The sequence below is a fragment of the Tamandua tetradactyla genome, chromosome 3, assembly GCF_023851605.1.
Source record: "Tamandua tetradactyla isolate mTamTet1 chromosome 3, mTamTet1.pri, whole genome shotgun sequence".
NCBI lineage: Eukaryota > Metazoa > Chordata > Mammalia > Pilosa > Myrmecophagidae > Tamandua > Tamandua tetradactyla.
In genome coordinates this window covers 181,991,681-182,135,859 of record NC_135329.1, presented here as the reverse complement: position 1 = coordinate 182,135,859, position 144,179 = coordinate 181,991,681, and the positions used below count along the sequence as shown (strand labels likewise).

At 38.4% G+C, this 144,179-nt stretch overlaps 3 protein-coding genes, 1 long non-coding RNA gene and 1 pseudogene across 10 annotated transcripts; 4 read left to right on the top strand and 1 right to left on the bottom strand.

Annotated features, from left to right (window-relative positions):
* Positions 1-22,550: 22,550 nt before the first annotated feature.
* On the bottom strand, positions 22,551-39,986 carry FASTKD2 (FAST kinase domains 2). 5 transcript variants are annotated; one of them, XM_077154854.1, is made up of 12 exons: positions 39,681-39,986; positions 38,471-39,306; positions 35,310-35,413; positions 34,494-34,602; positions 34,075-34,198; positions 33,689-33,828; positions 32,200-32,372; positions 27,351-27,514; positions 26,173-26,388; positions 25,675-25,762; positions 23,873-23,987; positions 22,551-22,752 (listed from the first exon to the last, which is right to left on the bottom strand). In XM_077154854.1, the coding sequence occupies exons 2-12, from the start codon at positions 39,206-39,208 to the stop codon at positions 22,645-22,647; spliced, it is 2,079 nt and encodes a 692-aa protein (XP_077010969.1). In that variant the 5' UTR covers positions 39,209-39,306; positions 39,681-39,986; the 3' UTR covers positions 22,551-22,644. The 5 variants fall into 5 exon arrangements, with proteins under 5 accessions (XP_077010969.1, XP_077010971.1, XP_077010970.1 ...); XM_077154856.1 differs by having other exon boundaries at positions 25,678-25,762; positions 39,681-39,985; XM_077154855.1 differs by lacking the exon at positions 39,681-39,986 and adding an exon at positions 39,638-39,669.
* On the top strand, positions 39,779-70,963 carry MDH1B (malate dehydrogenase 1B). Of its 3 annotated transcripts, none has more exons than XM_077154859.1 (13): positions 39,779-40,203; positions 45,603-45,715; positions 48,510-48,644; positions 48,848-48,990; positions 50,519-51,015; positions 53,725-53,866; positions 55,400-55,563; positions 57,824-57,963; positions 58,263-58,314; positions 65,378-65,458; positions 67,324-67,383; positions 69,870-69,935; positions 70,779-70,963. In XM_077154859.1, exons 1-13 carry the CDS (start codon positions 40,074-40,076, stop codon positions 70,805-70,807), a joined length of 1,752 nt encoding a protein of 583 aa, XP_077010974.1. In that variant the 5' UTR covers positions 39,779-40,073; the 3' UTR covers positions 70,808-70,963. The 3 variants fall into 3 exon arrangements, with proteins under 3 accessions (XP_077010974.1, XP_077010976.1, XP_077010975.1); XM_077154860.1 differs by having other exon boundaries at positions 40,014-40,095; XM_077154861.1 differs by lacking the exon at positions 45,603-45,715 and having other exon boundaries at positions 39,779-40,095.
* Positions 63,060-64,438, top strand: LOC143676510 (uncharacterized; annotated as a pseudogene).
* Positions 70,964-83,587: 12,624 nt separating the features above from the next.
* Positions 83,588-143,849, top strand: DYTN (dystrotelin). Its single transcript, XM_077151791.1, is given in 14 exon segments — positions 83,588-83,606; positions 88,430-88,504; positions 91,173-91,371; positions 93,174-93,259; positions 93,793-93,893; positions 98,081-98,152; positions 98,421-98,584; positions 105,618-105,729; positions 107,103-107,251; positions 107,713-107,890; positions 129,965-130,108; positions 131,659-131,752; positions 132,128-132,619; positions 143,627-143,849. Coding segments are annotated over 14 exon segments (1,983 nt in total). The 3' UTR covers positions 143,725-143,849.
* On the top strand, positions 122,414-126,721 carry LOC143678018 (uncharacterized). Its single transcript, XR_013173015.1, has 3 exons — positions 122,414-122,568; positions 124,292-124,362; positions 126,634-126,721. It is a non-coding gene; the product is annotated as an uncharacterized LOC143678018 (long non-coding RNA).
* Positions 143,850-144,179: the final 330 nt, after the last annotated feature.

The window sequence follows — 144,179 nt, the reverse complement described above, 5'->3', positions numbered from 1 at the left end:
AATGAAGAAACTGAGGCCTCAGACGTTCAGTAACTTGCCCAAGGGCACAATAAGGAAAATGCAGAGCTGAAGTACAAACCCAGATTTGTTTGACTCAATGGTGGCTTGAAGCTATGTATCTTAGAAAAACATGTTCTTAAACTTAATCTATTTGTGTTGGTGTGAACCCTTGTAAATAGGACTTTTAATGAGGTTACTTCAGTTAAGGTATGGCCCAGGTGAAACAGGGGTCTTAATCCTATTACTGAAGGCCTTATAGGGGAAGTCTCACAGAGAGAGAAGGTCACAGAGGGAGTAACCAGAAGCCGAAAGTGAACAGAACCCAGAACAGAACAGAGAGAAGCCAGGAGAGGCCTTCATGTGCACTGCCATATGATGGAAAAGCCAAGAACCAAGGATAGCTGGCAGTCACCCCCAGAACATCACACACTTCTAGGAGAAAACCTTGATGACATCCTGATTTTGGAATTTTCTTAGCCTCAAAACTATGATCAAATAAATTCCCATTATTTAAGTCAACCCATTGCATGGTATTTGCTTTGGAAGCAAGGAAACTAAAACAGACTCCAAAGCCCAGGTCTCTTTTTAACTCAAAACTAACCTAGGCATTAACTCCTCAAATGAATGCTTATAAATTGTACAGAATTTCTCGTTTGGATGATGGAAAAATTTTGGTAATGGATATTGGTAGTGGTAGCACAACATTGTAAACATAGTTAACAGAATTGAATTATATATGTGAATGTAGTTAAAGGGGAAATTTTAGGTTGTATATATGTTACTAGAATAAAAATTAAATTGAAAATTAAAAAATTAATTTAATTGTTAAAAAATAGAAAAATAAAAAATTAACCTACATGAGATCAAAGCCTGAACAACTTTAGCTCTATATCCAGATAAGCACTGCTCAGCCTCAGCCTCAGCCTAAGCTGTTAGACTGGCTCCAATGAAGCTGAACAAAGCAAAAAAGAAAGGAAAAGTCAATTACCATTTAAAAATAGCTTCCTATATAAATGGCCAAATGAAAGTATTATTTTGGTCTAATTGGTCCACATTACTGACTCTGTTTGATACTTCATTTATCCAATATATAGGACTCTTCTGGGGAAAAGAACAGAGGGGGCAAGAGGTGACTCGTGAGTGTAGCCTAAAAGCTTAGCTGAAAGCACTTTGAATCAATATGCAAACCGATCCTATGGTCAGGGAAATTTACTACAGTCATTTTTGAAATGCTTTTTTGTTTCCACTGTTATACTGTTATAATTAATTTCTGTTGATAATGCTTTTTGTTATTATTTTTGTAATTAATTACGACATAGTGATAATAGCCAGGGACTTTTTGTACATTGCTTAAACATATGGAGATAAGAAATCAGAACCATAACTAGAATGCACATTCATGGATTACTAAAATGCTCACATAAGAATTACACACTAATTCATTGGCAATAAAAAAAAATTACACTTGAAGAGCTTATTATATACTATTCCTTCTCCTTCTGAGAAACATTTAAGCAGAAGCCTAGCATGGTTACCATGGCAACTATAATGCAAAATTGGCAGCAACTTTATGAATTGCAAATTTCTCCAAGGGTGTTGGGGATTTTTTTTCTACTTCCAATTTTAACCATCTCATATGCAATATGTTAAACAAGGTTTTTGGGAACTCATGCATCATTTTGAAACAAGCTGTTTTAAACACTCAAATTCCATTATTCTAACAAGAGCAGCCTATACAGGAAACACTCAATTTACTGAATTTAAAATTGTCCACTGGGTTTTAACTGAGCTCTTAACACGTTTATCACCCTCATCTTTTCTAAACAGAAAAAGGTAGTCAAATAAATGGAATCATTGTTCTTTATCACTATCTCTTTTTTAATCTCTCTGAGAATGGAGGCGTGAGATAGTCCCAGCAAAAGAAATTCCCAATCCACAATATGTTTCTCCCCCAAGAAATTTCAATTGCATTCTGCACCAAACCTTTAATCAAATGGTCAATTTTCATTGTTTTCCCTTCTCAGTCCCATCTTCTCTATCATTTTCCTTTCTCAATCCCATCTTCGCCCCTAGATGCTAATGAGCATGCAAATGATCTAAAGAAGCTACCAAATAACCGGGAAAATATACAGTTTCCAAAATGGTTTGTTTACTTTGGGAAGGTAGGAATATGCAAAGGTAGCCAAAAGCATTGTGCTACAGTATATGTGACTCTTCATTTATAAATAAATGCTTGTAATTGGAGAGGTAGGGGTTACCCTGAAAAAATAATCATAACCGGCTCAGGTCCTAGCATTGCCATTTCTTCCTGTTTGACTGTCAAGTCACTTATACTTTATTAGTTTCAGCTTTCTCATCTGTAAAACAGGGATTATAATTCTGGCCTAGTCCATTTTGAAAGTGTTACAAGGATCACATGAGATAATGTATTTGAAAACTAGAATGACCTATTAAAATATCACACTCAATTCTTCTGAATTGTTATGCCAGATAACCAATACTGCCTAAGAACCTCCAAAATAGGAATATTCCTCATTTTCAGCATTTGACATCAAGAAGAAAGGTGCCAATATATGATTTGGGAGTCTCAAGGTTTAGGAAATAAATTGAAATAAATGTAATAACAAAAAGAGATGAATTAAGTCATAATTCTATAAAGGAAGACTTAATTATTGCCTCTCCTCAGTTTACAATTTGTGAGACTGTTTGCAAAACTGTACACAGAAAATGACTGCATTCAAAGCACATTCCTAAGACAAATATCCATTCCTTTGTTAATGAGTTCAGCAAGCATTTTGTGAAGACAAGCAAGCCCAACAGTAGGTTCTTTCCTTGAAGTTGTATAGCAACCTCCGGAGGGCAGAAGATCATTCGTATTTGTTTTTGTTTTTCCTATTCTTGGATAGTAGCCTTCAAAAAGGAGTTAAGTATGGCTTGAAATTCTGATGGAGGTAAATTATGATCTACAAAATAATGAAATAAGTATGGTAGAAAAGCTTGAAAAGACTCAGATCCTGCTTGGCTTCAGAGGACCCTCTGTTATTCCTTCATTTGTTCACTTAACAAACATTTACAGGGCACCAACTGTACTCTGCTCAGATAAATAAAGGGATGAATTGGACACATTTCCCTTCATGAAGAACCCCCAATTTATTGGCAAGATTGTACACACCTTCCTTCTTCTAGGGGTAATGGGAACACAGAAAAGGCAAAGACTAACCACAAGTGGGGGCAGAAGAGTCAGGAGAGACATCCCAGGTAAGGTGTTGTTCTAGCTGCATTGATGTAGAAGCTTTTCAGGCCAACAGGAGGTGGAAGGATTCTGTAGCCTGGAAATGCATGAGAAAAGGCCCCCAGAGATGAGTTCAGAATGCTGGTGAAGGATTCTGCATGCCTGGAGCACAGATGCCAGGAATGAGGAGTAATGCCCAAGGAATCTCAAAAGGCTGGCTCAGGCCCAACTTGAAAGTGTGCAGTGCACATATAAGCAATGGGGAGTACTGAATTATTTTAGAAAGAGGAATGACATAGTCAGTTTTGGGTTTTAGGCAGGACACTTTAGGAGTAACAGAATTGACTCAAACAAGTACAAGTGGTCAATCAAAAGTCACCTCCATGGGCACCAGGAGACCCTGTTGTCAACAAGCAGACCTAAAGCCTACAGCATGAGAAGCTCGAGAGACCTGCCAGCTGGAAGTCAGAATCCCACTCGATTCCACAACCTCCTGACGAGTGAGGAAGTGTCTGGAATAGTGTAAAGCATTATGTCAGGTGAGCACACAGATTACACAGACTTTTACCTTTCCCCAGTTTGGCAATAATACAAAAATGTAGCTGATTCCCTTTACCTCATGTAACTCATACCAGATGCTGATGCCCTTCCACAGCTATAGTTCCCCAAATCATTTCTTTCCAGAAGTCAGACATATGGAGCCCATTAAATACATACACCAACATTTTAACTGTTTAAAACATTTTTTACATTGCAATTTAATGTTGAATTTTATTTATGAAACACTGCATTTTCTTAGTCCTAGAAAGGAGACTTCTCTCCTATGAACTTAGAACATGTTTGGGGCAAAGAAGCAGACCTTCGACCAAACGCTGAAATTGCTTAATGTTAAGCACCAGATGAGAATGGAGAACTGAAGCCATCTTAGAGAAGGTCTAATCTCTCATTATACAGACGAGAAAATCAATTCCCAGGGTATTTAAGTGACAGACCTACTAGCTGGGACCCAGCTCTCCTGATTCTCAGTTCAATAGCTTTTCTTCTCTCTCTTCTGCCTCCCCACAGTTCCAAATGCAACAAAGAACAAAAGGTCTTTTTAAAATAATGACATTCACTCAAAAGTAAAAGATATTGCCCATGTGCAATATATTGGTAACACCATATCCTAGTATAAAAATCAGAGCCTATTAATAAATATTAATGACTCACCTTCTGTTTGATTGGTACAGTTATATAATACATGATATACAGCTCTGGAATCAAATCTGGAAGCTAAAATAATGTGTACAAAATCATATGGCTGGGTGGTGTGACAGTGGCTCAGCAGGTAGAATTCTCACCTGCCATGTCAGAGACCCAGATTGTATTCCCGGTGCCGGCCAAAGCAAAAAAAAGAAATAGAAAAAGAAAAAAATAATCACATGACTGGTAAGTCTTAGGTCTGTGTTTCTTCATCTGGAAAATGGGCATAATAATATTTATCTCAAATACAGTTGGATTCTTTCCTAAATTAAATATTGAGGAAAATACTTTAAAAACAGTAGCTATTATTATATATCATACATTTTATATGTGGGTTTTGGGCTCCTCATGAGACTCACGGTATACTCATTCCCATCATGCTGTCATTATTCAAAATATTTGGTGTACTTTTCTTCTAGAACTGTCTTCAGTGCTAGTTTAAGTATCTTAGGAAAAAATTATTCCTTTATGCCTATATTTTGACCAAAAATAGTGTAACCCTATTATTAACAACTTCATTCACCCAAGTCAGCTGTGAGGTACTTTTAACCATTTGTGAAAACCAAAGTCAAATACAAAAGATGAAGATCGGCCACGACTGAGGATCCTCAGAATAATTTACTCCCTCAAGCAGAGCAGCTACATTTTCTATTTGTTGGACCAGGTCCAGAAACTTTTGTAAAATCACAAGCCAAGGTACCAAACCCTGTTCCAGAGTTGAGAAGGGGGTAAAGTGGGTGTTGATGACTCAAGGTCAGCCCTTAGGGAGCTAGAATTTTCTGGAACTTTTGAAAGGAAATAAATGACATATGGATTTGCACAAGCAGCAAAGATCATTGTAGCTCTGGTAACGATGAATTCTCATTCAATGTCAGGGTCAGAAGGAGAAGGTTTCTAGGAGATTAAGGATCTTCTAAGCCCCTAACCACTCTGACCTTGAATGAAAAGCAGCATGGGAGGGAATGGGTAAGGCATCTGAACCACTCCTATCCCGTCTTTATTTACTCTAAACCTTACCCCAACCCAGCCCTTTTCTACAAAGGTGTGTGACACACACACACACACACACACACACAGACACACACAGACACGGAATTAAAGCATAGATTCCCTGCCTCTGTGTTCTACCAGTAATTTTCAGAGTCTAGGGTTAGCATCAGAGCTCTGTGCAAATTGTCCAGAACTTGCATCTCCAACATTTTCATTCTTTATGTTGTTATCATTACAACACCATCATAATACTGCTGGTTAATCATGAATAAAACAACAAAAAAAGAAAAAAGTCTTCTCCCTGGTAAGCATAAATAATTGCAGACAAATACATCTTGTTTGGGCCCTGTACCATGTAACAACCTATGTTATTATAGTAATATCAGAGGATGTTTTATTGCAAAAGATATTTTTTTCTAATTGTAATGTTACTTCCTTCAGATTCCAACCTCATACTTAGGGCCAACAAACTCACCTAGAAGGCGTTTATGGCTATTGCCAGCAATTTATGGAAAAAGGATGCTTCCTCCTTAATAACTCTAGAGTGAAAATGTGAAGCCAAGGAGAAGGGGGTGGGGATGCTTCTTCAATTAGAAGTTTAAAGAAAACTACACATATGATTATGGGTTTTAGAGTGAGCCTGGCCACTGGGGGTGAAGGAGCAAAGAGAGGAAATCCAGTGGTTCATTCAAAAATCTATCATGCACTTACTTGGGAAGGTTAGGCTAGAAATGACTTGTTTTTCCTCTACCACCAGCCCATCCCATCGCTCTGCCTGTTCTCCTTCTCCACCCAAGAAGGGCCACTCTCAAGCACATACAGGGTCATGTTTGGTCACACTTCATAGTAGAACAGCCTCATCTTAAAGTGGTAAAAAGTCCATATACTGATCTATTAAAATGCTCATCTCCCACCCAAGTTAAGGTTTCTTCAGTGTTCATCCACCTTCTCTCTCCCTCCTCCTGCCCCACTCACAGTGCTGCCTCTGGCTCCTCTGGGAGCAGGAAGAGGGGAAGGGGTAAGGAGGCAAGGTCTATTAACCAGGGACTTGTATTCTGGTGGCGGTGCCCTTTGGGTGTCAGATGCCCTTACTCTCCTGCTCTTCCTCACCTGTGGGATTTTTGTGGGTTCTTAAGAGACACTCTTCCCCAGCTCCCACCTTTCTTTGCCCTCACTGCAGCTCTTCTGACACCCTAGTGTTCCCTGACCTGATTGACCCTAGTGATGCACACTCAGGCTGACTGTTAAGACCCTATAAGGCCTTTTTTTAAACTGGGGTTGCTGAACTCTGGCAGGAAGTCCTCTAGGAAAGGTGCCTTTCAAGAGGTTCAAGCTTGCTAGCTTCTTCAAGAGATATCCATTTAATGTACAGGAAGTATTATGTGGCCACATCATTTTCCCTCCCACAGAATTTGGAAGCCTAAAGCCCTCTCAAGATGGCCCTCTGCTTTTGCTCTGCCAAAGAGTCAGATCCTACCTTCAGACCCCCAGTGTTTTAAAGGACCCATATCAAGCTCTTCAAAGAATTCTGAGTTCAGTCTGCCAAAGAGCTACTTTTTGAGTCATGATCCACCTCTTTGAGATATCCCATGGAGGATGATGGTGCTGTCCTGCCCCTCAGGCTTACTCTCCATATACAGGGCCTTTGGTATGGCAGGTGGCTCTGCCTCAGGATTACAGATTATTTTTATCTCAAATTATTTCAGCCCTCGATTTAGCTAAAAATCTTAAATATAACTCTCTTTCATCAATTTAGGCAATTTACTTATATGTTCTTATCTTTTGCACATTAGTATAATAATTCTCACATAAAGTATGGATTATTTAGGCTCATCAGAATATAGAATTCTCACATATAAGAGTTTATATTCATAAATAGCATCTCCACAATATTCAACTCAAAGGAAGCCCCATTGTTTATATATATATATATATATATATATATAGTAAAATTCATCTTTGATCAATTAAAGTTGATTCTGAAACTTGTCAACCACATGTAATGTATTATGCCTAATACTTCTATAAATGCTTATGGAATGGATGAATAAGCAGATGGATGAATGGGTGGATAGACGGATGGAATTCATTTAAAGCACCACATTTAGGAAAGTACCTTAGAAGTCACTTAACCTCTCTGTTTAAATTTTCTCATTTGTAAATAAACATTATAATCACAAAGATCTGCTGTGAGCATTAGATGAGATAATCTTGGAAACTCTAAAATGACACATAACAGAGTGGTATTAGTTGGATGGGGGCAGAGCTTCTGCAGCTCTGCTCTTGCCTTCAATTCCATGTCTTTGTGACTCACTTTTACTACCTGCAAAATGGACATTGCAAGACTTCTCTCCAGTTTTTCTTAGAGGGCAGTGCATATAGGAGAAAGCTTTGACTTCAGAGCCCAGCAGATTTGTAGTAATCAGGGTTCTCTAGGTAAACAGAACCAATAGGAGATATCTGTAAATATGAGATTTTTCTTAAAGTGGCCAAGTTGACACATAAATCTGACCGTCACAAGATCTAACTAGCTGTACAACCAGAGGCCAGTCATCGAAATCTTTGTACTACAGATCTCTCAAATGTTAAAGGCGATAATGATGATTTCTTTACAGAGTTGTTTTGAGAATCAAATGTCTTCATTCAGTACAGTGCCTAGCACATAGATAACAGTACCCAGCCTATACAATTACTAGAGTCAACAGTGACCTATGGGTTTCAAATGAAAAATACCATGTGGTTACCCTCTTCTGAATGATTTTAGTTGCTATGGTTACCTTCCAACTACACCATATTTGAAAATGTGTTGGGAGATGGGGATTGATGGCAGAAGGCTTTGGTGAAGGACACAAAGCAACTTCAGCAACTGAAACATTTTAATACATGTGAACTCCTTCCCTTGGAAACCAAAGTTACATTTTGCCAAAATGGAAATGAACTCAGGAAGTGGAGTTTCAGAAGTTCCGTATTTGGCAGGCCTCCTTCCCCAACCACCGGGACCTCAAGGACAGGTATATCTGGCCCTGAACCAACACCTGATCATCTCAGTTTCCTCCTGCAGGATCTGGCAGTCTGAAGACTGTTGCTTGCCAGACAGAATTCATCAGATTCACTTCCCAGATGCTATCACTTCTGATGCCGAAAGAAAAATAGGTTGCCCAGAAACTGAAGTTGGAAAGGATGGGTATAGCTAAGGAAATGCACAGTGTTACAAAACAATAATGAGCTATTCTTGCTAGAATTCATTAGCAAACATATTTGAATATTCCAGGGGTCCTCACATCCCTCAAACCCCATAGTGGTCTCCGGAGTGGCTAAGACTAACATCCCAGCCTAAACTATTCCACACAGCAGTGTTGTAAATGGTATTTGATCTGTCAGAATCAGTCACAGATCCAACAGCTCTCACAGAAGGCCTGATTCTGCTTCTGTTTCCAACTAAAGCAAACCCAAGACCCAGTGGGGCCTCACGGGCAAGAGTATTGTGGATTCCCTCCTACTAAAAGGACTCTTTCTTCCTGGTCATTTTTTCCCAGACATCTCAGGGAGCTGTCCTGCTCTCATTTGAAATTCAAACCAAAAGGAAGTCACCTCTAAAAAGACCAAGTTTCTCACTTGCATTTTTACAGTGATTTAGCACCACCTAGGGGATACTTTAATTCATTCCTGGCTATTTCTACCATAAAATTCCTTTTAAAATATCGCAGCCCGCCCCCCGCCCCCCAAGTGCAGAAAGGTAGAGATGCTCCTCTGCCCACATTCTCAAGGGTCAGCTCCAGATTTACTTCAGCTGGAAACCCTTGCTGACTAGCTTGTGGTACAACAATCATTACCAAGTGTCACGGTTCACATTTGCAACTTGCTGTGGGAAATTTGCTTTATCGTTTATAAGACCTACCAATTATTAAACCTCTATCACATGACAAAGCTTATACATATTTATTCCTAACAGCCCTTCAAACTGGATATTAGCATCCCTATTTTACCAGATAAAGAAACTAAGGCCCTGAGAAGTTAAGAGACTGTCCAGAATCCCAAACTAGGGCTGTCTTACTTTTTCCACTATAAAATGCTGTCTCTCTTTATCCTACTGTGAGCTATGCCTGCATAGCAACAAGGCTGCTCATTTTAATGACTATAAAGCACAACATTCAAATGAGTATTGACCTTCAAAGAACTCACATTGAAGCCTATAATCTCATTCTAGTGACTAACATTCTTAACGCTCTGAGCCTCTGCTGTGGAAACTGCCTTCAGAGCTATCTGTGAGCTGCACAACATAATCTCATCACCTTAGAATTATGCTCCATTTTTAACCAAAATATGAAGGAGGTACCATGATATAAATGTAGTCTTTCCAGACTTTTTGGCTATAGATACTGATTCAGTGATAGGACCCAGGAATTTATATTTTTATCAAGCACATAAGTGAATATAAACAGGGAAGTTAGAGAGATACTGGCGTAATGACCCAGACCTGAGCTTTGGAGTCATCAGGACTTGGCTTTCCCCTTTTCTAGTTGTATTGCCCTAGGAAGTCACTTGAAGCCCCTGAGTATCAGATTTCTCATCCACAAAATGAAGATTAATATTTATTCATAGTCATCATAAATTGGGTTATGGTAAGGACTGAGAGATGATAGGTGTGAAATGCTTTGAACAGAGCTGGCACATGGTACGTACTCAATAAAGGGTTACTGCCATTGTTTCCACTGTTACTTAACTTGTTCACTAAATTTGTCCTACGTGCCTTTTTGCTATTTCCAGAAATCAAATCCACCATGAAATAATATGAGGATACATAGAATATACATATACCGGACTTCATTAAAAATAATCATAAATATTTCATATAAGAAAATGTTATAGGAATGAGAAATTAAACACTTGAAGTAGTTTGACACTCAGGAAAATAACAAGTTTTGGAAATAATAAATTATTGACAAAATCACAGCTAGATGTGAGTTTGAGAAATCATCTGGTTTGTTTTGTTTTGGTTTCTAAGACAAAGAGCACTATGTGAGCTACTCTGGCTTAGAGATGATATAGTACATCATTTTTTAAAAATGAGTAAATAATTTTACATCCACATTTTCCAAAATGTGCCAAAACTGCTTTGATTGTTCTTCTTTCAAGCTATATGTTTATACCAAGAAGTATGTTGTATGGGGTGGGGGTGAGGTGGGTGGTAGAGAAGGTGGAAGGAAATACAAATGCTTAGGGATGGAGAAAATTTACTTATTTGAAAATCGAACTCTGAAAATTTGTTTTGTTGTGATGGGAACTCTATAAACCACAAATAAGGAGGGAGAGTTAAAGGGAATGTATATAATAAATGCAAGCAGGAAGTCCACAAAGCTCAGCAAGGAATATATTTCTGAGTCAGCCCAGCAGACGCTGGACACCAATTCCATGAAACACCTATCAGAACAACATGGACTCTTGTACGTGCAGTGTCCATGTCACACACCAGCTCCACACATGCTACAGCTTGCATTTAACTCCTGCTGACGATCAGCACCAGATGTGGGGGAAAAATATTCACTCGAAAGCAGTTTCAAAGAGAAATTGATTGGTGACTAAGTAACAATTAAATCTGTACCATCCATTTAATAATTACATGTTATTTAATCTAATACTATATATTTTCCACTACCAACTGCTTTGGACTCATTCCACTTGGGATTTTGCCTGATAGAATCTTAGCAGATTACCATCTTATGCTTCTTGTACCATAAATACTTTACATTCAAAATGACAGGTTTTTTTTAAAGAATCTGTAGAAATTCCAAATCAAGGGAATATAACATGCTTAATTTACTAATGGGTTCCAAGAATATCACTTGGAAATCACTGTTTTGAAATCCAAGGACTGCCTTTGAGGGGGAGGGAAGGTAAGTGCTGCAAAAAATGGTGACTGGCTTTTTAGACCACATAGGAAAACATATTTAATTCACAACTTAATTAGGAATATTTGCTGGGAGTAATAATTTTTAAAAATACACAAAGGTTTGCTTTGTTTTCCTCTTATTGTTATGACACTAAGAAATATTACTTATTAAACAAGAGTGCCTGATTATGCAGGATTTTTAAGTTGCAGATTCTCTCCTTAAAGATTTTTAAACTAGGCAAGTCACTTTAGAACACACTAACTTTGGTAAGTCTCCCTGAGTGGCCATTAAAGCAGGCAAATATTGGCCTGGGAAAGGACGCTCATCAAAAATAACCACCCTCAAAACTCCTTGGTGTACAAAGGACTGGGGTCCCTAGGGAGAGGGTGAGCAAATTTACACAGGGGCCAAGGAGACACCTGGAAGAAAGGTTTTAAGAATGAGAAGCTGGGCGGGCCACGGTGGCTCAGCAGGCAAGTGTGCTTGCCTACCATGCCAGAGGACCCAGGTTCGATTCCCAATGCCCGCCCATGTTCAAAAAAAAGAATGAGAAGCTTTCCACTTCAATACTCAAAGATTAGAACCTGCGGTTTAAGGACATAGAAACGTGTCAAGGACCAGAACCCAAAGAAGGAAGGAGGAGAACTAACTGATGAGATGTGATCAAAGCCACAGTTACACTGTTGGGTTTGGTGGTTTAGAGCTATGTACCCCCTGTAAAATATACCCTGTGGGTATCAATCAGTATGGTCTTAATCCTATTACTGGAGTCCTTAATAAGTAGAATGAAATTTGGACAGAAAGAGAGAAAACCACAAAGGGAGCAGCCAGAAGCTGAACAACTACAGAACCTGGAAGAGAAGGGAGAGACCAAGAGAGGCCACTGTGTGCATTGCCATGTGACAGAGAAGCCCAGGACCAAGACAGCCAGCAACCAGCCCCAGAGCACCGGTCCCTGGGAAGAAAGCATCACTTTGATGACGTCTTGATTTGGATTTGATTTGGACTTCTCTAAGCCCCAAAAGTATGAACCAACAAATTCCCATTATTTAATCCAACTCACTGACTGGCATAATCTTTAGCAGCCAGAAAACTACAAGGGATAAAGGCTGATTTGGGCCAAATACAAGACTGACTCTAGAAAAGGGGAGTACATTGAGAGAAATGGTTATGGTACATGGAGTACCTTAGAAAAACATTGTGAGAGTGCAATCGCCCTCTTTTAAAACACTGCAGCTGGGTAAAGAGCAGTTACATGAAGAGTCATGGCCTGTGAGTGGATTATGTGGCACCCCCAACTCCCATCCTGCTTCAACGGACAGCCTACTGCCGCAGCAGAAGAAACAGTAGCGACTAACTTTATTTGAACCTGGTCAACAGGGTAGTGCCTTTCTGTTTTATTTATCTGTCATTCAACCTGATTTTCTTTAAGACAGATGGAGTATTTTCTGATGAGCGTAAGCAATATCTAAGCATTTTAAAGATTTCAAAATATGATAGCATTATCACTTTGTCTAATTTAGCTTAAAATATTATAAGATGGCTTACTATTTAATAAATTTACATATCTTTCTGCATTCATTGCATTTTTTTTAGCAAAATAAAGAATGGAACAAGTCTGATGCTATCTTCCTTTTCTGCTTCTAGGCTGATGTACATACTAATATAAAAAGATGGCCTTTCCCAGCCCATGCACAGCAGCAACAACCCCTCCCCCCACCCCTCCCGCCCCCAACAAAGATTGACTGAGGCGGAATTGGTAAGATTGCATCATGAAGAATGGGAAGTAAGGTGAAAACGAGGTGCAAAGGGAACAGGTAGAAAATAAAGGCAAGTGGGCTGTTGTCTCCTCTAACCTGCCAGGGAAACTTTTTTGCTGTCTGGAAAAACTTCTTAAAGGATGAGGTCACAAGTAAAACCAGCCAACAGTGTACACGGATGGTCCTAGTTGGTCCTGGTAACATATGTATGTCTTTAACGTTGAGTGAAATTCTTTAAAACAAAACTAAGAAACTTAAAGAAAGGTATCCTATTTTTCAGGTCTAACAAAAAATATGCACGTGTGTACACACATACTATACTACCTCTATCAATTGGGATTCAGTTGCTGTAACAGAAATCAACACTGGTTGAGATGGAAAGTTTTTAGATGTTAACTTCAGGCCATTCACAGAACTCACCTGCTTACAAGAGGATCAGAAGGGCTGAAGGAGCAGCCTTTAGTCTGATTTCTAGAACACCAGTATTGGGTATTCTGAAGAGCTGCTAACCCTGCCTACAACCTGGAAGATAGGAACTAAGAAGATGCTGCCTAATTGCTGGTTCCAGAGTCACATTAACTCAGCCACTCAGCAAGACGGGTACCCATATTCTGCTGCACCACACCCTGGGAACTCTGCTAATGTTTTGCCAAAAAAAATCAAATGCTCCATGACTATTTGCTGTCAAAAACAGCAGAAGCATGGTCTCCATCTCACTTGGCCTTCCTATTCTCAAGCAGGCACATCTGTTATCTGCTTGGAGGAAACTAGGCCACATTTGGAATTCAAGCTGTAAGGGAGTCTGGGAAATGGCGACTTCAGCTTTCCAGGCCTCCACTAGTGAGTGATAGCATACCTATGTGCCAAAATGGGTTAGAAGAATGTCAGGAGAGATCTATCTCCTCATCCTTCTGGGCAGCCAAAGACCCCTCTGCCAGTTACCTCCAGTTGCCAGCAACCTCATCTAGGACACCGTGAGTAGACTCCTCAGTCTGTGGACAAAGGGAACAAGAGGCATCTGGCACTTACTGCTTGCTATGATATGTTGCATGAAGTCAAGAAGGTGTTTAGACACTGGACAGCCACTTCAGCAGCCTGCTGCAGAATGTGCTACTGGCTATCATAAACAAGAGTCTCTCTAACTGATGGATAATTTCATGTTACAGGTCATATGGTGCAGCCAGTTAGGGACTGGAGGTTGAAGGAGACAATTCCAAGTGGATGCCCAAAATCTGTCCTATAAATACTTAGGTCTCTTTTTTTAGTTTGCTAAGAGATGCCCAAGCTGGTTGCAGGGTATATACTGCTCTAACAACAAACGCATATTCTATAAAAACTTAATATGAAAAGATTGAATTGCATTTGAGAACAATTTGTATTATTCAAAAAATACCAACATTACATTTGTCAATGACAGAAAAATAAGAGCTGTTAGACTCTAGTATAATTTTCACTCTTTGCATATTTTTTTAAATGGTCTTAAATTGTTCCATTAGCTACTTGTGTAAACAGCCTCTTGTCAATGGTAGCTACTAAGAATTTGAAGAGCTTGTCATTAACGTGTTGATCGAGAGTTGCATGTATCCATTTCAAGCAGACAACTGGATAGATATTTAATAGCTAGGTCTAGAAAGGAATATCAAGCTTCTCATTAAGAAATCTGGGTGTGTTCCTACCTTGGGCACATCCACATTAACCTCTCCAATGTACTCTCTTTTAATAAACTTCTCTTTTAATAAACTTTACTACTTATGCCTACTGGCATCTCTAAATTCTTTTAGTTTCAAGATTATTGAACCTGGATCAGGACTCATCTGGCACCACTGCCAGCGGGACACCGGTTACATATTCTGGTGGGTTCGCCAGGAGTGATTTCAAAAGATACCAGAAAAGCAGCATCTTCCACATCAGACACTGGCACTTGAGACCTGCGTTTCATAAACCATGTCCCTCAATACTAATTCTTGCCATTTTGCCTGGCCCTTTCTCCTTATCTACCTTTTTCCAGCCATTGTGCTCCTTATTCTTGTCACTCTCATTAGCCTCTGCCTTCCCACCTCAGATAGGCTGCTCAGCATGGATTCCTCACCTAGGTCCTTTCCCTTTCTTTCCTGTTTCAGGCACATTTTTTCCTCCTTTTGCTGTCAACTGCTAAGTCCAGGTATTTATTCCTTTGCCTCCTGTGCTGTTCTGTATTCTTCACGCAAAGTTGATGCTGGGTTTGCAGTAAGACTTTCTGCCATGCAAAGGTTGTGGATTTCCCAGGGGACCATCCTTAATAGTCCCTATAGGGATGGATATTCACCCCCGGCCACACCCTCTCCTTTTCCCTTCCTTTCCCCATAGGAAATTCTTCAGGTATTCTTGCTCACCTCCTCCTTTGCATATGGCCTATGTATCATTCCTGTACTCTTCGTAATATTAACCTTCTCCTCCCAAGGAAGAACGCAGGCCTTGGCTAAAAGGGACCTCCATCCCTTTTCTCTGTTTGTTGTGGTTTTTAGATCAGGTCATGCATGAAGCTTACTTTCTGCCCTCAAAGTTGAGAAAGGGGCAGAGGTTCGGCTCAGAGCTGCCAGTGTGAGAAATCACACCAGCCCTCTGAAAGCAGCTCAGAGCCACCAGGGTGAGAAGTCTGGCTCATCAGCCCTCTAGGTCCAGCTTAGAAGTCAAGGGGTGAATCCAGACAACCCATCTCCTAGTGTCTCAAGGGTACAATTCAGCTGGCAGACAAGCTGTTGGACCACAATGAATGAGTATCCTTCTGTCTCTCTCTCCTTTCAAAATATTGGGCAGTGTGTCCAGCATCCTGATTGATAACCATCTGGGCTGTACCCTGAAAAATTGGAATAATTTACCCACCACTAAATTGAGAAAGAAAAGTTAATTTCTTATTGTAACATTGCATGGCCTCAATATAAATTGGGAGGTGAAGAATAGCCAGAAAATGACATTCTTGGCTTTAACGCCATTCTCCAATTAGATCTTTTCTGTAAAAGAGAAAGGAAATGATCTGAAATTCCTTATGTTCAGCTTTTTATGACTCCATATCAGGACAAAGCCATGAGGAGAGTTTTTTTTTTGCATGGGTAGGCACAGGGAATCGAACCCATGGCAGGCAAGAACTCTACCTGCTGAGCCACTGGGGCCTGCTCCAAGAGGAGAGCTTTTAAAGTATGCTATCTTAAAGGGGGATTAAGAGATGAATCCTTTCTGTCTCAGGAAGAGAAGGAGGCAAATATCTTAAATGACCCATTGTTAGCTAAACCCCCAAAGTTTGAAACATCCAAAAGACTCAGGAATGATCTTTCCCCAAACCCAGATCCTGAGCCCACCAAACCTGAGGTTCCCAGAGACTCCTTCTTTAGAGGAACAGACCTCCAAGCCCCTCAGCATCCCCTCCTTACTCAAATCTGGCCAGACATACTCGCAGTGGAACTCCTTAACACCCCCAGAGAAGGAAAAAAAGACCTCTGAAGGAAATGGAATGTATCCTCTCCAGGAAGTAACCAATAGGGATATACGAACTATAAGGGTTTACGTCCTTTGTCTATGACTGACTTAGCACAGTATAAGAAGCAATTCGGAATATTTTCTGTGGACTCCTCCAAGTTTCCCGAGGAAATTGAAAACCTGGTCCTCCCCTATGAATTCACCTGGGAAACATCCAAGTTATTCTCTCCTGCTGAACTCCAGAAGGGAAATAAAGTATTTGAGTAGAAGCCCAAGAGCATGCAGACAATCTGCAAGAGGAACAAGCAGGGACAAATCCAGACAGGGGAGACTAGTGGACGTTATGAAAAAAAAGATACTAATATAGATCCAAACTCTGAAGAACAAATCATGCTAAAAACCTACTTTATAGGTAAGTCAACTATTGACTTAAGAGAAAACTGCAATAGATGTCCTCAGAACCCCAAATGCCTATGAAAGACCTTGTAAGTACTGCCTTTCCTGTCTTTAATAGCTGAGACAGGGCTGCAAAGGAAAAGAAAGGAGAGACCAGAATAAGGCACGGCTCATAGCTTAGGCTATGAACGGTAACCAGCCACCTCAGGGCCACTTGAGGGAGAAGTCACTGGGAACCTGTCATCAATGTGGAGAGTTGGGGACCTGGAAGTGAGAGTGTTTCCAAAGACCAAAGGAGCCCTGAAGATGGAAAGGGCTTCCAGGGCCCTGCCCACAAGATAGGAAAGCAAGACACTGGGCCCAAGAGTGTTTCAAGCCCCCAAGGGGGTGTGAAGCCTTTCCAAAAGCCCTATTGGCCACCCCTGACCAGGACTGAAGGGGCCAGGGGCCAATGGCTTCCTGGATCTCACTGAAGAATATCGAAATCAAGGAGCCCCAAGCATCTCTAGATGTGGCAGGTAAGACTATTAATTTTTTAACTGATATGGGAGCCACATATTCTGTCTTAACCTTTCACTCCAGCCCTCTCCTCTAAAACCTGTCCCATAGTGGGCATGGATGGAAAGTCCCAGGCTTGAGAATGGCCTTAGGCCTCTCCCTTGATGAACCGTCCTCACCTTTTTGAGAAGGTGCTACTGCAGGACCTAGCCTTCCTGCATTTGAAGTCTAGCTCCCTCCTTTAGTATGTAGATGATTTATTAATATGCAATCCTAAGAGGGAAGCCTCCTTCAGGGACACTATTGCCACCCTTAATTTTCTAGCCAAACAAAGTCACCAATTTTCACCTTTTAAGTCTCAAATTGTCTTACGAAAGGTTCTTTTCCTTGGGTTTGTCCTCACTCCAGGGGAGTCCCCTTTGTCATGTGAGAGAATCCAGACTATGCTCTCCCAGTGCCACTAGCTGAGATGTAAACCAAGACCAAAACATAAAGAACAAGCATGAAAGGGCAACAATAAAGTAGCAAACAGCAAAACTGTTAATGTTTCAAAATGCAGTAAGTATATTCTGACAAGTTTTATTATGATCGCAATTGCATGTTATCGTAACCAAGAAATCAGGATTTAAGGGATGATTTTGATCACTAAATCATTATATAGATACTTCTTTTTGCTTTCTGGTATATTGGAGTAGACAGAGGGAAATTCCTGAAATCTCTAAATTGTAATCCAGCTGCCTTGATCTCTGATAAAGATTGTATAGCCCTTATCTTCTGCCCCATGATTGTAAAAACTTTGTGACTAACATTCATTTGTACCCAGAGTCTTGTAATAGCCAAAGACAGCTTCTAATGTTCATTAATGAAGGGCTTTGGGAATGCTCAGAACTAACCCACCCCAAATCTAAAGTTATCTTGATAGCTGAGACTGGATCTAACCAAAGTGGGTCTGCCTGACATGCGGAGTAGCTTAGACTTTAGCCTACAAGTCATCTATACCTCTCTGCCATTTTCTTTCACATACTCTGTGACTAACCATGTAATCAGTCTGCTCATGCTCAATAATTAAATCGCCTCTAATTACATCATGTAGAGCCACTGTGTTCATTACCCTAAACCCTGCCCATATTTTTCTCTAATAAAACTATCAGAATTACTGGAGTTCAGAGAGACCAATTTGGGCCACTATGCCATCTGATCTCCTACTGTGCACCTAGTAATAAAGTCTTTCTCTCCTTGAAATCCTGGTGTCTCAAGAATTGGTTATTGAGCACATCAGGCAAAAGGATTCACAGCCTTCGTCTGGTAACAATTTGGCAACCCAGAGGGGCCAAATGCCTGAAACTCTGGAGCCCAGCAGAGCAGGGAAGCCAGGTAACCAAGTCTTTTTGGGGACCTTGGACTGAATTTAGTTTAGGGGCTCAGCAACTGGGGTTTCTCTGTTCTGCCAGCATTCCAGAGACTTTTGGCACCTTAAAAATCTTCAAAGATTTTTGACTGGGTGAGGGGTCATCAGGGTAAAAGTGGGGATTGGGGAGTAAATAGGTGGTTAGAGTTCCTTGACCTAGGCCAGGGTCACGCTTCTGATTTTGGGTACCATACTATACTGGGTTTGAAGCCCTAACCTAATCCAACAATCAGTTGGTGTTTGATAAAGTTAAGTAGTCTGTTTAATGTTACGTATAATGCAGGGAGAATACAAATAAATACCAGGTATATACAATGTAGCAGGCACACAGATTATTAAAATCTAATCACTCGGTCAAAGTCAACAGATATTAACTGCAAAACTCTGGATACAATAAAGCAATGGACATTCCATAATGACAGAAAAGCAGATCAGTGGTTTCCAAGGAAAAGATACGAGGCAGGAGGGAGGAAACTTTTAGGGGCAATAGATATGTTCATTATCTTGATTATGGTAATGGTTTCATGGGTATAAACATGTCAAAAGTTAACAAATTATACACTTTAAATATATGCAATTTATTGTATATTAGTTATGTCTCAATAAAACTACTTCAAAAGGGAGGGGTATACTCCTGAAGGTTTGCATTAATTTACATTCTGCCAGCAGTATATGCAAATGCCTACCTCACTGCACTTTCCCGAGCACTGTAATTCTTAAGGGGGAAAGAAATCCCTGCTAATTTGAAAGGCAAAGCATCTCATTTGTTTGAGTGTGCATTTCTTTGATCACTAGTAGGGTGAAATTTTTTTCACATCAATCAGCTCATGTTCTTTACCTATTGTCCTTCTGTAACATTAGCATTCCTTATCAACTCATAGCTCTTCAATATTTTAGATATTTGTCATAAATATGTTACTTACTTTTCCCCCAGGGCTTCCTCTTTACCTTTATATATTTTCTTTCTATATCTAATTTTACTCCGATGTAATTATAACTTAAATAGCCCTATTTTAAAGAAATCCAAGAATCCAAAATAAATTATTTAATCTTAAGACTGCTCCAAATAGGTACAAAGCACAAAAACAGAACACAAAACTAAACATAAAAAACATGAGTCTTTTATAATCACTTAATCCCCTTCACAGGTTGACTTAGTGTAAGACTATATCAGAAGTGATACAAATATACATGCCAACATGTACTTTCCATATTCACTCTTTTAGTTAGCTAATACAGAAAAATAAGTTAGTTTCACCCTTTTTAAACTAGAGATAGAGGCACTAAGACAAAGTATTTTGGGATTTTCTTAAGAATAAAAATTGTCAGGATTAAAATTTATAATCTCCAAATTTTTTGTTTATCAGTCCTCTCATTATCTAAGAGAGGGGTCAATGACAGTCAAACCCGTTTGCTTCGTTGTTTTTTTTTTTAATTTTGAGAATTGAATAAATACTACAAGAATGAGAATGAGAATGAGAATATTTACATATTCTCCTGGAGGGGGCAGTAAACCTTTATACTGATAATCCTGAGAAAACACATTTATTACTTAAACTGTTTCCCTCCACTCTACACTGTGAGCATCATATGATTTATATCATGTGGTAGACTGAATTATGTACCCTATCAAGTTACACATTCTTAATCAGCATTCCTGTGAGTGTGAACTCATAGTAAATAGCACCTTTTGAAGTTTATATTTTTAGTTAAGGTAGGTTCAATTGAATCAGGGTGGGCCTTAATTCAATTACTGGAGGCTTCTAGACAGAAAGCCACATGGAGAGAGAAGGCCACGATGCCAGAAGCCAGAAGAAGAACCAGAATAGCAGACACAAAAAAGAGAGATAACCATGTGACAGGAAGCAGGGAAACATGTCAAAGAACTCCAAGAATAGAGATAACATCAGAATGCTATAGGTTTTGGAGAGAAAGCATAGCTTTGCTGATATCTTAAGAGATCTTGGACTTCTAGCCTGTGAAACCATGTACTAATACATGCTTATTGTTTTCTCACAAAGGAATGAAGTATGCTACCACCACTATTACAATTAAAAGAGGAATGCTTGCCATGTTAAATGGTACAAACTAAGGAAATTATAACCCCGAAAGGCAGCTGCAAGTATTCAAAATTTGCCCAACCTTTTGAATATGGGTCATAATTAGCCATTAGGAGAAGCTGATACACAATTAACATTTGAAGCATGTACCTTAGTTTCTTTTAATAACAGAATATTTTCATCTTTTGTTCTGAAGCTTATAAAGGTTAAAACACTTGGCCAACTACACAAAACAAGACATGTCTAATCTGAAATTAGAATCCAGATCTTCTGGGACACAAGATGAAGAGCAGAAGAAGAAAGGATGTGGAAATCAATGACATGGCTGAGATTGAGTTCAATCAAATTCTTTGGGCCTTAACCTTCTCAGTTCTAAAATGAGGGAGACAGACTAATAGATTGCTAAATTTTCGTTCAGCTCTAACTTTTTCTAAATGTAGGCTAGATTAGTTGCTAAATCCTCTGACAGTTGCTTCAATATTGCTAGAGTTTTTCTTTTTTTATTGCCGGACTGGAGTTTCCAACTACTTTTCTCATAAACTGATGTCAGCTCAGGTTCAAACTATAGCTCTGCCTTACTATCTGTGTAGACTTGAACAAATAACTTATCCTCATTTTAGAGATGAGAAAAGGAAGGCCCACAGAGAACCACAATAACAGCTTCACCTCAAAGCATTGTTAAGATAATGAAAAGAGAAAACATATGTAATACTGAGCAGGGTCTAACATAGAGTAAAATGCTCAGTAATTACATGCCTATATGCTTGGTATTATTATACAGAATAATACCAACCTGTAAGGGACCATGCTTATTCAACACCGCATCCCCAGCAAATGAAGTAGATAGGTTTATGGCAAACTTGAACAAATATTTGAAAAAAGGACTGAACAAACACACCTGAAAAATAGTTTTGAGGTGTGACTCACAACACAGTTCAGCTATACATTTAACTTAAAAGACTTCACGAAACGGTGGGACAGGTAAAGCAGAAGAAAGTAAGAGAGGGGAAATGACTTCAACAATGGCAAAAGTTACAATGTAGCAACCCATAGCTTATCAGTTTAAAAAATCTGAACTCTTTGCTATCTATGTATTGTCTTGTTTTTCTCAAATTAGGGTCCATGAACCAACTGTAACCACAGCATCAGCCACAGCGCTTGCTACAAATGCAGATGCCTAGACTCACCCTAGACTAAGGATTCTGCATTTTTAACATGCTACCTAATTCTTACACACCCTACAATATAGGACCTCCTTCAATTGCTATCTGTCCAATGCTTTAAAATGATCTGGAGGTATAATCCCATGTCCTAGAATAGCTTGTAGCAGGAGGGCAACTATGCAGATTATAAACACAAAGACAGTCCACACCAGATTCCCTATGGACCCTTGGCAATTGAGAAAACAGTTTTCAACACATCAATACCAAACAGAACTAAAACCTACAACTGCCTGATCTTTCAAAAAGCCAGCCACTATTGGGAATAAATAGATATGGTCAGAAAAATGACCCTTCTGGAATTTTTTTCTGTAGAAAGTAACAATATTTCTTCCATTCTTAAAACTAATTTTAAAAGAAATGAAGCAACACTTTTTGTTACAGTGAGTTGCCAAGTGAATTCCATTGACTCTGACTTGTAGTCTTTATTAAATTAATTTTTACAAGTTCATCTTTTTAACATGAAAAGGTTGCTTTCTACTTTAATATGTGCCTTACACATTTACATCAGCAGGCAGAAGGGCTTCGGTTGAATAGATTTTAGTCTTCAAAAATGTGACCGCATCTTCCATCTCTAGTTTTTCAATCACCCAATTATTGACCTTACCAAAGAAAGAGGAAAATAATCAGTTTTACAAGATGATGATGACACATAAAATAAAAACTAGTTTAGAGATCCAAGCACAGTAAGGTAATATCAAACCAACTGCTTCTTATAAGCAAATATTACTTTATAATTACTTATATTTTGAAAGCCTGGGGTGGCCATGGTGGCTCAGCAGGCAGAGTTTACACCTGCCATGCCAGAGACCCAGGTTCTATTCCCAGTGCCCGTCCATGAGAAAAAAAAAAAAAAAAGCCTAACAGACTATGTGGTAGGGCTGAAGAAAGTTCTAATGGTGACTATTCTAAAAACATTAAAAATCCTCTAAATGTTTATAAAAATTTCTTTTTTCTAAGGAGAAGTTAGAGCATATATAGTAGCCAATATGAAATTTGAAGTCTTAAATCACAGTCCATTAAGAGAAAGGGGCCATATGAACTTCAGTAACCCATTCGTAATCCACTATTACACTATTTGGCATTATGGATACCAAAATACCACAGTGGGAGATTCAAATGTTTACTTTTCATGTAAAGTACAGAAACAAATGAGTGGCATTCAGCTAGATCCCAACACTAACATAAATAGAAATTATTTGTAAGTTTCTTGCTACATAGAGATATTTGGAGAGGCTGTTCAAGAAAAGTTACAGTAGGGCTCAGAATCAAAATAAAGCATAAGAGAGAAGAAGAAGAACCATCTTCTTTGAACCACTGAGCTTTCCCTGGAAATAAACATCCCTTAACAGCCTCATGGTGGCTCATGAGAACACTTCAGTTAGCATCTTGTCTTCTCTTGTACAAGGTAACATGGAAATAGGTATGGTTCCATGTGTCTTAAATTATATATATATTATTTAGTTTCTTTCTCTTAGCAAAAAGGATTTAAGATGATCAAGTATAACATGTAAAAAATCACCAGTAAATGATAACAATCAAGTTAGCAGCAGCCAAATCACATATCATATTTGTTCTTTTCCAAATAAAACAATTACTAAAACACTTCTAATAATGTTGACAATTCCTCTAGAATTCGAGTAATCAAGTTTAACCACAACATTCCTGGCAGCTGTTAGTATATTAGTAGCAGAAGAATATTTCATTGTACTTTTTTCTTACCAAGATCACATGAAAACCCATTACATTCAAATGCCGCATTTTCATAGCAAGGAATCCTCTCGGGTGGAAAGAATCCAAACAGTAAGCAGATCTAGGAACACATAGCACAGCTACTCTGAAAATGAAAATAAATGATACAAGAAAAGTTACTAATAAGATTACTGCTTACAATCTTGGTATGTTCCCACTTTTTGGAGATTGAACTCTTCACTGCTCACAGTCCTCACCATTCCTTATTGTCTTAGTCCTTCACTTCCTTTTCTTACTTGGCCACTGTAAGATATCCTAGTATATGAAGGCTACATTATAAGCCAAAAATCTTAAATAATGCTTTACACACAAGAGTTATCCTTCAGCCATCTTTACAGATGACCACATTTTTGATGAGGAAAATTTTCAGACATAAACATACCCATTTGAAGGTTTTTATTTGTACTGCAGATCTCTGATCTGACTATAGTTATCTGTACCATTGGTAGTAGTACTGGTGTATATAACACCAATTGTAAATGTTCTTCTTGCACATATTTTCTCCAGGAAGAACAGCATTTAAAAACCGGAACAGAGAGCCCAAATACAAAAAGAAAACCCTAAAAGCAAGACTGTTAAAAATGTGTCTGTAATAAAATGTGAATGGTGTACTTTGTTTTTTTCATTGTTTCTGTCCTTTTGGAAATATTAAATACACTGGGAGAAAAAAACAAACAAAAAACATGTGTGTTGTTACTGGCCTCCCTTATACTTGGCTGTTATTGTAGATAACATAAGAAAAATTTTACATTTTTTTAAGGCATACTCAGATTTCTCACTTCTCAGTCCTTAATGCTGAGAGTCACTATGTTATTTTATTATGCCAGAACAGTGGAGTGCCTGAGAAAGAAAATAATCTCTGAAAGGGGTCAGAGAGAAAACCCTTTCTGAGAGATAGGTAACATGGATAGGGAAGATAGCAGTTGAAAGTATATGACCAAGGAACAAGTTAGATGGATTAAAAAAAAGGACAGCCATTACAGAACTGCATATGAATGGAAAAGGATGGGGAGATAAAGGTTTACATTACTACAAAACTTTTTCTGTATCTCTCTCTATCATATCTATACACATATCCTATAGTGCAATAGGAAATATTAAGTTCCTTAGGGTTAGGATACAAGCCTGATTTATCTTTGCATGCCCCAAAAGCCCTAATTCACTCTTTCCACAATGGCTGACTGAACACAAGCTGTGTGCAATGATTATGTGATCTTACATACCTGCTTAAAAGGCAGGGCATTCTCTCATGACACAGCATCACATTTCTCCCAGACCCCCTATTTGTAGCATGAGTCAAGGAAATAACTTATAATTAACTTCAATATGCTTTGACCCACACACCATGGAGCATAAAGCTAAAGCTTCTCTACCTCTGGAAAGGTCTTGGTGGTACAACAAAATATTTACTGGGCATTCAGTTTTTGTAGAAGACTCAAGTCTTTATGGTCACTCTTTATAGTCACTAATATATTATCGTGCCAAAAGTTTACACTGCAATGATACTTTCAGTTACATTAACACCTCTTTATTGAACTGTTTCATTACAAAATGGAATAGAGAAAATATTAGCTATATCATTAAATGGCCCAACTCTAGTCCACTGTGCCCACATTAATACCTAATGAGTAGATTAATGGATGAGAAATCTCTTAGTGTATTAGGAGTTCCACACAAACATAAGATCTTAGAATTATTACTGCTATTTAATACAAAGTATTTTAAAATTAGGACTTAAATCCAGAAAGCCCAGCAAATGAGTATATACAAGCAACCTTTGAATATCTGCAGAAGAGACCACATCTGTGTCCGAAAATGGAAACAGTTGACTCCTGTTGGTATCCATTCTGATTTCAAAATCTGAAAGAAAAGAAATGATATTAATTTTTCAAGCACTGTTCAAAATGATTTTGTTTTAAAATATATGTACTACTACTACCAATAATGACAGTGGCTACAATATATGGGAGCTTACTATGTGCCAGACACACTTGTCTGTGAATCATACATGTATAATTTTATCTTCCTGTAAGGTGAATACTATTATTATTGCCATTTTACAGATAAGGAAACTGAGGCTGGGGCATATGATCACAGTGCTAATAAGGTGCAGAACATGAATCCAAATCAGGCAATCCAACTCCAGAGACAATGTTCTTAACTACTAAACACCTAATCTTTTGTCGGAAGGAAAAAAAATTAAAATAATTTCTATAATAATTATAAAAAATGTATAATTTTATAAAGGAAAATCACATGAAGTCTCATACCAATATAATAATTATGCGGCAACTGTACATTTTTTGAAAAGTATCCTTCACCTCCCAGAATTCTGCTCAGCACCTCTTCAACCTTTGCATTTGGATATAACGGTGCTGATGGCTGCTGTGGCAGGGATATGTCTATGGATTTGTGATAAGGAGTATCATCAAGTTCCAGACAAGTATCCAAGATATGAAGCTTGTAAACATTCCGTTCCACATCACCTAAAAAAAAAATATATATATATATAAATAATGCACACATATACATACGTACACACATAGATAAAGCTAAGACAAAATATTAATGCCACACTTACAAAACTATATTAACGCATCGATATTTCTTATCAGGAGGAATCTCTAGTCTCCCTAATTTCCATAGTGTCTAGATCAAAGCCCTTACTTATACTGTTTTAAAGTTTAAAATATCTTAAGAGATGATTCAGCCTAAACTCCTCAAAGCATAAGAAATACCTAGGAATGTTAAAAGGCCTCATGAATAATTAAAGGCAAACTTGGGATTAGCTCTCCAGCTCACTTAACTCCTGTTCAAGACTGTTTCCCCTACATTAGACTTCTTGAAAACTCAGCACATGATGTTGATTGTTCATAATTCAATTCTGGAATTTCATAACACAATTTTTAAAAAATATTAATTATTTCTATTCTCAGACATATCATCAAATATATGTCCTGTAATTGCTTTTCCCTTGCTAAATGTTAAAGATCAAAATTCAATAATTAATTTGGTTCAAAGAGTAAATAAATCCATTAATGTACTAACTATATGCTTTCTTGATCTAATAGTCACAAGTGACCAAGTGCTTATAGCTATAAAAGTTGGCTTAAGTTAGCTTCTAAGTGTGACATGTAATGATTAGGAAATGAAAACACCTCCAGATCAAGACATAAGGACCAACTTTAACATTTAGTCTTTGTCACTAAAGTGTAAATAAAAGCATCAATGATGTTTTCCTTATCCCTTCCTTCTATTATGTCTGATCTGTGATTAAAGTAGGGTCCACAGATTAGCGGTTTGAAGCACTGACCCCATAACTTCACCATTATCAATCCTTTCCTTGGTTACATGCTGTAACTAACACCACACCGAATCCCTATTCAGATACAGAAGGTAGCTAGTGGTAGTGCCTAGTTTTGGATCCCATTAGGCACCAGAATCCTACCTGATGTCAGCAGCTCACTGATGATGTCTTTTTGGAGAAGTTGATTAACAAGGGCCAGGGGTAAATGATTCATTAAGCAAAATGAGTACACAGCATTCAACAAGTTTTCAGAAGGTATCTGGTGAAGACAACCAGTCAGAGCATCGGCCATAACATCAAGGAACCTTCAAAGGAACAAAGAAAGACCAGTTTCCAAATATAAATAGAAGACATTGTCATGGTAGAGCTGATGAACTACCCTAGAACCAGTGGCTTTAAGGAGGCCAAAGAAAGGCAGATAAGAACATCAGACTGCAAATAGCCACATATCATTCAGGATGGGCGGCTATCTCATAATAAGAGCACAGGCTCAAGAAACATTGGCCACTGCTATATGTTCTCCTGGGGCAAATGCTTTACAGGCTTTAATTCATTTAATTCCCATCACAATTCTGTGGTATAGTCATTATTATCCTCATGATAAACATGAGTAAATAAGCTCAAAAAGGTTGAGTCACCTGTCCAAGGGCACAGTCAGAAAGCAGCAGAAAGAGCACTAGAACCCAAAACAGACTCCACAGTCCATCCTTTTTAACTATTATACTAGATTTTTATCATAAAGATATTTAAAAGGTCTGGGACACCCTCATAATTTTATAAACAATTAAAATTTTTTAGTTATCAATACTTTGCATTAAAAAGAACTTCAAGCCTGGTCCTACCATCCAGAGCTAGTAGTACATAGTATAACAAAGTAGTTAAAATATAGAGGAAAAGAGGAAATTTTATTAAGTAAGGTCATGTACCCACAGTGATACACCTAGTAAACAGCACAGATATCCTTTGAACCTAGGTCGATCTGACTCCCACGGAATATGCTTTTTATCATTATGTTAGGAAAAATAAAAAGACATATAAATAAAGTACTGTAACAGTGCAGAGGAAGGAAAGTAGAGTAGCTTTGGGATAAGTAGAATTTCAATGGGTGGAAAAGACAGGAAACGGGAAGGTCATCTGAAGCTGAACAGAGAAATGGAACCCTGAAAGTGCATAACAGTCTGTGAGCAGTAGTGAGTAACTAATGAGGCTAAGGCACAGAACAGTGAGTCTGAAGGCAAAGTCCTTACTACTGATGAGACCACAAAGGAAAATGTTTGAGAAAAACAGGTAGGCTGCAGTAGATAGAACTGGAGAAGTTACAATGGATGGAAAGAATGTAACAGAACCGAAAGACAACAGTGAGATAGTCCTTACTAAATAGCTAACTGATTGAATTTGCTGTATGTAGCAGGAAAGGGCAGGGTTGCAGATGACTAAATTTGGAGCCTGTGTGGCAATCACCTCTTCACTCTTCTTGCATCCCACTCCTTTACTAAACCTTAGGTTTCAGTTACACCAAACTATTTGTTTTTGCCTACATGTACTCTGTTGTTTCTTTCTTCCATGCCATGCTTAGTCACTCTGCTCAGATTTTCTTCCCTTCTTCCCTTCATTTGCCTAACTCCTATCTATCCATCTTTTAAGATAAGCTCAGGCACCGTCTCCTCCAGGCAGTATGCCCTGACTTCTACCCTAACCCTCCACTTCACCAGGCTAGGTTAAGTATCCCTTTTCTGTCTCTGTATATCGTACATAAAATCCTATCATTTCAGCTTTCAGGCTGTTTTTAATTACCAATTAATATGTCTACCTTACCCATTACACAGAATCTTCTTAGCAAGAACGACTGTGTCTTATTTGTTCCAAGTACCCAGGTGCTTAAGTTTTGTGTAGTTTACTGACTACACAAATAAACAGATGAAGAATACAGAAGGAGGAGTGTGTTAGTGAAAATGGATGAGTCAAGAATAATGAGCTGGAAGGGATACAGACTGCATCAGGGCTGATAGTAAAAATTCAGAAATGGATAGCTAAATACTATCTGATTGTAGCACACTAATGTAAGTACACTGAATGAGGCTGAATGTGAGAACGATAGAGGGAGAAGGGCTGGGGCACATATGAAACTAAAAGGAAAGACAGATGATAAAGACTGAGATGGAATAATTTAGGAATGCCTAGAGTGTACAACAATGGTGACTAAATGTACAAGTTAAAAAAGGTTTTTGCATGAGGAAGAACAAAAGAATGTCAGTATTGCAGGGTGTTGAAAATAGATAGTCATCCATATTTTAAAACTTCAACTTCTGTGTGAGACTAAAGGGAGAAATGTTTATTTGGGGCAAAATTTATATTTTAAATAGTGCATATCCTAATTTAATTTGCATGGTCATTTTAAGTGAACACCGTAAGTACATGGAACCTTGAATAGGGCATGAGATTTCGTTAGTTTGTCCAGGTTAGTGTGATGCCCTGATAAATCCAAGAGTAATTTGAATAGTGAATAAGGAAGTATTTGCACAAAATAGTAATAATAATAATGAGCTGACCCCTACATGGGACATGACGGTGAGGGGTGACAGTCTCCCTGACATGGAACATGACTCTCAGGGATAAGCCTGTCATTGGCCTTAAGGGACTGACAACGCTTTCCTGACCAAAAGGGGGAAAGGAAATGTAACAAAATAAGGTCTCAGTGACTAAGAGAGTTCAAATAGAGTCAAGAGGCTATTCTGGAAGCTACTCTTATGCAAGCTTCAGCTAAATACTTCTAATTGAAACGGTTTGCCAAACCCAAACAACAACATTCCTGTTAACCCTAAAGAACACCTAAGGCTCTATCTGAAATTCTACAAAAGTTTTATGCACCAAGTTTACTTTCCAGGAATCTATAACCTCTAGATGGTTCCTAAGCCACATAAGTCCTGAAATCCAAAAGGGTCAGCCCCTCCAAGGACATCAACTAATTCCTTCCCTCTATCCTATATTGCTGACATCCCTTTTCAACATGCAAAAGCTAGAACGGGCATAGTCTAAATATTCCCAAAAATTGGCAGAAGGATCAAAGGAGAAGCAGGAGTTATAACAGAGGAGACAGGATTTAACCAATGAGTACGACTGCTGAATGAGCAGACAGAAGGAAGAAACAGAAATTGCAGAAGTGTAACCCATACCAAATTTTGAAATCTGTTCCATAATTGTTTGTATAAATGTACTTTGAAATTTATTGCTTTTTTGTATATATGTTATATTTCATAATAAAAAATATTGAAAAAAAAGAAAAGAATAATGAGGTGAGTTACAGAATTACTGCACTTCAGATTTGGGGGTGTACACAATCCTGTGCAACCCACCTAGACTGAGGTAATAGCTCAGAAGCATGCTAACGACCAGTCATGACAACTAAAACGTCCTCAAACAGCCAAATATCCCCTCAAAGATGAAATGACTTGTGGTTGAGAATCACTGGCCGAGATGAAAAAAGAAGAATGACAAAAGGTTACAATGTTCATGATTCCCCACCTTTATGCCACTAGGTTAATGTTAGCTTGTTATCTCCCCCTTATTTCCAATATGACAATTTTATTGGACCAAGATCTCTCTTAAGCTGGTTGGGGTGAGTTGAAAATCTCCTTAACCACTCAGTATTTGATCTCTTATTCCCATGGAACCCTTGGGCTGTTCTCAGAGCTCTAATGGACACTAAGGTTGACAGTATTCATCTAGAAAGTACAGGAGGCAGATGGGAGTTAGGCTTATAAGAAAACCAAGCCAGAGAAGTACAGGAAGGTTAAATATTGAAGACATTTTTCAACCTTGATTACACACCTATTCTGTGACCATAGAGTTTTCCAATTGAGTGGTAGAGAAAGACTTGCTGACAAATAAGTATACCTACATAGTCAAGAGATTTATACAGATATAGCAAACACAGGCGCTGACAGAGACAATTAAGGAAGGTACAGGAAATGGAACTCAAGTTGAGTCTTATAGAAGGAATATCAGTTCAGTGAAGAGTACAGTAAGCAGCTGATTTTTAGTTTGCCCAGCACCACTTCTTTGATGAACCATCCCAAAGGGATGGGCATATGGCCCAAACTCAGCCAATTAGATTCTTTCTTTTGGAAATGTGAATCTTAAGTGAAGACCACGGGGATAGAAGATAGTTAGATTCAATCCTTTGATGGCAAAGAGGTAGCTTGTGAATTCCTGCCACTGAGACCCAAAGAACTGCCCTGCTTTGTCCTTTCAAGATCTCTGTGACCTACACTCTAATTTTTAAAAAATCTAATAATTATATAGTGTTTACTATGTGCTAGGCATTGTTTTAAGAACTTGCTAGGAAATTGCATTTTAATCCTTGTAACAACCCAATGTGATTAGAAATAGCAATTATCTCTAATTAAATAGATGAAGAAACTGAGGCACAAGGATAAGTAACTTGCCAAAAGTCAAACAGCTAATGAATGGCAGAGCTAGGATTCAAACCTAAGTAAGCCATCTCCACATTCTGTTTTTAACTATTCTTCTAACAAATGACACTTCACATACTTTTCTATTCTAATGAACCCAACTGTTACAGAAAAGATGTCCTAGATGGAAGGTATGAAAGAGCATGGCATATCTGAGGAACAGCTGTATTTAATGATAGAAATGTACGGTTATGTTTAAAATGAGAAGAGTAGAAAGTAATAGCTTAGAAATAAATGAATACTTAAGATCAACACTGAACTATGAATTCAGAAGCTGAGGGAATAAACTGGGAAAGTTTGGAATGAAAACTCTCATGCTACATTAACAAATATATCATAAACCCACAGTAAGACCAGCAAGAGCAAAACTGAAATAAAATTCTGCTTCAGAATTTAAGGAATCCTACTCATGGCTCTGGGTTTGTCCACTTTTGATAATTCACTGAGTTTCTGATTTGTGATCTTTTCTGTAAATATGTTATGCAGCAATAAAAAAGAAAAAAATAACAAGTACATACTCTTTGTTCTGGCATTTGTGGAAGTGATTGAGAGAAGAATATACATGAAGAATAGAGAGAACGCTTTTCATGTTTAAGGATTTGGGTTCATCCACTACTTTCTCCATAACCAAGTCCATCAATTCAACAGGTCGAAAGCCAAAATTTTCAAGTAAAATGAGAAGAAAGAGAACCTTAAAAAAAGAGAATTGAAGGAAAAATGTTTTAATAGGATAATAAACAATTTCTTTTTTTTTTTTTTTTGGCTTGTGCAGGCACCAGGAATTGAACCCGGGTCTCCAGCATGGCAGGAGAGAACTCTGCTGAGACACCGTGGCCCACCGAGTAACTTCTTTTTAAATCTCAAAAAATTTTAACAGCAACAGAACTGTCCTGATCAACAAAATATTCCCTAAAAAGGAACAATTTACTTTCTCCTCACAAAATCTGTTCCATTAATAAGCGATCTCTTTTTATAAGCTGAGAAAAGAGCATTCAATAGTTTCCATATTTCCCTTTAATTTAAAAATAAATCTTTTCCTATATGCTTTTCCTACAACAGAGCTTTAGCTTTATATTTATATTCCTTTAAATATACCTTTTCTGAAGTTCTTCCAACACCAATTTAATATTGAACTGTTTTCCCCCAAATCTAGATACTTTTTATATTCTACTATATAACTAAAAAATTTCTACGTTCAATGTCACTTTCTATAAATGAAAATGGAACTAAAATATTATAATAAAAATAAACTTTCCAGTTTACTTCCCATTTCCCTCATGGGTCCTCCCACTTAAAAGTATTATTTCTCTTTCCAAAATCAATTTCCATAGTAAACGCAATAGTCACTATGGTCCCCAAAGTCTAGAGATTGATCATGTTTATCATCTACTTCATTGAAAAGGTTTTTACCAGCTGCTTCATTTAGATATTCTTATCATTAATACAGTCCCTGAATTCAAAGGCCTTTACTCTGGAGGAAACAAGCAAACTTTCCAGGAACAGAAAATAGATATGATCATTAGGCAGTAACATTTTATTCTTCAAAAAGCATAAGCCTGTCATATCACACAACTTCATTATTTTAAATTAGTCTAAATCTAACAAAGAAAAGGTGGAAATGCAGAAATGATACTATATATCTAACCAAAGTAACACACAACCTTCTGAAAACCAACAGAAGAGCAAACTTTTCACTATATAATATTTTTCAAATAGAAAACTGGTCAAGAGATTGACTAATATATTAACAAGTAACCCTTAAACAGAATTAATAAGGAGTGAATTTTTCAAAAGTCAATTTAGAAAAGCTGAAATATGGGAAATATGTATTTATGCACAATTTTTCTGTAATCCCACAACTTCCCTAATACAAAGGGAAGTCAAGTTAGCACTGGAATACTTTTGGTACCTTAACTTCTATAAAGCTCATATGGCAAAACCTGGAATGATATGAATTCATGTCCTTCTTGAAAGTCTCTGAGGCTTATTCTGAATTAACATACTCACTTGTTTCAATTTCCAGATGTCAAAAGTTGTAGCCACATAATCTGCTATTCCCTTGAAGAGATCTACATTATGGTATCGGAGGTCTTTGCAGGACTGCAACATGCTGATCAATATCTTAAAAGGACACCCATGGATATTATCTTTAAAAATGAGTTAAATAAGCAAAAATTACCAGATGGATTTAACTGTAAGATTCAAGATGCTTGATACTTTTATTTCTATAGAAAAATGGCATATTTTTAAGAAGGCTGGAGGCAAAAATAAAATTTAGATGTGACTGTATCATTAGCTATTTCTCACACAAAAACAAAGTTTTTAAAACAAACAAGTACAATCCAAAACAATACGTCAGATTCTGTAAATCACTAAGGAAAAATCCCCCTTACCTATAACCATTTTACTGCATTCATTCAGGAGTATAACAGAACGGTGATTCATGGCAGCTAGTACCTCAAACATGCGCTGGCTATTCAAAACAGAAAATTTGTCTAATTCCCTCAAGGCTTTCATCTAAAGAAAAACAAACTTAAATTTAATTTATCATTTGTAGCAAAATAAATTAAACTTTTATTTTTTTAAATAAAAGGGTAAAGTTTAAGCAAAATGATTCAGATATACACATAAATACTCGTAAATATTTATACGTACAGAAGAATATACATCTACTTCCATTTCACATATACAAAGCCAAACCCAAAGCCCAACTATATCATTATAAAAAACTGACTTTAGGAAGCAATAGCAGAGCACAAGAAATATCATTCTCAAATCTCAACCACTAAAGGAAATTCAAAAGGTGTTTAACCTCTAGTTTCCTCTTAAGAGCAACAGGTGCATCTTTTCCAATACATTTCATCATGGTTTGCAATGTGAAGACATGTTCTATTTTCCAAACGTGTTGATCTACTAGAATCCTGTCATAAAACACAATAAATATCATAATCCTAGAATCTCTGAACCAGAGGAGAAATTATAAAAGTACATTTGATCCTGCTCTTATTTCTTACAGACAAGGACTAAGAAACCCACAGAAATGAAGTGATCTACCTGTTTCCAAGAAAATATAAATAGTGAAGGATCCAGAACCAATAGTACTACCTCCTCCTAGATTATTCTGGTGTCTTTATTAATGAACAAATCACATCAAGTGATTACAGTAAGAAAATTTAATGTAAAGTCAATGAAAACAGAAATTAAACATTATTCTCATTGACATAAGACCAATGGCATTAATTTTATAAATTATAAAACTCAAGTTCCTTGTCAAACTGTGCCACTGTCATGTAACTCCCAGACAGTGCCCAAATAACCTTTAGAAATCTAATATAAATGTCAATTTGCCCTCTATCTATATCAGCAGCATGTTTTATGATAAATTAATTTAGATTTCCATGTTACACCTTTTTTACAGACTCTAAAAGGATTATTTTTAGCTTTACTTGATAAAGGGTCAGGATTTTAAGTTTAATAAGGTATTATAAACTCTAACTACCAGCAAAATTCCCACCTACTCACATCCCACCCCCTCACCAAAATGAATTCAGCTGTCATCTCCATTATTTATTTCCCACATTAGAGAAACAGAGAAAACCACATGAAGAAAGCATAAGAGAGTTCTCACCGCAACGCTGCTCGAAGAACATCTACATTTTTGCATGGCTCCATTACCTCTAAAGCAGTTGACAGAACTGAAAGACATTTTTCATCAAATTCATTGATACGCCCCTATTGAAATAGAATTACAAAATTATTACAGGTGATAAACTCATAGACTAACTTGCCAAAAAAATACCAATGATCTGACGCTTTCAATTTAAGAATTAAGTATCAAACCAACAATTCACAATAAACAGCATCTTTGGGAAATAAGATATCATACTAGTAAGTTTTCCAAATAACTGATACTCATTCTTTTATGCATCAATACATTTTTACATATACCATATCACTGAAAATCCATTTGCTATTGATTCTAATCCTCGGCTTCTGAAATAACTGTAACAAACTTTTTTATTTTTTAAAGCTCTTCTTAGGACTCAAGTCAACATGAAAATGACAAAAAGTACAGTAGTATTTAAAGACCCTTAGATGGCTATGCCATTACAATTTCCCTATATTCTCACCTAGGTCTCAAGTTATGCTGCCATGCTTTACCATCACTACCTCGGACTGAAGTCTGGGAAGCCTTAGGCTCTACAGATTCTTACTTCAGGTAGGTCCCTTGGGTGAGATACTAATTTAAACTTCAAAAATGTCAGTGGATGTAATTCGGAAAGTGAATAGTAACACGGCTTACCTAGTGCTCTACAATTTAGTTACAACTACAACATACACTTGGCCAGAATAGCTGCGATTAAACATGGTGAAATGTAGGCTGAAAGACATAAACTATTTTGTTAAAATGACATGACTAATAAGCCACAAAGTCTCAAGTCAGAACCAAATGATGATAAAAAATGGATATGGCTAGAAGATAAAAAAGGTTTCATTACCATGGGAGGGTTTCCACAACAATTAATAGCATTCCATCAATAACTGCTTTAAAAGCAAAGACAATTTAGCTATGTATCTGAAGGGCAAATTCACTGATGGCACATTCTCTTTTCATCTGTAGCTAAAAAGTCTTCACAACATTCCAATCCTAAATACAGATGAATTCTGACTCCAATATCCACTGTTCATAAACCACACCAATGCAGATGCTATAATGATGGGAAAACTTGTCCAAAAGCTAGTAGTGACCACATAAAGCAACTTACTATAATCACTTTTAAATAACTATGTAACAAACAAATATACAGTCTACCCAACACATGCAGGTATTCTGTAATTTAAACATAGACATTCTCACACATAAAAGAAAAATTAGTTCTTGGTTGATGAGAAATGAGAATGACAGTAATGTTGTGAAGTTAAAAACTTTCATAGAGCTAGCTATAAACCCAATCTTTGTATTTTATAACTAGACTGAACATACGTCATCTTCAGGAAATTCTTATCTTTTAAAAAATTATTTAATTATCATCACTGAGTTTAGAAATCTATTGATGTGTCCGCTCTTAAAACATAAATGATTACTTAAATGAGATAACCCTTTCTTCATCACATCTGGCACCATTTCCATGACATCAATCTGGACATCACACCTCCCTGCCTTCACCTTTGTTTGAACCTAAAAGTGGCCCCTTCCAACCAATTTTACTCTTCCTGCCAATCCATCTTCTTCTCATTCAGGGGTCTAAAGTACAAATTTAAGTATGTTGATCTTCAATGGGTTCCCATTACCCACAGCCTAAGTCCAAACTCTGCAGCCAAGCATAACAGGCTCTTTTATGATACAGCCCCTATTTACCATCCTCACATCTTGCCACTGCACTGCCTCATCCTTCCTTCTTGACTACCACATACACAACTCAAGACCTCTCCATTTCCTGAACATACACACGCACACACAACCCCATAATCTGTATCTCAGTCACACCAAACTATCCTTCAGTTCTCCAGCTTGTTAAACTTTTGCTCTGGGATGCTGCACATGCAATCCTTTCTGTTCGAAACACCATCGCTTTCATTATCAATACTTTCACAAACTGTTGGTTATCCGATGGACTCGGCTTAGACATCATCTCCTACTGGGTCTAAACCCCATTTCTATCATGGACTAGGTGTGAATTCACTCAGCAATTATTTATCAAGTACCTACAAACAGTGATACAAACAGATGTGACTTTAAGCAAATTATTTAAGCTCCTTAAGTATCAGCTTTGCAATTAATGAAAGTAAAAATACCTACTTTAAAAAGGCTATACTGAACATTACAGAACACAATTATGTATTCAAACTGGATCTTGTATCCTATTCTCCCCAACTCCTCTTCCCGTCATCGAAGTCTTCTCCTGACTAGGTTGGACACTCCTGTTACATAATCTCATAAGGCTATGTTCTTCTTTACTCTGAAAGCTCCACGAGGCCAGTATTTTGTTCACAGTTGTTCTTCCTTAGGGGTCTACACTGCCTGAAACACAGTAAATGTATGACTCATTCAATGAATGTTGTTTACTATTACTTTTGTAATTGTCTGCCTCTCTAGATTATAAACTTCCTAAGAGAAGGAACCTATCTTTCAAACTTTTTACTCTGTAACTCATGTTGGTAGAAGCACACCACTAATTTCCTATAAATCTTAAAGTCTAAGGAAAACACAATAAAGACACAGATAGTCTGAATCTCAGCTCTGCAACTCACTAGTCTTAGCTAAATTATTTAATCTCCTTGAGTCTCAGTTTCTTCATCCGCAATATCAACCTTGTAGGGCTGTTGACAGGATTAAATAAGATTATATGAGTAAAAGGCCTAGGTATTCAATTCGTATTAGTTCCCTTCCCTCTCTCCTTCCTTCAACTCTACAGCTTTGCCTTGTTTATCTTGCTTCTCTCCTCATTTTAGCCTCTTCACTACTATGTAACTCTGGGAAAGGAAAATGGGGGAGGTACTCTTAAAAATAAATTTCCACAGCAAAAAAGGAAAGACCTACCTAATTTAAGGTCCCTGAATCATGTAGCATATGATTCAGAAATAAGTACAAATGAAACCCCCATTCTGTTGATAGTCTCTTTTTTTTTGGTGCATGGTCTGGAAATCAAACCTGGGTCTCCCGCACGAAAGGCAAGCATTCTACCACTGAACTGACAGTCTTTTTAAGGAAGCTATATCTCCACTTCCCCTCATTATTTTCAGACATGCTAACCTGAGTAAAAGTAAGTTTAATTCTTTTCATTTTACCTGGATAACCCTCAACAAAGTCTGTATCAAAAGAGTGTTCTGAGGGATTCCAAGTTTCACTATAGCATGAAAACTGAACAGCAGGTCGTCACAGCGCATGATTTTGGCTTCTCTCATCATTTGTTCACACAGCCGGCTAAATGCAGGATGGCTAAACATCAGTTGTTTTTCAAAGCGCTCCTGGCCATCAGACATCTTTTTGGCAATTGTCCACATTGCTGAAAAATAGTTACTACTAGGAAATGTAGGTGCTTTGGAAAATGTATCTAACACATCACTCAGGGAATTACATGTCTGAGACAGTTTTATATAGGTGACAGGGGTTGGTTTTGTTTCCTTAGCAAGATCTTCATTGAACACTTCATGATGAAAGTTTATTTTCTTCAACCCATTATCTGATGTGCCATCAGAAACAAGAGAATGTTTTGAGTCAAAGGACAGTCTTCTAGGACGAGGTGATCTGTCAACTGTAGGGGTGGGTACAGTGCTTATGCTCTTCGTCTGAAGACCATCATCTTCTGATTTAAAAAGTAATGCATCCTGAAACAGATATCTAATACCTGGTTGCATTCCATTATCAAGGTCATGTAAGAGAAGGTTTCTTGGGTGCCAGTCTGGATGAGCAATTTTTGATCTGCAAAATCGCAAAGGATCTAGCCTGACAGTTCTCCTGCTTGTTAGAACCAAAGTACTGAACTGTCTGAGGTTCCATAAAAAAAAACCTGTTTTGTTACTCATTTTGCTAGCCACAGAAACACTTTTAAATAGCTTTAACGTTGTCAACAGGAAACGAAAGTTGCTTCTAACAGGGAAAGAGAACACATGCCACCGTTTTCCTATAAGAGAGTTATAAAAGAATTAAAAATTAAAGGAAAACTTTACCTTAAATAAATGAAATACACTTAACAAGGACTAAAATGGGAACCTATTTCACCATAAAAGGTTTAGATTAAAATGCCAAAACTATTTTACCAATACAGGCTTCCTCCGTTTCTATTACCAAGCTAATAGGGACTCGGGCAAGGGAGGATTCAGAAACAATGATGCTCGCATGGGAGCTTGGCCAGCCGCCTAGCCCGCAGTACCACTGTCAAGAGCCCGTTCTTCCGGAGCTGGAAATCAGTATTAACCCCCTCCCTAAAATTAGTGCCGGGCGATTCCTAAGACCTTTCTCCTTAGCGGAAGCAATCCACGCTCGTCCTCTACTCACCTCAGGTCAGAACCTCACAGTTACGGGAATCCCTGGTAGAGTTCCCATGAACAATGAGTATCGCGAGATTCTACGGATTCCTTCATCGGTCAAAAAGTGTATGCTCGCGCAAGTTGGAGATGGTTTATTTAAACAATAGTATTACTAGTTTTCTTGGATGCAGAGATATGGACAAGAGAGATAACTGAGCTCACAAATGGGAAAAAGAACTATATGTCTATGAATGTGCCCATCGTAACCCCTTCAACTCATTACTTTCCACAACCAACTTCTCTCCCGCCGAACTTCAGCCCCCGCGCTCAGCTTTAGAGTGCGCCTGCGCCCCGCCTGCGCTGGTATGGTTGCTTGGAAACCGCAAGGCCAAAGTCCGTGCCTTTGGGTTTCGGCTGAGGAATGGCCAAATTTGTGCTCGCTGGTGAGTGCTCCCCGTGTCCGTCTTCAGATTGCGCAAAACATCTACAACAGCTCACCTCTCATGGCCTTTTGGCAGTTATCTTAACTGGCTTCCATTTTTGCAACTCCAGTATGTACACAGACCACTTTATGCTTTCACATGTATCTGTTCAAAGATATTTTTTAGACTGTGACTGTGTGCCAAGCACTGCTGGGCACTGGGGATACAACAAGACATAGCCCCAGCCTTGGAGGGGCTTTCACTCTCATGGGGTTCAGAAACATGTGAACAAATAATTTTGATCCAATGTTATTAGTGCAACAAGGGTTACGTGCACAGGTCTCTGGGAGCATAGATGAAAGGCACCTTATTCTGGTGGGGTGGGGGGTGTTGTAGGAGCTGGGTTGTGAAGGTTTGGGATGCGGAAGGCCATTCCAAACACCCTGGAAGCCTTATGACCTAATGGAAGCTCTGGATATGGGGGGCAGTGACAGGATCTGGGGCTAAAAGTAGAACAGGGGCCAGATCTTGCACCTCACCTGCACCAAGCAAAGGAGTTTGAATTGTATCTTGAAAGCAGTGGGGAATATTCTAAGCTGGAGAGTAGACTTAATGGATTTGCATTTTAGGAAGCCCCCCTTCGCGCCAATGGGGAGGATGGACTGGGAGTGCAAGACTGGCAGTGATGAGACCAGTAAAGAGGCTGTTACTAAAATAGGCCACTGAACCTGCCTCCTACCTTCCTGAGCAAGTTTCTTGAAAGAGTAGCCTACCGTGCAACTAAGTGAATGAAACTTAAGGACAGTTTGTTGAATGAAGTGGCAGAAACAAGAAGACAAATATTATCATGCCCCACTTATATGGACTAACTATAATATACAAACTCAGAGAATGGTTTAATAAGTTGGGATCTATTGTAAAGGGTCCTAGATAATAAGTTCTTAACAGCAGTCACATATATTTAGGAATTGTAACTGATATTTCTAAATTCTGAGATACTGAGCTATTTGTATATAACCTGGTCATTGCCTGAAACTTCAGGTATTTTGTGACACCTTAGACTCAGAGTTAGAGCCCTAAAGCTATAAAAGTCAGCATTACCCCATTCAGCAACCGTTTAAAAAGTGAAAAAGTGATCAGACTTCATCTAGTGATATGAATGACACTGATCTGGATAGGACTAAGGTGAATCAGAATACTGGGTAAAGGATGACATGGCCCATATTTTCAAACTTCAACCTCTGTGCGAGATCAAAGGGGGATTTATATGGTGCAAAATTCATATTTTGGGGAGCACGTTATCTAATTTAACTTGTATGTCCAGTTTACTTGAACACCATAAGTACACCGTAAGTACATGGAATCTTGAATAGGGTGTGAGATCTTGTTGGTTTGTACAGGTTAGTGTGATGTCATGATATATCCCAGAATAATTTGGGCAGAGAATAAAAAAGCATTTGCAAAGTCCCCTTTGCAGACTGGGGAGAAAGGAGGAAATATTCAACTTCACTATCTGGGGAATCCCTGATATTCTTGTAAGCAGTGTGGGCACCCAATTCAATAGACTGAGCCCTTGATCTTGGGGCTCACCCCTATGAAGCTTACTCCTGCAAAGGAAAAGCTAATCTTACTGATAATTATGCTTAAGAGTCACCCCAGGAGAGCCTCTTTTGTTGCTCAGATGTGACCTCTCTCACTAAGCCAACTTGGCAGGTGAACTCACTGCCCTCCCCCCACTGCTACGTGGGACATGATTCCCAAGGATGTAAATCTCCCTGGCCATGTGGGACAAGGCCTCCCAGGGTTGAACTGGGACCTGATATCATCAGAATGAGAAAGTCTTTTTGACCAAAACAGGGAAGAGAGAAATGAGACAAAATAAAGTCTCAGTGACTGAGAAATTTCAAAGTCAGGAGGTTATCCTGGAGGTTATTTTATGCATTATATAGATATCCCATTTATGGTATATTGGAGTGGCTGGAGGGAAGTAACTGAAACTATTGAACTGTGTTCCAAAAGCTTTGATTCTTGAAGAGGACTGTATAAGTGTATAGCTTTTACAGTGGGACTGTGTGATTGTGAAAACCTTGTGTCTGATGAGTTAAAAATAAGAATAATAATAAAGATAAGAAATAAATATTAAGGGGAGATAAAGCATAAAAATTGGGTAGATTGAAATACTGTGGGTCAATGAGAGGGAGGGGTAAGGAATATGGGATGTATGAGTTCTTTTTTTTCTTTTTATTTCTGTTTCTGGAGTGATGCAAATGTTATAAAAATGATCATGGTCACATGATCCACAGCTATGTGATGATATTGTGAGTCATCGATTGTATAATATGGTAGAATTGTACATGTGTGGCTATTTCTCAATAAAAATATTTTTTTAAAAGGTAGCTTGCTTGCCTGTCTCTAGTTCCTTGTTCCACTTTAGTATGGTGTCTCCTTCTGTCTCCTTGCAAAACTGCCCTCACCAAGTCACCAAAGACTTCAGCCCTTTTTTCATTTTGCTTCTTTGATGAATTGACCACAATAGATGTCTCCCATCTACCTAAAAATCTATTTCCTTTGCTTCTTTGTTCATTCAGATAATATTTGTTGACTGACTGTGTGCTGGGAACATAGTGATAAACATAACAAAGACTGTTGTATATCTAACAGTGGAAGGACAGGGTATTATGGGAACTAAAATATCTTATTTAGTCAGGTCAGGCTTCCCAGAAGGAGTAATTTTTTTAAGTAGAGACCTGACAATGAGAAAGATTTACCCAGAAGAGTGGAAGAGTCATGGAGAAAAGCAATTTAGGCCTGCGTGGCAGGCAGTGGGGTTGGAGAGTAGAGAGCCTAGTTTGGTGATGATTGCAAGTACACAATAGGCATAACATTAAAGTAAGCTTAGTTGACTGGAGCGAAATGTTCAAGGAAGAGAGTGTCACAAGCTGAGACCAGGGTTATAGATTTTTGTAAGCTATGTTCAGTAGTTTAGAACCTATCCAGAGTACACGGAAGTTTTTTAGAAGGGAAGTACATACTCAAATTTGCATTTTATCTGACTATTATGGCTGAACTATGGGAGAGAAAGATTGGATATGAAGAGACAATTAGAAGACTGTTGCTGTAGTCCAGGAATGATATAGTGGTTGCCTGACCTAGGGTGGTGGGCAATAGAAATGAAGAGAATTGGTAACATATTAACATATTAGGGAGACAGATCTATAGGACTAGATATCTAATTGAGTGGAGGAGGGCAGGTAAGGAAGAGAAAAGAGTTAACAATGATTCTCAAATAGTGGTTTGGATAACTGATAGATAGTGATATCACCCAGGTCAAGAAGAACATAGAAGAAGGAACATATTCTGAGGAAGAGGAGTGGTAAAATTCCTCAGAGAACTGCTGAGTGCTCAGAAGGAGAGGGAGAAATACAGAGGGGTTGTAGGCATGTAGATAAAGAGGTAGGTCTGAACTGGAAATACAGATTGATGGTTGAAATCAAGGAGGTAGAGGAAATTGGCCAGAGAGAATGTGTAGAAGGAGATAAGATGACTTGTGGAATCCTAACTTTTTAACGAATGAATAAAGGAATAGGAACCTACCAAGTAAGGTGAAGAGAGGCCAAAGAGATAAGAGGAAAACTTTGAGAATGCCCCACCACAGAGGGGTGTTTCAAAAGATTGGAAAGGTGCAATAGTGACAACTGCCACCAAGATCAACAGGAAAAGGATTTTATGACATGGAGGTCCTGGGGTACCTTCTAGAAAATTTTATGAAAAGCCAGATCATGTTGGACTAGTCAATAAGTGCCAGAGAAGATCTGGGGATGACAAATATAGAGAACTCTTCGAAGAAGTTTGACTAGAAAAGGGAAGGTAAAAGGCAGTAGCTAAAGGGGGAAAGTGGAGGACAGGAGAAACTTAAGTATTTCTTAAACATGAAGGAAAGGGGCCATTAGAGGCAGAATATTTCTACAGAGGGGAAATTCAATTTAGCAGTGTTCCTGGGAAAGCAGAAGAGAGTGGGATTCAAAGCCCAAGCTGTGGGAATAGATCTAGACTGGAGGTAGAACTCCTCTTCCATTGAACAAGAGAAAAGAAGAAAAAGATGAGTCAAAATGCAGACAGGCTTGCAGATGTGATGGCAGATGATTAGAGGACTTCTCAACTGCCTTTTTGTTTTATTTAGCTTTTGTAAAGTAGAAAATGAGATTGTCTGTTGTTTTGTAATAGGAGAGATGTTAGGGAGAGGAAAGAGGCTTCAAAGAAGTGGACAAACTGAAATAGTCATTGTGGAGAACAGAAGAGAATACTGACAAGAGAAGCAGGAATCTCCAGGTAAGGTTAAGGGCCCCAGTTGAGGCTGGTAACCATGAATTTATTGACTTTACGGTGATACCTCTCTGCTTGGTTCACCATGTTTTTCAGTGGTGCCTAGTAGCTAGGATTTAGGCACAGGAAAGACAGATTATTGGATTGTTCCAGGGTAAGGTACTTTATCAGGCTGATTTGCCAGAGGAACAGTGGGACTAAATAACAATTCATGAGTGAAAGAGTGGTTTAAAGGGACAAACCATGAATTTGAACTAGACAGGGAAGAGGCTGATGGACAGAGGGATGTTGAGGGGCAAGGATAGCCTTGAAGTCTCCATAAGACTGATGAACTGGTAATTGGGAGTAACTGAGGAAGAATGTTCCAGAGAAAGTCCTGCTCTTGCCCTCTGTCCTTCCCACTCTGGAGAGGCACAACCGTATCCAATATGGCGGCTTTAACTACCTGTGTTCGTGACTGCAAATTCTATGTCTTAAGCCCTTTCATGGCACCTGAACTTTAGACGTATATATCCAGCTACCTGCTGATCATACCCACTTAAATATATTACAGAGACCTCCAATGGTGGGTTGATTTAGACCTGCTTATCTAAAATTAAACTTCTCATTCATGACTTCATTCAGGTGAGTGCAGGATCATCTACCCAAGCCAGAAAATAAGTGCTATTCAGGCTCCTCTCTCTCAACTTCTCCCTCAACTTCTTTCTTCCTCTCAACTCCGTGCCACAGATATCAAATCAAACGTGATTTTACCACCACTCTTCCCTTGACACCTTACCTTTTAGTGGCTCTTAATGAGTAGCCTCTTAGAGAAAATGAGGTCTAGTATAGTCCTGGGAGAGGAAATATTCTATTTTTTTCCTTTCCACATAAGATTACTTAAGGTTCTGATCTCCTATGAAAATTATTTTATTTTTATTAAAAATAGTAAAAATAGGCGGGCCATGGTGGCTCAGCAGGCAAGAATGCTTGCCTGCCATGCCAGAGGACCCAGGTTCGATTCCTGGTGCCTGCCCATGTAAAAAAAAAAAAAAAAAAAAGTAAAAATGAAAAGTTAATGTGACTGAATGAGTATATTCTAACTATATGTCATAAGCTTATATCATAACTGTATGACTATTTCTGTAATTGTGTGGCAAATATTTATAATTGCATGATAATTTCTGTGTGATGAAAGAAAACATTGCTACTTTGAACCCTTTTAGGTAGAGCAGATTGTCCATATTATGCTAAAGCAGAACTTTTGGCAGACTATTTACAAAAGAATCTTCCTAATTTTCGGATACATAAAATTACACAACATCCTGATGTTTGGGAGGTAAGAAGCCGTTACAATATGTTAAACTTACATGCAAAAATGTGTTCTAATTTGATTAAATATCACCTACTGTATGTTTCAGATTGACTTTCCGTAATGAATGTTCATGTAATACTGGCATTGAGTACTAGTAAAGTCCCTACTTATCAGTCTCAAAACATTATTTATATATTTTTCCTAATATCTTGTAGAACAATTGAGGCCCCAATCAATAATGAGAATAAATTTGGCTCTAGTGAGTCTCTTGATCAGATATTTTGCTGGTCAGATATTTCCATGCCTGTGGGTCAGTCATCCCACAAACCCCGAGAGAGTGGTGCTGGTTGAAGCTCTGGGACAAGAAACCCAACCTATATCTGGAAGAGGTCTTTTTCTCTGAGGGTGAGCCACTGGCCCTTTCAGGATGGAAGGGGTCTGATTTGATCAGCTTGCCACCAAGTGGCTGAGGAATCTCCTAAGGGATAGTGTCATATCAGAGACTCAGTGTTGGTTTCTTTTGCGGTTAGTTTGGACATTCAGAGGCAGCTGAGATTCAACTGTAATTATTAGTCTGAACAGCCCTATCCCACATACCATTCATGATGGTTTCTTCTTTGGCTGTTGGCAGCAAATAATGCACTCCTCAAACCCCACATACTGCACTGCTAGATTCAGAAAGGCAGCCACTGGAGCCTTCAGTCAATTATGTTCCTTGCAGCAGGAGATCTTGGCAGTGTTCTCATGGTGGCTGCTTGCTCCAGAACCCTAGGGGTTTACACAGTGATTCTTCACTGGAACTTGCTCTATACTCCACAGAACTTTTTTTTCCCACCACAGATACATTTAATATCATAGCATCTGCCGTGTTTTATGACCCAGATTGCAGGGCTTCTTGTACCACAACCTGGACCTGCTGTTGAGCTCTTTCCTACTCGGAGTCACATTCAAGATAGCAGCTTTTTAAATCACCCAGTAAACGGGTGAGAGCTAGATTCCCTCTTACAGGGGCATGATTATTCATCAGCTGCTGGGTATTAATGTCAACCCAGACTGTGTCTAACAATCTCAGAATATCTAGGTGTTCACACTTTTCCCAGTATGCATTTAAATAAGTAAATGGCTAACGGTCTCTTTGGGGAAGGACTTAGAGAATCTTAAACTTGCTGTGGTGTTGCAGGTTTTTTCAATTTGGAATTCTGCATTTCCTTCCAAGTGTGAGTCCTGGATCTGAAAATTGACTCAGATCTGGAAACCAGCAAAAGATTATGACTTCCTATTAAGGTAGCTACCTTCAGACTCCTGATCATTCATTCTTGACTTCTCTACTCTGTATAAATTGAGCAATATCCTTGTCAGCTGCCCATCTATCTTAAGTCTAAGGCTGCCATGCCATGTTATATTATCTGTCTCCATAGCTGTCTGCAGGGAAGTTTCCCTATTCAGATGGCTCCTTATGACAATTATACGCCCCTTGCTTCTGCCAGTTAAACACCTTCCCCAGCCTTCATTATTTCAGGATTCTGTCATCCTCATTTTCAAGGAGTCTAGTTCTTTAACAGTATGTCTCACTAGCAGTCCCAGCCTATAGAAGACAGCCACATGCAGGATTCTCAGTGATGATGGGATCCCCTCACAAGTGCATTCCTTATCACTTTGATGAATGCAGTGTCCCCCAGGTTCTTCTGCAAAACATAGTTGGCTGGTAGGTTCTCCAGGCTTACAAAGTATATCTACTCTAGCATGCCCATTTTTCTAAAGTTTTTTAACGCTTTTTCCATCGTCTTCCTTGGAAGTTCCAGAATTTCTACTTCACTTAATATGGGCCATCACTTCTCCAAGCTCCTGAGAGCCATCCTAGCAATCATGTTATCATTTCCAACCTTGCCAGGCTAGACACTCTTGAATCATGGAAGAGTGGTTTATACTGATAAATTTTCCTTTGTTCAAGTTCATTTCCCACTTTGGATTCAGCAACCTCAGTGCCTTGGCCTATATATAGTCTCCTAGTTCCTGCCAGGGCACATTGGCTTGGTGTTGAAGCTTCTTTGGAGTAGAGCTCCTTTCACCCACAACTGGCCTGGCAGTGTTGTGGCTAGAGGGACCACGGCAGAATCCTCACACCAGCATTGTTTGCTTTTGGATAGGGTAAAGGCTGGGAGATCTTCAACATCAGAAGGGGAAATTAGCTTCTAAAATTTTATTGGTGAGGGAGCTTTATCACACATGCCCCAATTGACAGAATTTTTAAAATGTTTCCATGTTATTTGCCTGTAAGAATATTGCTGTCTGTCTCTACTCACATCTAATCATTCAAAAGCTTACTCTATATAAACTAGATAGTGATAATTTAAACTTTTTGTAATAGTGTCAAAAATCCACAGATAACATTAAGCTCGTTAATTCAGTCTGAGCTACATAAACCTAAACCACAAATTTGAAAGGCAGTACAAAATGTATATGACCCTAAGACTGGAAATATCTCACATACAAGAACAGAGAAAAAATAGTTTTTGAAATCAGTTGAACTGGAACACTTGGCCTCACTTTAAGCTAAACACATGCACTCAAGCTCTCTTCAGCAAAGAGAACACCTTTAGTACCTTGATTGGATCAATGAATATAAAGAATGCTCTTTCTTGACTGATGTGTTACTTAATTCATCACTATTTTCTGTATTTACATTTTACTTTTTAAAACTATCTAAATTGTATTATATATACACAGTGGCAATAAAAAAAGCTAGTATGTAAGTGTTTGAATTCTAAAGTTGTGTTAAGATTTAATATATGACTTCCCACAAAATTTCATTTAATAGGAGTGGCTAAAAAATGTGTGTGAGAAGAATAAATGGAGTCACAAAAATTCTCCCATCATCTGGAGAGAGCTGTTGGATCGTGGAGGAAAGGGTTTGCTTTTGGGAGGATACAATGAGTTCCTCGAGCATGCCCAGGTAATATAAATTGTTGTTTTATCTGTTTAAAATATTTGTGTTCTTTTATGTTATTTTATTTTTCAAACATTTTGTTTTCTTAAGGATTCGCTCAGCTTTCTTTTCATTCTATTTTGACTTTAAACCAAAACTTTCCATTACAGTTTTAGTCAGTAACTGATTGTCCATTCTCTGATGTTGACTTTTTCTTTTCCAATATTTAGCTTTACTATAATGTTACCTCTAGCATGACAAGTGAGCTGATGCTGATAATTGCTCAAGAGAACCTGGAGGCACATACAGAAAAGGAGCTGGAAGAAGAAGCCCTCAAAGGTCGCATTAACCCCTTGCAGGTCTGGATCTCCAGGTGGGATAGTCAAGACCCAGGATTCATGAGATTGACTTTTATATTTAGAAAGTACAATTAAGTAGATTAATTCTGTAACAGAAGATTACCCGAATGTCCAGTTTGAGTTGTCATTTTATGCAAACATATATACGCACACATCTATATACATGTACATATATATAATCCAAAATAGCCCCATATGAGTGTTTAGATTAGATATATATATGTATTTAATCTAAGATCAAATTTAGAGCATGGATATTTACTTTGGAAGTCGTTTCTCCTATGGATGTTGTCTCTGTAACTCTGGTGCTCCCTGCTCTAGCAGTACCCCTGTTTTTCTGTGTCTCTCATGCATCTATTACTTTCAATTTTACTTTGTGCCTTGCCCGATCACTCTGTCCTTCCTTCCCTTTCCCTTACCTTCTTTCCCCTCTCCCTTTCCCCTGCCCCTTACTGACTGTTGTTCTCTCCCTCTTTCCCCCCATTACCCTCTGTTACCCCCCTGCACACTTGCTCCTTCTTACTTTCCTCCTCCTCACTTTTGCCCCTATTGCTCTCAGTCTGGGATGCACGGAGTCTTTTGTTGTCACCTTTTCTATCTTTGCTTCTCAATGTTCTCTCCTTGTTTCTCTTGCTGTCTTTCTTGCTCTCCCCATCCCCCATCCTTTCCCAAGCCCTCTCTCTGTCTCTTACACTGTTCATGCCACTATAGGTTTGTATCTCCTCAAATGTACACTCACCTTTTTTTTTATTGCATGGGCAGGCACCAGAAATTGAACTCGGGTCTCTGGTATGGCAGACGAGAACTCTGCCTGCTGAGCCACCAGGGCCTGCCCTACACTCACTTTTAAAATGATTTGTTATGAGTCTCAAATATAGAAAAAACAGAATGATATAATAAGCATCTATGAATCTATCACCCATATTTATTACATCAGCTTTAGATATATTTTTTAAAGGATTAGAATGCTGCAGATACTCCTGAAGCCTCCCTTCTATGCCTCTTCAACCCACTGTGAAAATCAAAAATGCCCACAAGGGTCATTGACAACTCTCAGTTGATAACTACAGATATAGATTATCCAGAAAATTGCTGAAATGTGGCTACAAATGGACCATATACTTGCTTTTGTTGAACCCCAAAATGTCATTACTTTGTAAATAAGGGTATAAAACAAAAACAGATTATGGTTAAATGAAACTTATTTCTCTGCCTTCTTTAAGAGTATGTGTAAACATGTAACTAGAGTCACATGCTATAGTTCTTCTAAATTTTGCTTTCCACATATGGAAAATTCTATTTCATTTGAAGATACAAATAAATCAATTAGTTTTTTATTTGAGGATTTGTTTTTTAAATAGAAAGAGCGAGGAGTTAATAGTGAGACTATTTTGATCCACTTTTTATTTCTAACCTTACAATGTATATGTCTATTTAAAAATGTTCACTCTATGAATGTGCATGCAGAATATCTATTAAGAATAAAGGATTTAAAGGGGCAAAGCATTTAACCATTCCTAATTCAGCTTCACATTTTATCAGTGCATCTGCTCCTGCCTGCTACCACCTAATTCCCATATTGACAAGTGGTGAAGTGTTTGGGATGGAAACAGAAATTAGCATAACGCTGTTTGATGACAGGCAGATGGAAGAAAATCTGAAAACAATTGTGATGGAGACTTATGACCTGGCAGCACCGCTCCTCCGGAGTGTCTCCATGTGCACTAAAGTGGAGGAGGCCTTCCATCAAGCCCACGTGATCATCGTTCTCGATGACAGCATCGATAAGGAGGTGAACACTTTAGAAGACTGCATCAGAAGCAGGGTTCCTCTATGTAGGCTGTATGGATACCTGATTGAGAAAAATGCCCATGAATCTGTCAGAGTTATTGTGGCAGGAAAAACCTTTGTAAATCTTAAAACGGTTTTGCTTATGAGATATGCCCCAACCATCACACGCAACATCATCGCTGTGGCTTTGGGGGTAGAAGGCGAAGCTAAAGCTGCATTGGCCAAAAAATTGAAAACGACTCCCTCTAGTGAGTGAAATCCTATTTTTGTTTTTGTATGGGTTTATTTTGTTTTGTTTTGTGTTAGACAACATGATTTCAAAGCAGCTAAGAGAAATACTATACCTTCTGAATCATTCTGGGTATCTAGAATAGAAATAGGAAGCCATAAAATCTAAGCCCCACTATACTCAAAACCAATAAGTATGTCAGGAGAAGAAGTAAGAAAAATGGAAAATGGAGGACAAGTATGAAAAGGAAAGAGAGGTATTAGAAGGACAGTAGTCAAAGTAGAATTGTCAGTGGAGCAGCAAGAAAGAAAGAAAGAAAAAAAAAAACAGTAATGACACAAATAAGAAAACCACCAGGGAGAATCCTTCAGGGATCATTCCAGACCCCAAGAACGTATCACACCTTTACAGAAAAGCCAGGTCCAGGATATCTCCTGAGTTCGGTTGACACGCATGTCTTAGACCATGCATACTGGCGTACTGGAACTCTCTGTTGCAAGCAACAGAAACTCAACTCAAAGTGACTTCAGCCAGAGAAAGGAAGAGAATTCTTTTTCACACAACTGAAAAGTACAGAGGGTAGTTCTCATTTCAGGTCTATCTGGATGCTTGTGTTCAAACAATGAGACCAGATCTCCCTTGTACTCTCTTTTGGCCCATCACTCAGCTCTGCTTTCCTCAGTATTGTTTTTATCCTCAGATAAATTCTCTACAAAAAGTAGCAAAATGGCCACTGGCATCCCCAGACTCCTAGGTTCATAGCTTAGCAACCCCAGTAAAAAGAGAGCTTTCTCTCCCATTCGTTTATGAAAAATAGCAGGATAATATCTCATTGGCCTGGCATGGATATATGCCCTCCCCGAATCAATCATTGTGGCCAGGAGGGTGGTATCAGGGTCACGTGACTAATACTGGACCTATCGCATGTGGACAGCCCCACCCAAACCATATAGACTGAAATTTGGGATGTGTAGTTCCCAAAATTAAGTACAGGATACCTTTAGAGAAATATCAAGGTGGAAGAGATTCTGGGAGATTAAAAAACAAGTAGATGTCCACTATATTTTTTCATAGCATAATGTAAGGCATTTAGAGCTAGAAAGGGCATCAAAGCTGATGAGAACATTGAGATGAAGTGAACTTAAAATATTAATTTAGACTTGGAGCAGGAAGCCTTCCGTGTGCTTACCTGTAGCTGGAGAATTATTTTACCATGTAGGATCCCATGAGCTCCAACCCAGACTAGCACCCTCTCTTCTCTCCTGCAGCAGGCAGCTAAAGGAGGGACCCAAGTTCACATCACTAACTCTCAGTTGGGTGATGGAGGGAACACCAGCTATTCCTACTTCATGAGTCATTTTGATGAGGGAGAGAATCTCAAAGGAAGATGGTAGGCACTGAACACTGACTACACAAAATCCATTTCCCACCCTCTTCTCCCACTAGCCTTTCTTCCACTGTTGATGCTGAAAAAGTCATTTGTTTTCTCAACTTCTCTCACAACTGGGGGTGGCTGAGTGGGTAGTCTATTTGAACTCTCCTGAGAAGAATATATCCCTCCCTGAAAAGAGAAAAGGCAAAAAGGGAAGCCTCTGCTACATTCTTTTCCCTACTGCCTACCTTTGAACACAGCCGTGTTACAGTGAGATACTTGGAGCTGCTGCAGCCATCTTAGAACCATGAGGGAAAGACCAAGGAAATCACATCTTTGACCCGCTGAACCAGCAGTGTCACTGCCCACCTCCAGTCTTGTTATATGGGACAGCAAACACCCTCCTACTTAAGCCAAATCAGTTGATGCCAAAAGCTATCATACCTCACACAGAACAGGAAAGAATGTAATCTCCCCAGTAGGAAGTGGTGTGAACTTATAGGAGAATTAAGTTTTTAAACAAATAAGTAAGCAAATGAATGAATAAATGAATGTATGAATAAACAAACAAACAAAATTATTTATTGCACTTTGGATTCAACATTCATAGAAAATCCATAATTAAGAATCATCAAATAGCAACTCTTTTTCTATTGCCTTTCCTCTTATTTTTCTACATAGTGTATATCACTTTGTATAGTAGTTGTTTCTTCATCCACACCCCTTCAACCCCATGAATGTTGCAAGGATTTAGGCTGATGTTTTTTTTTATTCTAAGCCTCACTTCTAGAAATGCCTTATACATAGAAGGTATTCAATGACTATTTGGTGACTAGGGTATTCCTCAGGGTCCTCTTAATACAACACCTTCATTTTGCAGGAGATGAAACACATCTGGGAGATAAGTGATTTGCTCTAATTTCTATCCCAGTCCATAGCCTAGGACACTTTTTCAAAAGCAAAACAGATAAAACGTTCTCCTTCTCCCTCTCCATCTCCCTTTCTCCCATTTCCCTCCCCTCTTCTCTTTTAATAGCAGGTAGAGTAATGAAGTTAGGACTAAGTGTGATGTAGTTTTCAATATCAGTTATTTCAGGGAACATTGAATTCAGTCGTATACCCATATCCATTTATAGAACATTAATAGAGATTGGCAAACGTTGATGATTTAGAGGGGTGCTCCACATCATTGACTGGTTGTCTCCCCCCCCCCTCCATTGGCTTGTTTTTAAGGAGCATAAACTTAGAATCATTTTATAGCAAAAAGAGCAATCCTAACACAAAAAATGGATTTGGGGCATTTTTTAAATATTAATATGCATTCTTATAGTTTGTTTTTATTTCTTTTCTTTACAGACATAAAAAATGTGATAATCTGGGGTAATATTAGTGGAAACAATTATGTTGATCTGAGGAAAGCAAAGGTTTACAGTTGTGAGAGTGCTGTTTGGGGACCTCCTCACTACTCCCGTCCTGTTTTAAACTTGATTTTTGATAGGTACAGTATATTTTTAAGTGACGTATACTGACAATGTTAAATATATAATAGATGTTCTAACCTTTAAAATAACTTTATAAATCTTTGTACACAAATGACTTGCATTGTTCACACTCATATTTGTTTATGCTATCTATTGAAGAAACATAGAAAATTTCCTAGAATTCCAAACAGACAAATCAAATCCCCAATTGATTTGATTTCAGAATCATGGATTTTTATATTTCAGATTACCCTTAAGGTAATTCATATATTCCATGAAACTCATCTTTCAAACAAGCACATGTAATGTCAATATTACTTACCATAAAGACAGAAATATGTAGCCGAGCTAAAATTAGTTTAAAATTTTGGAGAACAAAAAATTAAGATGGTAAGTGAGGCGACAAGGGGAGGGTTGGTGTGCGGCGCAAGCGTTGTTCAGTGGTAGAATTCTCGCCTGCCATGCAGGGGACCCAGGTTTGATTCCTGGTCCATGTACTTCCCCCAAAACAAACAAACAAACAAAAATTCAACAAATGGTGCTGCAATAAAAGGATACTCACATGGGAAGATGATGAAATTGCACCCTGCCATACCGCACACCTGAAAAACAAAGAAGGATGGTAAGCAGGCCAGGGCCGGGCCAGGCATTACAGCCGGAAGAGGTAGAATTGAGAGGTGATGAGGGGGACAATCTTTAAGGCCAAACAACCTGGGTTTCAGTTTTTACTTAGTTATGTGACTTTTGGTAGCTACTTAACCTCTCTATGCCTCAGTTTATCATCTGTGCAGTGGAAATGATAACACAGTATTGACATTTTAGGGTCGTGGAAGATTAAATGGGGTAAAGCACTTAGAACTGTGCCTGCCACAGAAAACACTAACGTTTGAGGAGGAGGAAGAGGAAAAACTGGAGGATTGCCTTTGAGGCATTTTTCTCAACCTTGCAGCCCCTCCCCATTGTAACATTTCCTTTTCATTGCTCCTACTTTCCCTTCCCTATGAGTCTTTACCTTTCCTCATACCATTGGAAATTTATCCATGCCAAGGAATTTTGTGCCCCAAATTCACACTCCAGGAGCGTGAATGCTGGGTTAATGGGTATAGGCCTTTAACCCTTGTTCTAATCCAGCTGGATATTTTTCCCTTAGTTTGGATTTCAGATTATAAAAACATAATTATTTTTCTAAATGTCAGTGTGAATTCAACATCTTATTAAATTATTGTGTTTAAAATGAAGAATACCTCTGATTCCAAGATATCTACATGGAATAAATTCTTTGTAATGAAAGTAACTGTTCTTGCAGACTTTGGCCACTTTTCTGTGTTCCCTATTTATGATATCATGTTATCAGTTTGAATATTTGGGAGTCCTTTCTGCCTTATACCTTTATTTTTCAATTGACTTTTTATGGAATCAAGAAAACTTGAAGAAAGGGCACTGAAAGTCATATTTCTATTTTGATTGTGGATGTGATTCCTTGAACTCAGCTCCATTGCCATTTGCTTTCCTCTCTCCATTGTAAAAATTGTTACTTTCTCTCCTTACAGTGAATGGCTGAACAAAGAATTTGTGTCAAATATAAAAATGCTGACTGCCACAGGAAAACAATTTGGAGGTATTTTAGCTGCACACAGTATAGCCACTACATTAAAATACTGGTACCATGGTTCACCACCTGGGGAGATTGTTTCTTTAGGAGTACTGAGTGAAGGTAAATCTGTTTTATTACTGTTTGTAATATTGAAAAAACCTTGTATGTCTTCTGTTCCTACTGCTGTGTCTCTGCCTGTCCAGCTCTTAACGTGGTCCATAAGCTTAATCTGGACTTTTACAATTCCATAATCATTCATTCATTCATACTTGTATTCAGTATTCATTCAGAAATTCAACAGATGTTTTATGGGAATTCACTGGAAACACACATAAGAATTAGACCTGACTTTTGCCTGTAGGAAACTCACAGAAGAGTAAGGAGAGCCAGATACATAAACGAAATAGTCCCATTAAGTTTTTTCTCACAGTATCCCAGCTGAGAAAGGAAAAGCCAGGTCAAATCTAGGCCAGGAGCAGGAAGAATGAGGACAGGTTTTATAAGGAGGTGACTCCAGGGAGCTTGAAATTCAAGAAGAGTTTACTAGCCTGGTAAGGGTGGGCAGAACATCTGGGCACAGGGAGCCGCAAGAGCAAAGATAGAGGCAGGGTACAAAGGGGCACGTCAGGACCAGATCTTAAGACTACCAGGCAATAGTGAGAACATGAAAGCTTTCTCTTTGTCTACAAATGCTGTATATAAATTTCTGTAGGCTTAATGTTTCAGTCTTCTAGAAATCTATTCAAAGGATTTCTACCATATTTGAAAAGTAGGAAGGATAGAATAGCTGTTGTTCTTCCCTCTGTCATTTCATTCTAAAGCGTCCCTTCCCTTTGTACTTTATATGACCTTCCCGAGCAAGCTCATTTACTCTTCTGAGTTTCAGGCCTGGGCCTGTCTGCTGAGCTCTAGCCTGTGAAGCAGTGCCACCTAGATGTCATACTGTCACTTCAAACTCGCCTACACAAACTGCATTTGTGGTCTTCCTCTCCAGTCTGATCCACCTCCTGCATTAATTATGTTCTTAGGAGAACCACCATCCTGCCAATTGTTCCAGTTAGTAAAGTGCGGCTCAAGGAAAATCTCCCCATGTCCCCCAAGTCAGAATAAATCTCTCTCCTCTATTCTCACATAGCATTTGTTCCTCTATTAAAGCACTGTGATAGTCTACATTTTATCGATAGTATGGTTAGTTGCCTATGTCCCCTCCATTATATTGTGTGCATCCTGAGGATGGGGCCTTGTTTGGGTCATCTTGCTGGGTCTTTATTGAAGCAGATTGTACCTGGTAGGTGTTCAGTGAATTTTCTTCAACTGAAGTAAAGTACATGAAAATCCTTATAGTGTGAATTCAAATCAGTATATAACCTTTTCCAAAAAATGAGCATTTTAACCCTAATCTTTTATTTGTAGAAAGAAAGTTTAATTAATCTCCATGAGAATTTTATTCATAAATAATAAAATACTGGGGGGTGGGGGGAAGGCAAGCGATCATTGTCTCCCAGAATCTACATTATGTAGGAAACCCTCATATATTGTCTGCCCATGAGGCTGACTCTTTACAGAGAAGATCAACAGAGAATGAATAGAGACCTGAGAAGCCCAATAAGGAAAAAGCTTTTAGATTCTGGTTTCTTAAATATCTCAATTTTTTTTCCCTAATAATAACATTTCAGATTAAAGTTTTCTTATTTAATTAAAGGAAAAAGAGTGGTAATTTTATCTGAATGTTGAATATTTAGTAGTAAATGTTGTCAGTCATTTTATTTGGAGTGCATCCAAGGGGGGAGCTAGGAGCTGCAAGGAGCCAGCTTTCACATCCTAGACGTGCAACTGCCATGGTAGACCAGGAAACTGAAAGGCCAGATCAGGTAAATGATGCAGGCTCATGGGGCTATATAAGGAGATAGGAAAGGCCCTGGGAAACAGACAAAAGGAATCCAAATAAGGTAGGGAAAAGAAAGACTACATTAGCACCTATGTACTCGGGATTTGAACCAAACAAGGGCAGAGGATTGAAGAAGAGGGAATAGTTGTAAGAGAAAGACAAGAGGGAGGATTGGCAGAACTTGGTGAGTAATTATGTGTGGAAATAGAAAGAAGCAATTCCAAGTTTTCTGTCCTAAGCATATCAGTCATAAGAGTGGTAGCCTTGACAGAGCTGACTAGAGTAGGATTGACTCACAGAGCTTTGTTCTTAATTGATGCTCAATCAATACTTCTAGGGTGAGTCCTCCCTATTGAGGAATTTCCAGAAATTTAGTTCCATCACTGTCATTAAAAAAAAAAGAGTGTATTCTATCTGTCTTTTCAACATTCCTTAATAGGAAGGGTTTGTTTTTTGTTTTCTTTTATTTTGTTTTGTGTTTGCTCACGGCAGGCCAGTTCGGTATTCCTGAAGGAATTGTCTTTTCTATGCCTGTGAAATTTGAGAATGGAAGTTGGGAGGTTCTTACAGATCTTGAAGATACTGAAATAAGTGGACCATTAATGACCAGAATGGCACATGATCTAATTCAGGTAAGGTCAGAATAGATAAAAGGGAACTGACTTTGACAGTGGCCTTAAACTGATTCCTAGGCCATAGCATGCATTGGTTTTCTGTGGGGTCTATCTTATTCTGAAGCATAATAAGGAGTCAATAAAAGTTTGAAGAAATCATTAGAACACTATTCATTCAGTCATATACTTTCTGGTACATTAAAAATATTTGTTTGTTACTTAAAAAAAATCACAAATCAAAGTATTTTTCTATTAAAGAATGATTAAAATTAGAAACTGTGGTCATTTAATTCTCTGATCATAAAATTTTTCAACAGGAGAAACTTGTTGCTCTTGGAGATGTGATAAATTTTCAACTGCACCAGTCAGGTAATCACTTAGATATGAATTTTATTGGGCTACTAGTAAAAAAAACATTAAAATATTTGTTATAATTGAAACACTATTTAATACAGATAACTCTGATCAATATTTTATCATTTTAAAATTACAATGTTGACAAAATAAACTGCCAAGTTCAATTTCTCCTTTGAGACAAAGCATCTTAGAACAATGCTAAGGAAATCACATCTTAAAAACACTATGTTCATATAAATTTTGTATATACATATTTACTTTTAGATAACTCAAGAAAATAAACTACAATAAGCTGATTTTTCTTATTGGCATCTTCTCTAATTGTAAACTCATGAGGAAGTACTGTCACCTTGCTTTCTTCCTTTTGCTTTTAAGAAAATTTCATTTTACATAGGAGTGTAAAAATACATAAATCCATGTACACAAAGGCTTTAATCAAATGTGTTTTGAGAGCGCAACATCCATGCCTTCTACTAATACTTATTAAGTATCTACTATATGCCAGTGCTAAGAGCTGGAAATGGGGGCAAATAAGAGAGGCCTGATCCTGCCCTTTTGGAACCAACAATCCATCAAGGGATCATGCATTATACAGGTGACTGCAGTTGTGGTAAGAATAGAAATGAGACGTACTGGGACCTCGCCTGTGAATGCTTAGGTCTGAGGATATCAGGAAAGGACATGAGGCAGGAAAGCATATTGTTTGAAAAACCAGCAAAAAAAAATTGAGTAGGAGTACACAGGTAATTCAGTGGTAGAATTCTTGCCTGCCATGCAGGAGATCCAGGTTTAAGTCCCAGGCTATGCACACACACACACACACACACCAAAAATTAAATAGCAAAGTCCTAAAGAGATAAAGCTGAGAAATAGAGCCACAGAGGGAAATAGAGCCACAGAGGAGAAAGGGCTATGAAGATTTGGTTGGAGAATGACCTGGTTATGTTTGTTGGAATTAGTATAGACAATGTTTTGCAACAAAGCAGGACAGCCTGCAGATAGACTGGTACCAGGAGGCTAGTGCTGTGATCCAAGGGAAAGATGATTACAGCCATGGCTAGAGGAAGTGGAAATTTGAGACATATCTAGGAGGTGGAATTACCAAGACTTAAGGAATTGGCTCTTGGGAATCTCAAAGGATTTGGGCCTCAGGCTTCTTCAGGTTGAGCAATTTAGTGTATTTACCGACATAGGGAAACATGTCAAAGAGTATTATTTGAAAGAAGGAGAGAAAGAATATATGAGAATATGATAATGTGAGGGCTGTGTGTGTGTGTGTGTGTGTATTTGTGTGTTTGTGTATTGGGTGGGAGAGGAAAGAGCATGGTGCCAAAGAAAATGATGTATGAATTTTGTTTCTTACACTTTAGATTCTGAGGTACCTAAGGGGTATCTTAAAGTGGATATGCCAGAGAGAGAACTGAACACTTAGTGGAATTTAGAAAGATCTGGATTGTAGTTGTCAAATTGGAAGTTGTTGTCTCATAAATAGAAATGAAGTCATGAGGTTGATGAATATTATCTAGATAGTGAGAAGAGAGGGCTACAAAGGGGCACGGGTGGGTGGCAGTGGCAGGCAGTGGGATTTAGACAGAGCAGGAGCAGCTGACAGGAAAAAGGAGTGGTCAGAGAATTGTTCAGAAATCTGATGTCATGTAAGATCTAAAGGCAGAGTTTCAAGAATGAGGACTCTTCTATTTTTCAGAGGCTTCTGAGGGATCAAATAAAATGAGACATGAATCGTACCCCCATAGGTTGTATGGCATAGAGGCAATAGATGACTTGGTGGAGAGCAATTGTGTGGGATGGGGAGGGTGGAAATGGGATGGGAGTGGGAGGGGAGGAAATGGAGATAGCAAGGATGGACCCCAGGCTTAGGAGTCACAGTCTCACTCTGAAGCCATCATGCTTAGTGCTGGGGGCCAGAGGAACGAGCTGGGTGCTATGAGAGTAATGGGGAATCCCACCCCCTCAGGACTTTGCATGATGGTAGGGCTTCCTGGAGGAGGTGACATCAAAAGCAAATTATAGGGAGGAAAGAAGGCATTAGCCAAGACAGGGGTGAATAGGAGAGTTGCTCCATTCAGAGGAAGAAACACATACAAAGGCAAAAGAAGTAAGAAAGAACTTCTGAAGAATTGCCAATTCATTTAATCTGGAAAATAGAATTTGAGGGAAGGCAAGTATTGGCCCTGTTAATCAAAACAAGGAAGGAATTTAGGCAGGAAGAGATAAGAACAGATTCTAATTTTCAAATGAGTGCTCTGGCTGTAATGGGAAGAATGAACTGGGGCGGGAGAAACAAGAAGTAGGGAGACCAGTTCTGTTGCACATAGAGAAATGATGAGGGCCTGAACCAAGCAGTGTCCTCAGGATGTAAAGAAAGGGTTAGATCTGAGAGCCATAAAACTGACAGAACTTGTTTGACCCTCCAGATACAGAGGACAAGAAAGAGCTCAGGGGAATGAAGAATGACTCATGTTTTTGACATCTAGATGAAAGAAGGCCTTCTTCACTGCAGGGTGGTGTCATTCCCTAAAGCAGAACTTTCCAGTCTGCCACAAATTGGTTAAAGTGGTATGGCGCTATTGATTTCTTGAGCCCTGGGTGCAGAGTCTGGGGCACCTGGAGTCCCCATGTTTGTTGCCTCTATTTCCATTTTGTTTTGTGCTGAATCGTGAAAATATCTGGGAAGCTGTAGGTATAGTAAGGAATATAGGAGAAGGAATAGATTTTCTAAAGCCATTTACATGAAAGTATCTGCTGCATAGTGAACACATGTCTGTGAAGCCCAGATCCATGCTGGAGATGATGACATCAGCAGCTGGTAGTTCTTAGACGCTAACCATAGTGGCCTCCTGGATAGGAAGATCTTCACTGCTTGGTCTCTCATGCCCTTCAGATTTTTTCATGTACATGTTTTCCATATCCACAAATATCAGTGGATAGATAGACGTCCAGATGTATGTATGTTAAAGTTTAACTACCATCAAAGAGGGAATGGTTGAAGATAAAGGGTCTTGAAAAGTCCTCAAGGCAGCAATAGAAAATGAGCTCCAAACGGCAGGATCAGCTTCAAACTGGAAGCCTCTCTGCTGCGGAGGCCCAGGAGGAGAAGGGATGACAAGTGAAGACAGTGAGAGTGTAGAATGGGAAATTCAGAAAAACATAGGTAGCAAGACCAGGTACTGAAGGGTGAAGACCAGTGAGGAGACTAGGGGCATATGGAAGGAAATGAAGGTGTGAAATAACTGTTAAGGGGGAGGGAAAGAAACAATAAGGAAGAAGCATTAAAAAATAAGTATTTTTCAGAGCTGATAGCTCAGTGGAATTTACAGTGACTCCTAAAGACAGCTGAGATTTCCTGGCAAGGTGTTCAGCCACCTGGATTTATGGCCTCATGGAAACCTAGATATGTGATTTATACTAAGCCTTGACATATTAGCATGCCTTAATGCAATTAGAAGAAAATGACACTACACAGCATTTTAACAAAATTCTGAGTTTTTCCATGATGATTTTATTTAGAATAACAAAAAGTATTTTTTTGTTCTTATACTTTCTGTGCCCTTCTTTTAACTGCTACCCTAAGCAGGTACTAAGATAATTTTGGCTATCAGCATTGGATATGGGAATGGAAAGTTAGTTTGTAGATTTTACTTAGCATTTGGAAAGAAAGGAGATGGTTCTTGGCTGATAGCCAGTCATCGGATGTAGGCCAAACCAAAGAAAACCGAGAGTCAGTACAATGATAGTGGGTACAGGCACAGAAGTAATGTGAGGGGCAGTTGGTTTTAACTTGAGCCCTCTATTCTCAGAACGTAAAGGTCCTCTGTGTGGCTTCCTACATTTGGAAAACTCAGCCTGCAAATTAATCCTATATTGTCCATACATCCGTGCATTATCAAGAGTTATGTAAAAGAAAATGACCTGTTTTATGCTGTGTTTTTACTCACAAAGGTCAAGGAGTTCATATAGGACATTTTTTTTCCTTCAAAGCCTAGAATGCTAACTTGGGCAACTCTTCAGAATGTCAGGGGCATTGGTGGGTTGATGGTTGATTCATTGGTTTGTTGGTTTGTTCTTGGTTTTGTTTGTTTTTTTTTTCCTTTATAAGACTTCTCTGTAAGAAAGCATGGTGATAATATACAGAGATCTCAACATACACATAGTAATAGACACAGACATAATGACTGAATGGCAGTGAAAGTGAATATATACATATCTACATATGCAACTTGATCTTGAAAGTATCATCTTTAGGCCTTGCCTGAAACACTGTTCCAGGGATTCCAAAATCAGAGCATTGAAAATAATCAGAGGCCTGTGCACTCATAATTTGGAGATCTCTGTTTATTAGCATAATCAATGACATGATTCATTTATGAGGCTTGTTCAATCTTTTCAATTAATTTAATATTTAACCTTCCTGTGGGACCACAAAGAGGTACCCATAGCTTGGGGAGTTCTTGGGCCATGTCCACAACTGATGACACTGTCAACTGCATTAAATGAGAGTCCTCCATGAAAATGATACTTTTTCTAGAGTAATGAAGAACCTCTGAGCACTGGAATTTGATGAAAGCATCATCAGTAAATCTGCCTTAATCAATATGGTTAATTTGAAGATTAAACAAATGTAAATCTCCAAGCACATTTAATACAACATTGTTTGTGTGGATTCAGGTACAAATGGTGCTTATCTTGTTTGTGAGTGTAAACCCAGAGGAAGACAGTTGTCAGCCGAGCTGTTGACAATGCAGCCAATGGAGTTAGTGAACTTGAAAGATGTAGTTATAGAATTCACTCAGGAATAGTGGGCCATGCTGGATACATCCCAGAAAAAATTGTTCAGAGATGTGATGCTGGAGAATTTCAGTCATCTGCTCTCAGTGGGATATCAGGTCTGTAAATCAGAGGTAGCATCAAAATTGGTTCAAGGGGAGGAACTGTGGGAAGAAGGAATTTGACTGTTCCTAAACCAGAATTCAGGCAGGGAATGTAGTTTAAAAAAACAAGAAATGCTATCTGTGCATCATATCTGCAGAAAAGATAAATCTACCATCATGTCATTGAAGCAGAATTCTCATACACAAAAGAATGTCATTGTATGTAGTGAATTGCCAGAAGATTGTACTCACAATTCCAGAGTGACCCAGTATATATTAACTCACAAGGGAAGGAAACCCTACTTCTCTTTGGAAAAGCCCTCAATGACCAATCATCTTTTAATCAACAAAAGCATTTTCACATTAGAAGTAAGTCATATGAGTGTCATGTAATTGAGAAATCCTTTGTTCAAAACTCTGGCCATACATATTACAATGGAACTCACATTGGAGAGAAACTCTGTGAATATCATCTATGTGGGAAAGTCTTTACTAAATATTCTGAACTGAGACAGCATGAGAGAATTCACAGTGGAGGGAAAACTTATGTATGTCATCTATGTGGTAAAGCCTTCACTAAATATTCTAACCTTAGATGAACATGAGAGAATTCACACTGGAGAAACACCTTATATATTTCATCTGTGTGGTAAAGCCTTCACTCAATATTCTACCTTTAGACTACATGAGAACACATACTGGAGAGAAACCCTATGAATGTCATCTATATGGGGAAGCCTTCACTTATTCTTCTAACCATAGACAGCATGAGAGAATTCACACTGGAGAAAAATGTTATGTATGTCATCTATATGGTAAAGCCTTCACTCAATATCCTGGCCTTAGATGACATAAGAACACTCACACTGGAGAGAAACCCTATGAATGTCATTATTGTGGGAAAGCCTTCACTTATTCTAGCCTCAGGCAACATGAGAGGATTCACACTGGAGAGAAACCCTATGAATGCCATCTATGTGGGAAAGCTTTCACTCTTGTTTCTTAGAGTACATGAGACAATGTACACTGGAGAGACACCTTATAGATGTCACTTATGTCAGAAAGTCTTCACCTATTATTCTAAGCTTACAAGATGTAAGAGAACACACACTGTAGTGAAACCTTAGGAATGCCATCTATGTGGGAAAGCCTTTACTCAATGTTTTAACCAGAGACAAGTAAGTGCCTTTCTCCATAGCATTCAGCCTTGGCTTCAGAGTCTTCAGGGTTCCCAGGTGAAGGAGCTCCTGTGCAAAAATTGAATCCAAGCGAAACAGCCAAAATGTCCATCAACAGATGAGTGACTAAAAAAACTGTGGTATATACATAACGATGGAATATTATGCAGCTTTAAGACAGAATAAACTTATGAAGCGTGTAATAACATGGATGGACCTAGATAACATTATACTGAGTGAGACTAGCCAAAAACTAAAGGACAAATACTGTATGGTCCCACTGTTGTGAACTGACATTAGAGAATAAACTTGGAATATGTCATTGGTAACAGAGACCATCAGGAGATAGAAATAGGGTAAGATAATGGGTAATTGGAGCTGAAGGGATACAGACTGTGCAACAGGACTGGATACAAAAAACTCAGAAATGGACAGCACAATACTACCTAATTGTAATGTAATTATGTTAAAACACTGAATGAAGCTGCATCTGAGGTATAGTTTTTTTGGTTTTTTTGTTTGTTTGTTTTTTTATTTTTTTATTTTTTTCTCTCTATTATCGTTTTATTTCTTTTTCTGTTGTCTTTCTATTTCTTTTTCTAAATCGATGCAAATGTACTAAGAAATGATGAATATGCATCTATGTGATGATATTAAGAATTATTGATTGTATATGTAGAATGGAATGATTTCTAAATGTTGTGTTAGTTAATTTTTTTAATTAATAAAATAAAAAAAAATTGAATCCAAGCAAAATGCTGTTTCCACAGCATCACAAAATAATTCATAACACTGAATACAAAGTGGCCATGCATATAATATTTGCGCACTACTTCCTTAATTAAATTTTAACTTAGTATCACAACTTTGACTGACATGGATTTATGTAGAATTTAGTCTCTAATGGGATTTAATCTTGTTCTCCCTAAATGGCATGGTATTGACATGGTAATTTAAAATATCTTGGAATAATTTTTAAAAATTAATATTTAACTCCATGATTTTTAGGAACTGATTTAGACAAAACAAATGAAACAGGCATCTCACCCATCACAGATGACAACCAGGAAGATCAAAAGCCCTCCAATGGTTAGTATACACAATTGAAAAAACCATATATTCCTTTTATTCAGGGCTTATTCCTGAATTTCAAAGAAAAGAATTCAATCACCTATTAGCCATAAAATGGGAATTAAGTCCTTCTTCACATTACTCAAAGTAAGGTGTTTAAAATCTGTTTATATCTTTGGAGGAAATTACCAGATATCCTCTGCATATGTTAGTCAGTCTCTGTGAGTGACACTGGGAACACAAAAAGGGAAAGAAGCCATGAATGCACAAAAAAGTAAATGATGAGAGAGTGAATTATAAAACTCAATAAAGCAGGGAAAGACAGGTCAACAAGAAGAATAGTGTAAAAGTAATCTGAACACAAATAAGAAAGATCCTTGTTATATAGGAAGGAAAAAATTTAATCATATTTAAAATCTGTTTGGAACTTAACATGGCTGAAAATAAGAAAACATTTAATTATTAAAAATCTGTACTAGTGACTAGGGGCATAAAGATAAATAGACATGGCTCCTGGCCTCCAAGTGCTCACCATCTAGAGTGAGAAATAGCAGCAAAGAGGAAACTACCTATTGGTAGGTAGGTGTTATGGTATAGATAGGCTTAGGGTATAATGAAGTCACATAGAAGTTCTCCTGACATAGTCTGGGAGGCCTTCCAGAAGAGATGACATGAGTGCTGTACAAGTGGAGGACAGGGTAGGAAGGTTAGGGGAAGGGGAGGAAAAAAGGAATCCTAACAGAGGGAACAACATACGCAAAGAATTTATTTCAAGTGATCAAGTCATAACCAGAAGTATGAACCTTGGAAAGCAGAAAATTGCATCTAGAAGACAATAAGTAGAGAACTGAGCTAGGGCAAAAGATCCAAAAAAACAATGAGTAAAACTAGGAAGGCAGATAGGGGTCAGATGGTTGGCTGGATGGCTGGTTGGGACCTCAGCAATATGGCTGATGAGTAGAGAGGCAAAACATGAAATAGATGGGGTCAGGCTTAGAGAACTAACCTGGCAATATACCACTGGCCCTAGAGAGAGCCATGTAGCAGCCTAAATCACTGTCCTGAGAAGCATCATGAAATTGGTCCAAGCCAGGATGGATATCCCAGGAGGACCAGACAGATGGACAGAGTCTCTATGTACTCAAGTGGCAGTGCTATTGTTCCAGCTAGTCCAACTGCTGTTAAGCAGTACTCAAGGCATGGACTGCGGGCACTGTGACCCTTGAGAGACAATAGAAAAATGAAATGGTCTATCATGAAGAAGGTCGCTGGTAGCTTTTTGGGATGGAAAAGCCAAACTGCAGAATAATGTTTCTCATATATTCCTGAGACTACTTGCATCAGAACCATTTAAGTTGCTAATTAAAACTTTAGGGTCCTAGACCCACCCCCTCTACTAATAGAATCTTATACAGACTAAAGAATTTTAGTGATGATAAATTGGAAAAACTGGGGTTGATTTCAGGTTATTTGGAAGGAGGCGTCACTAGCTAAATGGGCATTAGAATCAAACATAACTTATTTTAGTGCTTTCCATATTATGAGTGTTGACCCTCAGGTATGTTGTAAAAAATGTGGTGGGTCACAAAATCAGTTTAATAGGCTGTGATCAGCATTTTTCCCCCAATGAAGTAGAATAGAATAGATAAGGACAACAGAAGTAGAAAAGCTAAGAAACAGGTAAGAATAGATTAGAAACAATACAGAAAGTGTTGTTTCATGTAACATTTGTTTAATATTTCTATACATATATATTGGACTACAAGGTAAAATATATTTTTTACATGTGTTATGGTCAGCAAAGTTTGAAAAACACTGACTTAGAACAGCTCACAGGTTATGAGATTCTAAACCCAATATGTTTTCTTTAACTTTGGTTTCAGAACACAAAGATAGCATATACTCAGATATAATTCAAGATGAAGAAAAAAATCTTTCAGACGGTGAGTCAATGGATTTATAAGCATTTCTATAGTGTTAACAGTCATAACTCATGTTGTCCAGTTTTAGAGAATAATATCCTAATTGGAAGAATATTGTCCAGCAACTGAAGTAATTTTAAGATAACTCAGGTTCTTTTTTTCTATTTCCCAAACACTTTGAAGGGGTGAAGTCAACAATTCTTTTTTTTTAAATACTGGAACTGCTTCTGTGTTCTACTCACCTCAAACTTCCAAAATCCTCTAACCTCAACTCTAGCCCCTTGCATATCATCCTTTTCCCCTCTCTCTTTTCTTCTCAATTCTTCATTACAAAGCCCAAAATAACCAATAACCAGGGTCCTCCTCAGAAGGTGGGTGAGAGAAAGAGACGGAGGGGGTCAAATTAGAATTCTCTGTATCAGAGAAAAGCTGGGAAACAGCTTTTTTTTTTTTTAACTTTTTTTATTATTAAAAAAAATTGACAAAACATTTAGAAATCATTCCATTCTACATATATAATCAGTAATTCTTAATATCATCACATAGTTGCATATTCATCATTTCTTAGTACATTTGCATCAATTTAGAAAAAGAAATAAAAAGACAACAGAAAAAGAAATAAAATGATAATAGAGAAAAAAAAAAAACTCTATGTACCATACCCCTTACCCCTCGCTTTCATTTACCACTATTTCAAACTGAATTTATTTTAACATTTGTTCCCCCTATTATTTATTTGTATTCCATATGTTCTACTCTTCTGTTGATATAGTTGCTAAAAGGAGCATCAGACATAAGGTTTTCACATTCACAGAGTCTCATTGTGAAAGCTATATCATTGTTCAATCATCATCAAGAAACATGGCTACTGGAACACAGCACTACATTTTCAGGCAATTCCCTCCAGCCTCTCCACTACATCTTGAACAACAAGGTGATATCTACTTAATGTGTAAGAATAACCTCCAGGATAACCTCTCGACTCTGTTTGGAATCTCTCGGCCATTGACACTCTGTCTCATTTTACTCTTCCCCTCTTTGGTCGAGAAGGTTCTCTCAGTCTCTTGATGTTAATTCTCAGCTCATTCTAGGGTTTTTCTCAGTCCCTTGATGCTGAGTCTTAGCTCATTCCAGGATCTTTGTCCCACATTGCCAGGAAGGTCCACACCCCTGGGAGTCATGTCCCACGCAGAGAGGAGGAGGGTGGTGAGACTGATCATCATATTGGCTGGAGAGAGAGGCCACATTTGAGCAACAAAAGAGGGTCTCTTGGGGGTGACTCTTAGGCCTAAATTTTAAGTAGACTTGACCTATCTTTTGTGGGGTTAAGTTTCATGTGAACAAACCCCAAGATTGGGGGCTCAGCCTATAGCTTTGGTTGTCCACACTGCTTGTGAGACTATCAAGAATTCAACTTGGGGAAGTTGAATTTCTCCCCACTCTCACCATTCCCCGAAGGGGGCTTGCAAATACTTTTCCAGTCACTGATCAAATCATTCTGGGATTCGTCGGGGGATCACTCTGGACAAACCAACAAAATCTCATGTGTTACCCGAGATTCCAAGTACTTATGACATTCAATCAAACTATCTACATGAGTATCCAGTCCTGTTGCACAGTCCATATTCCTTCAGCTCCAATTACCCACTATCTTACCCTATTTCTATTTCCTGATGGTCTCTGTTACCAATGACATATTCCAAGTTTATTCACTAATGTTGGTTCATATCAGTGAGACCATACAGTATTTGTCCTTTAGTTTTTGGCTAGTCTCACTCAGTATAATGTCCTCTAGGTCGATCCATGTTGTTACATACTTCATAAGTTTATTCTGTATTAGAGCTGCATAATATTCCATCGTATGTATATACCACAGTTTGTTTAGTCACTCGTCTGTTGATGGACATTTTGGCTGGGAAACGGCTTTTTTTTATGGATGATAAATAGAGATAATGTGAGTATTTTCAAATATTTATGTAGAAGGCTGTATGTTTTCTAAGTTTGCCAGCACAAATTACATATCAAAAAGAAATCTGGGTGGGCGATGATGGTGCAGTAGCAGAGTTCTTGCCTGCCATGCCAGAGACCTGGGTTCTATTCCCAGTGCCTGCCCATGCAAAAAAAAAAAAAAAAAAAATCTGTTTCAAGTTTCACCACTTCTTTACTTGAAACTATCTATAAACAAGGGAGCTGACAAGCACTGGAAAGTTGCCCATTATTTATATTGTGGAGCACAAAGCTTCACAAGTAGGTTGGTGGAAAGATGCAATGCTGAGTTGTTTGACTGGACTCCTGCCTGCTCGTATTGCCTATGGGCTGTAGACAAATCAAAGCTCTTTCCCTTCACTATCCTGGTCAATTTGAACTAGTATCTTGCATCTGATTAAAGAGCATGGCTTTCAGAAAAACCTGGAGTGAAAAAGATAGGGAAAAATGAGAATAACCATGAAATTTAAGGTGCTTTAAATACTAAAAACTTGATTCTTCTCATTCTCCATGAGCTGCAGTGGAATTTTTAAATCTAATTCCTCAAACCATCCCAGAAAAATCAAGCAGTCAAGAACCTACATATGGTATGTGGTAAACAAAATATTAACTAACTTTTAAAAATTCTACAAATGGAACTGGGTAGAAGAGGACTGTTTCTTTGGGATACAGTTCTTTTTAACTTCTCCCCCCAACCCCATACAGCCCCAGAGACCCAGCCTTGCTTGTCTATGCTGCTGGAACCTCCTTCCTACTTTTATAACCAAGTCTCTGGCGATAAGAGCTACTCCTTCTTTTATAATGAATAGCTAAGGAAGTGGACACAAATATATCTGTGAATCCAGGTTTTCAAAGTATGTAACTGAGCTGTCCTTATATTTTATGAAGACAAGGCTGATATAAATATCCTTGTGATTGACCAGTCAGGATTTTCACCCAAGCCCCCACACTTTTATTTAAATTCCCAATAAAATGAACATAATCCTTTGCACCTTCCATTTTGAAAATATGCAGTTATGGTGGGCTTTGGAGTGGAGCTAATTATAGGGAATTAGAATTGGTGCATGGAAGAGAAAGAGGGCCAAAAGAAAAAGTGGAGCTGGCAGTATAGCTAAATACAGAACTCAGAGAGAGAATCAAAGGAACAAAGGAAGGCTGGACAGAAAAGATTCGGGTCCAGGAAAGAGGTTATTTGTTTCTGAGGCTATTTAGTTTACTATTTGAAAATACCTAATGGTGTTCTTATGGTTTTATTTTTCCATAGAATCCCTCTCACACATGCAGTTCCTCAAGTATTGAAGCAAACTGAATACAGGAATCCAGTAAATAGAAGGAAAAGTGGGTGAGAGTGGGTGAGAAAAGCTAGGAAAATCATGTTAGTGATATAATTTTAACATGGTCACCTCTTTTCATTTTTCTTCCTTTTACAGACGCTGAAGGCAAAACAACGGAGCACTAAAAGATCAAATTAGATCAAATATAAAATTATTTTAAGTGTAATAAATATAGAAAGACCCATGAACATCTGTATTTACAGAAGAATAACTTGAAACATTTACTTGAATCTTAACAAAATTATGCTAGGCAATTAAATAACAGTGGTAGCACAAATAAATCATCAGTTTCATCATTTTGCTTTATTTATACCCACTCATGTTTATGATTGCATTTTCTAAAAAACAATTTGGTGACAATTGCTCTTTTTTTAAGCTACATTAGCACATGGTTGTCATTCATTGCATTCTTGCCTGTATATCTTTCTATGAGATCTTGCTTTCAACCACAGCCCTTATCTAAGTCAGGGCCTAAGAGGCCATTGTTGCTCAGATGTCCCTACCACCTTGGCCTCATCTGATTGGGCCAGGATAGACACACCTTACCCAAAGAGGGCTAATCAGATTCTCTCTCTCAAAAAATTGAATTGAGACAAATGGTTGAGTGAATTGGTGTCTGAGTCATGTTAATGGTGGTGAACTAAAGAAGACCACAAAGTTCTGCCTGTGAGGTGTACTGTTTTCCCTTGGATTTCCCAGTTATAAGTATTGTTAAAATAAATCTCACCTTTACTTTAGCTTAGATTGAATTAGGTTCTGTTTCTTACACTGGATGTGGCCTGATTAAACTAAATTTTGAAAGAAAAGCACAGCATTTTTGCCATATAACTACATGGTTTAAGTAAAATTACCCAGTCTTTCATAATAGCAGTAGTAGCCAAACCAATATGCTCTTTCGTTTTCAAAATAATAGGACTCTTTACAAATACCAATTAGGAATTTTTTTTGAAAGCTCAGCAGTCATACTAAAAACTGCTTATACCTGTAATTTCTCTGTATATTTAAACAGTTCTTATGGTACATATTACTTTCCAGAGATCAGAAAATTTTCAGATGCTTCTATTTTGCTTCTCTGTTGCTTCTATACCATCATAACAAAATGGACAGTTTTAAAACCATGACTTGACTTTTGCTTGTTTTCAAAGTCAGCACCTTATTTGATGTTATTGTGAAGAAAGCAAAATGCCTGTGTTAAGGGCTTTGAGTGAGGTTTTCTGTTCTAACCCTATCACTTTCCTGCCTCCCATCATAGGGTTCTGAATCAAAGAAGTATGTCCAATAATTGATCACATTGGAAAACCAAGAGTTACTTTCTATAATTAATAATAATTGGTGAGAAATATAATCAGGTGGGAAATTAAAGAGGTGCTTTATATATAGCTGGGCACATGGCAATTGTCCCTCAACATGCAGAGTTCCTTTATGGCACAGTTGAGCTGGATTGGAAAATGTAGATCATGCTTAGAAGTCTAAGCAAAGCTTCCTGCTCCATTCCCTTTTGTATTGGATATGTCTGTGACTGAATCTGGAAAAGCTGGAATAGAGAATACGACCATGAATTCACATCATCTTTTAATGCAGTTGACCTGTCCCATAGTCATAGGCTTACCAGGAGGTGTCAAGCTCAGATCAGTCAGATGATCAGATTCTTCTCCAATTGATGGACATCTAGAAAAGGCCTGAAGAAAAGGACAAGAATATGAGCAGAAGTTTTCTCCTTTTTAAGAACACTGTAGGAAGCATTCGGTCCTATCCCCAAGAGTCTATAATTTCCAGCATGAATAAGACTCATTGTTTGAACCACTATAGGTTAACCATGGTGTTCTGGGATAGACTCCTATAGGAAATTGATCAAATTGATTGTCATCATTCCACTTACTACCAAACATTTGTCCCAAATTAATATAAGTTTAGGATACACTGCAAGGAAAGTCTTAATGTTTGCTCTTTGTTGAACAATAATGATGGTGCCATTTCATAAATATTTTTAAGGAAGTTTTTGTTATTTTTCAGCCTTTTAGATAATGGACTTCCAATAAGAAGCAATTTAAATATAAGATTATTAAAAACAATTTCCCTGTGCTGTTAAAACTGTCATAGTAAAGGCATGAGGTATATTCAGTAGAAAATTTAGAATATGACTCAAAGGAATGCATTCCATGAATAAAGTAATTTATTGGTCACTGAAATATGGGTTGAGTTTGATAAATCCTTGCAACTGTAGGAGGCACTGTTAGTTGTCCTTCCTGTATCCTTGTCCCCATTACTTTGACCAACAGAACTCTGATTTTTGGGATGCCCAATGTGTCCAACCCTTGGGCATGAATCTTAGAAGATCTAATCTAGGCCCCTATCTAGGGATAGGCTTGTGATCCAGTTTTGTACAATAAAAAGTAAGGAAAATACTTCTAGAATCTCATGGAAAAGATTTCTTTTCTCTGGAATAATTGAGCAAGAGAGAAAGGGAAAGATAAAAGGAAGGGAGTGAGAGGAAAATGTTGTGTGTATGTTTGTGGAGGTGGGGGGAGGGGAGTTAATACAAGGAAAAAGCAGTTTAGCTCCCACCTGCTTCCTCCTTGCTTGAAATACTGTCCTTCCAGGATGTAATGCTTGCAGCATTGACAGCCATCTTGTGGCCATGAGGAGAGACATCACCTGCATACAGCTACGATAGCACAGAAAAATCAGAAGAAGATTCAGGACTGGGCCTGAGGTCTTGACGACCAGGAGCCCCTGAGTCAACCCTGGACTAAGTCCAAACCCCCTGTCAAGTCAATAAGAAATAACTTAATGATTTAAGTCCTCATTAGTTGTAGTTTCTGTTATTTATAGCCAATGTTGTCCCTATTGATATAATAATATAACTTGATAGAGAAACAACTTCTTTGAATTACTTGTTCTAGGGAAATGAATAAGAACTATGTTTAAATAATTTAAATAACTGATATTTCCCACTCAATCAGGTTCAAAACCTGTATTAACACCTATATTTTTAATGTTCACCTCAGTTCCAGTTAGTCAGTGCCATCAGTCTAGTTCAGCCCTTTAGACCAGTGTTTCTCAACATTAGCATAAATCCAAATAACCATTGCTGGGCCCGATCTCCAAGTTTCTGAATCAGTAGGTCTTGGGTGGGAGCTGAGAATGTGCATTTTTAGCATGTTCCCAGATGACACTGATGCTCCTTATCTGGGGACCTCACTTTGACAACCATTGCTCTAGACTATCATAAACCACTTCCTAATTCATATGCCTCCCCAATTCTCTGTACCCACACCTAAGCTCCGGATACTTTAGTCCTGACCACAAGATTCCTCTCCAAACTTACCAGTAATCATTCTGTGATTTCTTAATGCCATCCAAACTGGTCTACCCACAATCCCATAAGCCTTAATTTTGCCACCTTCCTGCCTTCGCATATGCTATTTATCTTGTGTGTCTTCAGTCCTTATTCCACTGACGCCTTTTTGGGTGTAGCACAATGGGTGGCCTTCCCTCTCTTGTCTAAGCCATTATTTGATTCATTTTATTTCAGGGAGATTAAAACTTTGGGATGCCAAGGGAAAAAAGAAAACAGACTAAAGTACTTTTTCCTCCCTATATTCTGTAATCCCCACCAGCTAGAGCCTCCTCTTCCTCCATTGTATGCCTTAAATTGAGCATCTTTAACTCCAAAATGGCCCTGCCCAGAATTGAATGCTTACTCAGTCTGCAAAGGACACAGAAAGGTTACCCAAGCTTATAGTTGTGCTTCTGAAGGCAAAACTATTAACCCTATCAACAGTGAGAAACTACTCTTCCTGGAATATTAATTCCCACTGGGCAGAAAGTATGGGCCCACAGAGCTATCTAATCGCAACTATCTCACTTCATTAGTACAAAGAAGGAAGTATGGCTTCTATACAAAAGGCCATAAGTAAGAGGTTTGCAGAATACCCTATCTCCTGCTTTGTTGCTGGTTGCTAGCTATCTCTGGGAAAAGACCTTAACTTCTGGTAGGTCTTACACAAAAAACAACACCCAATAGTCACACTCCAGTGATAACATCTGCTACCATGAAAAGGAATACTCAAAGTCACTCAAATCAAGCTTTCATTTACCCCCTAAAAATTGCCTCCATGTTTGCACTATTCCATAATGAGTTCTCAGTCCTCATTTTACTTGGCCAGTCAGCAGCATTTTGACGTGGTTGTTGATTTTTTTTTTTTATATACTCTACTTACTTTCCAGGGCACACCTGATGATTTTCTTCCTACTTCACAGTTCACTCTTTTTCAATCCTCTTTGCTGATTCCTCCTCTTCTCCTCTCTAAATGTTGGAGTGACCCAACACTGGGCACTCTGTCCTTGGTTTTCTTCCTTATTTATAATACTCTATAAATGATGCCATCAGTCCTATGGCTTTATATGCCATCTATAAGTTGGTAACTCCCCATATTTTTAATCTCCAAGCCAAACTTCACTTCCAAACCTCAGACTCCTATGTCCAAACACCTACTTGATATTCCCATTTAGAAGGCTGATAGACAAATCAAATTTAACATGTCCTAAATATGTCTCTTAATTCCAACATCTCCTACCCCAAACTGCTTCTCCCATAGCTTCTTAATAAAAGGAGATTTGTTCTTCCATTTTCTTAAGCCAAAAATGTTGGAATCAAACTTAATTCCCCTTTCTCTCACATTCTAAACCCAATCTCTGAGGAAATTCTGTTGGTTCTTCCTTTAAAATACTCTTCCCACTTTTTGAGAAGTTAGTTTCCATTGCCACCCTCTTGGTCCAAGGCACCACCATCTCTTCTGGGTTATTGCAGAGCCTCCCAAATGATCGCCTCTCTTATATCCTTGACTTTCTACAGACTGTTTTCAACACAGTAGCCAAAGTGATGCTTTCTTTTGAAATATGAATCAAATTGCGTATCACCTAGGGTTAAAAGCCTTTGGAGGCTCTCCATTTATTTCAGAGTAAGAGCCCAAATCCTCCCAATGGCCTAAAAGCCCTCTATGAGCTGCCCCCACCACTACCTTTCTATCTCCTTGACCTTCTCTTCTACTGCACAACTATCCATTTACTCTACTCCAGCCTCCTTGCTTTACTGTAGGACTGCCACACACACTCCATCACAGAGCATTTGCTCTCCCTGTTCCCCCTACCCAGAACTCTCTTTCCCTAGCTAGTACTTGGCCAACACCTTCACCTCCTTCAGAATTTGCTCAAATTTCACCTTCTTAGTAAAGACTACACTTAGCACCCTATTTAATACTGCAGTCTGCTCCTTTCAGAAATCTCAATCTCCTTCACTGCTAATTTTGTGGGGTTTTTTACAGCATTTACAGTACCCTAACTTTATTGCTGTGTTTCATATATTATATTCATTGTATACTGCTCATCTCCCACCAGAGATGATAGCTCCACAGTGGCAAGGATCTTTGTCTGTTTTCTTATATTTTCTGAGCACCTAAAACAATGCCTGTCATACAGTTGTGGGCCATAAATGTTTTTAATCCTTGTCTTCTAAATTCCAATAATACTAATATTCATTGAAGTATAAAAGAAAAGGAAAACAAGTGAGTGGGATATCTACCAGGAAGCTTCACAGGGTGGTATTACCTTGGTAGAATCCACCATCAAAGTCTGTTATTTATTTTTGCAGGATTAGAAGTGCAGTTTGTTAACATCTGTATGTTCCTCACACAACCAAGCCAACAACACTAATGATAGAACAAGAATTCCAATTTATCAATCTTAGACTTAAAATAGAACTACCAAAGGTACCAGATGTCCACAGCCTCTAACAGTGTATTCACTTCCTGTAAAAGCTACATGGAAACACAAATTATAAGCAGAAGGCTTAGAATCAGAACAGGAAGTATTTAGATGATTTGGTATCCGATGGCCTCAGATTCTGATTGCATCTCCACAATAGAGCTATACCCGGACTAGACTGGTTGAGATCATGGGCATGGTGCTTTCTCCCTGCACAATACTAACTAGACTCTCCTGACTCATTTATTCAGCACATTTCTTGAGCACCTTCGATGGACCTAGACAGTGTGAAAAATGAGTACTAAGGACACAGGGACAAACAAAACAGGAAAGCTCTTTTTCCTGCCTTTGAGAAGCTTCCATTCTAGTGGAGAAGACAAATAACAAAAGTAAACATCAAAAGAATTAGGATGGTTACAGGTAGTGATAAGAGCAATGAATATAATGGACTGATATGTTGAAGCCACTTTAGATAGGACAGGCATGGAAAGTTTCAGTGAAGCCTGAAGGAGGAGTCTGAGGCAGACCCATGCTGGAGGAAGCCTTCCAAGCAGACATAATAGCAAGTATAAAGGTCCAAGGTGTGAGGTAGAAGGTGGGAGACTGGTAATTTGTTTGTTCTTTTTTAATGGCAGAAAGGAACCTAGCCAGCATGAGTACAAGAGAATAATGGGATGAGTTTGGAGAAGGAGGCAGATCATAGAAGGCCATATTGGGTCTTGGTAGGTATTTTGGATTTTGAAGCCACTAAGAAGTACCATTTGTGAGAGAAGATGCAAGGACGCCAGATAGGAAGCTGTTAGAGGAGTTCAGGCAAAGGATACTGGTGGATTAGATTAGCAAGGTGGTATTTGGCATGGTGAAAAAGTGGAAAAATTTGATATGTATTCTGGAAGTAGAATCTAGGCAGTCTAAAGATGAAATGAATATGGTGAGGAAGGTAAATAAAAAGAGAAACCAAAGATTGCCTGGTTTTTGTCTGAACAACTGTGTAGATGGTGGTGCTATAACCTGAGATGAGCAAAGAGAGGAGAACATATTTGAGGATGGGGTAAAAATTAGGAGCATGTATGAATTACTAGGTTAAAGACGGTATGGAACTTACATACCAGAAAATATATGTAGGAAGAAAAAAAGGAAAGGGAGCCAAAGAGATGTCTTGAAGGCGCTCCAGTGTTTAAAGGTCTAGAAGAAGGAGCCAACAAAAGTGACTCAGAAGAAATAGCCATCATGGTTGGAGGAAAACTGCTAAAGAGGATACAACATGCCAAAAGACTGTGTTTTAAAAAGGAGGGTTTCAAAAGATAAGCTAAGGGGTGGGCCACGATGGCTCAGCAGGCAGAGTTCTTGCCTGCCATGCCAGAGACCAAGGTTCGATTCCTAATGCCTCCTCATGCAAAAAAGAGAGAGAGAGAGAGAGAAGCTAAGGACTGAGCAAATGAATAAATATATCAATGATTTTGGAAGCCAGGGTAATCGATGATGGAGAAGGGAGAAATTAATATGGAATGAGGGAAGGAAAGAACCCTGTCGTTTGGTATTGTTGGATTGGAATTGGAAGTACTATGATTTACTTATGAAAGAGCCTAGAAAATAGTGACATACCTGTAGCAATGGGTGCATCCAGTGCTCAGATTTTGGATTTCAAAACCATTTCCCAATAATATAAAACAGAGATTCCTGGAAAAATGATTGATTCTAAGGCAGGGCAGGGAAAATATATGGCAAACCTGGAGCATCTTGTTGAACTTAAGAAAATACCAAAAATATAAAAATAAGAAAGGTAGAATCAGGTGTGTCAAAAGCACACAGATACCAGCCTGAAGAGGCTTTCACTGCCAAAATGGAAAATTTTGAGCTATCAAAACAAATAGTGTTAGTAATGGAGTATAACTCACTGAATAAAATAAGAATCATAAGACTATATTGATCATAAATAAATAGATATAAATAAAAGAAAGAAAATATGTTCCATACAGTAAACTGTCAACTAATAAATGTAGAAGGAATAATGAAGTTATAAACTCAACATTGTGCAATCACGATAATCGTAATCGTCTCAGGAAAAATGATCAATATAATCTGAACCTAGAGGGTGTAAGTTTGGTATGGAACAGGAGATTTAAAAATCTCAAAATTTCTCTCCAAATATTATTTATTAATTGTGAAGAGTAAAATAGCAACCTTACATGGAGAAATCAGGTAGGCGCCACTTGAACCAAGTTACAAAGTTAGTGTCATCCAGTCATTAGATACCATGTGCCTTCTGATATAACTGAGAGGGACAAAATATCAGTTATGGTATCCCTGACCCCAAAATGTACAATTTGACTTTCATTATGGAGAAAACAACAGGCAAACACAGTTTGAAGAACTTTTTGCAAAATAATTTGCTTGTATTATTTAAAAATGTCAATATCATGATGAAGAAAGGCTTTAAGGAATTGTTCCAAATTAAAGGTGGCTAATGAAACAGGACATCTAAAGGTAATGTGTGATGCTGGATTGGATGCTGGATCAGGAAAAAAAATGCTATAAAAGACAGTATTTCGAAAATGTGAATATTGACTCCCTATTGGATAATAGCATTGTATCATTGTTTGAAAATTGTCCCATGCTATGTAGGACAATCTCCTCATCCTTAGGAAATACAGGCTGAAGTATTTAAGGGCAAAGAGGCAAAATGCCTGCAACTCACTCTCAAATGATTCAGAAAAAACAAAAATGTTTGTATAAATGTGTGTGTGTATAATATTGTATATGATACAAATTGATGAATCTGGATATAAGGCAGAGGAGTGTTCTTTTTGTATTCCTCCAACTTTTCTGTAAGTTTGAAATTATTTTAAAGTAAAATGTCTAATGAGAAAAATCTAAGAATAAGAAATACACTTTGAATTTCATACTATGGAGGCCATGGATGACTTGGTCATGTCGTTTCAGAAGCTTCTGCCATAAAATCATGGCCTCTAACAGTTTTCCTCCTAAACCTTTTTAAAAATTTTGTCCAGTTATGAATGAAATCTTATAATTATTCTTCCTAATTTGCTTGTTGGCATTCTTTATACCTATTCAACCTATTCTGGAAACCAAGTCCAATGCAGTGAAATAAACATTAAGAATTAAAATATCAGCAAAGAAACAAGGCTATGATTATTTACAGGTGATATACCTAAAAATCCAAGAAACTACACTGAGACACTTTTAGAATAAATGATCATTCTGTAAAATGGTGAAAAAATAATATTAACAAATATACCAACATGCAACAGCTGAAATTATCACTCAATTTCCCTTATTGGACCTATTTATAAGTTAAATTATGTCAGCATTTCCCAGATATCAAGGCATGCTTGCATCCCTAGGATAAGCCTACTCAGTTGTACTAGATTATTATCTTAATATATAATTTTTGCCTTTTAATTAGGATTTTTACATCATTATTTATAAATAATGACATTGGCCCATATATTGTACATCTGTGTGTGTGTCAGAGAGAGAGAGAGAGAGAGAGAATATGAAACTTCTGTCATGTTGGTATTCAGTGTTTGGCCAACTTCATAAAAAGAATTTGGTGGCTTTGTATGTCTTCTAACCATTTTCACTGTGTAAGAACCTTTCATTTTTTAGAGCCTCAAACAAATATCTGGGCTCAGAAAATTTTTTTTTTTTTAGTTTATTATTTGATAACTTTTGCTGTATCTTCTCTGGTAGTAGATCTATATAAGTTTTCTGCTTTTACACGGGGCAGCTTTAGTTTAGTTAGGAGATTTACTTTAGTTAAGGAAAACTTAACTTTTTCCCTGAAATTTTCCATTATATAAAGGTGTACATAAAATTATCCTATAGTTTATGTAAGGTCTACTTACATATTTTAGGATATAGTATATCAAGGTTTCTCTTTCTCTCTTGGGAGTTAGTCTTCAAATGTATGTATAAAGAGCTATGGAGATAGAGAGTGAACAAAACATTGGCTGCTCAAGAAATCAGTACCCTAGCATGGTATGGAGTGGTTGCCCAGTTTCTGACTGGCATGGAATCTGTATGTCCAAACAAGGGTGAGTTGTGGTTGTATAGGCTAACTGAACTCTCTCCCTACTTGTTTCCTCAGGGTAGAACTGCCCTGTTCCAGAATGTGAAGATACTGAGGATCACCAGTTATGATTTAAAAAACCACAACCAGGCTAGCAAACAATTTCCTCCAGTCAGTTATCTACGATGTTGTCAAATTGCAAAAACTGGTTTTGATTATAGTCAAAATATTCTATGGGGGAGGGGGGAAGGTGTGGTTAAGTCTATCTGAGCTTGAACCAGAAGGTGCAACAGAAACTACAAAGTTCTAGTAAACAGAAGTGAAACCAAACAGCTCTCTGATCTTTTATCTTAGCCAAAATCCAGCCAGGCTAAGAGCTCAGTCCTATCAGTGGCCCATTTGCTTAAATTACTTTTCAACATACCCTAGCTCATTCTTACATACTTAAATATTTATCTACTTCATTATGTAATTTTAACTGGAACTTAGGACAAGTCTTTTTACTGGGTTTTTTTTTTTTTTGGATCAACATACTGAATCAGCAGAATTACTCAATGGTAGAGATTAGCTCAAATCTAAACATGGCAGCATTTAGAAACATTCAAACCTTCCTCTTCTGTCCATACCTCAGATATCATGATACATCTTAATGCAAATATACTGGAATATAAAACTTCTAAATATTATTTGACTTTGACTTACAGCATTCCAACAGATCCAGATTTCATGTGAGATAGAAATGCTCTCTTCCTAGATTTCTGTCTTATCTGTCCTCCCAAAATCGATATGATTTATATAAAGAAAGGCAGATGATAGATTACTTTCCATCTCCGCTTGGTCCCATTTTTGCTCCTTTACTAATCAATTTTCCTTTTACAAAACGTTCCAAGTTTACATTTATAAGAGCTCAATAGTGTGATATTAATACTTTCTAAAGAGACAGGAATAAATTGGCTACTCACCTTTCAGAACAGAGTTTTATGGTGACAAATTCTAGAATGGATTATTGCCCACTTACCATAATTGTTTTAAGTATATCTTTTGGGACCAGGGACTCTCAGACATGCTGGCTCTCTAGGAACTACTCATGGAGAAATATGTCTTTGTTTTGGATCCTCACCCTTTTGAAAGACATATTAAAACTTCATTCCTTGTCAGCAGCCTGAAGATGTTAGTGGTAGAGTTCTAAAACATTTGGTTCATGTGATAGAGTTGCTGTTGTCGTTTTAAAACCCTGTTGGGGGTGGCGCAACACGGCGCAGAATTCTCACCTGCCACGCCAGGGACCGGGGTTCGATTCCCGGTGCCTGCTGCCCGTGCCAAAAAACAAACAAACAAACAAAAACCCTATTAGGGTTAGAACAGGTCTATTTTAAACTTGAAATTCTAAAAAATAAGACATTTTCAAACTATGTTTAAAACTTCAGAGGAACTGTACATTGGTGACAAATTAATATTATTCTTCTGAAGACTTGCATTCTATTTGGTGCAGTTTGAAAATCTGCAGACTTACCAATAAATAGATTTGTAAAAGTATAAGATGAACTAGATTCCATTCCTAGAGCATTCTACGCTGGGTTGGTAAGTAGATGCTACTTTCATGCCTGGAATATGGAGTCCTTCATATTTCCTAATCCTCATGGTAACCGCTGCTCTCAACAGCACCCAGAAGCTGTTTGACTCACCTCACCTGCACACTAAATTAACACAGAAATGACCCTTTGAAACAGAGATGTAGGAGTGGCTTAAATTATTTAAGATATTTATTACTAATGAATGCACCTCTGGAAACCCTGAAAACGTAGCCTTAAGTACCAGTGTTTTGCATGCAGTTTGTGGGTGGCCAGAATAAGCAATCAGCTCTACACAGGAATGCTATATCTGGAAGTTTGTTATTACTCAGCTTTTCCCTTGTCCAAAACTGCTGACTTTTTTTTTTCTATAAATGTTTGACTGAAATGCTTCTCCAGGGAAACTAAGAAAGGTAAGGACTGGCATGTGGAGGTGGATGGACTGTGTCCCCTGGCGTACTGTTGACTTGATGGGAAACCGAGCCTCTCTACCCCTACTTGGGACTGCAGGGAGAGGTCGGGGTGCATTTCTGCACCAAGATGACTCCTAATCTGATTTCTTTTGCTATAAATCTTCAAGACAAATCTTACTTGAATATATGTGGAATCACAGATTTTGACAAGTCTAGCTTTATTTCACTATTGCCATATTTTTGAAGAAGTAATGTAATGAGTTTTTGCTTTAGTTTCACTCTTTGTAACATGCTATTTATCTGACAAATAATGTGTGTTGTAATTAAATAATTAATTTGGAGACAGAGAAAATTACAATCTAAAAATTAATGATCATGTAACTTTTCCAAAGAGTTTTCAACCATGTGCTAAGAAATGGGGTGTCTTTTTCTTAGAACTGCATAAGCCTTTTTTATTTTAATAGCATAAGCAATTCTTTCTGCTGAAAATGAATATACATATTGACTTTAAACAATAGTTGCAATGTGAAAGTATTAACAAGGCGGCTAATTGAACACTCTTAAAAATAAAATAGTAACAACTGAATTCTGTGCATACACACACGTGTATGTATGGATATATATACATATATAGGTGATAAGGTATTACTATTGAATGGATAGTATTTGTTAGAAATGTCATATATAGAATTATTTAGCATAGTGTTTATTAGAAATTTACACATTTGAAAAGCTTCAAATTTTGTCTTCAAAATCCAAGTAAACTTACATTTTCTTGAGATGAGAATCCAGTTCATTCTCAAAATTATAATGCCTCAGATGTTCTAAATATTCAGAGTATTGGTTTCGGGAGCTGATCTTGGTTTCCGGGGACACAGTACTAAATCTCAAGGACTGTGGTCAATAGAAGAAGCCGTCTTTCTATGTTCCTGCTTTTTCTCCTTCTGAGAGGTGTTAGTCTGCCTACCTTATAGGCATCGCCCCCATGTTAAAATGACTCTTCCTGCAGTTGCCTTTTTGTTTGGCCCCTTGGCCCTCCCTCCACTGCAAAACTTCCTGTTTAAAATATTGATTTCTAGTTACAAGGATCCTCTTGCACTCTCATTCCAGGCAACTCCTGAAATGGACCCGGATAAACAAAGTGAGTATTATTGTCCAGTTTCTGAGGACAGTTTGTAAACAGCAACAAAAGGGCACAGATGTCGTAGTTTCAGACTTCTGAGTCTCAGAAAAGAAGACATTTGACAAATTTCTGGCTGAAAAAGAAGCCATTAGATGACTAGAGAGACTTTCTTCTAAACAGAAACTCATCATGTATTGAAGAGTGTTTGGTCTGTTATCGCCAAGGCACCAAAAGGAATTTAATAAAATCGTATTTTTAAATTTTAAAAATACTTAGTCTCAATATAATTGCATTTTGAATTGCTATTCAAATACACAAAAAGTGGCTTGTCCTATTTTTATTTATCTTCATAGTTCACTATTCAAATGATATCACTGTGGATGGTTTAGTATCAAGGATAAGACCCCACTATTAATGTGGGCTCAAAGTTGAAAGATCCTAGAGCTGCCATTTTATAAATATTTGATAAATGGCTATGTAGAAACCAATTCCTCTTTCTTCTGATATTTGTGAATGCCAAGTTAAGTCCAGGACCAATTTATGACATTTTACTGCTGGTCCTGTTGGCAGCCTTATTCCCCTAGCTATACTCTATGTTGCTAACTTGACCTACTTTATATAAACTTCTGTAAGATCCCAAGTTCTTTATCTAAAACAAAACTATGAATGATTCAAATTACCTTTGACTGTCTCAAATTTTGGCCCTCTGATTAGTAAGCTGATACAAAAGCAACAGGTAATCCATTCAAAGCTTAATTTTCTCTCCCGAGAGCGGTGGTTCCCAGATGTAGGGTGCATCAGAATCACCTGCAGGGTTTGTTAAACTGCTGGGCTCCACCTACAGAGAACATGGCTCAGTAGATCAAGGTAGAGACCAAGAATGTGCTTTTATAACAAGCTCCTAGGGGATGGTGATGCGGCTCACCTGGGACCACACTTTGAGAGCTAGTGACCTAGAGCATCCATTTCCGGACCCTTCACCTAGATGGACAGTTGAAAGTGAATGTATTACATTCACCTTGGTATCTGTGGAAAATAACACTTATCTGGCAAAACAAAAACGAAAAGACACTTTAAAGCAAAAGATGTTTCCCAGTCAAATTGCATCCACGAATAAGGACATATGTTATTATTTCTTTAAGTATCTAATGCTACTTTGTTGATAGCTTTGGAGCCTGATCCATCTGGCACTTTCTTTCTTTCTTGAGTTATCTTCCACCAGCAGGGGAAAAAAAAAAGAAGAAGAAGAAACCTTGGGGAAGTAGGGCCGACGGTGAATCACCTGGGTCACTTGCTAATTTTCCATGTTGCACTATATCACAGCTTGCCAAGTTATGCTGCATAATTTCATCAAATGACACTGAAAAAAACATAATTTGACAAGAGCACGATGGGCCAGATGGTAGAGCAGCTACAGTGTCACTCCTCTACCAAGAGCAGCATCTGGGAACCCACAGAGCCCCCCAGTTTGCTGATTTTCAGGATCCATTTGATGCATCTGAGAGGATCCAGGTCACAAAACTGGCCTATTTCCAGAGGGGAAAAAAAATGCTGGGCATTACACTTTTGTAAATTATTTCCACGCTATTATGCTTACTCTCAATTTGTTTTCCTTCTCTAGACTCAGTGCAGAAATGTTTCCTGACTTCTCCTGTACTACAGCATTAGATTCTTATCTGAAACTAAGCGTTTTTAAAAAGTATGGAAATACGGAATTAAATTAAAAAGTTTTAGAGCTGATTCTACAGTATTTGGTACGTTTTCACTTTGTATTCATTTTGTGCCCTAACAAAGTACCATAAACTGAATTTATGAATAAATCTGAATTTATTCTGTCAGTTATGGAGACTAGAAGTCCATTTTGTAAAGGTTCTAAGGAAGACTCCTTCCTTGCCTCTTCCTTCTTCTAGTAGCCAAAGACTTCTGTGGCTTGTGGCAGGGTGACTCCAATCTCTGCCCCATCTTCATGGGGCCGTCTTCTCCTCATGTGCCTGCATCTTCATGGTATCCTTCTCTCTGTGGCTCTTCTGCTGTTCTTATTAAGGATGGCAATCGTGTTGGGCTAATAACCTACCCTACTCCTGTATGAACTCATTTCATTTAACTAATTCCATTTGCAGTGGCCCTAGTTCCCTGAAAGGTCACATTCTGAATTTGTAAGGGTTAGAATTTCAACCTATCTTTTGGAAAGACACAATCTAACCAATAGCACAGCTTTTCTAAAGAGATGGGGAAAGCTCTTAAACAAGATGATTCGTTTGGGTTTAAATTTTTTAGCCACTGCCCACATGCACCTGAAGTAGGCATCTTCAACTCATGTTCATATTTTCGTCATTGAAACTTAATTCAGAGAGAGATATGTGGTGTTCCCTAACTCCCAAAGAATGGGTCTGTCCTGGTTCAGCACTTTATCCCCTTAGTGACTTAATATGGTGTCTGGTAGTGAATATCCACCTGTGCAATGATTTCTAGGACTTTATCCCACAGCACTCAAGGGCAAAAAACATAATCTTCCAAAGAGAAATCAAGTCATTGTGGCTTGGTATGGAATTCAGACTAAGTTATATTGGGAAGGTGCCATCCTTTGGATAGCAACGGACACCTCTAAAGTTTGTTTGTTTGTTTGTTTTTCTTTATTAGAGAAGTTGTGCGTTCACAAAACAATCATGCATAAAATACAAGATTCCCTTTTATCACCTCACTACCAACACCTTGCACTGGTATAGAACATTCATTACAATTGATAATAGCACATTTTTATAATTGTGCTATTAATGAGAGTCCATGTTTTAACTTAGGGTTCACTATTTGTATAGTATAGTTACATGGGTTTTTAAAAAAAATTTTATTCTATTACCATATATGCAACATGATCTAACATTTCCCCTTTTAACCACATTCAGGTGGTTCTTAACTTGAATCAATGAAATAAACTCCTTGTTTCAGGCCTCACCCAGACATCAGTCCATTCTCTTCTACCACTGAAGTGATCTTCAGAACATGGCTAACAATCCCCAAAGCTTGCAAGAAAACGCACGGTCCTTAAAGACCTTACACCCACTGGCCCTCCTGCACTCTCTGCCTGCACACCTCCCAACCACGTTGAGCTCCTCATGCTCCAGTGCCTTTGCACATGCTTTTCCCTAGGTCTGTGACATTCTCCCCTCACACCTTTCACCCCATTTTATCCACTAAAAATTCCATACTGCTCCTTCAAGAGTCAGTTCTGACTCCCTCTTCCTTGGGATATCTGGCTATAGATTTAGCCTAAATGAAGAACATGGCAAGAGACATCTTGTCTGTCCTTGACATTAAGAACTCCTGATTCACCTTAACCTCATCAATACCCAATGTGATGCCTGGTACCTAATGGGTACTCACATTCTGTGTTTGATTGGTAGTGGATTTTCTTGTAAATTAATGAATAAATTAATATGAAAAGTTTTTTTTTTAATTTTAATCACAACTTAGCTACAGAAGCAGGGACTGAGCACGTAGTAGAAACCCAAGAGATATTTACTAATTCTATAGTCTTGAGGATTTGAAGTCTAGCTAAGGTAAGTCATATGAGCTTTATGATCAATGGCATTCTTTTAAGTTCTACTTTTTCGAGAACTTATGAAGACTGATCATTTCACCCTTAGCCCAAAAGCTCTTTGTGAGAGCATCATATTTGTCTCTTAATCTAAATTAAAATCAAATTTGGAGGATCAATGAAACAAATTTCAATTGTGAGTTTTTCAGGAGAGTAAGAAAGACAATTTAACAAGTGTTTTGTCTAAATTTTTAAATTTAAATCTTGTAAATACCCTGTGAGGAATGTATTATGATCCCTGTTTATGCGATGAAGAAAGTGAAGCTCAGAGGGTAAGTTAATTTGCCCTAAAGAAAAAGGAAAGAATAGAACGAAGTTTGGCTCCAGAGCTTTTTCCTTTCTTCCACACTATGAAATTGGTGAACACACACTCAGGTCCTAGAAAATGCTTGGAACAGTCTAGCCATTGTTGTGATGTTTGGTGATGAATCACACAAAAAAAACCCAAATAAAACATAACAATCATTCTTTTCTGGTCATAAAAATAACATATACTCGGGGTGCACAGGTGGTTCAGTCGTAGGATGCTCACCTTCCAAGCAGGAGACCCAGGTTCGAGTCTCTGACCATGCACCCCCCAAAAAATAAACAAACAAACATATCCTCTATAGAAAATTTTAGGTATCAAAAAGAAATAAAATAACCATAAACACCAAGAATTTACTCAGAGATTTCCACTGTTAACAATATGGTGGATGCCATTAGAATTTAAGCTCCACAAGGGCAGGATTTTTGTTTGTTTTGTTAGTTGCTATATTTTCAAGAGCCTAAAATCATGCCAGATCTATATAGTAGGAGCTCAACAAATATTTGCTAAATAAATGAATAAATAATAGGGTCTTTTTCATATATGTATACATACATATGTGCATCTATGACTATAATACAATATGTATGTTCAATAAAATTGAGTTTCTAGTCTATCTATAGTTTTATATCCTATTTGTTTCACAAGGTCTTTTCCTTTTATTTAAGTAGGAGGCAAATTGCTGGAAGAGTAATCTCTACTTTATGGTGGATTCCTCTGTTAGACAGACTCAGAGAGGTTTCTCTAAAGTGATTTGCAGCTCCAGGGTTTTGTTAGTCCATTATAATTCCAGGTAGAAAAAAGATGGCTCTAGGGCTTGGTTTCCTCACCTGAAAAATAAAGTTCAAGTACATGATCTCTAGGATGATCTCTTCTGGGATGTGGGATTCATACAAGAAGATTATCTTTTATCCATGACATTGCATGTTTTCTTTACAGATGCTCTTAATAGTATTGAGAATTCCATTTACAAAACAGCCTTCAAATTGCGATCTGTGCAAACTCTGTGCCAATGTAAGTAAAGGTTTTTTAAAAATATTTGCAATAGTCTGAACCTGATCCATGATGCAAAATTCATACAGAAAAACAAACCCCCTCCATGTGAGTGAGCATGTGACTCAGAAATGAGTCTCTTCCTGTGCGTTTACCTCTTTTGTAGCAGAGATTCTGTGAGTGCACTGTGTGTGTTCAACCCATCTGTGGCATTACTGACTGAGAACAGAAAATGATTGGGGATGAGCATTTATAATTTTTGTATTCTTCTTACCTTGTTTTGGAACTTTGTTTAATTTTCTGAATAGCAAGAAAGAAATAAAACTATAGAAAATCTGGTTTAGAATCTGTACTAACAAATTTAAGTATGAAAATTTAAGATTCTTCTTCTATGTAAGATTTGCAGTGTCAGGTTGTATCTCTTACCTGTATCTGAACATGTGAAAATAGGTTCAGATGAGGATTCCATGGGCCATACATTTTACAACTGTTTTGAAAATTCCTTGAGAACTACCCTTTTAAATTAAATTTATATCTGATTGAATGTTATGAGTTTTTTTTTCCTTGCGTTGTTATTAGGGAAAATGAGGCAAAACATAATGAATACCTTTATACTGTAAAAATTCTCCAAAGTGAAATAAATTAGGTTCTAGAACTGAAAAACAACAAAACAGCAGGCATTCAGCCTATCTAAAGTTTTTGATTCCTCATAAGTTCTTTATGACATTTAAAAACAATAATTGCTTCATGTGAAATTATTTCTGACAATTATCATACCAAACATTAAAGGTTGAAGTTTCTTTTTCTTCTGCCAAACAAACTCGGACTAGTAATTTTCAATTGTGCTTTACAAAATGTACTTGGGTACAAGGCAGTGTAAGAAGGCATTAGCGAGGTGGGAAAGGAAGGGAAAGGCAAGCCAGTATCACTTTAGGGCCATTTCCCCAACTAGAACAAGTCTGTACATTTCCTCTTTATATATTGTGCTCCATTAAAAGCTTTTTTAAAAAGACAGATTCTTGGCTTTTAAACAAGTAGCTTTTAAAATCACTGATCTGGACAAATTAACCCTCCTATGACTATTGTTTATTAATCCAGGGATCAACAAAAAGCAGAATTTGCTCACTAACAATTACCTCTGTTATGCTATTTTCCTGGAGAATTTCCTCCATTTAAGAAAGCAGGCAGCAAATGTTCATAAAAACCTCCATCATTAGTGCCCAGGTGCTGTATGCACAACTGTGTAATTTGAGGATGTGCATATTTTTTTTAAGTTTTCGTTATCCCTGGCATTGTAAACAGTGAATATAAATAATGCTTATGAAAAATATCAACAATGTACAAATCAGTGATTGAAAAGTTCTATCTAGAAAAGATGTCCAAACCAAAACCTCCAAAACAAAACAGCCCCAAACACTGAGATAAGGCATAATCGAGCTCCGAGTAGCAGTATCTGGAGAGAATCACTGCATAAATCTTGTGGGAAGATTAATGGACAGCACCGTTATCTGGTTTGCTGTAATGTAAAATGTCCTGTGTACAGAATGGCAGGCCGACATGAGAGGTTTTGAGAATGAATAATGATCAAAGATTTTTCAGCTCTACCACCTGTAGCTGTGTTTTTATTTGTCACATTTCCAAAATCTGCTCCTCAGTTCCTTTGACTCTCCCCTTAAAAACAATATTAGAGAACAAATACAAATTTTTATTATATTTGCTAGATTTTTTTTCATCTGTGAGGTTGATTTACAAAGTAGAGAGAAGCATGGGTTTTATCATTTCACAGGCTAAAGCATTTTCAAGGCCAGGAGATTTGGTGATAACGGAATCCCCACCTTTCAGATAATAAAACGAGTGCTTATTCATTTTGTCTGTCATCCTCTCTTTGCAAGAAGCCATAGGGTTTGTTCTATTTTATTCTTACTACTATTTCCTGCCTTGTAAAATTTTTAGGAGACAGTGGTTAAAAAAAAAAAAACTATAAGAAAGAAACCAATATTTTTTGGTAAGCATCTCTGGTCTTAACTGCCATCCTTAGATAATGATATTGATGTAACCAAGATTAAAAAGAAACATCAGTGAGGCAAGAGTGGGGCCTGAAGTGTCTAATAATTCAGAAACTGCCCACTGATAAAGATCTCTGGGTTTATTTATTTATTTATTTTCACTAAAGCAGTTGCATTTTAACACACAGTATCCTTCTGAAGCTAGGAAGCAGAAGGCGGGTGTACTATATATCTTATATTTTAGTTTTTTGAGGGGTGTACTATATTTGAATACAGAAAGTAAATTTACTTAATCAACTTAATAAAGACTATTAGAAAGTTTTTCCCAATTTTTTGCCAAAATGTTCTAACTTGCTTGGAAGGCTATTTTGAAAGCTTCTCACTCCTCTCCCCTTTGATTTTCATTCTATAAAGCAGCCATCCTAGATGTTTTACCGGTAATAACATTCTAACTATGCTTTACTAAAAGAAGCACTTTTCCAAAACCAAATCAATTGTCAGAATAATAATGCCTGAATTATACATAAGAGATGTTTGTTCAAATAATGGTCATATCTAATTCCTTTTGAAAGAAAACAGCTGCCATAAAAAAGACAGTCTAGATGTCTTTTACACTAGATGATATTTGTTTTATTTGAAACTGTTCAGAAAATAAGGTTTAATTCTTCATTTGCTTGTTATAGTGGATTTGATTGACAGTATGCTGATTCAGCATGTAATATGTCAGCGTTTCTGGGAAGCAAAGGAGAGCTCCCTCTCTGTGTGGCAGCTTTCTCAGGCCCTCCAGAAGCTGTTTCAGAGAGTCAGGGTGGAAAAACCAGGACCTGTGCATCCCAGAGCTTCAGAACTCACTCTGAATCCTCTCACAACAATGTATGACAGGTGAGAGTGTGGATGTCCTTTCTGCATTTCAAGGGCAGGGTGTACTTGCCACTGGCCGTAGGCCATTTGGTGTTGCCTAATGTTTGCTTGAGGTTTGTATGTGAGGCCTTCTTTGTTTTCCACCAATGTTTGAGGAGAGGAATGTAGATGTACATGCTTATCAATCTCACTAAAATATATGATCCAGAGATAGCAAAGGGAGAAAAGCAATTCCATATTATTCTTTCTCTCAAACAAACTCATTTCCACTCTAGAGAATCATGCACACCTTTTACTAGGCAATTATACATCCATACATATGAAAAACTCTACTTTGTTTTTGAGTCCTTAGTAGCTTATTTCTTTGCTCAATTCTTTGTGACTCATCATCAGTTTTTGTTGTTTTGATTTTTAACTGCAGTAAAGTTGAATATCCTGTGCATGGATGGTGTTTTAGTTTCCTGACTGATACAACAAATACCATACAATGGGTTGGCTTAAGCAATTGGAAATTTATTAGCTCATGGTTTCAAAGGCTAGAAGACTTGATTCCCTCCAAGAATCAGTATCTTCTGGCTGACCAGCAATCTTTGAGGTTCCTTGGCTTTTCATCATGTGGCAATGCATATGGCAGCACCTTCTCCTTTCTCTTTCAGGTTGTTTTGACTTCCAGCTTCTGGCCACTCCTTGTGGCTTCCCTCTGTCTGACTTCAACTCTGCTTATTAATGGCTCCAGTAATCCAGATTAAAGCCCCCAACCTGGCTCAGTTGGGCCGCACCTTAACTGAAGTAACATCTTAAAGAGACCTTATTTACAGTGGATCCACATCCTCTAGAATGTGAACCAAAACCAAGAACCTATCCAAATGGGGGTTCACAATTCAATCCACATCAAATATAAATATATGAAAGTGTTGGCCAGGCACACACTGGAGCTGATGGCTGTGTTCATCAACATGTGCACACTCATGCACACACTTTTCTCCGTGTGTTCCACTGCTCTGTGCGGTTTACCGTTCTTCTGCTTTATTAAGATTTGTTTTCCTTGTGTAGTCTTCACCCATTAGACCTCATCCTTTAGAATGGACTTTGAAAAAAATCATAGTGAACACAAAACATTTGGCAAGTGCAGAAAAGAAATATTAACCACAAAGCCTTCCTCCCAGAGGCAAGCACAATTTAATCATTTGGCAAATTCTTTATAGATGCTTTCTTTTCTAGTTTGTTATTTGTTTTTTATATTGCATAAATAATATACCAACACGTTCTCAAATTTTTTTTTTTTAATGATTTTCAGCCTCCTTAAACATCAAACTTTAACTGTCATTTCTCCTATCGGCACCTGCATCCTACAGTCCTGTCTAGGATATGTTTGGAAACCAATGTGCAAAGGATGATTAGGCTCTGAATGAGGGCCTAGGCACTTGTGGGGTTTTTTTTCTTCCATAAATGTTTGTTCCTGTTGCCTACATTTTGGTTCTTGTTTCTGCTTGGTTTCTAAGCAGCTGAGTTCTAAAGAAGTGAGACTGCACAGACCCTGAAGACAGGGTTTATCCCTGTTTCCCCAGAGCCTAGCACAGTGCTTAGCACAGAGGAGGTACCCAATAAATAGTTGCTGAATGAATGAATGGGTGGCAAAATATTTTAAGTCAGTGCTTCATTCTGTCAAATTCTAGATATAGGCAAGAAGGGCACATAAAACTGGAACTTGTAGACAAACACTACGTCAGTAATGCTCCTTAGTGGTTGTGGTTTTTATAAGCCACTGCACCCAGGGTAACCTACTCTTTCCATTCTTATCTCTATGTTTGGTGGCCGAGCAGCACGGGAGCTGGTTTGCTCAAGCTGGAGCCTACAGCTGCAGCCCTGATTGCCCTCTCAGGGGACAGCCCTCTCACCAAATACAGAGGTAACACATTTGGGAGTTTCCAGTGTCTCTAGTGCAAATCTCCAACACATTATCGTCTTCACTCTCTCCCACTAGCCCACTGTAACATCTGTTCTTTATCAGCATCTACTCTGTGTGTCTTGTGTGTTTAGTAAAGAAAAAAGGTTAAATTTGGAGAAGTTGGGATTTTTTTATATGTCCATCTATGCTTTCTAATTATTCATTTCTTAGTTGACCTTGATATTTATTTGTTCAGGGATTATTCCAGCACCTGTAATAATTACTTCTTTAAAGACTGGGGCTGACAATTCTCATATAGTACATCTTAGATGTGCTGAATTATCAAAAGGTCAGAATGTGAATGGGTTTTCATTAGTTATCAAATGATCCTGTTTGGGAGGTCTCTGAAAGAGCAAGCAAATAATCAATATGATTTTCCCTTTCCTTGCCCTTCATATCCTGAAAGGAACTATTCAGAATTCAAAGTGTATGCTCTTCGAAGAAATATCTAAAGTATTCAATGTAAAGATTTATTTTCCCCCTAATGTGTCTAGCTCTTTTTCAGCTCTATGTAGAAAATAAGAGGGGAGGTTATGATTCTAAGGCATGCATGACTCGAAGAGTTTTGAGGAACCTACTAACAGATCTACAGCAGGTAAATCCCTAATATTTAAGAATTCTAAATTTGCGTCAGTCATAATAGCCATAATTATTATTAGAGAATCTGATTTTGGCTGTTTTAATTCTACCTTTATATGCAGTGCTCCACTCAACCCCTCCTCTCTAAAGCACTGCTTTATCTGAGCATAGGCTCCCATTGACTTGAGCCTGAGCTACTGCAATTGCTGGTTTTCCCAGCTTTAGTCTCCCTTCTCTCTAACTCTTCCTCCACACTTTCCTTCTTTCACACCTTTCCAAAATACATACGTTACTACCATGCCTAAAATTTTTCCTTGGCTATTCATGTCTATAAATAAAGCCTGAACTCCTTAGCATCACAAGTATCATTTTTTCATGACTTGGCCCAATATTTCTCTTTTCAAAAAGAGGTAAAATCATGGTTGTCATACACATGTAAAAATAAACATGTGTCTCCCAAAATTATTTAATTCATTGATTAAAAAATGGAATCCCTAAGACATTATAACCTATTCAGAGGGAAAATCGAAGTGCTGACAAGTGGTTGCAAAACTTGCTTTAGGGAGAGGGTATGGTTGTTCCTCAACAAAATGCATTTGCATGTTGGTAGAGAAGAATTTTTTGCATTGCCTTCAGTTTTCTACAAGTTAACTTTAGTCTCTGCAGAGTTGTAAAATAGTCTAGTCAAAGACAATGATGTGTATCTCTACAGGTTCCTGCTATCCCCATTGAAAAGATATCCAGTGAACTCTTTTGCTTACGTCAAATTATTTAATTTTCCTTACACTTCTTATATCCTTTCCACACCTGCATGACAAAATTCCTCCTGTGCCTGAGATGCACCTACTTCCCCATGCCTGACTACTGCAGTTTCTTCTCCAGCAGCACCCTTGCCTCTCCTCTCACTTGACAAATTTTGTTCATCTTTCAAGATAATTCAAATACCAGTCCCCTCCTTCCCAAAAGCTTCTGTAACTCCCTGTGCACCTCCGTGTATACAGCTTTGTTATAGCACTTGTCAAGTCAATCGTAATTATCACCTAGGTATCTGCTACCCCCATTAGACTGTTTCTCAAGGGGAAGGATTATATCTCATTCCTGTTTGCATCCCTAGTGCCTTGAACAGTGCCCGATGCTAGGAGTCTTCAACAATTGCTTTAATGAAAGCACAGATGAAATGTAATGATGAATGCTCAAATGATTAAAATTCCCCTCATTTCCTGTATTTTAAGACTCTGCAAATAGAATATTGTTTCTATCCTTGCCAGGCAAGGGAAGTTAACCTCCTTAAAGTAAATGTGTTCCTTAAATGTTAAAATGATGTAAAGTAGGGCAATAAGAACTCTTGCAAATGCATCAAGCAGGCTCCGGATTGCCTTGGGTCCAAATGGTTGCTGTCCCACTGCACCTTCTTATCTCTGTTTCAAAAATGTCTTAGGTCTCTTCCAGCCCCTGCAAAATCCCCAGACTAGGTTTCCTCACTGTGCAGTGGAGTTTTTCCTTGTAATTTTCGGTCATTTTGCTCCTGGGTTTGGACCAAGGTTTCTGAACGGGGGATAGTCATGTTGAGGTTAGGAGGAAAGGGGGAAGAAGAAAACAATCAGAATCTCTAGCACCGGAAGCATGGTTTAGAACAGCTTATCCAAAATCACCTTTGCTTTCCACTGGTCTTAGTATTAATATTTTATAACTATATTGATGATGATATTTAATATTTAATTTATTCTGAAAATTCCAAGCAACATTTAAGATGTTCATACATCATAATTGGAGCAACGATTTGTAAAAAATTATGACAGAGTTATGCTGATGGTACGGCAGCACGTAAATCTGACCGCCAGCTCTGTGTGACTTGCAGGCATCGCTCTGGGAACCACCATGGCAGAGGCTCTCCACTAACACCTCAGGATTCAAGCTGGTGGGACCTCATTTATGTCATCAGCTTGGGAACTAGCATGTTTAGAAACTAGATACTATGAAAGGAGATGAGATGAAGGGCATTTTTCCTTCTCATGTAGAATTCTTTGAGCTCTCCTCCTGATCACGATGGCTGTTTCCAGGCAATAAGTCCATCCAATAGACCCTAAAAATCTGCTTTTTGTTCCAGGCTCAAACTGAGGTCAAAGAACTGCTGAAATGGTAGTTTCTGCAGCGCCCCTCTCCATCCTGTCCTCAAGCATTAATATGCTCCTGAGAAAGCTGTTAGGAAAGCAAAGATTTGCATAACAAATTATGGTCCCCTTGACTTCCATTATGAACTCAGAGATGGATTCCCGCATAAAATCCCAGGCCCCACAATGAGACTCAAATCCCCCCCTAAGAATCTCAATTATCATTTCAAGTGATTTTCTGTGGTTCCAGCATGCCATCCAGCCATGTTGAGATTTCCCATAGAACACCTGCAAGAAATTAGTCAAATGGGCAATTAATCCACGAAATCTTTGCACATGCACTTAAAGCCAAAAATTTAGTTTACAACCCACTAAAGGAGTGAATTTCCTTTTCACTGGCGTCGGAATCACAGCGCTGACAAGTGGGTCCCATCTGATCTACCTCCCTTTTCTTATAAACGAGTTTAAACCCCTTGCCCAGGGCACAGACCACAGGACTGTGAATGTTGAAGCAGCCGCACCACCTATGGACCCATTGTTTCATCAGCACTCACAGGCAAAAGCATGGGCAATGGACTTTTCAGACAAAGGCCGAACAGCTTAGGGAGCAGTTACTTATGTTCTGATGGCAACAAAGTTATTATCAAGTTAAAGTATAAGCCATCTAGTCCTTATTACCCAAATGTTTGTTGACTTCTGCCTGGCTAATTGTCGGCAAAGAGGTTCTTAAGTGTCACTTTCCTGATTAGAAGAATGTTTATTTGAGTTGATGGACTCAGCAGGGGGGTGTCTTTGAAATTACTTCTGGGGTTGCAGGCAATGCCTCCTGACAGCCTGTGCTGTGGAAGACATCAGGCATGCAATTAGGTCCCATGACTGAATGGGATGAAAAGGAGGTGACAGGAACACGTGTCTGTGCATACAGATAATGTTAGAGCCAAAGCGCTGGCCATCTCGGCAGTCACCGGGGTTTAGTTCCTTAGTTTGACTCCTGATGGTGACTGTGGATCAAAGACGGAAACCACCATGGCAGCTAGTGTAGATGGAACGATTGGAATGTAAGATTGGGGTGTGGCAAAGTTTGTGAAAAACCATCAACTAAGAGTAAGGAGTACTGGAGTGAGACTGCAATTCTGCAGCTAACTTAACTTTTTGATCTTCAACTGTCAAAATAGAAATGCAAGTAGAAAGAAGAGAGCTTTATTAGAAGTATAGCAATTCACGAATTGGGCAACAACAAGCAAAAGCAGGTGTTCCAAAGCATTAGAGATCACTGGGAATTAATAGTACTCCCCCATACACACACATCAAAAAATAAAAGAGAGAGAAAGAGAGAGAAATGGCAGTTGTCAGGCACCTTCTGTTGTGGCGGTTTATTGGAACATGTAGGCAGGAGGGAACTTGTCCGAAACTGATTGGTCAGAGTTTAGGCCTCTTTTCTTTGTCTTATTTCCTGTAAGTCTCGTTCTCCAAGCTGCATGTTCCTAAATTCTGATTGCGTCATTGTAGGGTGTCCACCCTGTGCGCCTCCTTTGCGGGGAATGATTTTGTAGCTGAGGGCCTGAAGGTCAATTTAGAGTTCCTTTAACAGAACAAAATATCAAATCTCTATCATTCTTTGCTTTAAACAAGACTAATGATCACCACCGTACCTCTGAGGTTGACTCTTGTTGAAATGAGATGAAATGAAAGTGGATCTCTTAAAACCACTAAACTTTAATACAATATCATTGTCGCCTGCATTCCGCAGGTAAACAGGTGCAAAGAAAGGTTAACCTAACATGACTGGAATCAGAAGAAGTGAAGCAATGGAAACTGTTCCTTTATAACCCCAAGTGCCCAATTTTCTTCTCTCATTCTATTCCTTCCTCCCAGCCCCAATTCTGTCCACTCTTTCATTCATTGTCTCAACTCATACATTGTACAAAACTGCACTTCCATTTGCTTGGGTTGAGACAGTTCCACCAGACTCAGAAACCAAATCCTTGTGAGGGGAGAGGGTGTGAGTACTGTGGCTCTGGGGTGTCGATTCTGGAAGCCACATGGATCTCCATTTTCTATCAGCTGGCGTGGGGCTTCTTGCCTTTTACAGATCCCGATTGTCGTGGGGGAGAGCCGTGTTCAATGCTCTGTGGAAAGTGCTCTACGCAGCTGTTTCCAAGGGGTGAGTGCAGTGCAAATGGCCTGGGTTGCTGTGGGCAAATGTGCTTGAATATTTGCAGACTGATTTAAATTACAGTCCTAGGACTCCCCGCAGCATCCCAGACAACCCCACTGAGGAGGCAGAGATGCCTCTGACTTTTCATATGATAAACTTCTTCAGCAGAGCTTATAGAAATAGAGCCTGAGAAAAAGACAAAAATAAATTCTCATCTAAAGCAGAGACCAAAGTCATGCCTAAAAGTGCATCTAAGCACGACCTTGTTTTCCAGGTATTAAGCCCAGCCATCAAAGAAGAGAAATTCCTGTCTTGGTTACAGTCGGAGCCTCTCATTGTCCTGTGGCTCCCGACCTGCTACCGATTATCAGCCACTGAAATGGTCACTCACCCTGTCCGGTGCGGCGTCTGCAGGAACTTCCCGGTCACGGGACTGAGGTATGGTCAGTCATCAGGACTTCACGGTCAGATGTTCTCCAAATGGGCTCAAGTTGCAGTTCCATCTCTCCATGTTCTTTCTGAGGCCTTCTCACACAGCTGGAACTCAATCGATGTTTGTGACTCAATAATTTCTCCAAAGAGGCATCCTAGCTGATAACAAATTGAATTTTCTGTAGTACATGGAATATTATATTTTTCCACTGACACCTACTCCTACACTCAGACCAGTAGAAATTTTTATCCCTCTAAGGGGAAAAATATTTGTCTTTTATTTCAAAAGACCTTTTAAATACTTGGAAGCCATGAATAATTAGAATAACCATAACAATAGCTTGTTACTGTTAAGTGTTAGCCTGGTGCTTCTCTGAGTGACTGGCATGGCTCATTTCATTTAAAACTCACTATAATCCTATACAAAAGGTATAAGAAAATTATCTCCAATTCATAGACGATGATATTGATGCTTAGAGAAACTAAATAATTCGCTCAAGTTCATCTGGTTAGCAAGTGGCAGAGCTGGTGGTTTGAACCCAGAGTCCATGCTTCTCAATAATGGTGTTACGCTGCCTCTTTGTGCAGACAACTGAGGACAAGGTCTCCGACCCAGAGGAATGATCAGATTTTGTGGGAGTAGCTCAAGCCGGTGCTTTTCTCCACCGAACAGGAAAAAAGATTTGAAAGCTCAGGTTTGTGGGAGGGGGTCCAGACATTTCCATAGCCATGAGGTGGCAGTCAGATTCTCAGATTCTCATCATAGAGAAAGGGCATTGTGGGCCTCCCATAAATAAAATGATTAAGGAAATAAAATTAGAATTATTACCAAAGGCTTGGGGAGGAGGGAAGGAAATCAGGTCCAGGTGAGATATGCGGGGCCCCCCAACTTCACGGTGTGTGAACACAGGTGTAGGCACCGGGACTGTGGTAGGACTGAAGAGCTGGGAAAACCAGGTAGCTGAAGTCAAGGCAAAGCTGGAAAACAGGTATGGGGGGCAGGAATGAGGGTCTAGACCAGGGCTTGGCTTCTGCTCATTTTGTTCCCTTTACCTTCCCATACTTCATACACGCACCCCACAGATTTAATATAGGCCTACTGGGTTCACTAGAAAACTGAAATGCAGGTTCTAATTTTACTAAGAAAATGAATGGGGTTTGCAGAGAATTCTGAAAATACAGTAAAATCTCACTCATGAAAAACTCTTTGCATATAACTGAATTTAATCAATAAAACATGTAAATAGACAGGACTATTAGAAACTGAGAGAGCTGAAACAAAGAAATCTCCATGCTACAAAGAAAAGGAAAGTCTTTATATTGGCTAGTGGGGAAATGTGAATATGATTTACCAAGTTGTTTACGTATTATAATCATTTAACCAATAAGCAAGTATTAATTAAAAGTTACTATGTGTCTATCACTGTGCCAAGTATGGGATTAACTTTGCAGTTATATAAACTCAACTTTTGTACTGAAATATTCCTCTTTTTTTTTTTTTTTTTTTTTTACATGGGCAGGCACCTGGAATCAAACCTGGGTCCTCGGGCATGCAGGCAAGCATTTTTGCCGCTGAGCCACCATGGCCCGCCTTGTACTGAAATATTCTTGATTAAATTCATTGCTCTAGTTTGCTAGCTGCTGGAATGCAATATACCAGAAACAGAATGGCTTTTTAAAAAGGGGAATTTAATAAGTTGCTAGTTTACGGTTCTAAGGCCAAGAAAATGTCCAATTAAAACAAGTCTACAGAAATGTCCAATCAAAGGCATCCAGGGAAAGATACCCTTGATTCAAGAAGGCCGATGAAGTTCAGAGTTTCTCTCTCATCTGGAAAGGCACATCGAGAACACAGTCAGGGCTTCTCTCTGATCTGGAAGGGCACATGGCAAACACGGCATCATCTGCTAGCTTCTTCTCCTGGCTTCCTATCATGAAGCTCCCCGGGAGGCATTTTCCTTCTTCATCTCCAAAGGTCACTGGCTGGTGGACTCTGTTTCTCATGGCTATGTTGTTCTGCTCTACTGTCTCTGAATCTCCCATTCTCCAAAATGTTTCCTCTTTTATAGGACTTCAGAAACTAATCAATACCTGCCCGAATGGGCGGAGACATGTCATCACCTAATCCAGTTTAACAACCACTCTTGATTGAGTCACATCTCCAGGGAGATGATCTAATTGCAGTTTCAAACGTACAGTACTGAACAGGGATTAGAGGAAATGGTTGCCTTTACAAAATGGGATTAGGATTAAAACATGGCTTTTCTAGGGTATATACATACTTTCAAACTAGCACATTTATCATGTATAAAATAAAGCAAATACTACTATTCCTCTTTTATAGATGACAAAAACTGAGTCTCAAAGGGTTTCAGTGTCATAGGTCACACACACACACACACACACACACACACACACACACACCACAAAATGCCAAAGACAGAGGGCATGAAGTGCCATATTTTAAGTCTTAGAATATGTCCCTATCAATTGAGAATGAGATTAAGCTTCCTCTTAAAAATTTCTTCTTGTGAACCATCTTTCCACCTAGATATTCAAGGCAACATGCAGATAGCTGGGTGACCAGGGCGAGGTTTATGACCTCTCTGGACCTTAGTTTTCCCATAAGTAAAATAAGGGTGTAGGGGAAGGTGGGTTGGATCACATAATATCTGTGGCTTCTTTCTGCTCTTTAAAATTTAAAAATTGCTTGAATGTATTCCAATCTAACCTTAAACTCACGTTTTTGGTTCTCAAAAAACTCTAGCAATAGCCTTAGGGTTTTAATGAGATTAATAAAAGCATTCCAGAGAAGACGCATCCACAGATCTGCAGGTAGCAGGAAGAGGGTAAAGGCAGAAAGTTCTAAAGAAGAGAGGGATAAAAATCAAAGATTGTCCCTAATCTAAGCACTAAATTCTAGAAGGATATCATGTTTATGCGCATATAAGGTTGGGATGAGATTGAGGAATAAACCTTGGTTCTTTTTTGGTAAAAGCATCAAAGACAGACCAAATTCATTATCCACGCAATGGCCTTCTCACACCTGTAGGTAATTGGGGAGCAGAGAAAAGTAATTCAATCATCCCCTCAGTGTATTGTCCTAGACAAGTTGACTGAAACCATCCAAAAATGCTGGACAAAGCAGCCAGTGCTCAAAATATTGTCCACAGAAAATACTTAATTATGTAATGCACATTATATAAAAAGTGAATATCTTCCCACTTACGTATGTCGGATACTTTTTAAAGTTTTGTAAAAACTTTGCCAGAAGGAGAGGTCAGAGTTTACTAACCTGTTTTGGTTTTCTAAAGCTAATGCAATACAATGTCCAGAAATAAACTGGCTTTTAACAATGGGGATTTATTAGCTTCCAAGTTTACTGTTCTGTGGCTGTGAAAATATCCAAATGAAGGTATCACAGGACTCCAGGACAATGCTTTCTTCCTAAAGAATGGCTGCTGGCAATTCAGGACTCCTCTGTCATGTGGGAAGGCACCGGAGAGCACCAGCTGCTTCTTCTCTCCTGGGTTTTGTTGCTTTCAGCTTCTGGCTGCTCCGTCCCTGGCTTTCTTTCCGAGCATCTGTGTGTTTCTCTCTTTTAGCTTCAGTTTCTCTTAGCTTTTCTCTGTGCTTCATTAAATTTCATTTCTTATTTAGAGTTCTAGTAAGAGGATTAAGACCTACCTAGAGCACACCTCAGCTGAAATAGTCTAATCAAAGGGTCCCTTCCACAGTAGGTCTACACCCACACAAATGAATGAACTTTAAGAACTGATCTTTTCTAGGGGTACATACAGCTTCAAATCATCACAACCCCCCACTTTCCTGGTGAAGAAACTAAGTCAGTTTTTACACTTCATTCAACTCCTGCTCATTGAAAACCTGGACCAGGAGCCCTACAAAACGGTGAGCTCCCATTTCCTACCCAGAGTCACATGGCTAGTAATGGTGGGGTGTGTGTTCCAACTCTAACCTCCTCCTTTGGGGAGATATTATGGTGGATAAAATAGCAGGCTCTGGAATCAGTTGATATCCTTGGGCTGAAAGCCTACTTCTGCCACTTAGTCACATGCCCTTGTGCAAGTTGCTTAAACTCTCTTTGATTCAATTTCCCCATCTGTAAAATGAAGAACATAGTAATACCTTACCTCAAAGACTTGCATTAACCATGTTGGCTCTCATACACTGACTGTTGCATTGTAAGTGCTCAAAATATTAACTACCATAATAGCCTTGCAACACAATTTATTGTCTGACCACATAACTAGATGGATAAGGGCAGCCAAGGCTGCTGGTCTCATGGTGAGACCTGCTTTGCATTCAGTCAGATTTGGCCTTTCTGCAATCTGTTCTCAGGAGGCCTTCCAAGTTTTTATTCCTCTGTTCTTCCGAGGAATGAGCAGATTCTGACTCTTCCCCACCTGGATTTTCTACCGCTCTAATCTCCAGTCCAGCATTCCACATGCAGCACCAGTCTCAACTTTTTTCCATGAAAACTTTTCTGACCACATCAGCCCACCAGGATCTTTCTGTCTCTCTCCTACAGCACTCATTTTCCATGCCTTTCACTTGGCTCAACTATATCACGCCTCAACCATCCATGTGATCTCCTTGCAACACAATGTAAAATTTGAAGAGCATAGGGATTTTGTTGCACTTCCTCTTTATAACTTTTAAGACAAAGGTTGAAAATCCAAATGCTTTTAGGAGCAAAGCAAGCATTATAAAGAGGGAAGTAGGTCAGTTAGAGACTCTGGGGGAAGCTAAAGAATGCATGTCCAGTCTAACAGGGGAAGTTGCCAGTCTGCCCACACAAATTGTTGCCTTTGATGAAGAAGACAGCTTTACACCACATACACTGCAGTTAGTGATGAGAGTTAAAATAACAGAAAAAAAAAAAACCCACATAGAACCTTAACATTTTGCAGACAACATGAACCCATTCAAACACCCTTCAAAATTACTAATTTAGGACTTCTGGGTCTCTCCAGCCCTCCCCTGATGTCACAATATTTTTTTTCTTCTCCTGAGTGCTATGAGAAATTCCCCATCCTTACCTGAGTGTCTTGAGATCCCACCTCCCCTTATGACCACAAGGAGATTTAAGGTTGTAACTTCATAAAAGAAAGTCTACAGCCTTAAGAAACTTAAAAATAAGACATAAAAGAAATTATGTCTTGCTGATGCTATCAAGACGAGATTACAGGTGGCTGCCCGAGCTGGCCAAACCACTTACAGTGAAGTTATAGACTGCTTTAAAAAGGTATTCTGGGAAGAAGGTCCAAAAGCTTTTTGGAGAGGAGCTGGTGAAAACTGATGGGGTCAGAGTCAGCAACTCCGCTGAGGATCATACTGCCCGCTCCCAGTCCTGCCCACATTGGGGACTACAGAGTGGCAGTCACAACATTTCCCGGGATTGAGAACAAATTTGGACTCTACCTCCCTCTCTTCAAGTCAGCGGCACCTACCTCAAAAGTTCTCAGTGGAGCTCCGTAGGAGGACGGGCCTCCGGTGTCCTGTAGCTTTGTTGTTAGTGCAGTGAAGTTTGTCCCAGCTCAGAGTGAGGCAGCATTTCATTCTTTTCACCTCTGTGTCATGTTTAAATTCAAACTGAAGACTTTTATAAAGTGAAATCATAAATTTTTTTGTGTTTTCTTAACTAGATCCATATGAAATTATTGATAAGTATTATTTGGGCCTGAGCCCACAAACATTTGCTAGGGTTTGGTCAACACTAAAATGATGTGGGAGTTGGAGCAAATATGGATAGAAATCAGGGCTTTTCCCCGTAGACGGGGATTGCAGTCCCAGAGAGGCTTCTGAAAGGCAACTCCTGGTGCTCAGAGCAAAGCATTTTGTGTACTTCAACTGGTAGTAAACTGGGTGTATATTTATAAAAGTAAAAAACACTGAAGAAATGAAAAAATTATCAGAAATAGCCAGCCTGGCTTCGCATTTTAAACATGCTGCCTCTGGATTATATTATGAAGCTTTTATGTGAAACATGGTTTTTTTTGGTAATGAAAACCACATTGGAGATGTTTAGAAATCATATTCTGTTATTACTGGGACCGGGACTACCAAGGGAAAGTCTTTGCGCTGTAGGCAAGTACTTTGGGGGTTTTATTATGTGGACAAAGAAACTCAGATGTCGCACTGTTCCTGGATACACTAATCACAGATTACTGCCTTCCTGCCTGCTTCAGTCAATACTGTAGAAAGTACGCACACCTCTGGATGGGACCCAAATCCCTACTTATCCCTTGGAAGTGGCACCATTTACTTTTAAAGCCTACCTTATCTTAAATCATGTATAAGACAAATGTATTCCAATGTAGATTGTTATTTAGTTCGTGGTGCCCTGCATAATGTTCAGACTCATGTGTTTGTGAAGGTGGAAATAAACACTGTTTAATGCCAAAAAAAAAGAAATTCTGCGATGTTAAGAGAATTGGCTTGTAGGGAATTCCCCTTCCTTAGCTTTATTTCTTTCCTACATGCAGACTTCCAGAAAAATGTCAAATTCTTACTTTAAAATTATTTTTTATAAGGTCTTATCTCCCCAACACTATGCAGGAATGTAGGTCCAATATTACCATATCTTAAAAATTTTCAAGAAAAGCCAGAGTTCAAATTTTATTGAAGTCTGTTGGTTTTTAGGTTGGCAGCTAAATTGAAAATATTTAAATGCACTAAGCAGGGCAACAAAATCTGACTGCAGAGCTATCCAAGGCTTGTAGCACACAATAAACCGCGTATAGAAGGCACTCAACATTTTCTGAATGAACCAACCTTATATGCCATAGTTTATTGGATAAACCATACTAATGTAGTGTCATATTATCTTAAAAACTAGTTAACAGATTCCCTGATTTAAAACACATTTAGAAATCGTTCAACATCCCTATTAAATTAGGGAGAAACGTTATACTGACTTGGTAGCTCAGAGACCCCCTATAAGTTCTCTACGTGAATATTATTTTCTTTGGTCACCTACCAGTAGTTGTGTGAGCTGCATTTCCATTTCAATCGGCAGGTACCGCTGTCTGAAATGTCTCAACTTTGACGTCTGCCAGGTGTGTTTCTTATCTGGTCGTCACAGCAAGTCCCATCAGAAGCCGCATCCTGTGATTGAGCCCTGCGGCCAGGTAACGTCTAACGCAGCACACCAAACTGCGTGAACGGAATCTACAAGTGATCGCAGTTAGAAAACCTTCCCTCAAGTAAAAACAGAGATTTACTCCTGTCATACCTTATAATGTTCAGACTAAGGAAGCAGCAACCTCAACCTTAAATAATATCTCTCAATATACACATGTTGTCTTTACACATTTGTATATTTTAATAAAAGCTTTCGGAGGCAAGAAAAGACCAAACAGAGTCCAATCTGAAACCTTAGTCCCACACTGTTCGCCAGGGAATATCTGGGAAGAGTCAGAGTGGTTAGATGCATTGGAAATGGGTATAGATGGAAAAGAAAAGGGCTCTGGTTTGGTAAAAATGATACAAACGGGCTTCTAGCTTGGCTACTAAAAATTTTTAATATGCATTTTCATGAGCTCTGAATTGGGTGTATTTTTTAATTAGGAAGAAGTACATAAGAAAAACTTCACAGCTACCTTTTAAGTGTGTTTTAAAAGAAAATTACAAATACCCAGACAAGGGAATCCAGCCCTTTCCAAGAACAAAGAGAAAAAGAATAGAAAATTTAAACAAAGAGCGTTTAACTCTTTCCCAGAAATAACACTTTCTTTTTATCCATAATTTCCTATGAGTCAGTTTCTCCGTGAAGATGGCATCATCTTGAAATCCCACAATAATGAAGATGTTAATTAATCACTTTTGCCAAAGATAGTTCCCCTACTTCTCTCTTTAGCAAGGTTTACAAAAAGTCAAATGCTGGATGTTGCCAAATGATTTCCAGAAGGCTCTGCTTTATTAAACTGAGTTATCCAAGAGCCCTAGGGTCATTGGCCAATCGTCCTGTTTCTAAAACCCTAGAAAGAAATGGGGCTTGTCTATGTTAGAGTGACACCATGTGGTCACTTTATTTTTACACTTTAGATTTCAATCTCTGCTTTGTTTCCTTATGGCAGAGGTTCTTCACCTGGGGTCCATGGATGGACTTCCCTGAAGCCTGTGAATCCAGTGAAATTGTATACAGAATTAAATGAATGAGCATTTTGATCAAGATAAGGCCACAAGTTCTCCAGTTCTCAAAGGAATCTACAACTGCCAATGTAGACGACCATAGACTTATTCCTCTTTCATACCCCCTTCTAGCTTTAGAATTCCAGATTTTGGGGTTATTCTAAGAAAGAGGAGTTATTGAAGAATGCGGAATACTTAATTGGAGAATTATTCTGTATGTATATTTATTCAGCAAGAATGTGATTTATGTAGTCAGAGAGGAAGATTATTTTTCTAAGGGCATGAAAGTGAGTAACAGAAATAATTCCAAAATCTTTCATATGGGCAGTCCACCCAAGTAAGGAAAGTATACTGTTGGCCATTCCAGCAGATGTCAGCAAAGGAGAAAACAAAACTTCTCTTCAGGACTCTCAGAGACAACCTGCTCCAGGGGTGCTGCAGAAAGAAAGAAGCTGCAAGGAGGCAGCGGCTGCTGGAGCCGGTGAATCCAAGACTCTTGGCTAACCAAGCACAGGCCAGGTGAGTATGTATGAGTGACAGGCCGTCAAGTGAAAACCCAGAGCACCTGAGTATTAGGTTAAGCGGCCGGAATGTAGTATATGTAGCAGCTTTCATAATCCTGACCATTCTAAAGAAGGGAGTTCACCTTTTAAACTTTAACACCTGACTCATAATGTTTTTTACATAATCCAGTCCATTGGCAAATCTTGTTAGTTGTACCTTCAAAATATATCCAAAATCTGACTGTATCTCATTCTCTCCACTGCCATCATCTTAGTCATCCTCTTCCCCTTGCAATAGTGAAGTGACCTCCTTCCTCTGTGGTCCTCTCATGGTCTCCTAATGACACAGCCAGGGCAATTCTTGACGTATTTGATCAACTCATGCCACTCCTCTATTCAAAACCTTCTGTTGGCTTTCATCTTCAAATAAAGCTGAAACCCCTACAGCGACCCTCCCTCTGGCCCTGTATAACCCAGTTCTCCACCATCTCTTAGTCCTCACCTGTGCCTCTCCTCCACCTCACTCCATTCCAGCCCCACCGCGCTCCTCACTGCTCCGCGAACACACCAACATGCCCCCATCGCGGGCATTGGCAGTGCCGAGACCACCTCTCTGCGTGGCTTGACTTCCTTGCCTCCTAAAGACCCCCCAAAGGTCTTAGCTCAAATATCACATCCTGCCTAAGGCCTTTTGTGATCACCTTCCTTGACATTTCATTTCCTTGTGGGAACTTCAAATCCTTTCGTGATTCATTTCTCTTTAATGCACTTTACCACCATCTGACATCCCATGCATTATTTTGTTTGTTTGTTTCTGACCTGCCCACTCCACGCAGAGATGAGCTTTGTGTTGTTTCCAAATGTATTGCCAGAGTTTATAGCAATGTCTGGATGTGATGACTGCTCTGTACAGGTTTGTTAAATGAATAAATGAATAATAAAATCGATGTATATGTGATGGAGCGATGAATGAATAGATAGGTAAGGTGGAGCGTCCCTATTAACACATTAATCTTGAACTCTTTTAGAATGAAGCATGAGAGTCATGAGGAGTAAGTACAGTATCGGAGCAAGGCAGTAAAGTTTGAACCCTGGACAGAGAGACACAGAAGCCATGTCCTCAGTCAACTGTGTGGGTAGCCTTGGGGAAGTCACTTCACCTTTCTATGCTCAGTTTTTTCACCCAATACTAGGGATAACCTGTCCTTCCTACTCCCAGAGCATTTGTGGAGATAATTTGAAGAAAGGAAATTGCAAGTGTTATGCAAAGTCAAAAGTTTTTTAATGTCAGTGCGTTAAACTTTATGCGACGTGCAATAAGGCTCTCCCCCAAAGTGACGTTCCTTTACGTAATTAATTTTCAGTGTGGTCTAGATATTGATGAATTCAGAAATTCTGATTAGAGGTTGAATATTGGCCATTTCTCAATGTGTTAATAAGAAAAAACCACATCCTCTGTATCTGTTAAGTTGGTACATAAGTACCAACTTATGGTACTTACCATCTTCTTAGAGATTAATGGTTATTAACTAATGGTATTATTGAATTCATTCATTGATTTAACAGACATTCTGTAAAAAAAACAGCCTCCATCCTTTTGATGTGGATTCATTCACTTGGCATATGAACATTCACAAAACAGAATTGAAAGCTGGGTGCCAAATATCCCTACTGTTATTAAACATTTTATTGATTCATCAGTTGATGGACACTTGGGTTCCTTTCCATCTTGGCAATTGTGAATAATGCTGCTATGAACACTGATGTGCAAATATCTGTTTGAGCCTGTGTTTTCAATTCCTTTTTGTATACACCTAGTAGTGGGATTGCCAGGGCAAATGATAACTCTATATGTAACTCTCTAGGAACTGCCAGACCGTCTCCTGCAGCAGCTACATCACTTTACACTGCCACCAGCAATGAATGAAAAAATGAAGCATTGAAAAAGAACAGACAAAATGATTTCCATTTGCAGCTAATATGAATTTAAATCTACGAACCCCGAGTAATTTTAGCAAAAACTAGCAGAATTAGTAGGATTTTAAAGGTGGTAGAAAACAAAATAATATGCACAACTAATAGCTCTTTACTATCCTGGTAAAACTAGCAAGAAAATTTATGAAAGTCTCATTTGCAATACCTGTAAAAATTATTTTTAAAAGAATTAGAAAAAATTTTTAACAAAAAAGGAAAATGACCCATATAAGGAAAATTATAGTATTTCATTGAGTACAATAAAGAAGACCTAAGCAAAAGCAGATTTACCAAATTCCTAAAGGGAAGACACTAGCATAAAATTAAATGCATTTCTAATTAGAATTACAATGTTTTAAAATAGGATAAAATAATTTTGAAGATAACTAGGAAGAATAAAATACAACATTAGTCAAAATTATGAAATATAAGAATAAAGAGCAGGAATGTTCTTCAGCAGATATTAAAACTTCCTATAAAATCATATGACCAAGTACTATAGTATAAACAAAGGAATGGAGATGTATTTCTGAGGACATGAATAAAAAATTTAAGTGTAAAAGGGAACTAAACATGATAACAGTGGTAATTCAATGGGAGATGATAGCATGACTAGCTAGCCAGCTGAAAGAAAACAAAACTGAACCTTTATTTAATCTCCTATGCTAAAATAGATCCCAAATGGATTGAAATTTAAATGTAAAAAATTTTAAATAAAAAGACTAGAAGAAAATTTAGAAACTTCCCAAGTAAAGGAGAACTTCCCAAGTAAGATAGAAAAACTAAAAACCATGAAGTAATAAATAGACAAACATGCAAATTGAAACATTTTTCTATGATAAATTATATCATAAATGGAATCAAAATGCAAGCCTTAGATTTGGAAAACTATTTTAAGTAATAGGACAAACTATCCTATACAAAGAACTCCTGCAAACTGATAAAAACTCAAGAAGGAAAAAAAAAAGAAGTAGAATGAGGGTAGGGAAAGAGAAAGAGGAAAATACACGAAATATATAAGTAGACAAACACAGAAGAGGAATTCCAAATGGCCATTAAGCACTCAAAAAGATGTTCAGTTCAAATCTTTTGCCCATTTTTTCATTGGGTTGCTTATATTTTTTTTATTAAATTGAATGATTTCTTTATATATTATGGATATTAAAACTTTATCAATTATGTGGTTTCCAAATAGGTTGCATTTTACTGTCATGGTAAAGTCCTTTAAAGTATGAAAGTTTTTAATTTTGATGAGGTCCCATGTATCTATTTTTGCTTTTGTTGCTTAGGCTTTTGATGTAAAGTCTAAGAAAACCATTGCCTAACACAAGGTCCTGGAGATGCTTCTGTACATTTTTTTCTAGGCATTTAATAGTTCTGGCTTTTCTATTTAGGTCTTTGATCCATTTTGAGTTGAATTTTGCAGATGGTGTGAGGTAGGAGAAGATGCGGAGAAATAGAAACATTCCTCATTGCTGGTGGCAATGTAAAGTGGTATAGCTGCTGCAGGAGACAGTCTGGGGGTTCCTCAGAAAATTACATATGGAATTACCATTTGCCCTGGCAATCCCATTGCTAGGTATGTACCAAAAAGAATTGAAAACAGGAGACTCGAATAGATATTTGCACACCAACGCTCATAGCAGCATTATTCACAATTGCCGAAGATGGAAAGCAACCCAAGTGTCCATCAACTGATGAATGGACAAACAAAATCTGACACTACATACAATGGAATATTAGTCAGCTGTAAAAAAGATTGTAGCCCTGATACATGCAACGGCATGGATGAACCTTTCTCATGTTGACATAATGTTGAGTATAGTAGGCCAGACACAAAAGAACAAATATTATTTGATATCACTAATTTGAAACTTTTAGAATAAGCAAACTCAAAGAGTCAGAATCTAGAATATGGATTACCAGGGGATGAGGTGAGGTTAGGGTATGGGCAGTTAAGGCTTAAAATGTACTGGGTTCCTATTTGGAATGGTAGAAATGTTCTGGTAATGGATTGGGGTGATGGTAGCACAACATTGTGAACGCAACTAACAGCACTGAAATATATATATCTAAATGTGATGAAAAAGGGAAATGTTAACTTGTATATATAGTAACAAAATAAAAGTTTAAAAAAATTCATAGAACTATACTATCCAAACAATGAACATTAAATTAAACCATGGACTATAGTCAATAGATCAATTATCAAACTGTGCTTTTATCAATTGTAACAAATATTCCACACGAATGCAGGGTATTAATAAGAGGGTGGTATATGGCAATCCTGTATTTTATGCATGATTGTTCCGTAAACTTCTCTAATAAAGAAAGAGACTTTAAAAAGATATTTGACCTCACTAGTGGTCAGTTAAGTGCAAATTAAAGAAACAACGATACAGCATTGTTTTCCTTATCAGAATGGCAAAGATAAAATGAGTGACAACATCCAGTGCTAATATGGAAATATGACAGAAAATAGAAACTCTTGAAGCTTGGTGGAAGTACAAATGGCTTTAGACTTTTCAGAACATAATCTGATAAATATTTGTTCAGTCATTCAATAATTCATTCACTGTTCTAGGCAATTGGATTGTATCAGTGAATAAAACAGACAAATATCTTTGATTTCAGGAAGTTTTCATTCTGTTGGAGACACCAGACAATTATAAATAGGTATAAATGAATTGTTTACTATATTAGAATTTATAAGTGCTAAGGTAAAAGAAACAAAGGAGAGTCAGGTAAGAGGACTAAAGACTTGGAGGGAGGGTTGGTGACAAATGTAAATAGGGGGTGTGATGGCTTGAAGCTGTTATGTACCCCAGAAAAGACCATGGTCTTTTAATCCATTCCTGTGGGTGTAGACCTATTGTGGGTGGGACCTTTCGATTAGGTTATTTCGATTGAGATATGACCTGCCTAATTGGGAGTAGATCTTGATCCTCTTTCTGGAGTCCTTTATAAAAGAGGAAATTAAGATAAGTTCATAGAAGATTGTATAATTATATAGTTTTTACAGTGTTACTGTTTGATTGTGAAAACCTTGTGTCTGATGCTCCTTTTATCTAGGGTATGGACAAATGAGTAAAAAAAATAGGATAAAGTAAATAAATAATAGGGGGAGATAAGGGTAAAAATTGGGTAGATCGAAATACTGTGGGTCAGTGAGAGGGAGGGATGAGAGATAAGGGGTATAGGATGTATGAGTTCTTTTTTCTTCTTTTTGTTGCTTTTTTTGGAGTGATACAAACGTTCTAAAAAGGATCATGGTGAAGAATACACAACTATGTGATAATATTGTGAACCATTGATTGTATAATATGGTTGGGCTGTATGTGTGTGGATATTTCTCAATAAAAATATTTTTTTTTTTAAAAAAAAGAGAAGCTTATTGAGAAAAAAGACCTGGAGATGCTAAGACAGGACCTAGGCAAACTCAGAGAGGAAGCCACTGGAACCAGAAACTGAAAGCAATGAAATCTGGGAGCTAAGGACCAGCAGAAGCCAGCCATGTGACTTCCCTTATGACAGAAGTGTCCCAGATGCCAGCAGCCTGTCTTCGGAGAATGTATCATCCTGCTGCTGCCTTAACTGGGACATTTACAAGGCCTTAGAACTATAAATTTGTAAGCTAATAAATCCCCATTGTAAAAGTCAATCCATTTCTGGTATATTGCATTTTGGCAGCTTTAGCAAACTGGAAGAGGGGATCACAATGAACCTTAGTTAGAAGACTTTGAACTAAGTCTTGAAGGAGTTGAGGGAGTAAGACATACAAATATCTGAATAAAACTGCTCCAAGTAGAGTAGATAGCCAGTGCAAGACAGTGGTGGGCTTGGCAGGTCCACAGAGCACTGAAGAGCAAGTGCTGTTGAGGGGAATGAATGAAGAGACAATTCAAGAAAAGAGGTCAGGAAGCTAAGGAGGTGTGGCATATCTTTAAGGACTGGCTAGGTCAATGTGAAGACATAGGCTTTTATTCTGAGTGTGATAGGGAAACTTTGGAGGGTTTTGGGTAGAGCTGATCTAACTTATAAAATCACCAACCTGGCTACTATATTGAACTAAAAGGAGATGTCTTAGGCAGCTATGACAAATACCACACAGTGGATTGGCTTAAACAATGGGAATTTATTGGTGCTTGGTTTTGAGGCTAGAGGACCCCAAAATCAAAGCAACAACAGGCAATGCTTAAAGTCAGTAATACTCTGGTGCTGACTTACTGGCAATCCTTGGGGTTCATTGACTTTCCAGTCACATAATGATGTCCTCTCCTTTCCCTGCTGGGTTTTGCTGACTTCTGCCTTCTCCTTGTGGCCTTCTCTGACTCTGACTTCTGGTTTCTTTTTCCTTAAAGGCCTCCAATAAGCCATATTAGATCTAACCTCATTCACTAAAAATAACATCTACAAGAGATCCTATTTACAATGGGTTCATACACACAGGAATGCAGATTAAGATTAAGAGCATGTATAAATTGGTGTACATAATTAAATCTACACAGGAGACAAGAGTAGAAACAAGGTCATAAAAATATTTGACTAATTTCCTTCTAATGTTTCCATTTTGGATTCTTTCTTTACATTTTCAATCCATTTGGAATTTATTTCAGTAAGGGTCTAGTTTTGCTTTTCTTCAGATGGACATCCCATTACGTTATCTTTTCCCCACTAATTAAAATATGAATTTAATCACATATTAGTTCTTTATATGCTTGGATTGATTAGTAGAATTTATGTTCTTATACTTAGATCTATTCTTATACAAATAGTTTATACTAAGCTATGTGATCAAGGTGGTTTTATAGTAAATAAAAATATGAAGTAGCCATCAGCTGAGATGGGCAAGCAGTAGGTGGGTAGGTTTGTGGAGGAAGATCAAGAGTTCAGTTTGGGATGTAAAGATTGAGATGTCTTTTAGAAATCCATGTAGAGATGTTGAGTAGGCAGTTATATATTCAGGCCTGGAGAAAGGTCTGTGCTGGGGAATGAATTTGAGAGTTGTTGGCATATATGTGGTGATTTAGTTTGCCTGAGTCACTATCACAAATACCACATGATAGTTTGGCTGAAACAACAAACATTTATTGGCTTACAGTTTTAAAATCCAGAAGTCCAAAAGTCTAATATCAAGATACTGGCAAGGTTTGCTTTTTACCAAAGATTGTAGCATTCTGGTGCTGGCTTCTGGCAATCTTTGGTGTTCCTTGGCTTTCCCGTAGCATGGCAAGGTACCCTCTTTTCTTCTGCTCTTCTGTTTTCCACTTGTTTTCTACTTCTCCCCATGGCCTTTCCCCTTATAAGGGCTCCAGTATTCCAGATTAAGACCCACCTGCAGTTTGCCTCAATTTAAGAAAAATAACATCTTCAAAAGGTCCTATTTGCAATGGGTTCACACCCACAGTAATGCAGATTAAGATTAAGAACATGTCTAAATTGGGTTGTATAATTAAATCAACCACATATGGTTTTTAAAGTCATGAGATTTGGTTGAGATCACTGAGGAATGAATGTCAATAGAGAAGAGAAGCAGTTCACGGACTGAGCCCTGCAAAACTCTATGTTAAGAAATAGGGGAGGAAAGAAAAACCAGTAAAAGAGGCTGAGAAAGGGTGACAAATGCAGTGGAAAGAAAACCAAGAAAGTGAGGAATCTTTGAGAACAAGTGAAGAAAGTGTTTCAAGGAAGAGGGTATAGTCTATTACAACTGCTCCTGCTGCTTGCTCAAGTGAGAATTGCCCTTCAGATTCAGCAATGAGAAAATCATCAATAACCTCAAGAAGAGCAGGTGTAGAGCTGCGTCAAAGCAAAAGTCAGACTAGAGGCAGTTTAAGAGAGAATGGGAGATGAAATGAGGATTTTTATTGTAAAGGAAACAGAGATGGTATCGGTGGAAGGGTGACTGAGGTAACAGAGGTTTTGTTTTAATGGGAAAAATAACAGCACGATTGTATGCTGAAGGGATTGAGTTAAACGGGAAAATTAATGATTTGGTGTGAAAAGGAAGAACTGTTGGAGAAACGTCATTCAGCCGACAGTAGCAGATGGAATCTAGTGTACATGTGGAGGAACTGGCTTTCAAAGAGTGTTACCTATTAAACATAAAAATGTATTCAACGTTTGACCTTTTTGGAAATGTACCCTATAAGACTGAAAGTACCACTTCACAGTAACTGAGGAAGTTTGCTGCAGCATTGAAGGCAGGGTGACTAACCAGAAACAACCTAAATGTTCACTGGCAGGAAAATGGTGGAACAATATAATACAATGAAATATAATAAATCTATTTGAAAGAACAAGTTTTAACCCCATCCATCATACCAGAAAGTATTCAACATTATATAGTAAGTGAAAAAAAGCAAGTGATACAATAATGTAAATGGAATGATTCCATTTGTTTTCTTTTAAAAATCCAATATGCATTGCTTTTTTTAGAGAGGTTACAGGTGTATAGAAAAAGCGTATAGAAAATACAAAGTTCCCATATACCCCCTCCTAGTATTAACACTTGGCAGTAGCATGGAACTATTATCATAATTGATGTACTATTATTTATAGTCCATTGCTTACATTAGGGTTCACTTTTTCTATTGTACAGTCCTATGGATTTTTTTCCTAAATTTTTATTCTAGTAACATATATATAACCTAAAATTTCCCCTTTTAACCATATTCAAATGTGTTATTCAGTGGTGTCGGCCATATTCACCATGTTTTATTACCATCTCCACCATCTATTACCAGAGTATTTCTATCACCCCAAACAAATTAAGAATTAACTCCCCATTCGTTACCTCAACCTGGGCACTGGTACAATGTTTTCTAATCTATTAATTTGTTTATTATAATTATTCACATCAGTGAGATCATAGAATATTTGTTCTTATGCATCTGGCTTATTTCACTCAACATGACATCTGCAAGGTTCATCCATATTGTTGCATGTACCAGAATTTCATTTCTTTTACAGCTGAGTAATATTAAATTGTGTTTTTATACACTTTGTTTATCTGTTCATTGGGTAATGGACACTTGAGTTGCTTCCATCTTTTGGCAATTGTGACTAATGCTGCTATGAATATCAGTGTGCAAAATACCTGTTTTAAACCCTGCTTTCATTTCTTTTGAGTATATATTTAGAAGTGGGATTGCACCAGCAATGAACAAATGTACTTATATCTCCACATCCTCACTAACACTTATTTATACATTTTTTAAAAATAATAGTCATTGTAGTGAGTGTGAGATAGTTTGCATTTCCCTAGTGGCTAATGAGGTTGAGGATTTTTTCATATGTTTTTTTTGGCCATTTGTAGATATTTTCTTTGGAAAAATGTCTTCAAGTCTTTTGCCTATTTTTAAATTGGGTTATTTGTCTTTTTGTTGTTGAATTGTAGGAGTTCTTTATATATTTTGGACATTAAACCCATATTGGATATTTCCAAATATATTCTCCCATTCTGTGCATTGTCTTTTCACTTTCATGATGAAGCCCTTTGATACATCAAAGTTTTAAATTTTGATGAAGTTTTTTAAATCAATTTTTTCTTTTATTGCTCATGGCAATTCTAAGAAACCATTGCCTAATACAAGGTCCTGGAGATGCTTCCCTGCATTTTCTACTAGGACTTTTATGATTTGAGTTCTTATATTTAGGATTTTGATCCATTTTGCATTAATTTTGCTATATGGTGTGAGGTAGGGGTTCCCTTCATTCTCTGAAGACAGATTTACAGTTGTCCCAGCACCATTTGTCAAAGAGACTATTCTTTCTCCATTAAGTGGACTTGGCACCCTTCTAATTAGCTATAGAAGTGAGGATTGATTTCTGAACTCTCAGTTTTATTCCATTGTTCTATATGTCTATATTTGTATTAGAACTATGCTGTTTTGATTGCTGTTGCTTTCTAATAAATTTTAAAATTGGGAAGTGTGAGTTCTCCATCTGTGGTAGTCAGACTCAGTTGTCAACTTGGCCAGGTGAAGGCATCTATTTCTGTTGCTGTGGACATGAGCCAGTGGTACGTGAACCTCATCTGTTGCTGATTACATCTGCAGTCAGCTAGGAGGTGTGCCTGCTGCAATGAATGATGTTTGACTTAATTGGCTGGCGCTTAAATGAGAGAGCGCAACGCAGCACAGCCCAAGCAGCTCAGCATGCCTCATCTCAGCACTAGCTCAGCCCAGGCCTTTGGAGATGCAGAAAGAAAACACCCTGGGAAAAGTTTTTGGAACGCAGGACTCAAGTGTCCATTACCCAATGAACAGGGTGATCTCTGCTGGAGATCTCTGCCAGCAGAGATCACCCTGAACCTTCCCATGTAAGAAAGAACCTCAGATGAAAGTTAGCTGCCTTTCCTCTGAAGAACTAATGAAATAAATCCCGTTATTAAAAGCCAAACTATCTCTGGTGTGTTGCATTCTGGCAGCTAGCAAACTAGAACACCATCTTTGTTCTCTTTTTTCAAGGTGGTTTTGGCTATTTGGGCTCCTTACCTTTCCATATAAATTTGATGATTGGCGTTTCCATTTCTGCAAAGAAGATGGTTAGAATTTTGATTTAGATTGTGTTGAATCTGTGAATCACTTTGGGTAGAGTTCTCATCTTAACAATATTTAGTCTTCCAATCGATGAACACAAAATGTCTTTCCATATATTTATGTCTTCTTTTAGCAATGTTTTGTAGTTTGTATAGGTTTTTTACATTTTTGGTTAACTTTATTCCTAGATATTTTGTTCTTTTAGTTTCTGGTATAAATAGAACTTTTTTTCTTGAATTCTACTTCAGATTGTTCATTACTACTGTGTAGAAACACTACTGATTTTTTAGTTTGATCTTGTACCCTGCCACTTTGCTAAATTCATTTATTAGCTCTAGTGGCTCTGTTGTGGATTTTCCAGGATTTTCTACATCCAGGACCATTCATGTCATCTGCAAATAGGGAAATTTTTACTTTTTCTTTTCCAGTTTGACTGCCCTTCCTCTCTCTCTCTCTCTCTTTCTCCTTCCATCCCTCTCTCTCTTTCTCTTTTTCTTTCTTTTCTTTGCCTAAGTTTTTATAAACATTCTAGCAAATGTTTATTAACAGCAGTAACGATGGGCATCCCTACCTTATTTTTGATCTTAGAGGGAAATTTTTTCGGTCTTTCACCATTGAGTATGATGTTAGTTGTGGGTTTTTCATATACACACTTTATCATGTTGGCGAAGTCTCCTTCTACTTATAGTTTCCTAAGCATTTTTAATTAAGGAGTGCTGGATTTTGCCTTTTCTACATTAATTGAGATGACCGTGTGGTTTCCCCCCTTTTTTAAAATTAATATGGTATATTACATTAAGTAATTTTCTTATGTTGAACCACCCTTGCATACCTGGGACAGAGCCCAGACTTTGCTATAGGCTGATGCTAGATCCTGAATGAGTTAGGAAGTTTTCCCTCCTCTTGAATTTTGTGGAAGTGTTTGAGCATAATTGGTGTTAACTCTTCTTGCAATGTTAAGTAAAATTCACCAGGAAAACCATCTAGCCATGGGCTTTTCTTTGTTGAAAGGTCTTTGATAACTGATTCAATCTCTTCACTGCTTGGTCTATTGAGACCCTTATTTCTTCTTGAGTCAGTGTAAGCAATTGTTCAGTATGTATTTCGATGTATGTAAATGTTCGTGTGAGTACAGAAAATGGCGTGGAACAACCCAAGATACTGAAGTTAATTTGGATGGGGTAGGAATGTAACAAAGAAACCATGGATTACCCTGTTTTCTACACTCAAATGTTCACCCCTTAACATTATTAGATGCACCTCAGAACTTGGCCTCCTTCCCTTTGTTCTCATTGCATCAGGTAAAATTATTACATAATATCCTGAATGAATGGAAATCTGTCTGTTTTTTAGATATGCCCTCTCTGTGGACAAGGACTAGGATTCATCTTTTTTATCTCCAATAACTCGAAATGATAAGATGATTAAAAATCATTTTGAATAAAGGAATAAAATTAGTGGAATTATATAAAATGAAATATGTCTGACCTTAAGCCAGTCTGGTCTATTCTATGTCGTCTCAGATATGACATAATAAACACACATCTGCCCTTAGAATGCCTGGTATCTGACCTGAACAAGATGACCTGGGGGAATTTCTTTGTATTCTCATTTCTAGATTGTCAAGGGGGAGGAAAATAGAATTTTCATTCCTATTATTGGCTGATTGGCTCTATCAACTAAATAGTCTCTGGAGAAGAGCACAGAGAAAAAAAATGGGCTACTTTATTGCTATTTGTAGAGTATTGATTTCAACATCTGATATATTTTTTTCTATAAAAGACTTCTCTCAGTTTTATACCTATGAATTAAAAATTGCTTAGCCTGGGCGGGCGACAGTGGCTCAGCAGACAGAGTTCTCGTCTGCCATGCCAGAGACCCAGGTTCATTTCCCGGTGCCTGTGCATGCAAAAATAAATAAGTAAGTAAGTAAATAAATAAATTGCTTAACCTTTTGTGAAACTCTGTAACAGGCTCACCATTCAGTACAATAGCTCTAAAGTACCAGCAAATCTAAGTCCACCTTGTTCAACGGAAACAGCAGTCGCAAAGACCTCCAAACAAAAACCTGAAAGAATATCTCAAGCTCAGCAAACTAATGACAGCAGCCCACTTCATCAGGTAAGCCTATCTGAAAGGAAAAGGAACGCTTGTTAATGCATAATTAATCTGGACCATTTCGTAATATAGCAGCGAGGTTCAGTGAGCCATTCCTTAGTCTGGGAATAATTTCAAGATGCTAATGTGATCAGGTTGAAATCTAGGAACATATTTTTTTAAATAAAATTTTATTTCCAATCATAAAAGTGATGCATATTTATTATAGAAAATTTGGAAAGTAAAGAACAAAAGTTAAATTACACACAATCCAAGATATAACTTCTGTTAACATTTTGGTGCATTCCCTCCTCTGTAAACATTTTAATATAGTTTAGGTCATACTGCAAATACATTGAGTATATAGATCTATATCTGTATAAATTACAGTGTGAACACTTTCCGTTGTCATTAAAATTCTTGAAAATCATTTTAATGGTAGCAAAATTGTCATGTAAATAGACTCACCATTATGTATTTACCCATGCCTCTATTATTGGATATTTGTGTAGTTTCCAGTTTTTACTATAATTGTAAACTTTGCAGTTGAAATTTTTGTATATAATTCTTTGTATACAGTTCCCCAATTTTTTCTTTAAGATATATTTCTTTAAGTGGAATTACCGGAATGAAAACTGGAAACATTTTTGAAGTTTTTCATATTTACTGCAAAATTGTAACTGTTGGTTTATGATTTCTTTTTAATATGGAAGAAGTATTCTTTTCCTAGGTTGAAAAAATAAGGTGTTCTGTTGTGTGCAATGAGAAATGATTTTGAATGTGCTTATTTTAAATCCCTTTTTGGCATCACATTCCTCTCATTGGAGTATTTTCTTAAAAGATTCCCTAATAGAAGCATTTTTGGAATTGCTGGAAATAAGAGCTATACTTGTTTGGGGTAGGTTATTCTTTAGTTATCCTTTAAATTTATTTGTTCATAGTCTATTTAATTGAAACATTTATGAATCAGAATAGTTTCTCTCCCAGCCCCCCACCCCCAAAGGCTATCTCTGTCCCTCTGAGCTTTCACAGTTACTTTAAACAACTGGGCCATTTTTCATCTTTCTTGGGTTTTGAAACAAATAGTTATAGGAACTATTTGTTTCTAGCACTACGTGCTAGAATTCAGGAGTAAAACCTTAGGGCACTGGAGTAATATTTAGAAAAAAAATTTCTATTTGCTCAAGTTTAGTGGTTAAGTCAAGTAAAGTAATTTATTTTTTGAGAAAATTATCTGCCTTATCAAGATTTTCAAATTAATTGCTAAGAAAGGTACTTATCATTTTATTCATTTTTTCAAGTCTTGAAATTTCTACCTTAATTCGAATCAAACATGCTCACCTTTTACCCCAAAAGAATAATGTCTCAAAAAATCAAATCAAATATCCGTTCAGAAAAACCTGTAATAGTCTGAAAATATATAACGACTGGCCAGTCTTTGGTCTATTTATTATAATCAATTGCACAGTTTTTTTCCAAAGAGTAGGGCAGACCAGGTCAATCTGATGTATGCAAGGATAAAGTCCATGGTAAGTTTCTATCCAGGTAGTAAGTATGAATTAGTAGCATCAGTGGTGTACTCCCACACACGATTAATTACAGTATAATTTCCATTGCTTCTTTGTGCATACAGTAGAAGATTTTTAGTGAAGTCCCTTAGGAGACACAAAACCTATCCTCATTGACTTGTAGTGTGAATTTTCAGCTATCTGCTGATAACCAATAGTTGAGAATTCTTACTCCAATAACGTGTCCCCTCTGATGTGCAACCAATGACTGTACTGTTCAGTGCTTCAGTGGACAAAGCTCAGCTTTGAGGGGATCTTTCCTAAGCCTACATCCTAGAAGTGGGCTTCATTCAATTGACACCTTTAAATTGACCCAGTGCCCGCAGATAAGAAACCTCCACTGAGGACTTCTGAATATAACTTACTTAGAAGTCAGGCCTTCTTCTGCCCTGCCCACAGGGATTTACTTAATTTGCCAACACAGTGTCCTAGGATTTGAGGTTATTTAAAAAGTGGGAGAGGAGAAAAACAGTGCATCCATAGCTACAGGAAAATGTTCAGGAATTTTAAGAAGAAAGCGATGAGCCAGGGAAGTGAAAGAGGGAGAGAACGTAAAAAAAAAAAAAAAAAAAAAAATCCCAATGAAATTTCTTCATTAAAAAGAATAGAGAGGGTGGTACGATGGTGGCTCAGTGGCAGAATTCTCGCCTGCCATGCCAGAGACCCGGGTTCAATTCCCGGTGCTCTGCCCATACCTCCCCCCCCACACACACGAAAAAAAAGTAGAAATGCTTTCCTGATTTTTTAAATGTGTACATTCTGCAAAAAACGTTTAAATCAGTTATTTGACCTCAGCTATCACTGCACTTGTAGGCTTTCCCTTAATTATTATACCTAGTACAGTCAGTAATACTTCCCAATCATCAAAGAGAAATCCGAGTTCTCATATTGCAATTGCACCCGGGAGAACTGCGAGTGGAGCGCAAGTCTTGCGACTGCCGGGTAACGAGTTGCCGCTGTAGCTGCGGCGGCGTCACGTTCTTCGTGTCTGTGCACGCTCGAATCGCGGCTGCGGCCGCCCCAGCGCCTAGAAGACGCTCGGCAGCGCCACCTGCTGGAGTGCTCGGCAGAGAGCAGGCGGCCCACTTGGGAGGATTTTTTCAAGAAAATTATCTGCCTCATCAAGATTTTCAAATTAATTGCTAAAAAAGGTACTTATCATTTTATTCATTTTTCCTGCTTGAAATAAAAGAGGAAGAAAAGACATTTCCACATGTAGATTTTTTTTCACTCTAACGTTTATTGATTCTGAAGGAAAACATTTAAAAAGGTTTTTCGGTTTCCCTCCTTTATTTCATTTTCCTTTTTCCTCCCTCTTACCTCTTTTTTTTTCATTATTAAAGTTCCTACATCCTTTCCTACATATATAGTACAGTTTTTAATTTGTTTTTTTATAAACATTTTTAATTATACAACTACGATATGAATCAGTTTGCTTTATAAAAAGTTAAAATTTTACAGGTAAAAATTAAGTCCTTTTCGACCACGATTTCCAGCTAAGGTCTGATTTTCTATACATTTTCAAACATACATTTGTGTGTGTGTTTGTGTGTATATATGTTTGTGTGTCGTCCACATGTACACAAAGAGGACAAAGGAATTGTATCTATTAAACTGAAACCCAAGAACCCTGCACATATGTACAAAGAGGCAAGTACAGCTTTGTTCAGGGCAGCGTGGCTTATCATTTAGAAAATAAATGGAAAGCGATCTAATGTCTCTCAGTTGGGAATGGCTGACTAAGCCAGGGAACCTATTCTGCAGCAGTCAGCGGTTAGAAAGAACATGGCAGGTCTGTAGGTGCCAACCTGAAATGCTCCTCAAGTTGCAGAATAGTACGGACCATATGATAGTGCTGAGGTAAAACAACTTTTAAAGATTTTTTTCATATTAATAATATAACGGTCACTGACTCAACGGCTGTACCAAGCGGTAGAACTGTTTGATTACGTGAATGAAGAGGCAGCAGGCAGAGGTCACTCAGAGGGACCACAGATGCCGTTACAATGTGACTTCTGCTTGCCTTCCCTCTCCCTCTTCCAGGCTGTTCCTAGGGACAAATGGGAGCCAAATTTCAGGTACCCAGCCCTACTTCAGATCATTTCCAGGGAGGAGAGAAGCTGTAGAATGTATCCGGAGATGCTTACAGAGTAATGAAATCCAATATTCCATCCAGAGTGGGAGCCGTGGGCCAGGATGTGTCAGGTCCACACTTGCCTTTGGGTTGCAGTTCATGAGAGAAACCCGGAGTCAGAGCCAGGCTTACTACTACTAATTCAAACAGACCTGGTGAATTCAAAGAGAAGGGATTATTCAAAGGGTACATCCAAGCAGGAAGCAATGGCAATACAGGTTTAAGTAGAAGATGGAAGGAAGAAGTCAGAGACTTGCTGCGCTAAGTGACAGTGATCCGACTGCATGTTTTTTTTTTTTTTTTTTTTTTTGCATGGGCAAGCACTGGGGATTGAACCCGGGCCTCTGGCATGGCAGGCGAGAACTCTGCCACTGCACCAGGGTCGCCAGCCCTCCAACTGCTTTTTATAGGTGCCTTTGGAAAGGAGAAGTTCAGGGCTGCAACCTAGCTCAGACAAAAGATTATTGTGGCTGACTTTTTTATAACTTAAAACTCTATTTTATGCTTTAATTTCTTAGAAGAGAGCTATTGTGTCCGCATCCGATTATGTGGCTGGACTTTGAACATACGAACATCTGCATCATGTACGGACGTGGTAACTCAAACACCAGAACACTTTTTTGAAACAGCCCTAGTTTTCTTTGCAAATTATCATTGAAATATGCTCTTATGATGAATTGTTAGAAATACGGGTTAAATTCAAACCGAAAACGTGTTTTCTCTATTTCTTGCTTCTCTAGACCATGGTCAGCATTAGGAGTGGACTGCGGAGGACGCGTGAACCCATCAGTGCTCTCCAGAAGGAAAGAAGGTGGGAACCACTGTGTATGCACAAAACTGACAGCACAGACTAATCAATAGCACATCCCATTGCTTTTTTTTCCCAACTTTTTTTAATTGTATAATATAACATATATGCAAAGCAGTAGTTTTCAAAGCACTCTTCAACAAGTAGTTACAGGACAAATCCCAGAGTTTGTCATGGGCTACCATACTATACCATCATCTCAGATTTTTTCCTTCTAGTGCTCCAGAACATTTTCCATTGCTTTCATGGGAACATTTTCTACAAAGGTTTTACCATGCTCTTTTTTTTTTTTATTGGGAAAGAATTCCTTAAGCAGAGAAATCATATGATCCCAGTGTAAAGGTTAAATGGGACTTTAACTCTATTCAAGTAGTTAAACAAAACAAAAATCATCTGCTTATTTTAAGATTTAACTTTTAATAGCCTGGTTGTATTCCCTGGATGTTGTTTAAACACTTTCAGTGAAGCATTGATTCTTGTGTTGTTTGTTTGTTTTACCTGCCTCTAAAGACATCAATACACTTTCTCCAATGTGCATCTAACTTCCTACCAGATTTATTAGGTTGCTTCAAGCTGTCATCTTTACTGTGTCTTAGGTAACTAGTCATTCCTTAAGCTCCTTTCTCCTCTTGTCATTCCTTTTAAGACAGAATTCCTGACCCCCTAGTTTTGCTGAGGGAGACCTTGTTTTCAGGCAGAGTGCTTGATTTGTAGTAGATGCTCAAAAAATTAAAGATTCCATGTGTATGTATATAGTGAGATGTGCTTCACCATAAAACTGTATGAAAGAGAATTTTAAAAATTCTTTCATCACGAATTTATCTGGATATATCGCAAGCACTCATGAAAAGAAGCATAATAACTTTAAAGTATGAAAATAATTCAAATGTTGAAATTTTTTATATTTCTGATATTATTAGAAAAACAAGGAACAAGTTCAGAAATAACGTTAAAGGAAGAGTATAGCAACAAAAAGGCAATTTTGAAACTTAAAACAGAGATAGAAAAGGAAATTTGAAACAATTTTTAAAATCTTAATTCTTAAAGTAATTATTTAAATTTAATTATTCCTTCTTATATAATCAATGCCCACTATGTGCATCATTGGTATCCCTGATAAAGCATTCACTGCTACAAAGTATACTAAAGGATAAGGCTGACCCAAACTGGAGGCACCATCCATCAGTGCCATCATTTTAATCAGTGATTTGAATAAAACTGCAAATGCGTGCATGACATGGCGCTGGTAGGAATAGGTAATAAGCTGAATGACAGAATCATGGATCACTGATTCTGAAGATTTTGAAATCACTGAAGATTTTGATAGTATTGTTCTAGTTTGTTAGCTGCCAGAATGCAACACACCAGAGACGGATTGGCTTTTAATAAAAGGGGATTTATTTTGTTAGTTCTTCAGAGGAAAGGCAGCTGACTTTCCACTGAGGCTCTTTCTTACATGGAAGGCACAGGATGGTCTCTGCTGGCCTTCTCTCCAGGCCCCTGGGTTCCAACAACTTTCCCCGGGGTGACTTCTTTCTGCATCTCCAAAGGCCTGGGCTGAGCTGCAAGTGCTGAGATGAGGATTGCTGAGCAGCTTGGTCTGTGCTACCTTGCACTCTCTTATTTAAGCACCAGCCAATTAAGTCAACCATCATTCATTGCAGCAGACACGCCTCCTAGCGGACTGCAGATGTAAATCAGCAACAGATGAGGTTCACGACCATTAGCTCATGTCCACAGCAACAGAACTAGGTATGCTCCCCTGGCCAAGTTAACAACTGAATCTAACTACCACAAGTATGAAACAGTGGAACAATTAATTTGAAAAGCAAAGCAAATTTTAAGAGGAAAGGAAAGACAGCTTCATAACAAATATTATGGGAAAGACCTGAGATATATAGTTATCTGTTCAAATTCAATAATAGCCAATATCACATCACTGATGACTTCAAAAGCAATGCAGAAATTTATATCTTCTGTAGCACACTATCTAAATTAACTTGTTTGGTCAGTTTATTTGAACACAATAATTACATGACCCTTGACTAGGGAGTAAGATCTTTTTGGTTCGTACAGGTTAGTGTGATACCCCGATACATTCCAGAGTAATTTGGGCAGAGAATAAAGAGGTATTTGCAAAACCCCATTGCAGGACTGAGGGAAAATGTGAAACTATTAAACTTCCTCACCTGGGGAATTTCAGATATTCTTGCAAGCATCAGGGACTACCAATTTAACAGGCCAAGCTTACCCTTATGAAACTTATTCCTGCAGATGAGAAGCTAAGCCTACTTATAATTAAGCCTAAAATCACGCCCCAGAGAACCTCTTTTGCTGTGCAAATGTGGGTTGTTTCTCAAAGCCAACTCAGCAGGTAAACCCACTGCCCTTCTCCCTATGTGGGACATGACTCCCAGGGCAATGTGGGACATGACTCCCAGGGATGGGCCTGGCCCTGGCATGGTGGGATTGGGAAAGCATTCTTGACAAAAAGGGGAAAGAGAAATGAAACAAAGTTTCAGTGCTAAGAGGTTTCAAATAGAGGGAAGAGGTCATTCTTGAGGTTATTCTTATGCATTATATAGATATCCCTTTTTAGATTTTAATGTATAAGAATAGATGGAAGGAAATACCTGAAACTATTGAACTGTAGTCCAGTAGCCTTGTTTCTTGCAGATGATTGTATAGCTAAATAACTTTTACAGTGTGACCATGTGATTGTGTAAATCTTGTGGTTGGACACACCCTTTATCCAGTATAGGGACAGATGAATTTAAAAAATTAAGGACAAAAAATAAATAAATAATAGGGGGTGATAAGGGTATGGGATGTTTCGGGTCTTCTTTTTTATTTTTGTTATTTTTATATGTTTTTTTGGGGGAAGTAATGAAAATATTTTAAAATTGTTGTGGTGATGAATGCACAACTATATGATGATACGGTGAACCACTGATTTTACGCTTTGGATGATTGTATGGTATGTAAATATATATCAATAAAATCATGTTAAAAATAAAGCAATGCAATCCCAGACTACTTTAACAGAAGGGATGCCATTCATTCACTAGCTATCTATTTGTTACTCTCCTCTTAACAGACACCAATCAAGGAAGATAATGTTCTGTGCATGGGAGACTTGGTTTAGGAGTGTTTGTGTTCCATTTGAAGCCCGAATAGATGATACATTCAAGCTGCTTAGCTTTGTAAAGCACAACTACACATACGTTGAAAGTTTAGAAATGCAGATTTCAGATCATTTGAGAGGAATTATCATTAAATAATCTGAGCTGTTGTTCATAGTGGATATTTGCGTGGAAAGTACTGGGCTCTCAGTTGCTGGAAATGTTAGCACTCTGGTGAGTTGTGTCCACCATAAATAGTCCATGAGAATCACTCCTTTAAAAAAAGGCAGAGTAAGAATAGATCTCTGCTCCTAATAGAGCTCTCACTATTTTCACCTGGATTGTGGAAGGATGGGTGACACGTGCCCTCTAGTTGTTCAAAAATGGTGGGTAAGCCAGAGAGGGGGAAGTGGATGGGATTGTGGACAAAACGTGGTTCCTGCAAGCACAAAACGTTACAGAAAATACTTTCTACAGAGGCTTTCTGGGAATATTTCTGTATTGTCTACTGGGTAAAACTCCTGGGGTCTCTCCTCTCAGAAATTCCATCATAATGATCTACTTGAAACTCTAATTACGATCAAGATTTTTTAGAGTCAGACTTGTTTCACCTGTGTTTGACTGTCTGAAAGTTTGAAGGCTGTCTTTTAGAGGACTCCTGCTTTGCATGAGAGCCCAAACTAAATCCCAAGACCTTTTCAGGGCCCTACAGAATTAGGAATTTCAAAGGTGCTAACATGCGTAAATGTTGTTGTATTTCATGCCAGGGGGATGAAATGTACTTTCATATGCCAACAGCACTGATCAAAGAATAAAACTTCACTTTATTTAGTCAGTTTTGATTGTATGTCAACTATGCCAGAGATTGTTCTAAGCGTGGGCCTGGGAATACAATCAAAAGAGGAGGGAAGAAACTTGCCTTTGTGCAACTTATATTCTAGTAGGAATGAAGAGACAATAAGCCCATAAGTAAAATAATAAATAATACATGTAGTATGCCAGATACTATGAATACCCTGAAGTTTGAAGACTGGAGACAAAGCCAAAATCTCAGATCTCTTCAAACTCGGCAGCAATTAGAAGACAAATAAAGCAGGACAGGGGATAGGAGATGCCGAGAGAAAGGTTGTGGTTGTGGTTTGCAATTTCAAATAAGGTAGTCAGGGAGGGCCTCACTGTAAATGGAGCATGTGAGCAAAGACTTGAAGTAGGAGAGTGAGCAAGCTGAGCAGGAACCTGAAGGAGGAAGGAGGGTTCCAGGCAGAGGGAAATGATGAAAGTGCAAAGTCCCTGATGGGAGAACATTTCTGGTGTGTTCAAAGAACAGGGAAGAGCTCTGTGTGGCCATAGGAAGATAAGGAAAGGAGGAGAATGCAGATGAGGTTGGAGAGGTAAGGGGGTCTTACCCATCTTCTAGAGTCATTTTGTAGGATCTTCTCAACCTGTTTAAGGACTTCGGGTTACTCTAAGTAAAGAAAGGAACCATTGGAGAGTTTTGAGGAGATATATAATCTTATTTGATCAGACTTTTGTTTTAAAAGAATTACCCTGACTGCTTGGTTCATTCTTTAAATCAATGAATACTAGACTTGGGAAGAAAAACCAAAGCAGGCCTACAATTTATGAACTGAATCATTGTTCTTTCTCTTCGGTGTTTTCCTGTGGCCATACCATTAATACTATCATTTGAAATGGAGTTTGCCTAAACAAAACAATAATGGAGATAGTCAATATTCAGATTTAAGTAATCATTGAAGCTATGCGTCAAAAGTAATCCATAACATGCATGGTGAGCTTTCTAAAATGCCTCTAAATAAATGAAATTTTCAGTGGAATTGGATCTGTCATGGATAAAAGGACAGCTGTGTGTGGTGAAGAGTCAAGCGGTATAAAATGATATTGGTTATAGAGGGCCCAGCCACTCCAGAACATCAGCTAGTTCCATCTTCCTACCCCATGCAACTGACAGCCCCTTCCAACATGAAAGTGTTAGAACAGGCATATCCCATATACCCCCAAAGAGTGGGAGAAACATCAGGGGTAATGGTGGAGTTGTACAGAAAAGGTATGGTTTAATAGATGAGTATGATTGCTGGAAAAAAAAAAGACAAACCAGGAGTCAAAGGCAGAGAAAGGAGGATTCCCAGGACAGTGCCATGTGATGGGGGACCACCATCAGCCAAATGGTATGGAGTCCAGGAGAAAGCACAGTACAGCCTCGTCATGACTTGATTTTGGACTTCAAGACTCCTAAACCATGAGCCAATAAATTCCTGTTGTTAAGCCAAAAAAAAAAAAAATAGTATTTGTTAATGTTAGATAATATTCAAGGCACAAGCTTCTTCAGCATCTGCTCCCAAAGGTAGTTTTGGAGTACGTTTCCTAAGGCTCTAGGTAGTCTGGCCTACCTAGACTAGTGTGCTGGCCTCTTGTTCTTCCAACTCTCTCAAATCATGTCCTCTATTCAGGCGTTTTAAAAATAGTTAAGCCAATGCAAAGACAAGATGCCAGCAATCTACGGCTCCCTGGAAGAACTAAGTTGTAGATTTGAAACAAAGATTCAGAAACTTACAACCAACCAGAATCTTCTGTGGACCAGTCTACACCAGATGGGACTGGACCTACAGGTATAAAGTATGTGAGGCATTGGCCATCTGGACCATCTGGAAGTCAGACCTCCAGTCCTCTGGCCCAGGGAGGGCTGCAGCCTGAAGCTTCATGCTTGAATTTGATGAGACTCTTCCCTTACCCTCTTCTCCCCAAACCTGGACTGTCTTCCCCTTCCATCCTCCGGATTATTTCCTTCTCTTTCATGGAGATAGGGCCAATGGGAGAGAGCAGTATGGGTGTCATTTAGAAGCAATGGTTCTCGGCAAAAGGGATATTTATAGAATTGGTACCTAAACATTTGGATCTTTACATTCTTAAAAAAAATTTGAGAGCCCCCAAGGAGCTTTTCTTTCTGTGGGGTATTTACCATAATTAAAATTAAAACTTAGAAATTGTTTTAAAATTTACTGATTAATTTAAAATAAAATAATAAAATTTATTGATCAATTTATGATAAAATAATGAACTCATTTATTCCTCCCAAAATGTAGTGATATGAATGGCCCTGTCTTGCACATCTCTTCAATGTTGAGAATTAAAAAGACAGCTGGATTCTCACATCTGCTTCTGCATTCAATCTGTTGCAAGATATTATTTTGGTTGAGGTTTATGAAGAAAATCCACACACACAGATTTATAGTTGTAAAAGAGAAAAGTATTTTAATAACCTTTTCAGATAATAGGGCATATTCTTCCTTGGTACTACACTAAAATATGATGAATGGTAGTTTCTTAAAGGATAAACCTGAAACCATATTTATTTCACACTCTTTCATTAAAATCTAGTGTTCTATTGTGCTCTTTGAATGGCTCTTGGCATGGTTTGGTAGCATCATTCATTGATTATTTGGAAAATATTAGTCCACTCAGCTATATTAAATCTGCCAATGTTGGCCCATCTCATTATACAATATTTAAATATAACATTATTAATATTACCACTAACCTCTTTAAAAAAGTGTTTAAGATTTGGAAAGCTATCTATCAAGTTTATAATGGTGAATACAACTTTTCCATAATTCTAATTTTTGCTTAAAATGGTAACTGTTAAATCAGCAACAAAACTGTTAATTATTTTCCCTCCAGTGACAGTTCCACTTCATTCGTTTGTTGTTGCTGCTGTTTTGCATGGGCAGGCACCGAATTCATGCGTTTTTAAGAAAATGTGTGCCAAATACCCAAGTCCGAATAACTGTGCCAGTGAATCCTTCACACCAGTGCTTTTCCCTGAGGCAACTTTTGCATTTCTGTATGCATCAGAAATGGTTTATGCACACTTCTCATTTCATCATGTACAATATTTTAAAAGAAGTGTGTATTAATAAAATTAAGAACTTTATTTTCCTCCTTCAAGGATATTCATAGTGAACTGACTTTTTAAAAAAAAAACTGTGAGCGCGTGATGTTGAAAAATACCAAGACTATTAGGACTGTTTGGTGATGCTACATTTATTCATGCTAAGTTGTTGCTTTTGTTTCATTAGTGAAAATAGCAACACAATAAAAAGGCAAATAACATCAGGTTTTGTGAAAATATGTCATTTTGACTTCGTGGACCCCTAAAAAGGTCTTGGGGACTCCCGACTGGGACCAGAGATCAGACTTTGTGAATTGTGCTTTATGGGGAGCACACCCCCTAGATTTTATACCTATGGACTATCGTGAACCCCTCACAACTTACCTACCTAGATAGAGCATGATGAACACATTTGTTGTAACCATTTCCATCTATCAGCTCAACATGTGCTGCCATTTCCCCAAATTCCTTAGGATATTTTTAAAGCATGGTGTTTTTTAGAACCTAAATTTTCCCAAATTCCTTGTGATATTCCTTGTGACATATTAAAAACTCGGTTGTGCCAATTCTTGTAGGGAATTTTAGGTTGAATATAAATTTAACAATGTACTTAGAGAGTAGAAAGAAAAGTCTTGCATAAAAATTTCCCATTGGAATATTGAACTTTAATGCATTCATGAAAACAGTCAGATAAATATTAACTTCCTCATAAATGGAGTTTTTATTTTAATCTGGGCAGTGTTGCCTTCATCTTTCTCCTGCCAAAATATGGTTTCCAAGAGTGACCATTCTTCAGCTGAAAGGTTTTGGAGGGGAGGAGATTCTTCCCAAATCAGAAATGCCACTGAGAAGGGTTTGGAATCAGAACATCTTCCTAATTCCACCATGGTTGACAGAAGTCACTGATTTCGAGAAAATGCAGAGCATGCTTCATCAAATTCTGAGTCATCAGAGGCCAGTTTGCAACCAAAGTCAGTGTAAAACACCAAGACACAAAGTCAAGCACAAAAGACATTGAAGGAACTCCTTAGCTCCCTACCGAGTTCTCAGTTGGACTTGTGGCAGGACCACATCCAAATTGCTCCTGCCGAAATGAGTAATCCTGCCCTGGCTCCTGCTGAAAGGAAAGAGACAGTTTACACTAAGGAGAAAAAGAATGGGCAAGACAAAGAGGAACTGCAACAACTGTTGGCAAAACTTATGACGCACTTTGCTCTTGAAATGCCACCAGGTAGTTTCTATAGTCTGCAGAGACAATGATGGCTGGGAATTCAGGCTGCCTTTCAAAACACTTGATTTTATAACATTGTGGATTAGCCTAACAGCTGTAATTCATCTAAAGTAATAAGAGTTTTGAATTTTTTGGACGTCAGTAGTATCCTTGAACTTGATCCCTAGCATTGCCTAATTCATAGAGTTATTCTGAGCATTAGAAATGACAAACCATGTAAGACTTTAATACATCATCTAGCATATAGTAAGCATTCTGTAAATGCCTATTATTTTGTCATTGCGACTATTATTTTCAGTAGCTCCATTTCACATAGAACTGGGCAATCTGATGTCACCATTTAAAATGGAAGTAATAACAATGCTCTCTTTCTAGAGGTGTCTGTAAGTAGTATTCTCATAATCATTCCTAAATTCTGAAGTTTTATTCTTAAATTCTTCCTTACTATTGCTGTATCTTGTGTTTTGAAGCGGCGTTGCCTTATTCTTAGAGTTACTTCCTTACCTTATATCTCTCTTATATATCCACATCCTTTTCTTCTTTAAGCAAGCTGAGGCTCTTTTTGTTTGAAAGATCATCTAGAGACTTGTGATAAAAATAAGGGATATTATTTTATTTTATCCTGTTTCTGTATCAGAGGAGTCCTTCTCAGAATATTTCGGAGTTAGCAAACTGTAAAGTGGGCACATAATAATTAAGAGTTTTATTCAGAACTTGGTAGAGTCAAGTAATGAAGTAATCATTTGATGGTTCCAAAAAACTCTACTGTGTATGAATTGGGGTTGTAATCTTCGTATTAGAGAAAACAAAGTCACAAAGATGCCAGAAGCCTGCTCAGAGTGCCTGAGACAAAGACAGTATGGGAACTCCTTGTGCCTGCTTCTTAGGAGGACAGAAGATTCCACCTTCTGTAATTCCATCCAGGCATTCTTGGGGTCATGATAAGTACTCTAAGCAAAGTCAATATCTACTTGACTTTTTTAGTAAAAATTCACATAAAAATTGGGCTTAATAGAAAAGTTTATTTAGTCTGTGATATCTTCATCTTTTAATTATTTTTTGTTTTTGTTTCTCCAAATGAGATTATGGAAGATACTGATTTCTAAAAGGCTATGTTGTTTCAGCTCTCACACATTTAGTAAACTGTATTGTATATTTGAGATCCCCAGTAAAGCAGATCTTGTACATATATTTGGAAGACAAAATCCTAACATTTGTGCAGTTTAACAGCTAAAGCAAAAAGATTCATGCATATTTTCAGAAACTTTATCAATGTCTCTATGTATTTTTATATCTTTGTATATACACATAATTATATCATTAAAAGGAGAATCATGAAAGGGTAAAATCTATTTCAAATTCAGATCTCTCATACACACACACACACACACACACACACACACACACACACAAAAGGTGGGAGGGGGAAAAAGAAAAAAATTCAGATGACACAGCAATGTATAATGATACAATTAGCATTATTCAATCTTGTAAAAAATATAAAAATATATGTCTCAAAAATTCATCTCTGTTTCCACATACAATCTCAATAGAACCATTGAGATGCTTTTGTAGGAAGTATTCATTATTATCAGACAAATGTGCTTATGATATTAGCATCAAAGTACACATATTTCTTACTATAGTATTCTCTACTTTGATATGATTCAACAAATACTAATTGATGAGATTTAATTTTATAGTCATGCTTCTCCTATATTAGTCTTATTTCTTTGAGACTATGAAAGTTTGTATCCTAATCCAATCTGGTATGGAATATGATCCTGTTTGCAAACTGTATTAGTTAGGGTTCTCTAGAGAAACAGAATCAACAGGGAACACTTGCAAATATGAAATTTATGAAAGTGTCTCATGTGACCGTAGGAACGCAGAGTCCAAAATCCACAGGGCAGGCTGCGAAGCCGATGACTCCAATGGATGGCCTGGATGAACTCCACAGGAGAGGCTCACCAGCCAAAGCAGGAATGCAACCTGTCTCCTCTGAGTCCTCCTTAAAAGGCTTCCCATGATTGGATTTAGCATCACTAATTGCAGAAGACACTCCCCTTTGGCTGATTACAAATGGAATCAGCTGTGGATGTAGCTGACGCGATCATGACCTAATCCTATGAAATGTCCTCATTGCAACAGACAGGCCAGCGCTTGCCCAATCAGATGAACAGGTACCACAACTTGGCCAAGTTGACACCTGTCCCTAACCATGACAGTTCACCCCTTGTCAACTTGGCACATATATATATATATATATATCACCTTAGACCATACTTAATTTCCAAATGAAAACAAATAAGCACACATTTTTTCTTTTACCTGACAATACTCAACTGTCCTGCATATAACTGGAAACACATTAAATCTCTCCAGAATAGCGTGCAAATCCTTGGGCAACATTCATTCTTAAACTTGATATCTTACAACTTAAATAGTATAACACAAACAAAACAGCATTACAGTCCTCGTTTCTGTAACTGATCACGTGGTCGAAGTTCATATTTATCACTACCTTCTTCCACTACCCATTCCATGTTCCCTTTCCCCTCAGCAAGTACTTCAGCTGGCCGTGGTTCTTTGCCTGGTGGGGTGACCCAAACCTTCATTCCTGAAGTCTCAGAGCCATTAGTGGTCCTGCCTGGATTGTGTTGTTGCAGCTTTCCATTGATTTTAATCACAGGGCATGGTAGTACTAATAGACGCCCCAGGGGATCTCCTATATTCCAAGAAAACTCTTCTTTACCTCCATTATGTAGTTGCAGTCCTACTTCCTTCTGATAGTCAGGGTCAGTTACCCCAGACAATAATGTAATCCCCTTCTTGGTGTGTTGATCCAGAGGCATAAGTAGCCCAAAGTGGCCAGGTGGCAATCTTAACTTCCAGTTCAGTGGTATCACTGTTGTTTCTCCTGGAGAAAGCACACCCTGTTTTGGAACTAAAACCTGTAGACCAGCAGAACTCAGGGTAGCAGGGACAGGAAGCAAAAATTTTCCTAGTGGATCACTAGGAGTAATAGTGAGTGGCACCACACCCATTTCTACCCCTTGGTTCCTGGACCCATGGATCCTGGCTATGGGAGAAACAACACCATACAGCGGACGCTGATTCAGAGCATACACAGCTTCCTGGAGAACATTACCCCAGCCTTTCAAGTTTTTGCCACCTAGTTGGCACCGTAATTGAGTTTTCAAAAGGCCATTCCACCGTTCTATCAATCCAGCTGCTTCTGGATGATGGGGAACATGGTAAGACCAGAGAATTCCATGAGCATGTGCCCATTCCCGCACTTCATTTTCTGTGAAGTGTGTTCCTTGATCCGAAGCAATGCTATGTGGAATACCATGACGATGGATAAGGCATTCTGTAAGCCCACAGATAGTAGTTTTGGCAGAAGCATTGCGAGCAGGGAAAGCAAACCCATATCCAGAGTATGTGTCTATTCCAGTTAGAACAAATCGCTGCCCCTTCCATGAAGGGAGTGGTCCAATGTAATCAACCTGCCACCATGTAGCTGGCTGGTCACCTCAGGGAATGGTGCCATATCGGGGGCTGAGTGTGGGTCTCTGCTGCTGGCAGATTGGGCACTCAGCAGTGGCTGTAGCCAGGTCAGCCTTGGTGAGTGGAAGTCCATGTTGCTGAGCCCATGCATAACCTCCATCCCTACCACCATGACCACTTTGTTCATGAGCCCATTGGGCAATAACAGGAGTTGCTGAGGAAAGAGGCTGACTGGTATCCATAGAACGGGTCATCTTATCCACTTGATTATTAAAATCTTCCTCTGCTGAAGTCACCCTCTGGTGTGCATTCACATGGGACACAAATATCTTCAGGTTTTTAGCCCACTCAGAAAGGTCTATCCACATACTTCTTCCCCAGACCTCTTTGTCACCAATTTTCCAATTATGGTCTTTCCAAGTCCCTGACCATCCAGCCAAACCATTAGCAACAGCCCATGAGTCAGTATACAAACGCACCTCTGGCCAGTTTTCCTTCCAAGCAAAATGAACAACCAGGTGCACTGCTCGAAGTTCTGCCCACTGGGAGGATTTCCCCTCACCACTGTCCTTCAAGGACACCCCAGAAAGGGGTTGTAATGCTGCAGCTGTCCACTTTCGGGTGGTACCTGCATATCGTGCTGAACCATCTGTAAACCAGGCCCGAGTTTTCTCTTCCTCAGTCAATTCACTGTAAGGAACACCCCAAGAGGCCATAGCTCTGGTCTGGGAAAGAGAAGGTAATGTGGCAGCAGGAGTGGAAACCATGGGCATTTGTGCCACTTCTTCATGTAACTTACTTGTGCCTTCAGGACCTGCTCTGGCTCTATCTCGTATATACCATTTCCACTTTACAATAGAGCACTGCTGTGCACACCCAACTTTATGGCTTGGTGGGTCAGACAACACCCAACTCATGATAGGCAACTCAGGTCTCATGGTAACTTGGTGGCCCATGGTTAAGCGTTCAGTCTCTACTAAGGCCCAATAGCAGGCCAAAAGCTGTTTCTCAAAAGGAGAGTAGTTATCTGCAGCAGATAGCAAGGCTTTGCTCTAAAATCCTAAGGGTCTGCGTTGTGATTCTCCTATAGGGGCCTGCCAAAGGCTCCAGACAGCATCTCTATTTGCCACTGACACTTCCAGCACCATTGGATCTGCTGGATCATATGGCCCAAGTGGCAAAGCAGCTTGCACAGCAGCCTGGACCTGTCGCAGAGCCTCCTCTTGTTCAGGTCCCCACTCAAAATTAGCAGCTTTTCTGGTCACTCGATAAATGGGCCGGAGTAGCACACCCAAATGAGGAATATGTTGTTGCCAAAATCCAAAAAGACCAACTAGGCGTTGTGCCTCTTTTTTGGATGTGGGAGGGGCCAGATGCAGCAATTTATCCTTCACCTTAGAAGGGATATCTCAACATGCCCCACACCACTGGACACCTAGAAATTTTACTGAGGTGGAAGGCCCCTGTATTTTTGTTGGATTTATCTCCCATCCTCTGACACGCAAATGCTTTACCAATAAATCTAGAGTAGGTGCTATTTCTTGCTCACTAGGTCCAATCAACATGATATCATCAATATAATGGACCAGTGTGATGTCTTGTGGGAGGGAGAAACGATCAAGGTCTCTGCGAACAAGATTATGACATAGGGCTGGAGAGTTGATATACCCCTGAGGTAGGACAGTGAAAGTATATTGCTGACCTTGCCAGCTGAAAGCAAACTGTTTCTGGTGGTCCTTACTAATAGCTATTGAGAAAAAAGCATTTGCCAGATCAATAGCTGCATACCAGGTACCAGGGGATGTATTGATTTGCTCAAGCAATGATACTACATCTGGAACAGCAGCTGCAATTGGAGTTACCACCTGGTTGAGTTTACGATAATCCACTGTCATTCTCCAAGACCCATCTATTTTCTGCACAGGCCAAATAGGAGAGTTGAATGGGGATGTGGTGGGAATCACCACCCCTGCATCTTTCAAGTCCTTAAGAGTGGCAGTAATCTCTGCAATCCCTCCAGGAATACGGTATTGCTTTTGATTTACTATTTTGCTTGGTAGGGGCAGTTCTAGTGGCTTCCACTTGGCCTTTCCCACCATAATAGCCCTCACTGCGCGAGTTAGAGAACTAACGTGGGGATTCTGCCAGTTGCTCAGTATGTCTATGCCAATTATACATTCCGGAACTGGGGAAATAACTACAGGGTGGGTCCGGGGGCCCACTGGATCCACTGTGAGATGGACCTGAGCTAAAACTCCATTGATCACCTGGCCTCCATAAGCCCCCACTCTGACTGGTGGTCCAGAGTGACGTTTTGGGTCCCCTGGAATTAATGTCACTTCTGAACCAGTGTCTAATAATCCCCAAAATATCTGATCATTTCCTTTTCCCCAATGCACAGTTACCCTGGTAAAAGGCCGTCGGTCTCCTTGGGGAAGACTTAGAGGAAGGTTAACAGTATAAATTTGTGGCAGTGTAACAGGTTTCTCCCCCATAGGGACCTGGCCTCCCCTTCATTCAAGGGGCTCAGGGTCTGTAAACTGTTTCAAGTCTGAAAATTGGTTAAGGGGCCGTGACTCTGTGTTTTTGTAATTCAGGTTAGACTTCTGTTCCCTTGACCTAGAACTCTTTTGTTTATACAGCTCCAACAAGAATTTTGTAGACTGCCCTTCTATTGTATTTCTAGGCACCCCATGATTTACTAGCCAGTGCCACAAATCTCTGCGTGTCATATAATTTTGATGCCTCCTTTGAGTTGGTTGTCTATTATAATACCCACGTCTACCCTGTCTTTGGTGATTAAGTGCTGCCACCTGGCTTCTGCCAACTCGGGATCCTGTCATCCCCATTGTGTTTAAGGATTCCAGCTCAGTGACAGCAGTTCCTACAGTAATATCTGACCTACAGAGAAGTGCAACCACAGAGCTCTTGAGGGATGATGGTGCTAGTCTCACAAATATATTTCTCACTGTTCTGGTAAAAGGTGCATCCTCTGGACATTTCTGGGGTGTAAGAGCAGGCTTTGCATGATAAATCCACTCTAACATCCCAATCTCTCTAAGCCTCTGGATCCCCTCATCTACATTATACCAGGGCAGTTCTGGCATTTCAACCTCAGGTAATGTTGGCCACCTTTTGATCCATGTTTCAACCAACCACCCAAACAAGCTATTAACACCTTTTCTAACTGCTCTAGCTATAACATTGAATGCAGAATCTCTGCTTAGTGGGCCCATATCAATAAATTCAGCCTGATCCAGCCTTATATTCCTCCCACCATTATCCCACACTTTTAAAATCCATTGCCACACATATTCCCCTGATTTCTGTCTATATAAATTGGAAAACTCACACAGTTCTTTTGGAGTATAACGTACCTCCTCATGTGTGATACTTTGTACCTCACCTTTAGGGGCCTGTTGGGACTTTAGTCTAGTTACAGGTCTAGAAGAAATGAGGGGTGGTGGAGGTGGGTCATGAAAAGAATTAGAAGTATCTTCCAAGCCATTTGCTTCAGGGCTTTCATTTGCAGTTTCATCTGGTGAAACAGGATTAATAACTCTAGGGCTAATCCCTTCAGGAGGAGGTTGGGTGGCCAATTCCTCAAGGCAGGCAGGAGGTGGGGCGGCTATGTCCTCAGGGCAGACTATTACAGGGTTATCTAAAGAAGGCTCAGCATGGTCTAGGGTTTCAACCTCACCCCCAACATCATTATCAATCCATATGTCACCATCCCATTTTTCAGGGTCCCACTCCTTTCCAATCAATGCCCTCACTTTAACGGCAGACACCATGCAAGACTGAGATTTCAGTTTACGTTGTAAAGTTGCTACTCTAACAATAAGATTCTGAGTCTGATTTTCAGAGATCTCAAGTCTACGGCTACAGGAAATAAAATTTTCCTTCAGGATACTCATAGAAACCTCTACATCTTTCAGACGGCACTTAAGCTTCTTGTTTGAAGCCTTAAGCCCATCCCTTTCACCCTTTAATGTAGACAGTGTATCTAACAACAACCAACCAACATCTCTATAACTCTTATTTCTACAAAACTCTGTAAAGGTGTCAAAAACATTATCCCCCAGAGTCTGCCTTCATACAAGCGAAGTATTAGGAGAATCGAATGATGATATTTTGACTATCTCCTTTGCCAACTCAGTCCATGGATTGGGAGTGTCATTCTGATTACGGGAATCAGAGTCCTTAGTGTCTCTGAGCCCAGTCAGAGTAGAAAACCATTCATAAAAACCCATTTTTAAGATTCTGTTCCTTAAGAACCACTCCTGGTACCAAGATGTATTAGTTAGGGTTCTCTAGAGAAACAGAATCAACAGGGAACACTTGCAAACATAAAATTTATGAAAGTGTCTCACGTGACCGTAGGAATGCAGAGTCCAAAATCCACAGGCAGGCTGCGAAGCCGATGACTCCAATGGATGGCCTGGATGAACTCCACAGGAGAGGCTCACCAGCCAAAGCAGGAATGCAACCTGTCTCCTCTGAGTCCTCCTTAAAAGGCTTCCCATGATTGGATTTAGCATCACTAATTGCAGAAGACACTCCCCTTTGGCTGATTACAAATGGAATCAGCTGTGGATGTAGCTGACGTGATCATGACCTAATCCTATGAAATGTCCTCATTGCAACAGACAGGCCAGCACTTGCCCAATCAGATGAACAGGTACCACAACTTGGCCAAGTTGACACCTGTCCCTAACCATGACACAAACTCTACATGCCCACTGACAATATGAATTATAAAAACACATTCCATAATTTATGCATAATCATGTATGTCTACCAAAATTATACTGAACTAAATCACAGCCAGAATTAGTTTTATTTCTATCTATCACTGATTCATCAGATAACAACATGAAGTCTCTGATAGTCTTACTGTCCCAAGCTATTTTTTTAATTTAAGGGATATTGGGAGCATTATAAAGATCTGCTTTTTATAAAATGCCAGGATTTTCTCAGACATAGTGCCAATATAATCACCCAGTGTTGTAATTATCCTAGAAGCTGACAACCTTTTTGGACAGCAGATTTGCTAAGAAGGCAACATATTTTAGAAATTAAGATGAACTTTATATTATTTAAAAGCTTAATAAAACTAAAACAGCAACTCTGATGGTCAGCTTTGGGCAGTTGTTGACATTAAGTGAATAGAGTCATTTGGTATTAAGATCTAAGATAATGGAATTTCAAGAGACTGTGAGTAGGGAGCCCAGAATAAATATGAGGGCCTTTAATGCTGCATAGCTTAATCTAATGCCTAGATACATCCCAGAGTAGATAATCAAAAAGTATTGGCAAAGTCCCTTAAGGGATAGGAGAAAAAATATGAAACTATTAAACTTTAACACTACGGAAACCCCAGATACTGTGTCAAACATTAGGGACACCCAAATCAACAGGCCAAGTCCTTGATCTTGAGGCTTGTTCTCGTGAAGTTTGTGTATGTAGCAGAGAAGCTTAGCCTACCTGTAGTTATGCCTAAGAGTTACTTTTGGAGGACCTCTTTTGTTGTTCAATGTGACCTTTCTCTCTCTAAGCCCAACTCTGCAAGTGAACTCATTGCCCTCCCCACTACATGGGATACAACATCCAGGGGTGAAAGCCTCCCTAGTGGTTTGGGAGATGACTCCTAGGGATGAGTCTGTCCCTGAAACCATGGGATCAATAATGTCATCCTGACCAAAAAGGGGGAAAAGAAGTGTAACTAATAGAATATCAGTGGCTGAGAGAGTTCAAATAGAGTCAAGAGGCTATTCTGGAGGTCACTCTCATGCAAGCTTCAGTTAGACATTGCTACCTAACAACTTGCCAAACCCCAACCAAAACCATCCCAGCCAATCCTAAAGAGCACCTAGGATGATATATAGGATTTTAAAAGGTTAACTTTCTAGAAACCTACAAGCTCCAGATGGATCCCTGTACCCGATAAGTCCTGAAATGCAGAGGGCCAGCCTCTCCAGAGCATCAACTAGTTCCATCCCCCTACCCCATATTATCGACAGCCCCTTTTAACATGAAAAAGTTAGAATGGCATAGCTCAAATACCCCTAAAGAGTGGGAGAAAGATCAAAGGTGATACAGAAAAGGTAGGGCTTAACAAATGAATATGATTGCTGAATCATTATATTGATGTTTATTTTAGTCTCCAGTATCTTAGAGCACTAGAAGTAAAAGCCTAAAATTGTGGAATTGTAACCCATACCAAACTCTGAAATCTGTTCTAACAACTAATTATCTCACTGTGGTTTGAAATTCATTGCTTTTTTGTATATATGTTATTTTTCACAAAAAAGAAAGAAAAAGTCTATTGTGATGATAAAAATATACATATATATTTTTTCTAGCCTCCAGTATTATGGAGCAGCTAGAAGGAAAAATCTGAGCTGATGGAATGATAGCCCATGACAAACTCTGGGATCTGCTCTGTAACTACTTGTTCAAGAGTACTTTGAAAATTATTGCTTTTTTCTTTCTTTGCTTTGTACATATGTTATATTATACAATTTAAAAGTTTAAAAAGAGACTGCTTAATGAAAAAGAGAGAGTCAGGTAGTTGCTCTCCCCCCTACATAGGACATGACATCCAGGGGTGAAAGCTTTATTAAATTCAAAAGATACAGAAAATCAGTAATGAACAATTCGTTCAAACTTGGGATAAAAGAATTAGATTTGAAAGATTGTTTAGTACGACTTGCTTCTGTGATGATAAAGCACATAAACCTCTAGTTTTACTTTTTCATTAAATTATTTTCTCTCTAATTGTGAGTGAAATTTCCTGTAGTTAAGTTCTTGGATTCTTCTCCCCACTTCTTTTCCATCCCTCTTTTGTCATTCCTTTGCCACTGGGGTTTTCAACAAGGAGAGGGCAACGAATGAGAGGGAAGGGTGGGGGTGGGGTGGGAAAAGAGTATGCCGATTGGGTTAGGGAGGGCGTGATTCAGGGTGGGATATAGGGGGCCAATTCCTGTTCCTTCTTCCCTACCTAGAACCATCCTACAAACTGTTATTTTATATAATCAGAAAATGAAATTTAACTCCCGCAAATTCTAGGGAAATAAAGAACAGGGATTTAGAAGCCCAGGAAAGAGAAATTCAGCACTGTATCTCTATTTTAGCTGGAAGGTAATTGTTTCAAACGTTGCCTGGGAATCCTAGCTGCACGTGCTGATCTCTAAATGGAGATACAGTATTACTGCAGAGTTTGAGAACAGCTGTTTTAGAGTGTGCTATCTGGTTGCCTAGATCTGTGCTAGGAGATGTGGGAAATTGGACTGAAGAAGGCCAAACCTGGTTGGATTAGTAGTATTGATCATGGTAAATCATAGCCATTTTATTGGCTAGCTAGCTGAGGGAAAGACCATTGTCATTGGGAACTGAGGAGAGATAGATTCTCTATTTTCTCTGTGTTAGAGTTTTATCAACTTGAGAACCTACAGGAACATTTCTCTGAAAGTCACCCATGTTTATTAATTTCAGGTCTGCAGTTTTCAGTAACCTTGGACCTGTACTGTGGAGCTGAGCCAGTGTGTAAGGCCTTTTCTGCCCTTATTGATGAAATCACCTTGCCCAGCTGAAAGTGAAAGAGTCCAAGCTCAACAGTCTGTTGGTGTAATGACAAATCACATTTTCAAAATCTGTGATAAAGCTATTAAGCTTCTTTATCAATATTCAGTATGAAGAAAAGAAGTTTTATTTTTTATTACCCTATTCATGTATCTTAGTTCTTCAGTTCATTGTTAAGTCTTTGGGGAAGGGGGTTCGTGGAGAGAAAAGGAGAGGAGTGGGAGAATCAAATTCAGGTGTGTCAGGTCTCAGTCTGAGTGCCATATCTTACTTTGAATTCCCTGGTAATAATTTTCAAGTGTGTGATCTACAGGAAGGCATGCAATTCTCTTCTTCCAGTATCATTTGAATTACCAAATTGATGAGCTCATTTTCTCTCTGGATGCTCCTGCTAGAGAACAGGCTTGGCAAATAACAGAAGACCCAGGACCATTTAATTGGTCAGTTTCCCTTTAGAAAGGAATAA

Excerpts from the sequence above, each read along its gene's own strand:
- FASTKD2 (XM_077154854.1), bottom strand. The coding sequence starts at position 39,208 with ATGAGTAACAAAACAGGTTTTTTTTTATGGAACCTCAGACAGTTCAGT. Across the intron at positions 33,829-34,074 it reads ATGCAGTAAAATGGTTATAG|ATAATATCCATGGGTGTCCT; the intron begins GTAAGGGGGATT and ends TCATTTTTAAAG. Across the intron at positions 25,763-26,172 it reads GCCGCATAATTATTATATTG|ATTTTGAAATCAGAATGGAT; the intron begins GTATGAGACTTC and ends CTTTTCTTTCAG.
- MDH1B (XM_077154859.1), top strand. The coding sequence starts at position 40,074 with ATGGCCAAATTTGTGCTCGCTGGTGAGTGCTCCCCGTGTCCGTCTTCA. Across the intron at positions 48,645-48,847 it reads AGTTCCTCGAGCATGCCCAG|CTTTACTATAATGTTACCTC; the intron begins GTAATATAAATT and ends TCCAATATTTAG. Across the intron at positions 51,016-53,724 it reads ATTGAAAACGACTCCCTCTA|ACATAAAAAATGTGATAATC; the intron begins GTGAGTGAAATC and ends TTTTCTTTACAG.